Source organism: Equus asinus, chromosome 9, assembly GCF_041296235.1.
Source record: "Equus asinus isolate D_3611 breed Donkey chromosome 9, EquAss-T2T_v2, whole genome shotgun sequence".
Classification (NCBI taxonomy): domain Eukaryota; kingdom Metazoa; phylum Chordata; class Mammalia; order Perissodactyla; family Equidae; genus Equus; species Equus asinus.
The window spans coordinates 53,684,430-53,811,753 of NC_091798.1; the positions used below are offsets into that span (position 1 = coordinate 53,684,430).

The window sequence follows — 127,324 nt, forward strand, 5'->3', positions numbered from 1 at the left end:
TATCCACTTACCCTTGGTCTCCAGTATATTATCTGCTATGAAATTTTGTCATATAGGGTCATGAAGCAACTCAAGCCTTCCTCTTTTTTTAAACGCAGCACAATAACCTTCCTGATAAACCAACAGGGTTTACTAGAACAAGTGCAAAGTAACACTTGCCAGTAACAAATTTACCACTTGTGCTGTTAAGGCATAAAAGAGACCTAAAGGACAGAGGCATCATTTAAAGTGGCTTTCTCTACAGGAAAACAAGTCACACTATTGCCAATAAGCTTGTAAAGCCAGCTCTATATTCACTGATTGATACCATGTTTGGCAAGAAAGCAGAACAAGCTATTGGGAAGCGCCCTTTTCAAATAGCACTGTGGGGGTCACGTAAGAACAATGACATAGAGTGTGGAGGAGCAATTGCCACCACGTGTACTGATTAAGAACACGTGCCCCTGAGCCAGAACGCCTAAGTCCACATCCCAATTCTACCACTTGCTAGCAATGTGACCTTGGGCAAGATACTTACCCTGCCTGTGCCTCAGTTTCCTCATATGTAAAATAGGGATACTGACAGTACCACCTCAGAGCTGCTAAGAGGATTAAGTAAATCAATCATTTAAAGCACTTAGCACAGTGCCTGGCACAGGGTACCTGCTATATAAATGTTTGTCAAAGAAGTACATAAAACATGTACTAACAGATATTTCCCCCTGTAGCTGGATAAAACCACTGGTGTGCAGTGTACAAATTCAGCATGTGCGTAATAGATAGATGAGGAAGAAATGTGAGATAACTTTTCTTCTAATTAACACTGAAAGCTAATACTACAGAAAAAGATACTTTTTTCACTAAGCTAATAATTATTTTGTGAGCTCTGATGCAAATAGAAGAGGTAAGTTCATTTGAGTATTGATGGGGTGCTAAGTATGGGTGCACCAAGAATAAAGGAGTAAAACAATTGTCAGTAATTAGACAAGTGTCAGTCCATACCCAGCTTTATCCACAAAGAACAGCGAGTGGCCAAAAATAAGCCTCCAAATCTTAACTAAATGTTGAAGGAAATAATGTGATTGTAAATATAATCAACTCACAGCTGCTGAATGTCTGTTGGATGTGCTTTATGAAAAAGCAGCGATGAAAGCCAGCACTCTCATTCTCTACTCTGAGCTATGTTGGTTATTATATTGATTATCTATTGCCATGGTTATTCTGGGTAACAGAGAATCCCAAAATCTTTGTGGCATGCCACAAGACACGTACTGCTGGTCTCGCTGAAATTGTGTAGGGGTTAGCTTGGCAGCACTGTTGAAGTTGGCTGGGCTCACACTCATGTCTAAGGGTTGGCTGGCTATCAACTGGGGCTACTGGGCAACATGGCTCAGTTCCAAGTGTCTTTCATCTTCTGCAGGCAACCCAGGCATGTTCTCTGGGTAATGAAAGAGGTACAAGAAAGCAAGCAGAAACAGACACAACCTCTTGAGGGCTAGGCTCAGAACTGGCACACAGGCTCTTCTGCCACACTTTGTTAACCAACAAGTTAAAAGCCAGCCCACAGTTGAGGTGTCAGGAAACAGACTCCACCTCTTTAGTGGCCAAAACTACAAGCTCAACACGGCAAAGGGGATGGATACGTAGAAGCAAAGGAAAAGATCATTTCAATGATTCAAAACGTTTTCCCCCCAAGATTTCTTCTCCAAGGGATGCATCTTTTAAATGTACCTAAAACTGGTGGGCCATATTTATATGAACTGCTCATAATGTGCTCTGCAGTTTGAGAACGTTCTGATCCTACAATCAGTGCTAAGATATCATGATTTTTAAGCTAAAACCATACTTTCTTAATAAGGCCAAACTACAATGCAAAAGTCTAACTGCCAAGAACTTTCCTGATATTAATAATTTTTATCATTTGTTGGGAAAAAAATCAATGATGTATTATGTAAAGCATCTCCAACATTTTAAAACCATAAACAAATACTACAACAGAATAGGAAGAAATACCTTCCACAGCCATGTGCAACCAGAGTGGATTAGGAAACCATTTGCCTTTAATTCACAAGTTGACATTCCAAATTTACAACCTAGAAACAGCATATGTTCTTCAGGTTAGATTCTGACCCAGCGCCAAAAGTAGTTTTCGGCAATAAAATTTTCCTTAATTCTTGGGTTTGTGTATAATCTGAATGTCGACGACTCTCTGACAGAGGCATCAAATACCTGCTGCCGTGGTTAATAACTTATAAATGGGAGTGAAATGTTTCTAAATTAAAGTAAAGAAAAGAAAGGAAACTGACGAGATGTGGAAACAGAACTATGGCTCAAGCTATCATCCATTCATGGAGCAAGATGACCAGAATACATTTTAGGAAGCTAATTTGGGGGAAAGATTACAGACACTATCATTTATATAGTTTACAGTATAAACTATAATTGATGATAATTATAAAAAACAAAAAATTTATATAAAAATATTAAAAAGTTATAATTAATTTTTAAATGTTTTCTTGTTTAAAAATTACTGTCAACCCTTTTAAAATAAACCTAAAATTGGTGAGCTACATGTTTGCTCTTTGCCCATATATGCTCTGCAGATGATAAAAGTTTGAAAAACAAGCAATGGTCAGCAAATGTAAGAAAAAGAGTTTGCCAACCCTGAGAGTCAGCAGAATACAGATTCTGTATAAATCTAGGCACTTGAAGTCAGATTCAAGAACAGTTATCGCCAGAGAATGTTGTCATTCTGCGTTGCAAGTTGACATGGCAAATCTTACTAACCAATGGGAGTAAGAGCAAGTGACGTTATCTTGGTGGAGAAAATTTCCCAAAAGTGAATTTGATTGCCCTCTCACTGCTTGCAAGATGCTGGCTCATGGACCACAATGCATCATGAGTTTCCTACAGCTGCCGTAACAAAGTACCACAAACTTAGTGGCTAAAAACAACAGAAATTTATTCTCTCACAGATCTGGAGGCTCCAAGCGTCTGACATCAAGGTGTCAGCAGGGCTATGCTCCCTCCAAAGGCTCTAGGGGAGAAGCTTTCCTTGACTCAGTTTCTGCTGCCTCCAGCATCCCTTGGCTTGTGGCAGCAGCACTCCAATCTCTGCCTCTGTCCTCAAACGGCCTTTTCCTCTGTGGGTCTTCTCTTCTTCCGTCTCTTATAAGGCCAAATCACTGGATTTAGGACCCACCTGGATAATCCAGGATGATCTCGAGATCTTTAATTATATCTGCAAAGATCCTTTTTCAAAATAAGATCACATTCACAGGTTCTGGGTAACATATCTTTTTCTGGGGTGGGAGGTATCATTCTACCCACTACAAATAGTAAGGAAATGGTAAAAAGTCAGAAAAGAATACAAATGGAATCTTGAAATTCTTTTATGAAGGATGTTAAAGATAAAATAGATTATTTCTTCTGAAACGTGTGTGTGTGCATGTGTGCGTGTGTGTGTGTGTGTGTGTGTGTGTGTGTATTGGCCACCTGAAGGCAGGAAAAATTGACAGAAAGGCCCTGTAAGATGACTCTCCACTTTATCATACGGTGAGTTGGGGATTAAAGTTCTGTTTTATCTGCTCTGATAGACTCCAAATAATTGATTTTGATTGTGATTGGGATTCCAAATAATTAGTATTCCCTTACAATTGTATATATGTCAGGCATAATTTCTGTATATACAGATTCGGTTTTAATTTGGGGAAGGGAAAAGGGAATAATCTGGGATAATAGGCGGGAAAATCTCTGCCTGGCTGTGTTACCTTTTTAAAGCATAACAAAATGACCTCTCCAACTTATTGATTTGGCCTGGCTTTCTTTCTGGATCTCTATGGGCCTTATACCAAGTCATAAACGGGGAGAGACGCTCCTGGTCTCAGAAGCAGGCATTCGAGCCCATGTGGCTTTTGCTAGAACAGTGAACGGATCGACCTTGCTTTGTTCTTCCTCATTACTTAGAATCTTCATGTAAAGAATGAAGAAATATGTGTGTTTTTATTATCTACTAGGAGTCTTCTGTTTCCATTTCCACTCAATCTTTTGAAGATATAATTGACGATTGAAAGGCACATTCCACGCAAGATCTTAGAGTCAGGGGTTCTTAACCTGAGATCCAGGCCCCCGTCCCTGAAATTCAATGTAAAGTTTGGTGTATTTATGACATTTTCTGTGGAGCAGTCACATACTCAAAGAAGTCATCATCCTAAAAAGTCAAGCATGTCTACATGTTGGCTCAGTGCTATGAACCATCCGTTTGTTGTTGACCGTTGGCAAGTTCTTTAGTTTCCATGCGCAATATTATTATCCACCCAGGGGATGAAAGCAATGATAAAAATTCAATAAAAGAAAATTGATTCAAATATGACACAAACACCCCCAGGGAAGGGTACATTGGGTAGCCTTTAATGAACGTGGCAAATCTTTCAAAACAACCCATATCGACAGTTCTTTGTGGTAGCTGCTTAGTAGGGAATGCAAACACTTGTCTGTTCATTTCAATTCATATCTCAGAAAGCAACTCCTTGGACTTGCCTGAACTCCTCCAGGGAGAACTGACTGCTCCCTCAAATCTCTCCCCACTGCTTCCTGTACAGGCTCCTACAACCTCCATATTTTATTTGATTGCATGTCTTTCTGTATCTCCTAGATTTTATTACCCACCATGTCCTATTCATTTTTGTATTAAGCAAAATGGAATCTTAGCACATAGATTTTTAAAAATATTTAAGTGGATGTATGAATGAATGAATGAATGACAAATATGAGTTGTCTAAGAACTAGAAGTCTCATTAAATCTGTTTAGAACTGTCCCATCCAGGAGGCTGAAAACCATCAACCAGCTCCCTGGCTAGCCCTGCCCTCCCCCGACCAAGAGGCACTGAACTGAGCCTCTAACCTGATCAGAGAAACAAGCCACACAGGAAAACAGTCTCGTCTATTCTCAGAGCAGCCTTTCCTTAAAGCATCTCCAGAATGAGACTCAGGTGTCCCGTGGCTGCAGCATACTGCTATTTCAAAAGCAGATCTTCACTTCTGATGTAATCTTTTTCTCAGGAAACATTTGCATGCCATTCCTGGGCAATGGAATGTCCATGTGGTGCAACAGAAGCAGCAGGATAAAATTCAACTCCTTGCTTCCAGGTTGGGGCTGGTGGCTGAGCCTGGCCACTCAGGAGAGTCAGCAACCTGGTCAGACAGCTGCCTATTGTGCATGACCGTTTTCATATTTATCATACTGGAATGATCCTGATGCTCATGGAAAGGACAAGCAACCTAAAAATGGAGTGTAAACTCCAAAACCAAAAATCTCCATCTTCCAGTTGCTTAGGCCAAACATCTTAGAGTCATCCTTGACTCCTTTCTTCATCTAACATCCCACATTCAATTCATTAGCAAATCCTGTTAACCTTCAAAATATGCCCAGAATTTAACCATGCCCTGCTGCCTTTACCACTACCCCCCTAGCAGAAGACACCATCGTCTCTCATCTGTATTGACATCCTCCTAAACATCTCCCATCTTCGGGCCATAATCCCCTATAGTTTATTCTCGGCAAAGCAGCCAGAATGATCCTTTTCTATCACGTCATGCCCTAGCTCTCTGGAAGCCAGTTTTCCCTCCCTCATTTAGAGGAAACAGCCAGGTTCTCACAATGGCCTTCAAGGTTCTACATGGTCCACGCTACTTTACCTCTCTGACCTTATCTCCTGCAATCTCCTCCTCTCTCCATCCACTTCAGCCTCAAAGTCCTTGCTATTCCTTGAAGCTCACATATTGCCTCCCAGAGTCAAGCGGAATTTTATTTTCTAACAGAACAAGAGGTAAATTAAACGACTGACTTTGGCTTTCTGACTAGAGCCCCATGGCCCTGGACATTCAGAAGGTCACAGATCCAGACTACTCTCACAGCAAGAGCTTTCTGCTCTTCTCCAAATCTTATGGAGGATGGAGATGAAATACCAAGCCCACCCTGCCATAGAATTGTGGCCAGGCCTCTGTGTCTGAATTTCCTTGAGAGTGAATCCAACTTGGTTTGGGAAATGAGCCTGAGAGCACAGGAGTGAGGAAAAGATCAATCTCAAATATACCTGAATAAACCACACATGGGGGAATTTTAACAACCTTTCTGCTAGCTAGTTCTATAAGCTTTCTCATTCCATTTTCTAGCTTAAGCTTTTCCAAGAAGAGTTTGTTGACTGCCTACTCCCTAAGTTGCACACTAGGATTGAACAGTTTGCGCTTGGAAAAAGAACCAACGTGGGACTCGAAAGACAGAACCCAAGGGCATATCAAATCATCACAGGAATGTTTTATTAATCAGATATATTTACATTTCTTAGCCAATTATCTCTAAACGTGTGCCTGTTTTTCATTCAAACACAATGTAATCCTGGTAGATTCTATCATAAGAATACAGCTGCATGCATGATCTCATTGGTTCTTTGTAGTTATTTTTTTAAGATGTGAATTTAATAAGTTAAAAAACAAGAGAAAATTGTTTACCATTCTAACTGCAGGATAATCATTCTTGTCATAGCAGCAGCCCTTACAGCAAATGCTCCTCACCACCCACATTGAGCTTCTCCTCATTCTTTTGACTGACTTGTTTAAACTTTACTAACCTCAAAAAGGAGAACTGAAATTTAGCCCTAGCCCTAACCATTTTATTTGGAGGAAAGTTGGAGAAAGATATAGTTCTCTTCCAATGGGGCACATTTACAGTAAATTTAAAATTAGCATATTAAGGAAATTTACAGAATGCCTTGATAGCATTTAATTATCATACTTCTAGTAGCATACTATGAAGCTGGATGCTTTCCCTTGATATATATAACAAAATAAATTAACTTGGGGACAGGAGGTATCCAAAATAATTTTGCTGGTCTAGGCTGGAGTTTTCCTTACTATCTGCATCAGCACATTGGCATTTGTGTTTGTATTAGGGAAGCCTCTTTCATGGAGTACTAAGAACTTCCCAGGGGAAGAACTGTGTCTCTGTCTTTGCTATTTCATTCTCTCCAAGTTGGGAGAAATTTGAGTATGTGTACTACACCGAGAGAAAGTGAGTTTACAGGAATCATTTTTAGCATTACACAATGCTCGAGTAGGGATCAACAGGGACCGTGAGTTGGAAGATATTTGGTCTGAAATGGCGCTCTGACATGTGGTGATCACCTGTGTGACAGGATTTTTTTTTTTTAAACATGAATGAGTTCTGCTACAGAAATATATTTCCAACTTGTCGAAGTTTATATCAAGATTGTTTTCAGTCAGGAGTGATGTGCCAAGCTTCGGGAGAGAAAGGCAACAACGGTAATGTTTTGCAAGATAGAAAACAGGAAATACCAACCAGAGCCTACCATGTTTGACGTGGAAAACATTGATCGTTTTGACAAACAAATGTGCCTGTTAGAATTGGAATTTGGAAAAAAGTAGCATACATCGTGGTTTCAACAGCATAGTAAAGAATTGCCTTGTAATAAATCAGTTCCTGAAGAAATTTTGTAAACTTACTTTTTGAACACATCTCACAAAATGTCTCATCTAGATTGTAAGAACTTGAACTGGTTCCTTGAGTACCTCATGCATGTAATTACATTATTTGTACCTTTAACAAACCCAACCGATAACAACTCCAGTCTTTCTACCTCACTGCTTGAAACCAACAGGCTAACCACCTCAGCTCATATTCTTAATGGACAGAACTGCATAATGACTCCATTGATGCCTGAAAAGTAACTCATTTAGCATTCAGTCAGAACAAAGAAAGAAAACTAGATTTCACTTAGCCCCATTCAGGAGGTGTTTTCACTTGTCACTAGTGTTCAAGCCTGGTTCCCTTTTGGCTACTGCCCAACATAACCTGCCTTCCTGTCTGTCGCCATTTGTCCCTTACGTGTATCACACACTTGAGAGGATTTGTTTTTCTTTTAACATGGAATTTTAGTTGCATGTTTAGAAAACCAAAAACAATGCCTGCCAGCAATGGGATATTGGAAATTCTGCTGTCTAGCAGCACAGATTCGGAGATTGCAAAATCAGCAACTACAATGATACGTATTGTAAGAGTAGTTTAGTATTATTTCCACAAACATGTTTTATAAATAAATTACACTTGTGCTTATTTATTTTAAAAAGCTCTTGCTCTCAAAAAGAAGCTTTGAATGAAGAAATACTTTTCCTTTTAAAAATTACTGTCACGTGGTTTTGGAGGGGGAGAAAGTAAAGAAGCTGCTAAGATTAAGTATATATGAGAGAGATAATGATGGTATCTTTGTCACAGAGTTATTGAGGATTAAATTAGATAGTCCTTGTCAAGCAGTTGGAACAGTGCGTGACAGTGATTGTACAATATAAGTTGTTATCATTATCATCATCCCTCAACATATGAGGGAATAAGCTCAGACTTTATTTTTCTGTCAAAATTTACTCAACAAATTTCTTTTCTAATTCTAAGTACAATGGTAGCATCTCAATATGTAGGGAAGACAATTCAATAGTTTTACGTCTTCTCCCTGTTTTCTCACCAATTTTGTTTTTCATCATTTTTCATATTGACCTGATGAAACATCTGACATCTGTTACTTCAAAGAAACACTAACTAAATATCTTAAATGTTAAACACAACCACGGATTACAAGTTAAACATCAGTAGCAAGGCTTCCACAGATAAAGCAATATTCTGTTCAGTCCGGCTCTCTCTGGTCAGTTGTACCTGACAGCTGATCCTGGGTTTGCAGAATTTAATCTTGAGAAGGCTTGAAATATGTGGCTCTTCCTGGGACTCTCTGTTGTTATTTTGTGGTTGTTCAGATAAGTGTTAGTGACGGGAAAACCTCAAACTCTTGGGAGGATAAGTACCCAAACATCTAGTCACTTCGTAAAATGTCTCCAAACCTCTTCACCTTGAAAGGATCTTGACAAATGAATGACATTTCTGGAACCTACTGTTATCACTGAAAGAAGCATATCTCTTAATATCTTTCAGGATTTGGTGTCAGCAATTGGTAAAGGCTATGGGAAATAAGATTAAATTCACATCAAGGAAGGAAAATAGATACTAACTTTTTTGAAAACGTGTTTTATTGAGTTTATTTGTTATTGCTGGCCTGGTTTCTACAGGCATATGTAGTCTTAATATGAGAATGACAGATTTGCCCCTAAACACAAGGCTGCTGGGCCTACTCAGGGTGACCCACTGACCCCATGCTGTTCTGGAAATGCCTTACTTGTGAGATGTGCCATGTTTCCCATTTTAAACAACTCAACAGATACCTGCATTTGATTTTTTAATTTAGTGCAAAACAAATACAGTAATGATGCTACTTCTGCTATGAAAAGCAATTAAATATTGGTTTCTTACATGAATAACTCTTATAACCAATTACTAGCAATTAGCTTTGCAATGATGTACCAGAGATCTGGGGCCTTGGAGGTGGTGCCACTGAAGAAGAAGATCCTCCTGTTTTAGTGCATAAAGAGCTTGATAGCGAGGTTCAAAAACAAACTTAACCAAACAACTGCTATTTTTAAACCAGTGGTGGATATCTACTCTGACAGCGTTCTCTGAAGCTTCTGAGTGCCATTTAGGAGACCCTCAACTCTGAGAGCACCACAGCCACACAATGGGGACAGGGGCTGCATTGTCAAGGCTTGTCACTAATGAGGCCCTTCAGACCCATGCAGGGTCTGCAGAGTTCCTTCCCTGAGCAACTCCAGCCCTCTCTCCATTTGTTGCCTTATCACTGGAATAGGGTCATAAAAACTCCAAGACTCTGGCCCTAATCCTAGTATCTCTATATTGTTGCTAAGAACCAACAGCCCAGTGAGTCAACCAAAGATAATCAAGTTGTGTATCTTAATTTGTTTTGAAATTTGTTACCTTCTGGTCCCCAGCTGAGTTTACATCTTTCTGATTCCCCCAGTTGCAGTAATCTCTGTAAGTTCACTGAGACAACAGTCCAAAGGACTAAAATACCCATGCTATCAGTCAGCCACGTACAGGAATATTATTTTCTTACCAATAGTCACTTAAATAAAGCTGCTTATGGCAAACATCTAAAATGGGCTCTTTATACAAAACAAAAGTTCAATAAATATTTGTTGAATAAATGGATGAAACAATGAACCAATCAACTGATGAAAAAATTTGATGATTTGGTAAATATTGGTAAATCTTCATACATCTGAACTAGAATGAAGTTTTTCCAAGGTACAATAAATTGTAAGCCCGCTGAGGACAGAGTGTATCATAATCTTTTTCTGTTATACACAGTTTCCTCCATAAGACTACACTTGAATGGACATTCAATAAATATTTACTAATTGAATCAAATTATATCAATTATACAAGATTTAGTTTTACAGCTTTAATTATCATACAATAACTGTATAAAAGCATATCCCCCCTAAAAAAGTCATTTTTAAAGATAAAGAGAACCAAAATGAAAAGCTTAAAAATTCATGCACATTGCTTAGGGAAAATGTTCTGCTTTGCCTAAGGTTACTGAGATTTTTCTAGAAATGTGATGTCTGCAGCCCCACCTTGCACTATCCTTTGGCTTAGACTCTTAGCGAGACAAACAAGCATGTGCTAGGATGCTAAATCTAATCTGGAAAATAAAAAATCTGTCCCCATTGAAGGAAAAGGGCAAAGAGGGATGGCTTCAGGAGCGAAACACTACTCAGCTCTGATAGCCTCCCCTTTCCTCAACAAGTCAGAGCTATTCTCTTTGCACCGTGATTAATTAGGAAGCTGCTAATAAGGGAGACTGGCAAATCTTTGTGACTGCAGTTTCTACCACCCATTTGCAGTGTCCCAAGTGACTATCTGTCAATTTTAAATAGAAAAGGCGAAAGCAGTTGTTGAGAGGTTTTAAGGAGAAACCTCTCCCCAGCACATACTCCAATTAAAAACATTTGGGACCCAAGTAATCTCAGTATGTGCTTCAGTCTCCAAGCCAATCTGCAAGTGTAGGCCCATCTCATGAACAGACGGCCTGGGCTGGTCTGCTGGAAGCTGGCAATGGCTCAGTAATGCAAAAACTGTGAATGTTCCCAATTTTCTATTTGTTAGGTAGAAAATATTTTCTGGCCAAATTTAGTGGAAAATACATTCCAAAATCTCCCTTACTAATAAAAGTGGAAAACAGACTTAAATGGAGCAGAAGGCTTGAAGAATCTTTTGGTATAGAAGTTACTGCCACATTAAGTAGGACTTTGGGATCAGCTGGCAAAACCATTAGAGAGGAAGAGATTATTATTATGGAAACTCTTCCCATACCAGATATCAAGGCAGAGTGAAGGCTTCTCATTCTAGCATGTGGAGCTCACGAGAACTGAATGGGGTGCACTGTGTTCAATTGTGAAAGGAAACAAACGGCAGAACAGATTTTTCTCACTGAAAAAAGTATTAGAAACATACAGGTGAGTCCCTTATTATAATTTTCAAAAAGTACAACCAAATGTTTCAACCTTAATAAATGAAACAGCTTGCTCGTCTGTGTAGCCAATCTGTCATTTTCTTGCAGGTTTCGGGTTAGTATGGCTACATGCTCCTTCCACCCTTCCAATGGCACACATTTTTGGTGAATGTCTTCATCACTGAGGGCAAGGAATATATAAAATCAGAATACATTCCTATCTACCAGAGAAAATATTTTCAATCAGCAACAGTTACATAGCAGCACAGATTGCTTACTACTTCTGTGACAAGGAGCCAACAAGAACCCTGGGGAAATTCAAGGTGAGTGACTTGAGATTGGGCAATGGAGGTCAGAATTATCCAGGTTCCTCTTTGGGGCCCATAATCTTAGAGATTATTTTGACATATACAGATATAAATAAATTACAAACACAATTAGTGAGGCCCTGGGAAGTTGGGTGCTAAGGGATAGGGAAGAAAATTAAAAGAGAAGGAAGATTTTCTGAGAACCGAATACGTGATGACAGATTAAACTGAATCATGTAGTATCTTTGCCTTTCATAGCCAGTTCATTTACATGTCTCATATTTTTGTTAAGGAAAGACAATGGGGGGGGGGTTGCTAAAAGACAAGGAGTTCCTTAAAGGACTGTGTCCTGCTATCAGGAAATCCAAGAAATTCAAACAGAGATTGCTGCTGTGGAGCACTCTAGATAAAACTGTGGAGTTTAACTACGCTGGGCGTCAGGTAGGCTTGTCTCTGAGCTGCTGCTGGGAGCTAACAGACGAGAGTCCAGGAGCCGATAGCTCTTCCTGATGTTGGCTCATTTCATGAAACGTGACCCAATTTTATTGAGCACCACTGTTGAGTTACCAAAAGGCTCCTCAAGTTACGCTCACTTTCCTTGCACTTGGTCAAAGAACAGTGAAATTGTGTATAGAATTCTTTCTCTTTCGATGATTAATGTTGAGAGAAGAACACTATCAAGGGCCAGAGGAGATGAAAAGGTAATTCCTACCGATAAAATGAGCTGTTTCTGGGCAGCCTGTTCTAACGGCAGTCCTCTCTGTGGCTCCTCCTCTCAATGTTTCCTTGTCTGGGCTATTTTCACCTATTTTTGCAGAAAGGCTCCCCCCACATTCAGGAGTGAGTAAAGGGGCCTCCCAGGCTTCCGCTGCATGAGGAAGGAAGATGAAACTGCCTAAAAGGACCTTGAATGGGGCTGGCACTATTTTTGCTCACATATTCAACACTTTCACAGACACACCAAAAAATTACTTGAAGCCTAATACCTTATGGTCAGCCTCATACCGAAGAACTTTATTTTTGTTTTTCTTTTTTTAAGCTAAAATGTTATTGAAAACAAAATTTTCTCAACTAGCCACTTGGGAACAATATACTGTATTATGAAGCTCCGTTACGTTTTACATGTTTTTGAAATCCTGACAGGACAAAGTATTTTCCCCTTGAATTTTGAAATTTAAACTATCTTCTTCCTCTTCCAGGCTGTTCTGCCTCAAGATCGGGCTGCCGGAAAGAAGGAGCCACGTGAAAAGTGCATGAGAAGTGAGCGTGGAAAACACAGAAATGGAATGCCCGTGAGGCTGAAGATGGCACTGACTTAGCGAAGGTTCTCGCTTCTGCTTCCGTGGTCCCCGCTGGGGCAGCCAGCATCAGGCCAGGCCAGGCCACACCGAAATGGCAGGAAGAAGGACTGTACAGTGGGTCCCCTTGAATCATGCTACTAAAAAAAGGTGCAACGAGAAACAGGTCCCTGTGCATTCTTAGTCACAACTGTGGGCAGAAGAACCCATACGATTCCTCCCTTTGGTATTAAATAACAGTTTAAAAAAGCTTTTTAGAAACAAAGCAAATACATGGTGGGACTGGAAACGTTAGCCATCCCAGGTTAGTTGTCCACTGAAATAAGTCTCATCCCTAGTCATAAATAAATAATCTCTTTCCTGGTCTGACTTCCATGCCAGGATCAATATCTCTTAACATCTTACTTATTTTATTACTGCTTTTGGTTTTCTGGGACTGATTGAAAGTTGCTCAGAGGAAATCTTTGGTTTTGCTTAAGTGTCCGTGACATTTAATCATGACTTTCCTTGCAGTTTAATTCCAACCAGTCAATCAGTTAATCCACTTCGATTGATTCTGGGCTCTCGGTTATTGGCTTGCACTCATTGGGCATCCGCTGGTGTCGGCTCAGCTGGGTGGCCTGCGTGAAGCTCCTCTCACACCTCTCGCACCTGGTGGAGGCAAGAGAGAAAATTGAGACCAGGGAGCGGGGCCTGCAGGGTGATGGGCTTCCTCTCATCCTGCCTAATCAGAACAGACACTCCAAAGTGGCTTCAGATTTTACCGGCTCAAGAGGTTTAATTGGTGGCTCCTTCCAAGGCCTGGAGGCCTGTGATGGGACAAAGCCCGTCTGAGGCAGAACAGAGGGATCTGTCAATAGGCAGGGGGAAGGTGATTTCTCCAGAGGACCCTGTCCTGCTGCAGCTCTGATCACTGTCAGTTCAAATAGATAAAGAACAAAAAGAGACTTTCAGGAGTGAGCCATCAAAGCAGCCGCTTGTCTGCAGTTTTCGGCTCCGTAACCCCAAAGAGAAATTGATGACAAATAGAATTTCACCTGCTGCTAATTTAAAATCGAGAATTCTACTCCCCTCAGCACAGCAGCCAAAGCGCTATCAACTCTGAATTTGGAAACTAGAGGAAGCAATACGTTAGTTTGCAGTGACTATAGGGGTGGGGGTGGGTGGTTGTTTTGGTGCAAAAGCTAGTTAGGGTATCCCAGCCCAGTCAAACTTACGGCTAAAACAGCATTTGTGGTGGGGTAGGGGGCTCAGAAAAACCCCAAATCAACCAATGTTTGTGTGGTCCAAGAAGTTTACTTCTCCAGAAACACAGTAGAAAGAATGTACTTGTGGGACCATAATTAAGGGCCAGTGTGTCTGACGAGGAGAAAACGGGTGTCACACTTCAAGAATATCTCCTCTCCTTAACTTAAAAAACAAATTTATAATCTAGAGTCCCTGGGCCTGACCCATCTCCCACACAATGTACACTTCCTAGCTCGATGGGTTCTCAGTCTATAAAAACCACACACACCTTTAGATGTTCGGCAGTGGTTGTTCCTGGCTGGTTGTCTGATGTGTACACACACACACACACACAGATGAGCTGTGGCAGCAAGCTGGGCATAGACAGTGAGTACCCTGCTCTTCTGGGCTGCCTATACCACTGGCCGAGCACCCTTTAGGGCACAGCGGCCACCTCAGCCATCCCCTTAATGTCCTCTCCTCAAACCTTTGAAGGAAAAGATATTCAGGAGAGCTGCAGACAACTGTCCCTCTTTTAAATAGTGCAACCCTTGGTTCTGGGGCCCCTGCACTGTTGGGGCTGTGGCAAAGCCAGCATGAGAAAGTCCGAAGTGTCCATCAGATGTTACGTGCCCCGTTATCTGGTGGCCAGTCCTCTCGTTCTCCTGTTTTGCAAATTATACAAAGTGCCTAGATACAGAAATAATTACCATAAAAATAGAACACGTCCACCTCCTTTGGGGATTCTGGCATATTTCTGAGCGCTGGGAGACTAGAGCTTGACTGTCACACTGGGGTTTTCCAGGGCTCCTGCGCCAGCTAGTGTGTCAGGGTGAAGAAGTTGTGTTTCTTTGGTTGTCTTTCAGGGAATATTTTTAGCAGCCTGTTCCACTGTTAAAAACTGCACTGTGATCTTGACAAATGTATAATGTCAGCTTTAATGTATCAGACCTATCAGCTCAATGAAAATAACTCAGAAGTATTGATCAGCTAATGATTTTTGGTGTATTCATTAACGTCCACGGGCAGCTCATCCCCTCTCCAGAGCTCCTGAAGTGCCGATGACATGTTAGCGAATTGCTGATTGTTTATTAGAAAACTGATTAGTTACTGGATCAGCGTGTCAAAATATACTACCTTTCACTGCTTGACGAACTTTCAAGTTATTATATTCCTTTTTTTAAATTTTGAAGCTCCAGAATCAATTTCAAAGAGAGAATAGTTTGAACAATTAGGAGGACTGACTATTTACCTGGCTCAAGCTTTTGCACTTCTAATCTTGTTTATTAGAATATAAGGAGCTCATAAGTGGGATGTTTGGTGCTTCATATAACACAAAAGTGCATGTAATGTGTAATATTTAAATATCCAGATTAGACAGAGACATTAAGAGGGGAGTTACATTTTTCTCAAGTATTTGCCTTAATGCCTCATAGATATTTACACTCGTGAAACAATTTGTTGTAATAGTCAGGAAATTTACTAAGTCTGATCTATAGGGTACCTGAGGTCATCTCTGAAAAATCATCTCTAGTGCCATCTGCTCACCAAGTGTGAGGAAAAACACATGCAGATATATAGAAAATTACCTTAATTTAGATCCTTTTCCTAGGAATTCCCCCTTCTTGAGGAAAGTGGGCTACTAGAAATAATATCTGTGTGGGTTGGGAATGATAAGAACACAATTCGTATAACTGAGGAAGTAAACAGAGCTAAATATAAAGATATTTTTTGAAAGTAAGGGAAGGGCCTCAGTTTTATGTTTATCATCTGTAATATTAGAAAAATCCCCTTCAAAAGTTATCTTCATAGCTTAATGAAACTCACCAGAAGGACAGACTCAAGGCAAATACCTAGGTTCTGGCAGGTCAGAGCAAGACTTCAGTAGGGTTGGCTTTTAATTAACCCTGAACTATAATCCCAGTTGAGTGACTGGGCAAGGGTACCTATAAGCCTGGGCTTCATGTGGTGTAACAGAACAAGAAGGAAAGAAAGATGAGGGTAATGAGCTGGGAGCAAAGAAATGCTCCCGCACACAGGGTCCTCCTCATCGTGCAGACGTCACAGCTGTGAAGAGAACATCACAGGAACACTGAAGTGGACAATCATCCAAATATTTCAGCAAAGATAAAGTCCCCAACTTTCTCCTATTCCTGGTGTCTTAATTAGAATTAATTTCCTTTTAGATTCAAGATCATTCATTACTTAATGTCATGGTTGACTGGATTATAGGTACAGGGAGCTTAACAATTACCACCTGAAACTGATAGAGGTGCAAACAATGTCAAGTTCTGTTACACAGAAAACCTGCAGGAAGCTTTCTGTCTGTGCGTCTATGGCCTGTCACAAAATACTTCTCGACCTGAACCAGACAGCACAGGGTTTCATACATATGATATGCTCAATGCATATTTACTGATGTGTTCTTTTGATTTGCTTTGATTTTGCCGAGATCTTGTTAAAAACATTAGATGCTCTTTGAAATATCCATTAATTTTTTTTTAAGACTGAGCCAAACTGTCTTTACTTAAGGCAAAAACGTAGTGACGAGTATTTTCCCTCACTTCTAACAAAGATGAAGAGAACCTCTCCTACGGAAAGTTGCACAGCTCACAGGCAACAAGCGGCTCCCACGGATCCTCCCAGGCAAAGTGGCCTCCCTGAAATCGTGAGAGATTATGTCTGGTAATAGAGTAGCAGAAAGGAGTCCTCACTGCAAAGCGTAAGTTTTAGACTGCCAGCTTCCTTCCTTCCTTCCTTCTTTCCTTCCTGCTTTCCTCTTTTTAATAAAGTGCTTGGCAATTGCTGTTAAATGAAATGATGTCTTGCTTTTCTTCCTTGTTCTCCGCGACTTCCAGCCTTACAGTATAAACTGAAAGCCGAGACCTTCAAAATGATCCTTTGATACGTGTTTTTCCTATGGGTCCCTTTACCTTAGAAATTCTAAGTCCACTCCTAGGTTAGCTGCTGACAGGCCCATGAACTACTTAGACTTTGGGGGCTGGAGTCTTTCTGTGGGATTTCAGCCAATCAGATTGTGAGGCAAAGCCCGGAATGAAACTCTGATCTCTTAATGCCAAATCTTCTCCAGCCTTCTTTGGATGGCAATAATCTTGATCTGCCTTCAAAAACCACGTTTCAGCAGAAGATTTTAGCAGTTGGAAAGGGCTTTCCCCTGACATGGCAGACAGTCTTAGCTGGCCCCTGAGAATTCTGTGAAGGTCTTCTGGCCCCTGGACAGGTGGGACAATTTGGGGACTGAGCCATTTGGGGCATTTACTCAAACCTGCCCAAGGCGTACAATTTAGGGTTGTGCATCTTTACAAGATTCTTTTCCTTCTTTGCAACATTGTTTAAGCCAATAGCCATTAGTTGAAGTAGTAAAATTAACTGTTGTGGCGAAACCCATTTTATTGACTAATCTGCAACAAAAGTTTTTCTGAATGTTTGCTTTACAAGCTTGTAAAAGGATATCTTCATAATATTTACAAATGTCCGTGGGATGGATATCCATGAGCTATGGTTGGAAGCTTCCCAAAACTCCCTTGGGATAGTTCAATCCTGAACGATCTGGTTGTATACACTGAAAGATTTAGCTTTCCATTTCCTAGAAGACGTTTAAATCTTGCACTTTTAAAATAAGAGTACACTCAGTTCTCTCCTGGGAATATATACTTGATGTATTAAAAAAAAACCCACAGTATGTGGCTATCCTAATAAAAGCAGAAGTAGAAGGAACTAAAACATGTACATAGAATCTAATCCAACCAACTCTGGTTGCTTCTTTATATTCTTTTTCCAGATGAAATTAGGTTATGGTCACAAAAAATACTTTCAGAGAGGAAAAAGATACAACTACTAAAGCCCTTCAAATATAAATCTGATGAATTAAAATTAAGTTAAAATGGCAGCTCTATTGGAAACATGACAAAAACAGGATGCTAAAGAAAAAAAATTGAGTGGAGTCAACAAGGTTACACATAAGTAACACCTTAACATTAATAGAAATCTATTTCCCATTTTGACCCTGAAACCTCTTCAATTAATTTCTAAAATCTATTTACACAGCAACAAGATAAAAATCAATCTGATTCCTGGCACTGTGTCTGTCTGGCTGCCCTCTGTAGTCCAGGAGCCAGGAGAATCATCAGTCCTCCTGCAACTCCGCTTTTGAAAAGCTCTCTTGCTCAAAGGCATAGAAAATGTGCCACTGTCATCTTCCACATCCAGAGCAGTGGTAAAGCCAAATTTTGTGAACCCCTTGAGGGCTAGACCTGAGGGCAATGACAAAGTCCACTGGTGCAGGACACAAACACCTGCAATAGGGAACTCTAGGACTATGCCAACCCCTTCGGCCCTTGCGGTGGATTAGAAAAAATGGGCCCCTTTGGACTACTGCAGCCCCGGAGGGCACAGCTAGGCTGGGATAGTGCAGTCTTGATTTTAGACCCCATCCTTCCCCTTAGCCGGATGCTTTCATGCAATGAGGAATCTGCTCCCACGTACAAAGACAAAAATTAAAACTATTTTTGTTATTAATATCTAAACCGCTATGAAAACAGTTAGGAATAATGAATAAAGGTAACTAACTAAATCGCAGGGAGGCGAGTGATGACCTCCTCCCTCTACTGGCAGATACTGAGGTGGAGGTGGGCAGGACGAGTCCAGCAGGATGAGACCAGAAGGACTTTGCGACCCCAAGCCAAGCCTGGCCTCAGGCTGAGCATCATGGCAAGAGTGTGCCACACCAGCAGCTCTGGAGGGAAAATTAGGGGTAATGAGACTCTGGGAAGAAGACTCCTTGGTTGAGACTGACTAAGGGGACTCGTCTCCAACTGCCTGAATTATTTCCTGTCTTGTTTGATCTTGCCCTGCAGAAGGTAAATATGCTGTACATCTATGCCTTTTTAATACTCCTCCTTAATCAGGGAAAGGCAGTGTGGCAAAGAGGGAGAAAGATGTGAGAGGGCGGAACAGAAAAGAGCCCAACACACACAGAGTAAACACGGCTCTGATATGGCCAATCCATCACACCTACTGGGTCACACGCCCCAACCTTTCCACATGCTGTTTGGGCTGCCAGAAAAGCCTCTTTTCCTTTGTACGTCTGGAAAACTCCCACTGATCCTTCAAGACACATCTTAAACATCATCTCCCCTAGATAGCACTAATTACTCCTCTTCTATGCTACCCTGAAACACTGTACATATGTCTTATGATTTTTCACTTTTACATTCTTCACCCTATGTTGTAATATTTGTTTATGAATTGGGCTGCCCCATAAACTATGAGATCTTCAAAGACCAGGGGCTGAGTTTCATTCACCTTTGTATCTCCTGTGCCTAGCAGGGTGACTAGTACAAAAGTAGGTGCTCAATAGATATTTGCTTAATGAATGAATATGTATATACATGGATGAATGGCTGAGTGAATGAACAGGCCACTTCGCATGATTCAGATGTCCAGTGTTTTCATGACGGTGCTCTATCTAGAAACACACTCTCACTCAGATGCCCTTACTTTTGCCAAAGCCCTTGGAATTCAGTTCCACCTCTTTCCGCATTCCCTGAATCCCCAAGAACTTGGATGTGCCCTGTATTTAGTTTTGTTTTTCTTTTTTCACCAAATGGTAATTCTGAGATCCGAAGGGCACACTGACAAGCCGCAATTTGGCTGCTATAATAGATTCAAACCTCTTTAACACATAGGAAAGAGGAGGAAATCGTTCACCAGAATCCTAAAAGGTTCAAGTTCCACAAGAGATGATTATCCAGATGTCCTAAATTGTGACTACCTTGCTGATGGCCATGAGGCTTGCTGATGAACATGAGATGCCACTCTGTGTGACTCTGGCTCAAGTTCTAGAAGCACAGATCCTCAGGAACTAGAAAGAGTCTTAAAATTACTTACTCCTACTTCCTTATTTTACTGATGAGAAAACAGACCCAGAAAGATTGTCTCATGTCCAAGGTTACACAGCTCAAGCCAGGATCAGCGTACAGGTTTCCTGATTTCATTTTCCCAATGACAGCAAATAAACAAGTAGGAAGTAGGTCCCTTTGCAGCCCAGACACTGACCTTCTGAATAGCCTTCTCCACCAGCTGGCTGAGCCGGGCAGCGCTGCGCTCGGTTCTCGGGAAAGGCGAAGAGAAAGCGGGGATGAAGGGCTTGGCGCTACTTACTTGAAGGGCTTTTCTCCAGTGTGGGTTCGAATGTGGTTGTTGAGGGTGGTGGCCCCGGCAAAGGCACGACCACAGTAGCCGCACTTGAAAGGCCGGTCACTGGAGTGAGTGACCACGTGGTTCCTCAGTTCTGAAGGTTGGGAAAAAGACTGGGAGCAGTGACCGCATTGGTAAGGTCTGAAACAAATAAAGAGACTGCCTGGTCATTGTTCTCTATGCGAGTCAGTGGAAGTCAGCACCATGAGGCAGGGTCAAAACTTTTTGGGGACATTATCTCAGTTTTTAAAACAGAGCTTGGGCTGCTGGGTTCCCATTACTTTACTTGTTGCCATAGGAACAAAATTCACAGAGATGCTGAGACGCATTCATTCCCAAACAAATATTCCTTTCCAGTACCAACCACACCATTTCAAGAACCTCTACTCTCTTGTTTTTCTCCCCATCCCTAGACAAATACTAGTGTACTTTTGGGAGGATCGAGTACAGATTTGATTAAGCAGAATGTCACAAGGGAAAATATGGAATTGTCTCTCATAATTCCATAGCACTTCTAACTTTTCAAAGTGCTTTAAAATCAATTATCTAGTTTAATCTTTACAATAATTCTCTGGGGCAAGGAAAGTAGTTGTTATTATCTCTGTCAGTGCAGAAAACTGAAGATAAATCGTCCTCATAGGAAATAAGCTCTTGATGCCAAGGTCACTCTAGGGTGTTTGGACCTTTATTCTAAGTGCCAGGTAAACATGCAGGCAAGCCAGCAAGTTGCATGCGTGTTTTAATAAATACTAAACTGTCTCAGGGTCTGTCTATGGCACAACCCCAACTTGGGGTCATCTGATAATATTGCCTAGACGAACACAGATGTGCACCCAGATTTGTTCCTTTGTAAAAGAAATCCTGACTTCTACTTACTCCCTCCCCCTACTAATATTCATCCATTGGGCCTTTTTCCTGAACTTCAGCTCCTCAGTTTAATCTGGTAGTGAGCAATGATTTATAGCAGCACAGAAATGACAGGATGTCACTATGCTTGCAGAAGGATGACTGTGATGCAAAAGCAAATGGAAGGAAGTTGTGACAAATACCTGATAATTAGCAAGATTATCAGAGAACATTCTTTCCAGCTCATGAGAAGTAAATCAATTTTTGGTTTTCATAAAGTAGATTAAAATTCTGTCTTCTCTACAGAAGTTCTTCTGCTTACTTAAGCAGAATCTGGTGAGTGATATAAAACCTGGGGAGTTTTCCCTATTCGAAGCTATTTCATATCATTCCTTGACAGGGCTCTAATTTGTTTATCAAAATTTTTGTTAAGAAAATTAATAATCTGTCATGAAGGATATTAACAGTGCTCATGAAGCCCTGGTCTGTGGCCCAGACATTTCTGGCTGTGTTTAGAAAGCCAATGGTGAAAGCAGACTTAATTGCTCCACCTTTAACAAATGCATAAGATCCAACGACCAGAAACCAAAATACAGGGCTAGGAGACAATGGTGACCGAGCATGTACAACAATTCAATTAAGTGCAAAATAAAGTGTACCCTCTCATTTGTCAAGTGAAGTGCTTAATTGTGGCTATTTGCCTCACTGAACACAAATACTATTATTTTACCAGGCTTCAGCACACTGAGCACTGATTGTAGAATTTTTTAGCTTGATTAATAGTCTAGGATTGGTCAATAACTCAATACTATACCATTTTAATTACTTACATTTAGAAATCTATCTAACTGCTCTCAAACAAGTTTCAAAGAAATATATAAGAGTCCTTGGTAAGGAGTTTATCAATCTTGACAAATTACACATGCATTTTATTACAATTATAAAATAATGCTTTGAAAGTCATTAAAATTACATGTAGATGAAAATATCCTGCTGAATCTGTTCTTGGTAGTAACCATTAACCTTAAAGGGCTCCTCAAGAAAGCATTCTCTCAGGGGTGAATTTCTTAAACGTTATTGAAGATTATAAACAAAATAATATATTTATATATGCTATATCCACTGACAATTGATTTTTCTAATAGTGAAGGAACCATTAACATTTATTAGCCTCTGGTTATCTATTTTTAATAGCTATCACAATAAACAATAAGCCACTAAATAAAACCAATTAATCTTTTCTTTTTTTTCTAACTCCACTGTCAAAAGTTGGGATGATTTATTTCCTATAGTCAGAAGTTAATCCATCCTTTTTATGTTAATAGTCACAGAGGTGAAGATTTACACACAGAAGAGTAGAAATGACCACAGAGAGGCTTATGTTGAATTCTTATACCAAAATAATACCAGTGAAAGGCAAATAGGATTCTAACACATCACCTTGGCCCAGCACCGGCCTGAGAGGTGTTCGCTAGGTATCCAGTGACCTATGGCACAGTTTTCAAAACTTTGCAGATTCAGCTTGACTGAATGGAAAGGCCTAGAACAGGGGAGATAGGAGAGGTGAGTCTTGCTTCAGCCTCTGACCCTAATTAGCTGTGGAACTTGGACAAGTCACTCAAATTCCCTCTCTATTTTCTCATGTCTCTGGTAAGCAGGACGGACTGCTTACTAGATGCTCTCTCACATCCCGTCATGCTCTGTTCCTGTTTTCAGATAATCAACAAACGTGTGCTGCCTGAGGATCTGTACAAGGCACAGGCTCACAAGAGACAGTATCAATAACATGATCTCCATCTTCCATTGTGTGTACTAGCCAGTTCCCTATACACAGAGTTTCTATGGTTTTGTGTATATGTCCACACTAATTAGAATATGGACCACTAAAACTTATTTGGTAAACAGTTGAGAATTCATAGCGACAAGAAAATCTAGTACCAAAATGTAAGACCAAGCCTCATCTTAGCTGATCTCAAAAAATAAAGTGATATCCTTTCATTCTTAGGTAACTTGAAGAATTATTTTAGACCACGTGGTCACATTCACGTTGGCAGAAGATGATTTTATGTAGAATTTAGAACAAATATCTGTACTCTACTTGCCACTATAACAACAGATTGTCTCTCTCAGCCTAGAAATTTACAGAAAGTCAGCCCTCCGAAAGTAAAGACAATCAAAAAGTAATTTAAATATTGACTGTGTCCTAGGCTTTCATCTAATGACACAGGAGTAAGTTCAAGACAGAATGAAACCTTCAAGCCCAAGAGCAGGGCTTAAGAAACATGATTGCCACTAAGGAATCTCAGACATCACAACTTCTTTTGGGAGAACTGGCTGCAGGTGTTAAAACTGTGTACACATGTTTCTACCAGCACACTCCGACTCCTCACCCCTCAACTGACAGCTGACAGGCTTTAGGGGCACAGAATTAGTTGCCATTACTCAGCTTTTTACCCTGATGACTAACATTCCCATTAATTTTTCATGGTCTGGCCAAAAGATAAGACTCAATTTATTAAGCTTTTGGACACAATCAGTTTCAGCTCCAAAGTTCTGTCTCCCTTTGATGTGTCATACTGGAAGCAGTATGGGAGGACTGCGTCAAGTGCTGTGTTCAGTTTTACTCTTTCCAGGATCTCATGTCATTGAACAACTAAAAGGGAATCTTCTTTCTAAAGCACTTTGATTCTCCCCAAGTCATCATATACAGCATTTTATTATTCTCGAAACAAACTCAATAGCATTCCTCACAACGGGATAATCAACATCTCACAAACATAAGAAGCTTATGGCATTTTATAAAAATTTTTTTTACTACTTGAGATATCTAGCAGTGTTGTCCAATGATAGAAATGTTCTGTACCTATGCTATCCAATGTGGGAACCACTAGTCACATGGCGCTGTTGAGCACTTGTAATGTGTCTAGGGAAACTGAGAAACTAAAGTATTATTTTACTTAGTTTTGATTATTTTAAATTTAAACAGCCTCATGTGGCTAGGTCCAACACAGAAATATCACACTTCACGAAAAACTAGAATGTGCTCTGTACTCAATAAAGAAATAACTAAAAAACAGACAAAGCCTAGGTTGATTTAGTTAGCATATATGCCGATCAATTTTTAAGCAGAAATATAGCAGTGAGACAATTTCAGACACCCCCTGGCATTCTCTGTAACTGGCAGCTCCTCTGCCAAAGATTACTCCAGCAAAATGTGCAATTCATTTACTTTGAGTCTGTGATTGGTTTGGTGTACACATAGGAAAAGAACGAAACACTTAGAATTAAGTGCGGTTTGGTTTAAAATATTATTAATCCTGCTTTGATTTTTCTTTCATGGCATGAAACCTCCAGGACAAAAGTTGTTCAATTGGGGCCACATTCTGTCCTTGCCCCACATCATCAGCTCAATGCAAATCTCCTGAGACTTCAAAGGGAGCGCTACTTAGGTCACTGCTGGCTTCATGGAATGAGAAAAGAACAGAGCTGTATGTAAGGAGAAAAAGATTTCAGGAAAGCAGGAAAAGTGCAGAGCCAAAGCAGCTGCAGAAAACGGAAAGAAACAAAGAAGATAACCTTCACGCTCGTGGGGAGGGGAAACAGTAGAACACAAGAACACGGATGCATTCCAAAACAACTATTATGGTAATGGATTATCTCCAGGCTCCTCCCACCAAACAGAACCTTCTAGAGCCATCTTCCCCTCAGGTACCACCACATCCAATTACAAACAATAATACTCAAAACACAAATGTGAGCAGCTGACAGTGCACCCAGGAGGCTAAAGGCGGACTTTCCCCAGGTGGCACAAACAATTGAAAAGGAGAAAAGAAAAGGAAAAGGATGCAAAATAAAGATAAGCACTATAAAGACACTTTCTGCAGAAAATAAAAGAGAACATATTCATCAGAAAATAATCCACTGTGATTGAAGGCTTCGCTTACCCCTTTCTGGAGCCCCCCCATTGGGACTGTTGAGAGTTTCTGCAGCAGAAAAACAGAAGAGAAAAGGGATTTCTAACTCCTGGTTCAAGCAAGAGTTGAGTCAAGCTGCCCTGGCCTAGGTAATAAGCCTAAGCAAAACCCCAAATGTTTATGAAGTCCCTAAATAAAATCTAGGTTGATCTAGATTCCAACAGCTTCTTCCCTTTGGATTCTCTCAGGAAAAGAAAAAGTCAGGAAAATGGAAGAGGAGATTTTTGGTTTTGTATGTTTGATATTAACAGAACAAAGTGAAGAAAATTCCATGGCTCTTGGACCCTCATGAATGTGTTTTTATCTTTGGTGCTAATTCCTACCTCGTCAGGTCAAACAGAATTTTTTTTTGCGTTCAATGCAAATAACAGGGTAGTGAAAAATGGTGATGCTGGCAACCTTGGGTATCCTCAGATCTCTTTCCTTTATATCAAGGCATAAACTTTTTGATGGCCTCACATGAAAAAGCTCACAAATATAGACACACAAAGTCTCTTTGATGGAGGTTCACGTCTTGGGTTTCATGGCCAAATATTCAGTCTGTTGAGCGAAAAATCTTTTGGACTTAAGATTCAGGGGCCTACTTGAAACTCTAACCTGTTTACCTTCTGACTTGTCTTCTGTGTCTCCCTTTCTTGCCTCTGGTTCTAGCAAGATTTTCCTATCAAAATAAAAGCACTTGAGTTTTTCAAATAGAAGGGAAATGGTTTCTGACTGATAGGTTCTAAGCTTTTCACTGTATATGGCTGAATGGGCACAAATTGCCAAAGACTAAATGCCAGCTGATTTATGGAGTCAATCACTAAAGAAAATATGTATATTCAACAGTCGTAAATCTTCACATGGATAATAAGAGAAAAGGCCCCAAATTTAGTAACCATCATGTACAAATCTGATGTTCCATTTCAGTTCGGTATATTTCTCCTGTTTAGCAATTCACCCATGTGACTAAGAATTATGGAGAGTATCTTTTACTTCCAAACTTGCTGGTGCAAAGAGAGCATTCTAGGTTCTGGAACAGAAAAGAAATAGCCCAGTCCTATATGCCAGAAGCAAATTATGTATCTAGAATGGAACTGATGGGTCAAAGTGACTGGACATCTCCCTCTATTTCCCTCTTATCTCCAATAATCAACTCAGATGTGATGGAGTAATTCAAGCATCTCCCCATGATGAGTAAGAAACATGTATTTTATTACTTTGCCTACACAGGGATCAATCTTTTTGAAGTCATAATGCTGAATTTTAACTTATTCGTGAATGATGGTGATCACCTCAAAAGTCTTCACCAACAAAACACAAGGAAGGGAGTAGGGGGGACCCACTGCTTGAGTCATCTGATCCCACTCTTGCTATCCACCTGGATAAAAAGCACTCCTTACTTCACCTCACGTGGGAAGGCCTGGCCACACCACACCTGGCATCTGAGTCAAATCAGCCCGTCAGGGTCTAGCACAGTTTGGGAGGCTCATACCACTTGGATTTTTGCCAATAACTAAATTAGCTTTAAGTTGCATTGACCTAACAATCTCTCATGGAACCGTATTGTGTACATGTACGTTTTCTAATTTGTCAGGTAGTTTTCTGACAGTTTACATAAATGTGTTACACATTATGACACTGCTATTTGACAGGACAGACTTCATGGAGACTTAAACGATAATACACATACGGTTTTCTAAGTATAACTGAGGTCAGACAAACCAGTCTGTTTCACTATCTTTCTATTTACCACGGCATATTTTTCTTGCTTCATGTGACATTCAGCATGAAATCATCTCACACTCAAAGCTAAGCTCGGAGTTCCAGTATCCAGAAACTTTCAACTGTCATTTCATTTTACCTGGCATGTTCTGATATTATAACAACAATCAACCTGTGCAAATAATAAGTCCATACACCTAACTCACTCAATTTAAAAAGCAAGTTCATAATAACACAATTTTAATACATGTTTTATATTTAAAACACTACTAAAATGTTTTGCAAACTTTGACTAGATGTATCTTGAAGCTATATGTGTATTTGTAAGCAAGGCAAACTTTCAAAAAAATCCTTCCTGAGTGAGGAGAACAGTTTCAAAACTTTTGTATCCCCTCTAAAGCCAATGGTACTAAGATGTGCAGAAGTCTGGTGATATTTTCACCAGGGGGCTCTCCTATTTAAAGTAAAAGATTGTAAAGACACAGCTGCCTTAACAGCCCTAATGCAAACATTTCAACATTAATTAGTTACAGCAATGCTTGACGCTAAGCAAGTGGTTTCTAGAATGGGACAAATAAAAACATACACACGTGTAAATGTGCATATGTACCCTAAAATGGATTATTATTACTTTAGAAAAGATCCACCCCCTCTACGCCACCCACCTTCCCTGCTAGTGTTTTCCAGCACTAGCTAGGTCATATCCTGCAGAGCCGGGAGGGGAGAGCTGGCTGTATATTACAAGGCAAGGAGAATGGAGAGGCTTAAGATTAATCGATGGCCAAATTAAGAAAATAATTCAGAAGTCTTGCTTCTGAGTCTCCTACCCTATTTCCAAAAATCATTTTCTACTTTTATATTCAAAGTGCATTTTCAATGCTATTCTTAGATATTTGGGTTTAATCAAATTTTCGTAGGACATGAAGGAGAGAGAAAACACAATCCTTTCTTATTGAATTAATTTGATTTTTGTCTTTTGCGCTCCCAGCTATCAAGACTGTCGAATAAACCAGTTTTGATTCATAAATAATAGTTCCATTATATCTACTGTGCTACTCGTCAGAGTACCTGAAATTTTAATTCACTTGTTCAGCTAAATTTCATCCTCAGTTCATGGCCATAAAATTCTTTATTGACAAACTTTCAAACCAACTTTGACTCTGAGGTATCTAGTCAACATTTTTCTTCTGTGTGGATATTAGTTTATTGAATAAGTGGCATCTGTTTTCCTCCACATCACTAGCAGAGTAGGTATTTCCTTTTGACAGCTTTGCAGGATTTATGGGTTTGCATGCTCTGAAGAAAAATAGTACTAAGCAAAAAATTCCAATTCATTACCTCTTAGTACTTAATTAAGTTCATACCCATGGCACACTGGAGGTGAACCCTGAAACGGCTGTGACAGCAGCAGAGCAGCCAGCTATATTATCTTTGGAAGACAGAGAGGATTCTAATTATCATGACCTCATTTTTCCATCTATGATATTCATAAGTGTTCCTTCTACTCTGCTCCCCCTAAGACTTGGACAGTTTGGAAAGCAAGAGCTGATTCTTCTCTGCAGCCACTGTTCATGGAGCCTGTCTAAACAATACAGTCAAGCAGTGGCCTCACATTTATTACTCTCTGACCTTCCAGAACGCAGACAGCTCTTATCACAGGGTTGTCCCTGAGGTGCAGCTGGAGGAGGTGCCTGGAACCTTGCGGGAAGGCAAGCAGTGGGTGTCACTAAGCGAACACACCGTGAGCAGTGAGGGTGGGGGTTACCTGTCGGGGTTCTGCGTGCACACGTGCATCTGTAAGAGGATCCGCTGCGTGAAAGTCTTAAAGCACTGCCCACATTTCCAAAGATGCCAGTCACTGAACTCCGAGTGGAGCTGGCTTGTGGAAGTCGGGCTCGCAAGGACTCGCTGGTTTTTCACGTTGATTTGGTTAAATCCTGACTCAAGGGGCCCAGACTTGTCCAGGAGGGAGAAGCTCCTGCTGCACGGAGTCTGTGGGAAAACGACGGAGCGCTGCTGGGTGGCCGGGGACAGTTTGCTGCTCTTGTTGAAGGGCTGCAGGGCGTCTTGTCTGCACATGGCTTCCATTACCGTCGAGGGGACATTTACTGGGAGAACAGCAATAGTTATAAAAGATCAGTTTTATCAACCCTTAAAATAAGCACAATGACACATGTTTCAAAAAAATTCCTATAAATCAACATCTAAAAAATTTGTTTTTCTAGACTTAGAATTAACATAATAGCAGACAATTTGATTTGAGGAGAAAAGCGCTATTATCACAAATTAATAACTCATTCAATGCCTATTTATTAAGCCAGTACCATATGCTCAGGATTGTTTGTACACGGTCTTTGCCCTCAAAGAGTTCCCTTATGACTTGAGACAGAAAGACTCCATAATGAGGGTCCACTCTGCACCCCAGCTTTGGAAGGAGTTCAGATGGGAGAGACCCAGCAAGAAAGGGGGGAAGAACGGGGTGGGGGGCTGTCCAGAGAGGTGGCCTTGAGCGGTACAGAGAAGGTAGATTCAGGCCTTTCACCAGATCTTGCCAGCACAGGACACGTATTCAAGAAAAACTGGCTGAGGAGATGAAGGGAACAATATGAAAGATGTCTGGAGACAGAAGTCTGGCATGCTGGTGGGACAGTGAGGGAGACAGGCTGACCGAGAAGGCCATGGCTTCTCAGTACTGTGGGAATAAGGGGTAAGGGGTGTAGACCTCAGAGGGCCTTTAAAGTCCAAATAAATAAATAAAGACTTCAGGCCTAGGAAATAGACACAGACTGTTTCTGAGCAGAGAAATAGCAAGAACAAAAGAAGCAGTGTTCAGGGAGGGCTTGAGTGAGGTATGATGCACAGACAGGGTGCAGTGGGTAAGGGAAGAGCGGGAGGCAGCGGAGTATGCTGCTGGCAACTCAGGCTTTGGAATCAGAAAGACCTAGATTCAAATCCCGACTATGCCTTTTATTAGCTTGGTGATTTCAGGCAAGTTATTCAATCTCTCTGTGCCTCAGTTACCCATCTGTAAAATGAGGACAGTGACAGTAATAATCCAAAAAGTAGTAGCAGCATGGCTTAGTGGTTGAGATAGCCTAGATTTTAATTCCACTATTTACTAGCTTTGTGACTGTGGGCAAGTATGGAACACTGAAATCCACAATTTAGTTTTTGGTAAAATGGTCACCTGAAGGATTGAGTGAGATAACGTACAGACAGCATTTAGTAAATGTATTGTTGCCACTCAATAGATCTTGAGCTCTATGAGCACTGGTTTGCTCATCTTTAAACCCCCTTTTATGAGGTTTGAATGAGGTGATGAAAGTACTCATCACAGGACCTACCATCAACAATGGCCACTATTCTTATTATTATAGAAGGAGAAGAAACTGGAATGAAGGGAGATGGACCTAAATTGAGGTGGTGGCAGTACGAGTGTGGAAAGAACTAGAACTAAGAAACGTTTTCGAGGAGGGAAACCTAATATACTTGAAATTCATTATTCTTTTTTTTTAGGTTGTTATTGTGTTAAGAACATGTATCATGTATTCACTGGTCAACCCATAGGTTCATAGGTGATTAGAACCTAATGTGCTTAAAAACTATTATCCTTTTTTTAATTAACTACTGTGTCAATAAAATGTATTTATTGGTTACTTCAGGGGTTAAAGGGATTAAAAGTTACAGGGTGGTCAAGAGAAGGGACTTAGAGATCAAAATATTTGAAAAGGTTGATTGGCAAAAAGATTGGTGATGAGAAGTAAACTATGGCATTCTGGTTCAAGGCCACAAGGAACAAAACACATGGACTGGAAGCTCCCATCCTTTTCCGCCACAGACCGTTGCTACGGAGCACGAAACTCAAGTGTCCTCAACTACAGAGAGAGAATGGTAGGGGACTGTGACTGCGGAAGTCTCCACACTTGAGTGGACAGGTAGATACCACATGTGGGGACATAGAGGGATCGGGATGCTGCCACTAAGGACTCTTCAACTCAGCATTCTGTATAATCATGTGTATTGGATGAATCCAACAAAAGGAATCGCTGAGTCTACAGGGCTCTGTCGGCATGATGCAACTGTCCTAGGAAGGAAAAGCAAAGCAAGAGACTCACAGGCCTAGAGAGAGCCTAGGGTTTGTCCAGTTGGCAGTTCTTTACCCTGACTGCACATTAGATTCACAGGGGAGATTTTTTAAAAAAATTAAATCAGAATCTCTTGGTAGGGCCTAGGCACCTGCATTTCCTAAAGTTCCCCAAGTGCTTCTAATATATAATCAGCATAGAGAATCACTGATCTAATCCTACCCTCTGTTATTACAAATAAAAAAAGTGGAAGCCCAAGAAGGCCCAATAACTTGCCCCGGGTCAGACACTCAGTTAAGGACACAGCTAAGTTGGAAGCTTTAGCTTTCTGACTTCCAGGGTGTTTCTTTCTGACCACACGCCTATGCTGTCTCTGTTTACTAGCTGTGTTTCAAAAATAAAAAGACATTTTACAGCTAGCATAGTGTGTTTTTGTGTGTATGTATAAATACATATCATATATACCAAAATATATTATATATGCACACATACACACATACATATACATATTTATGTATGTACGTATATTTTATATATAAACATTTATGTACTAATTTCAACTTCTGGAGCAAAAGTGCATAATCAATATAAAATTTGTGCACACATTTTGACTTTCAAAAATTCTTGATTGCACACAGACTGTTACTTTTTAAATAGGTATTGAAAGATAAGGAGGAATGTTTTATCATGTTTTGGCACTTTTTAAATAAAAATTAAAACTGCAGCACTGTCAGAGATCAGGGGAGAACTCGTCTTGTTTAACCCATTTATAGCTAATCCAGAAGAGACCCACAAGTTTTCAGGCAACACTAAGCTCTTGCAGGTTGGGAAACGCCAGATGAGCAGGGGGCAGGCAGGGCAGGAAGACTGTGGAATGAAGATGTCATCGACATGCATGGGAGCAGGAAAACCAGCCGAAGCTTCCCTATTGGAAAGAGGAATATAACGCCTCTGGAGGAAAATAATACAAATAATACTCAAGTATAGATTATAGATTCTGACTTCTCACTTATGCATCTGGAAAGTAACCTAATAAAATCAACTTTCAAAAATTGTTAAGGTCACATAACCTTTATGTTAAACAAAAGTATTTGTGGGCCAACGAATGTTTTTCTAAGTTTAACAATCAAGGTCAAAATGGTAATAAAGAAAAATTTATACCAGTTTGTATAATAATCTGGGATGTATGAGATCTGAGTTAATGATAATAATAGCATTTAAGCCATAAGAGTGGGGATGGTTGCAATAAAATTCTTCTCTCTTTTATTATTTTCTTCTCTGGGATACCCCAAAGCAAATGTAATACGTTTCAAGATATAGGTAGCAAGACTTCACTCTATATTCTACTTTTGGCATGATCCTTTATTGTACTTGTGAATAAATTCAATCCAACTGAATGAAATGAGCATATAATTCAGAAAGAAGAAAAAGTAAGGATAGGAATGAATAATTTTCACACAAGCAACCATATTTGATCTCTAAACTGTTCTGCAGAGCTCCTGCACACTTCCATGGGACCCTAGAGATCTACAAAGCATAGTTTTTTAAAGCAAGACTTTTAAAGCAAGACTAAAGGACAGAGAGGATTATTCTTCCTAAATACCAGCCTCATGGCTACAATAATCCAAGGTATTAACAAAACAGGAAATTATCAGGAAGAGGACAGGAAACGAATCAGAAAACACTATCTCGTCCCAACTTAAGATAGTATAGACAATTGCAAACAGCACAGAGATGACTAAAGAAAATGACCAAAAAGATGAAGTGGTTTCTTCATGAAGACATGCTAAGCTAGTAAAATCTCTTCAGTCTATAAGACAAAGATTAAGGGGAAGAGAGCAAATTCTCAAAGCCTTAAAGGATATAGGCAAGGAAGAACACGAACTCATGAAATCCTGGAAAATTAAAAGATTGAGAGAGGCCAATTCAGGATCCATAAAACAAGGTCCTCCTTTACCCCCTTGTCCATTCAGTCAGTCTACAAGTACTTACTAAGCATCCATTACATGCCTGACCCTGTGCTGGTGCTGTGGTTACAGGGGAAGAAAGAAAGCCCCAGCCCCTGCCCTCACGCCACTTAAACTCTAGTGAGAGAGACTGACATTAAACACAGGTTTTTACAGATAAATATTCACTCAGTTACATCACCTCTAAAATTCCATTAATTTCAAGTTGCACCATTAATTGCAAGTCACCATTAATTCTAAGACATCTGCCAGATTCAGAAAGACTAAAATGTGAAAAATATATGCATGTTAGAATTGACAACATACAGTTGGTCCAAGTGTGATAAGTGCTATGAGAGAGAATAAAGAGGTACCAGGAAAGCATATATCAGGGATGGTTAACCTCGGGGTGTGAGGGATGGCATCCCGGAGGGAGTGACCTTGAATGTGAGTCCTGAAGGGTACACAGACATCAGACAGGTGCAAAAGGAGGAAAAGGCAACTCAAGGAGATGAAACACTGGCAGCTTTGCCAGAGGGTCTGTGTGGCCTGTTGCGGCAGGAAGGAGCTCAGGGCACTGAAGGAATTGAGAGGCAGCTAATGTGGCCAGAGCAAGAAGGGTTGAGGCGCTGCAGCTGAGGCTGGAGAGGAAGGCAGCACAGCCGTCAAGGCCTATGGGAGCTGGGCAGGTAATGGAAGTAAGTGATGGGAGGTGGGTTAATACAACAGAGGATGGTGGAGTCTGCAGCAAATGAAATAGGGCATGGCCAGTCTAAAGATATTTGAATTCTAACTTTGTAAAACACTATGTGAGCCAAGCAAAATATTTATGGACACTGTATGCCGCCCATAGGCTACGACATTAAAGAACTATGGATTTATAACAAGAGTAATGGCAAAGGTGGGAAAAACCAAAAAAGGTTTTTTTGGTTTTAGGGTCTGAGGTGATCAGATTTATGCTTTAAACACATCATCACTCTATATTGTTAAATGAAAAAGTGAGATGTAAAACAATGTATGCAGTATGCTGCTATTTGTATAAAAGGGGGAGGGTTGGAGTGAGAGCAAGAGAAAGAGAGGGAGAATACATCTGAATGGGCAAAATATATGTCTGGAAGGATACCTAAGAACCTGTCAACGGATTGCCTCTGGGAAGGAGAACTATATGTCTATAGTACTTTCTGGATTATGATCTATGGAACCGAACTACCTATTAACAAAACAAGTGACTAAGCTGAAACAATAAAATAAGCAAATCAATGAAACTTCACTTTGGCCGCAGTGATGCTAAAAGGGAAAATGTGACATGCAGAAGGCTAGTGCAGTGGTCCAGGCCAAAGCTGATGGTGACGCCAACCAGGTGGTAGCAGCAGAAATGAAAAGAAATGCATTTAAGAGTATACAATCAACAGGACTTCATAACTGACTGGAAAGAAGGATGAGCAAGAGTGAGGTGTCAAGGTTTCTAGAAAGAGCAATTGGAGGAGTGGGAGTGAGAGTTACCGAACTGGAGGAGAGGCAGTTTGTGGGGGTGAGTAGAATGGTTTCAGCTTTACTGGTTTAGTCTGAGATGCCTATGAGACACACAAGGGCAGACGTGGAGTGGACAGTTGGATAGCAGTCTGGGGCTCAGCAGAGAGATCTGGATTGCAAATAGAAATCTGGAGGACCTGTTTTAAGTCAGGTCCCCTGGGGAAAAAAACTCTGAAAGGGAGATGTGCAGTTTTGTGTGCAGGAGCTTTACTAAGAAGTGCTCCTGGGATTGACACTTGTTGGGGAGTGAGGCAAGGGGATCCTGTTGAGGGAGGAGATTAACAGCTCTGGAGCTGGGAAGGTCCTTCAGCATTGTCCTTCTTTGGAACAAGAGAACCACTCCTTCTCCACAATGACTAGTCACTGGACATGAGCTATGTGGGGTGGGAGAATGACCAAGAGTAAAATAGCTCTTAGGCTGGAGGCAATTCCTGGAGACAAACTCATCCAAGAGCTCTCCGCTCTACACTCCCACAAACGAGGGGAATGAGCACCTCAATCCTGTAGCAAGGTTGGGATCTAGGAAGCACACCACAGCACCTACGAGGTGAAATCTCTCACGACAGCAAGTTTCCCTGTGTCTTTTGTCATTTCTCTCTGTGGACATATTTTCAGTGGGTGCTGCCTTCTGTTGGAGTCCTGCACAGATGCAGAGGCATCCCTGTGGGGTGACTTCTCCTTTGCCTTTGCTTCTTCTAGGACCCTACAGGATTCTCTAGTTCTAGACCAATTTTTATATTCCTTTCTTGGCCCAGGGTTTCCATACTTGGAAGTTTGTGCACAATCAAACCCCACACTATCCTATAGTTGTGGCTGGTTTTTAGAGTGTGACACTCTGTTTTCACTAATGGCCCAAGACAGATGGTTCCCTGGCCTACTGGTTGAGGGTAGCATTTTTCTAGTCTCCTTTCTGGGACAAAATAGTAACTCCCAGTTCCTGGATTTATGTAAGGAGTCCAATCTCAGCTTCCCACTGTGCACAGCGGGCCTGGAACCTGACTCCTCCCAACTGCATTAATACTCAGTCTAACACCCCTGGAGCTCAGGCTCACTGGCCGTCATATGTGGCACTTGCATTGTGTTTTGTACTGTAGTTGTATGCTTATGTGCCTTCTTCTAGCCTGAGTTCCTTGAGGACAGGGCCTGAGTTTTGTAGCTCATCACGATGTTTCACACAGGGCCTTGCACACTGTTGTTCTTGTTGGGTTGAACTATATTCTAGTCTCCTCAGTGCTCATAGATAGAAGGCTTGAGTAGGGCCTTCCTTACCCTGGGCCTACTTTCTCATTGTGGTGAGGTGGTGGGGGTAAGGGGCACTATGCAGAAGTGTCCCTTTTTATTTTCTGCTCTGTAAAATCAGTAGGAAAAGGCTGGCCTCATGGAGGCAGAGTTTACTTCAGTGCAGCAACCCCTGGGTTGCCATCAAGTTTCACATTCTGCTACCTCAGCTTCATATGCCAAGACAGAAAAAGCAGCAGGAAGACTTGTTGAACATTTATTCCCAGGTTTTTTTTTAATTTCCTCTGAAACAAATATGAATACACTACGGTCTTTACACTCTGCAGGAGCTAATCCCCCACTGGAAGCTTTGGGGAACCTCATTCCTTCTTGCGGATGCAATCTGTCGACACAGGCGTTCCTTCAGGCTCTTCTGAAAGGCCCACAGTGGATGGAGTGGCTCTCTCTTTGGAGCTCTATTACATTCATAACTATGGGTTTTTAAAAGAAAATAACATAGGAATTGCTTCCAGAACTCAAATGCCTGTGTGAAACGCTGTCTTCTCTTCTGGGCAAGGCAGCTTTCAATGGCTTGTCCAGGCACTGTGTATGCCCCACTGCTTCACGGCAGCTGCCAGAAGGGCAGTGACTGGAGCCTGAGCCCACCACACATGCTCAGTAGGAAATGTGTACTTTCGATGTTGAAAGAACCATGGGAAGAAAATGATATTTTTATAAATGAAAGTGCTTAATAAGTATTATTCACTAAGTAAAATCATATTTTTCTTGAATGTCTTGGTCCATGTATCAATTTCATTAATGAAGAAAAATCTGGCTGAAGTATTTAATCCCTCCTAATAATGGCAATAAAATTCTCAATATTTATCCCGTGAGCATTTATTAATTGTTTACCGGGTGCATAGCACTACAAGGAGGCTCTGTGGGGGCATTTTGTCAAATAAGTCTTTGATCTCAAGAAGCTTCTTTTTAAGGTACCTAATTTATTTTGTGGCTAGCTCAGTAGGATAAAAATTGTCTTAGAATTGCTAATCCTGTTGAGATGATTTAAATTACTCAGGGCTGTGGAAGGCTAGCTGTTAAATTATCTGTTCATGCCCTTTCACACATTTGTGCTTTTAAATCACACAGAGTATTTTCTCAGTACAGAATAAGGAACCCTCATTATAAAGCATTCCCAGGTCTCTCAGTGAATCATATGGAATGAGAATCTATCTTAGAGTTAAGAGTCAAAGTCATATATTTCCCCCACACTCTCTGATGAAGCTTTCTGCTGGTTTCTTGGGTGGCCAATCACTGACAGATATATGACTTTGAGACAAGAACTGAAATAAAATTCCTATAGTGCCCTTAGGGGAAAGGGAGATTGTCACTGTTGAGCATTTTAGTCAATGACTTAATTCCCTTTAAACTTCCCTCCACCCTTACTTAGAGCTCTGAACTCAACCCAAAAGAGCTGCCTAGTTTACCTACTGAATCCACAATACTTCAAGCTGCTGTGGCTTTGCAAATTTCCTTCCAAGGATTTCAGGTGCTAAATGACATAACATATGCCCTGGTAGAGTTTATTCAATACTCTAATCAACAATCTCAAGAATGCTTCCCATAGGTGGGACTATAGGAGAAAGAAGGATTGAGAAGCAAAACATATGTTATTTCCGGAAAGTACATTTTTTGACGGCACTGCGGCGCTGAATCTGAAGACCAGAAGGTACACTCTTAGACGTCCATTGTCAGGTGTCTTTGAATGGCACATAAGACCCCATAATCCTCCAGCTCAGCCCTAAATCCCTCTCATCCATGCACCACATCATGAGGTGGAAGCAATCTTGTGGATGTGTGACTTCCACTCCAGAGATCCCCGTCAAGGGGAAGAAATGCGTTCCCTAAGTAGTCATTCCACAGTTTCCATTTCTGACTCCTAACTCAGTAAATGGCCATTCCATCCTTCCAGTTCCTCACACCAAAGCCTCAGAGTTATCCTCGACTCCTTTCTCTCTCATTCAGCATCCAGAGTATCAGCAAAGGCTGCTGGCTTTACTTTCAAAATATATCCAGAATCCAACAACTGCTCACCACCTCCACCACTTCTACTGTGGTCCAAACCACCATCATCTCTCCCCTGGATTCCAGCAAGAGCATCTAATTGAATTCCCTTTTCTATTCTCACCTCTTACTGTGTAGCCTCCACTCAGTAGCCAGAGTAATCCCGTTAGAACTTCACCAGGCCCACACAGAGTAACAGCCAGATCCTGACGGTGGCCTCCTAGGCCCTACAAGATCCCTAGCTCTCCCCATATCTGAGTTGACTTCTCCCCACCTCACTCACTCTAACACACTTATTTCAACCTCATGGTTCTCTTCCAACAGGCCAGGAATATCCCCATTTTGCGGCCTTTAGACTATTAGTCTGGATGCCTGGAATACTCTTCTCCAAACTAACACATGGCTTGTTCCTTCACTTCCTTAAGTCTTTGCCCAAAGGCCACCTTCCCAGTAGGGCCTACCGTGATCACTCCCTAAAACTGCAGTTCTCAACTCCTGGTACTCCTTACCTGTTCTCTGCTTTATCTCTACACTTATCACCACCTGACAAACTTTCTACTTGCTCATTTACTTGCTGATAATCTGTCTCCCTCCACTAGAATGTAAGCTCCATGAGGGCAAGAATTCTTGTCTGTTGTGTTCACTGCTGTATTTTCAGGACCTAGCAAAGACACTGGCCCACAGTAAGTGTTCAATAAATATCTGATCAATGAATGAATGAATGAACCAACGAATGAAAATTTGTGTTATGTATTTCAGAACTCTAGGCTTTGATATGTTTACTCTCGACATTCCTCAACACAAACACACCAGAATAATGTCTTCAGAGTCCATAGCAGGTTGTATTAGAGGAGGAAGCAGAGGACGTTATAGGATTTCTGGAATTCTGTTGGATCAAATTCCATACTTCAGAAGCTTAGTTTATGTCAAGGTTCTAACGTACAGACAGGCCCACGTCAGCAGATCATGGGGGCTCATACTGGTGCCTTTCTTTGTGAGGACCTAGAAGTAGCTTTAGGGAAGTTGGGGCAAGGAGTCATCCTGAGAGGAAAGCATACTAGCCTGCATACCTATATCTGCCTCTAACACCAACTGCACACTCAGGTCCAACACTGAGATTTTCTCTTATGAAAACAGACACTCCTTCACATAGCAGTATCACTTTAGAAAAAAAACTTTCCAATGGAAACTTGGGAAGTAAGAGGAATGTACTATATGTCCAAAGATGCATGTTTTGATTTGAGATTGGTTTGGGGTTAGGGTAAAGTATAAAAGGACAGTTGATAGTAATATTCTTTTTGAGGATTCTGCTTTTTACAAAGAAAATAAAGACAATATGGAAAAGAAATATCTGACCATCAGCATTTGGATCAGTAGTAGTATGAGCATTTTTTTTTATTGGAGTGTGTATGTAAGATAGAGAGAGAAAGAAGTGAAGAAGGAAAAAGTTAATAACACTTTTTTTTTCTGAATGAACTTCCTTAGATAGATCTGTTCTCTCTGTTTCTTTTTCTGTTGCATAATACCAAATCATCAATTCACAGATTAGTCAATTTGGTGACAAGAAAAAATAACATCATTGAAACCAGTGTTTTTCACTGAACCATATCAGAATTACCCAATTCTTTTCCAAATACTAGAAATCACCTTATAATATTTTCCAAAGATCTGATAAAACAAAAATATAAAGTTTAAGTGAAAATTGCTGCATTTGCATTTGCCTAGATGTTAGATTATTTTTAAAGATTATGATTGTCATAGTAATAAGGATAGAAGAAAATTACATGGTTCATTTTAGAGTAAGAAATTTAGAGAGACACAAATTCCTCAGCCAAGATTTTTACCTCCATTCCTCACTCCAGTGAGTACGTAGGAGAAGGCACACCCAATTGACTAGAGGGGTGTACTCCATTAAACAGCATTGTTTTCTCTTATTTCATTTTTGCATACAGTGTGACTCCAGAAAGACTATGCAAACTTTCAGAGCAGAAGATTTATCTTATGCTGCTCTTATAACCCCAAAAGGTGGCAAGCACAGAACCAGACACACAGTAGGCACTCAGTAAATACCAGCCACCTTAACATTGCTGCCAGTAATTATTTAAAACTAAGGGAAAGGTTTTGAAATTGTGAACAGGCAAAGAAGGATTGGCCTATACAAGTGAAAATGCCCTGTAAAAAAGCAAAGAACGTACAAGGAAAAGAAATTGATGGACCGACTTGGGCACATTGGCATTATGTATCAGAGTGACCTGCATTTCAGGAGTTTCAAACAACACTCTTAAAAAGTCAGCTTAGAAATAGGTATTTGAGATGTGAATTCAGAGCCAAAAGAAATTCTTACAGTTTTCATCCTGGGCAATGCATTGTAAGGGGATCCCAAAGAAAGACGTATAGCTGTCATTGTACCACACCAGAAGCTCGGTACCCCTGGGAATATCTATACAGGCTCGGTAGAATATATTCGACCTATTCAAAACAAAAGAAAACCCAGCTTAGTAATAGGTAGGATTAATGTGCCCCCAACCACATTTTTATTGCCCCGAAAAAGTCCTCCCAGCTCCACCTAACCAGTTTCTGTTTGTAATAAAATCTGCACCCACCTAATCATTCCCAGCAACCAATTAGAGCCTGTAACTCAGTATGATAAACAGCTCACAGTTTATTTCCACAGTGTCCCTCCACAGAATGTCTTGGCTGAAGAGACAGATATTTGGCCCAGGAGACAGCAGAAAGAAAGAGTTCATTTAAAAAAAAAAAAAATTCCATCTGACACTGATGAGAATATTCTCTCTCGGCAAATTGCAGACACCGGTGCCTCAACCTCAAATATAAATTAATACTATTGACTTCTTATTTGAAGGAAAAGCATTCTGTGTATTCTTGCAACTTGGCATTGGGAGTTCCCAATTTTGTAACAAAATTAAGCAGCTTTGTGATATAAGGACTGAGAGAAATAAAAATCTTCCCCATTGCCTTTCTTCTAAAGTTTGATACAAGAGAGGAGAAAAACTCTCTTATGTGAAATGGATGGAAATTCAATAAATACAAGAAAGAGCACTTTACTCTGGCTGAAAGATTACACTCTGAAATGATAGAGTGAAGGGACCAAGAAATAAACATTTTATTATAACAGCTTTGGTACTGTAAAGAAAAATCTACAGATTAAAAAAACTGCAACTGGTTTTCTCAGTGAAGAATTGCTACAAATATTACCCTCAAGTTCAAGATAAAAGTGTTTAGGGTTGGTGGGCCTTAAATTTAGCCTTTCTGTAAGGAATTGGCTGTAGTTGGGCAATTTGTCCCTTGTATAACACTGCAGACATAAGGCGAATCCTTCATCACATTTTTCATGGCAGTGAGATATGCACTTGTCAACATATTTTGTCACCACAAAGTGGCTCTTGGCAATAGGATCATAAAGATCAATAAAAAAGTGCAGATTCTCAATATTTTACTTGCAGCTGCAAAAATTTCATTTATCTTGTTATTTTCCTCACTTGCTGCCATTCTGTCTCAGGAGGGCACTGCTAGCTAAGCAGAATGTTTTTCCCAACATTCTATGAATATCTGACAAAAACTCCAGCCAGTTGTCCGGACCTCACTACTCTTCCTCCCTCCGCATCTCCAAGAGCTGTGCGTTTTATTAATTCTTTCCACTGCTACGTAAAAAAATCAAAATTGGAGCCGAGCTATAAATCACTGGCATCTCCTAACTTGAGAAAAACGGAGTCTACTCTGTACTTCACCCTTGTAACATTTCATCTCTCGGTTTGGCTTCCCTTCATATAAACACAGCGCCCGGCAAATGAATGTGCTAAAACCAAATGACACACTTTGCCGCTGAAAGAGCAGAACTGTTTTCGAGCAATGGGTGGTCTTCTGAGGCATGGAGTCGGCCGAGAGGGAAAAAAAATGTGTAAGCATACACCGTTCCTCACAAGCGGGCAGGGCTTCCAAAACTCGCAGAGATCTCTGCATGTTCAAGCACATCAAAGGGATTTTTCCCTTTCCAGATAATATTTCCTTTGCTGACATGTATTTAGTATTGTGGTTGGATGACTCATAAAGATAGCTTCATGGCGTCCCAACGCAGTTGAAGCAGAACACACGCCAACAAACATTATTGTCAGCCTCAAAATAAAAACAAAACGTTCAGCTAAGGGTCAATCAATCAAGGGCGCTTTGAAGAAAATTCCATTTAGATATTACAAATCATAACAGAATGAATCTAAACCAGCTGACTTTTTGTGAAGAGGACATTCATGTACAATAAAAATTAGGCTGGCTCTTCAGGGTCCAACTTTTCTATTTTCTTACTCTTGGACGTGGTCACTGGTGACGGATGCCAGTTTTTTAAATTGTGTTTTTGTAGTTCATTTTATAAAGATCTGAAGTAATCGAAAACAGATCAGCAGAGAGAACTCGAAGTTTAAGCGCCATCATGAAAGGGGAGCTATAAAAATCCACTTAATATTGACAGATAGGTAATGACTTACTCATGCCCACCTTCCTCTTAGGGGTTTCTTGTCTTCCCAGATTCAGAATTTGCCTCAAGAGCTCCCCGGGTGCTCATTACAGAACCAGCCAAACTATCTTTTGCTGAATGGACAAGCACAATCTTTACTAATTTTCTAGCTCCAGTTTCATAAAAACTTCATGGCAGAAATGCAGCTGCAATAAAGGTGAGTAAAGCCCGTACACAGCAGTGTAACCAAATACCATAGTGTACTATTTCATTTAAACCATTATTTAATGAAATATAACTGCCCAGGAAACCAAGGCAGGGAGTCACAGCCTGCTCAAATACATTCCTTTTGAATTGGAGACCACGCCAGATTTGAGCAGCCTTTAACCTATAAGGGGAATAAAGGGGTTTTTTTTTTTTTTTTAAGGCTTCATTTTTAAAAACCAAAAAAAAAAAAGGAAAGGAAAATAAATAGCCATAGGCAGGACTCCAAGTTGCCGAGCACAGGGCCTTCTGCTTTGATGTGTCTGTGGTGCCTAATAAAGCTAAACAGTTGCTTCTGATTCTAAAGGGAACACGGCTGTTTATAACTGAGGTCATATATTTACATCGCACATGTTTTCGAGGGATTTTGAGAAAGGAAGGCTTAGGGGTAGGGCTTTTCTCCTATGTGATCTGTTTTTGCCTTCTCCTCTCCACTGCAACCTTCTTTAGCACTAAGTGGAAATGCCTGACCAACAGGTGCACTGAGCAGATGTGGCTTAGCATCTGGGAATCCACCTAGCTTCTCAGCCCCCCAGGGGCCTCCCTAGGAGACTGTGGGAAATGGAGGTGGCTCCACTTTGTCTTTGTGACCCTTTTGGCTTTGCCCAAACATCTTGGGAAAATGGGGGTTTCTCTATGCTCTGGAACCACCTCATCACCTGAAACATATTCTGAATCGTTGAAGGGCCAAAGTGAAATGTTTTGGCACCTTTCGAGGGATCAGGAGAGGTTATTCTGGCTCAGCCACTGCTGCGGAGCATAACGGTTTTGGAAAAGCAGCCTCGGGAAGGTTGAGAGTTCTTGGTTTCCCATGCAGTTGTGCACATGAAACTGTTCTCCCTGGGGGATAGCCTGAAGGTGACTGAAAGCAAAGGATCAGGGCTGAATCTCCCAGCTCCTAGTCATGTGTGTGTACACATCCGCTGGGGGGACCCCCCAAGCCAATGGGTTTACTGGGCTTGTTCAGGCCACTGCGGAAGAGCAGACGATGATGTGGAAGTAACTTTACCACGTGCGCTGAGTGAAAGAGGCCTTCTACTAGCATCTTTCTTCCTGAATTCTCGTGAAATAACTTTTGCAAGAACTAAGATTTCAGAAACCTCACAAAAAAATTTCTGCCAGTCCTTACAGAGTGCTGCAGGACTCTGGGATTTTTTTTCAAAACTAGCAGCAAGCCTGAATTTGTCGATGCAAGCCAAAGGGCTTCAGCTCCGTAAGTGGAAATCAAGGTATACTTTACCTGTACTGAACTACTGTTAGATTCTGTTCTCCGCAGTGCCTTGCACATCGGATATACCTCATCCAGCTCGACTTACTAGGTTCCCCACCATCAATAAAGTGCTGTAGTGTCCCATCTTGATCATATATCTAGAGAAGAGGTCAGAAGGTCAAGTAGTTAGAATGAATCATCAGCAATCATTTTCCCTGCTTCCCTTGGTGTCTCTATGTGTCGGCTGCAGAAATTTATTGCCCTTCAGTTTGCTGGTGCTTATTGATGCTTGTGGAAACTCAACCAGAATAACAGGAAAATATTTTTTGGTGATGCAAGTCAGTTACGTTTTTCTTATCAAGCCAATCTTCCCTGTATTAAACATATTTGTGGTATCTCAAGGATGTGAGTGACCATGTTTCCCAAAGAATATTTAACCTATTTTGACAGGCTACTCTTAAGTAATGAGCTGCTGGATAAACAAAGCAGGCTGAAGGGAGAGGCCACACTGACATGGCTGGAACATCCACATAAGAGGCCCCCAGTCTCACACACATAACTGTTTGAAGGCATTCGAGAGGCAGTAACCGTCCGTTCAACAAGCTGAGTGGCACCTAGCAGAAGGCAGTTGGAGAGCTATGGAGCTGTACGGAACGAGTCAAACAGACTCTGATTTGGATGAAACAAATGGACTCTCACCTCGTAGAAGATGTAGGACTTCAGCTGTTGGGACTTGAAACTATTAGGAGAGGAGTCATCAAAAAAGAGAGACCCTCGAAAAGGAGGGGAAAAAAATAACTGTTTCCTAGGGATTTTAAATGTCTTCACTGAGGTTGGTCTACTAATATGGCCTTAGGTCATCTCAAGCAGATTTTCTTTCAAGATCAGATTTAAGGAAATGAAGTCTGCTTCAAACCAGGCAATAAGTGTGGGACAAAAGTCTTATGGAAAACAACGAGCCAGCCCAGCACACGCAGAGCCAGTGCTGACAGCAGAGGTGATCGGCTTTCATTCCAAGAATCCAGGTCAGCCTTGGGCACCCTGGAGGATGTGGTATCTAGAGGAGTGGAGATCAAGGGGTTACATATACACAGGAATTTTAGGTCATCCCCAGTCCTAGGGGCATCCAGGAAACAAAAGGTACAGTTCTCAGAGGGACCACAGTACAGCTGGACCTTTTCAAATAAAATCAGCAGTGGGATCCTGGGAGCCGCTGAGGTGCTCCCCAGAGCATGCTGAGAAATGGCTCTTACTCTTGCTGATCAGCCTTTCCACTTTTCCTTTCCCAATAGACTATGAAGAATAAGTCTTAGAGTGAGCCTCACTGGTTACATGTAGGCCCTAAAACCTGTATGGTCATTCATATTAATTTAGCTCAGTATTTCTATTCGGGGGGCCAAAGGGCTTAGGGATGAGTTTCTTTTTATTATCACTAGTCATTTTAAAATAGCTGATGTTTTTTTCACTTTTCTTGAACTCATTTGTCTCCACCTCCAACCCTTCCACTAACCCCACAAATAAAAGACAGACATCAATTTAATAAAGACAATTGTTTGAGAAGTTATGACTGGGTAGCACACCAGAGTGACTACAGCTGATAATCAGTGTAGCCTGAGAAGAATCAAGAGATTCCTGGATTATAGTATATTTAAGATCCATGACTTCTTTAAATTCTGAGTTTTGAGACAATAGTAGAGAATGGAAACACTTCACGTGACAAATACATCTGCTACGTAAGCAATCTAATGACAGACTTCGTATTTAGGTCAGATGACACTGCAGTTATTTTGTTGTGCTTGTTGTTTTTATTTTTGTTTCAGGAAGCTGGTTCAAAGATTCAAAGTCTTAACCCTGAGTCTGCTGTTGACAGCCCATGCGACATTGAACAAAGCCATCAGTTCCTTAAACGCCACTGTTTATCTATAATGGAGCCAAGAATGTTGATAACCCAGCCCTCTGCCCTGTCCTTCCCCCACGAACAAACCTTCTGTGAGGGCTGCAGTGAAATAATGATGAAGCATTTTGAGAAGTAGAATTCTCCTTTGTGTTTCTAGCCAACGTCCTCAACAGCAAGTAAAATTCTTTAACATTTATATGTAGTGGGTGCTACCTTGAGTGTTAGCTCATTTGAACACCAGACACTAGCCAGTCTTTTTTTTTTTTTTAATGCATTTTTGGCAAGGAAGATTGGCCCTGAGCTAACATCTGATGCCAATCTTCCTCTTTTTCTGTTTTTCTCCCCCAAGCCCCAGTACAAAGTTGCATATCCTAGTTGTAGATCATTCTAGCTCTTCTATGTGGCATGCCACCACAGCATGGCTTGGTGAGCAGTGTGTAGGTCCACGCCCAGGATCAGCACTGGTGAACCCCGGGCGGCCAAAGCAGAGCGCAGGAACTCAGCCACTCGGCCATGGGGCCGGCCCGCAGCCAGTCAGTCTTGAAAATGAGTAAACAAAGTGTTTCCTCCTATACTGTTGTTTCAGCAATAATCTCCTTAAACTAAGTATATAGTGACTATAGCAATCCTACGATTTTTGCCTGCCTGATGAAACTGCTACTTGCCTTGAGGAAAAGTAGATGGCTATTTGTCAGGTTTTTTTCCAAATATCACACAACGTAGCACATGGCATGAGGCTGAGCCTCCTTGGCTTCCACTAACACTGATATTCCACTATTTCACATGAAACTGTGACAAAAATCTCATGCGCCAATTAGATGCCATAACTGCACCCAATCAGAGTTGAGGCAGCTCATTTAACCTTGATACGCTTCTCTCCCTCAGCCTCCAGAGCCCAGCCATCACCTAATCTCGTTGGTGGGTCCTAAATCCACCAAAATCCTAAATACTTTTCAAGTGCACCTATCTCTCCCTCTCCACTGTTACCATCCTAGCCCAAAGCAGCTTCCTTTCTCACCGGAAGTATTGCAACAGTCTCTTAACGGATCTCCCTGCAGATTCTCCAGGCCCCTCCAGCCTAGTCTCTAAACTGTAGCCAGAGGGCTCTTTCAAAACACAAATCTGATTATATCCATTTCACCCAACTTCCCCCCAAAATAAAAGCTTCATAAATGTCATAAAATGTCAAGTCACAACAACATATATTCACAGCACGTGGGATTTCCTCCAGGGAGCTCATCAGGCTAATAGGGCAGCACTCCCACCAAAGTTATTTAAGGAGGCCAACCACGTGTGCCAAACTTTGCATTTGGCTCAAGAAAACCCTGGGCCCTTTCTGGTCTGTGCTGTGAAGGTTTAACATTTAAACTCAGCGTTTTGTGAAAGAGAAATAATGGGCCAGAAGGTACTGATGCCCATTTCTGGGAGGGAGAGTAAAATTGGGAGAACCAGGATACCCAAATGTGAGCGCTGAGTAGGAAGTAGGACGCAGTCTCAGAAGAGCTCCAGGTACTCACTCGGGCCCTGTCATTACTCCCCACCATTGGCTCACCTTTGCTGCCATTTAAGAGCTCAGATTAAAAAAAAAGAGGAGGGGCTAAAACTCCACATGTAACTGAAGTACACAAGGAGCCTGAGCCTGAATCTTGTCAGGGGCTTCCTCCCAGAAGAGAAGGATCTGCAAGTGGGGAAATGTTTCAACAGGCTTCAGTCTAGAGCAGCAGCAACAAGTTCAAGTTCAGGAAATTGTTCTTGGAGGTTGCATTGACATCTACATTTGTGTGACACTAAAACGAAATTTTAAGTTAGAGACCGAATAGGTTTAAAAAATTTAAGGAATTTAAGGAGGTGAATTAATGCCAAGACCCAGAGTGATTTTGTTTTCATTACCTTTCAAAAGATTTAAAATAAGCAGAAAAATAATGGAAAATCATGTGTAAAGTGTTTAGACAATCCCCTCAGGACCTATGAAAATGTTGAAAAGGTCAGAAGTTTTTATTCATTCAAAACGTGAGTATGAAGTCACATAAAGTTAAATTTAGATTAAGGGAGATTTCAATGTGAAAGAACATTTGAATAAAGCACAGTTTTGCAGAAAGCTATGGACTTTATTCTGGATGAACATCAACAACCTAAGTTTTACTATTTGCTCTGTTCTTTCTAAGGAAGCAGAACAAATGACTCTCTCGAGGTAGAAGAAATATATGTAAAGAAACACACAGGACATTTGGTGGGAAACGGTTAAATTCTGCAATGGAAAATCCTCAAAACTGCAGGAAGTATATTTGGCATATTTGTTTTAGAAAGCTAGTTTCAACATTGCTGAAAAGGAGTATAAAATGGCACACTCACACTGGAGAACATTTTGGCAATATTGAAAAAAGTTGACAATGCATATATCCTATGACTCAGCAATTTCACTTCTAGAAAATTACTCCAATGAAACTCTGATACATGTGCCTAACGAGACAAGTTGAAGGGCATTCGTTGTAGCATTGTTTGTAATAGTAATTAGAAGTAACAGAAATATCCACCATCAGAAGAATAAATAAATTGTGGTTTATTTATTTGACAAAATAGTATAAAACACTTAAAATGAATTAACCGGATCTGTTTGTATTAAGATTCAGTTGATATAGATAAATATCAAAAACATAATGTTGATTGAGAAAATTGGGTTGCAGATTGATACATATGATACCATTGCCTAACATTCAAAATATACAAAATAACACTCAATAGATTATTTTATAATGGTGTATATTGTAAAGTACATATAGCAATCTATCCATATATATCTATACATATAGTAAAATTCTGAAAAGACACAGTGGAAGGACTCCTGATAACTGTAGCAGAATGCTGGCCTTGGGAAAGAAGGAAATGGAAAGAAAACAAAGGGAACTAATATTTTATCCGAAATGCCTCATTTTTCTTAAAAAAAAATTCTGAAGCAAATATGGCAAAGTATTAATACTCATTTCTTTGATGGCCTGCATATCGGAAATTATATACTATACTTTGTGCTTTTCTGATTTTTTTTCAAAAAAATCAAAGAAAGAAAAATAAACAAAAAGAAACCCTAGGCATTTATTTCTTTGTAGTTCAGTTTTTGCATGCGTTGTTAAAATAGAGAAGCTGACTATCTTACCTAAGGTTAAAGACCATATCTGTGTTACCCTCCTAGGAAAATATTTGTCCTATGTATCACTACATTATCAGCCACTGATTTCTTTTGTGATTGTTGTTGTTGCTATTTTAAAACCACTGTTTTTGGTCTGTACTTTTTCTTTTATCTTATATCAATGGAAGTAGAAATATAAGTAAGGGGCAGAGCTAACTGTTACCTTTTTAAGGGGATTATTACAGTTTTCAATCCAATAATATTTACTGGGATGCCACACATGAAATAATGATCACACAAATTCTCGCTCATTGCAAACCGTGCATGGTATTAGCTGAAAACAACCAGGTGAACGGTGTTTTATTGCAATCCTGGATATCAGGAAACGCCACTCTCTCCCACAATCTTATTATTCTAGAACAAGAATCCACTTTAAATGAGCACAGCATGAGTAAAAAATGCCCCAGTGTTGTGTGTTATAAACACTGGTCATGAGTGGCTCGTCCACAGCTTTGTCACTTATGAATGTTGCCAACTTACGTTAACAATAATAATAATCATGGAAACAATGTAAGTCAGCAACTGACCTGGGCCCGTTTTAACATAATAGTAAGAAAACCACCTTCTGAATGATCAGAATTTGTGTATATTGGTGGCTCCAAGCAATCTATTTCTCTAAAGCAAGATTCGCGAACTAGTGGCTTTCAGGCTGAATGCAAGCAATTGACCAACTTTGGTTTCCTTCCACTGTGTTTAAAAATTTGGAAATTTTACCTAATTTCAAATTTTTCTTGAAAAAAAATCAAAAGATGGGTCCCCCAATCTCTGGCAATAATCCACAAACTGAGAAAAAGAAGGTGGCCATGTGCTTTTCTAGTTCTCCACAGTCCCTACCACTCCCTATCGCTCCCTATTTCACTAATTTACTTACCTGGTTGGCTTCATTAAGCATTTACCTTTGTAATCCCAGCTGTAAAGGAATTATTGCTACCACTGAAAATGAGTCTATTACAGCTGGGGACACTTGCAAGCAAAACCGGTTGAACTGATAGCCTGGAAACATTGCAAATATTCATCACTCCTGTGCTGCCCAGAAGCCATCATCATCTCACCGAGATCCAAGGTTTCTGTGCTGAAGTTTTCCAAGGAATGGGGTTGCAGAGAAGACAGATCATTTCTTTCATTTTTACCAGCAGAGGCTATCAATGATCTTTGTAAGCAAGAAATCTTGTTTAGTTCAAAGAAGTCTTAAATATAATTCCACTATAAAAACTGACAAAAACAAAGTCTACCAGGCACCCCACCAGCTCAACTAACTTCAGCCTTGCTCTCTGAGGCGGGTCGTGGGACATCATCAAGGGCCTGCAGTGAACTGGGGGACCCTGTTTGAAAAACCACAGGCAGAGCACTTCCTCCAGTAGACAGGCCTCCATGAAGATTTTGGTCACCAGTTCTCTTGCTAGAACGCAGAGTACCTTGGCTAAAATTAGAGCCCAGGAAAATCAGATTTGGAAGGGACCTCAGAGACCATCTGTTCCAACCTGATTAGTTTATACATAAGGAAGTGAGGTTTCCAAAAGTTAGTGACTTAGACAAAGGGAGACTACTAGTCAGTGGCAGAAGGAGGCCTCATCTCCAGGCGTCCTCACAACCTTCCATCCTTCTGCCTTCCCATTGGGAGAGTGCTGAGGCCCCCTTCACCTCACTGAACCCTGCAAATACACTGAAGAAAGCCAATGACCATAAACAAAAGGAACTTGAGCTACAACTTAAACATTAATCCTCTCCTCCCAGAACCTCGGTCCCTGAATTTTGGCATGGGAAAAAAAAGATCCAAAGGTTTTATACAAAAAAGATGAGCTGACTTTCAGGGAGTAGGGAGCTGTGTCAGCTCCCTCTCCTGTATTTCCCACCTGCCATGCCCCTATGCTGAGGCCCCAGACTCCAGCATTTGGTTGCGTGCTGGAATGCCAGCCTCCTTCAGTTTTCACTGAGCAGCTGACGTGAGGGAGTGTATTTTATGCCCAAACTTCTAACACAGGGCCCAGCACACAGAAGGAACTCAAAACATGCTGAAGTGAACTGAATTCTCCCAATAATTCTATAGCTTCTTAAAGATCATAGATTTTATTCAAAGCTGGAGAAGAAATCACTACTAAATGCAATTAAAATTCTATTCTAAGCACGAACAACTAAGGCTTTTTAAAGAAAATATCACATCCTCCTTGAACATAACTTCTTTCAAGTCTATGAAATGCAAAGGTGAATTTCATATGATGATTAAAATGTAATCAACAATTACCAGAGAAAAGGGCTGACAGGAGGTCTTTGGGAGTTTTCCAGCTTAGACCTGAGAACTCAGCCCTGTCTTAAGTCCTTTCACAGTGCCTGCAGGATCCAGGGAAGAATAGATATAAAGATGGTCTCTCGGAACCCTCTGCCTATTCTCCACACAGATCCTTTACATGGCCCCATCTTCCTGTAAAATTCTGGAAATTAGGGTTCCAATAATTAGTAATTTCAAATTAGTAATTTGAGAAACTCAATTGAAAAATATACTGTTTGCCACGATGGATAAAAATGTTTTACTGTGAGATTCCTCTGTGTCAGGAGGGAGAGGTGAAATATTGTGTGGCTCATGGATAGCCACTCAACTAATAATATTATTATTGACTAAAGAATAGTTCTTGACTGGTTTGACTGTGAAAATTTAAAAACCAGAATACCTCTGTTGCTAAATAAAAGATTTTACTTTTAATAGCATAGTCAAAAGAGGAGACTTTCTTAAGCATTACCAGTGAAAACATAATTGAAGTCACTCCAGTCAGGAGTGAGCAGAGAGGGCAGAGGACAGAGGTCAAGAGCATGCATGTGGGTGTCTGCTCCATTGCGTGTGAGTTACAATCATGGCTCCACCTTGGATAGCCATGTGACTTTGGGCAGTTATTTAACCTCTTGCGAAAGCTGAGAACTTCTTTGAAAAACTGGTGCTAATGATAGTGCCTATGTCAAAGGGCTGGCATGAAAATCAAAAGAGCTATTATATAGAAAGGACTTAAATGAGTGCAGGGCACACAGTAAGAGCCCAAAGAGCATTAGCTACCCTTAGGCCATCACTATGTTTAGATGGGAATTGTCAGCTCAGGCATAATTTGCTAATCTGCTCCTGGACACCACAGATAATATGTGCAGCATACACAAACTCATTATCGCTAAGGTTACCAGACTGTAAGCTCATTGAGGGCAGGAATGTATTTTAAATATTTAAAAAATTTCCCCATAGGTACCTTACACAAGGCTTTGTACATACCAGGAAGTCAGCTCTTGTTGAAAAAGAAAGAGAGGGAGAGAAAGAGAAAGAAGAAAAAACTGGGGAGAACATAAGGAAGGGATAAGGAATAAATCAGTCATTCTACTTTATGTTTTTATCTCCCAGATGAGTCTATCAAAAAATAAAACAAAATAGTAAAAATGCTGAATGAATGTAAATACTATCTAGAAAACAATAAGGAAGCATTTCTTCAGTCCTACATTTTCCATTTCCTAAATTTAATGTCTTCAGTTTAATGCAGTGTTATAAAAATGTCATCCAAAAGACACAGGCACCCACCACACGAAGTATTCCTGGAGCATATCTATAACTAACAGGTAGTTATTACAACTACCAGGTGTTTTAATTAATTGTGGCTTCAGGACCCCAACAGCTTCTCACTGAAATCACCCACCACGTAGGATTGCTTGACCTCTGAAGTCACTGACACTTCTGGCCCAGGGAGGCCTCACCTCACAGTGCCTCACTTCTACACAAACGTTGAACACGTTCAAGGTAGGTGAACTGTCTGTGCAATCAAATGTACCTGGATGAGGAGCAGGGGACATTTGTGGATGGCAGCCTAGAACATCAGATCAACAGGGAGCACTGTCATCCAGGGCCTCCGGGTACTGCTTCCCAATCTAGAGGGGAAGACAGCAAGAACCACAGCACTGTGGTCTCCTAACCTCTTTACTTTTGAACTTTCAAATCAAGCTAAATCAAAGCTTGAGAAGAGAGACCACAAATCCATACTTTAAAAATGAATGAAAGCCTCTGCCTCTACCTTAACAAAAAGAGCAACAGCTACACATTTGTGTGGGGCTTTAGTTTATAAAATACTTTCAAAAACTTATGTGATCTTTATAACTGACCCAGAAGGTAGGCTGGAACATTATTCTGTTTTCCAGACAAGAAACCTTGGGCTAAGGAAGATTAAATGACGTGCATTTGGTAAGTGAGTGTGACAAGGATGAAATCCTCCTGAATCTTAGGCCACCCTGTTATTGCTTTTCTCATCACATCCATTTGCCCTCTCAGGGAGAAATAGCAGAGCTTTTTCTTTAAAAGCATCGAAATTCTCCAAATGAAGGCTATAAAAATGTTCGTAATGATTAATAATGTCATTTATCAAACATAGTCCTATTTTCAGAGCAATGTCAATTTAGCGAGAATTACTTAATCTGTTAGTAAAATTTACACAAAGCAACCATGCAATGGATAAAGACACAACTCCCCACCTCTATGTAAAACCACTTTCCTGCCATGGCAACGTACCATAGAGACCAGCAACAGCAAAAAACGGGCAAGGCATAAGCCTGTGGATGAAGATGCATATTTTACAACAAAAGTTTCTTCATTAAAGCAAATGCCAGCTAGTGCCCATAATAATATATAAATATTTATACATATAAATGTATAAATCAATATAGTGCCCATATTTATTTGTGTTCAGTTTTTCAACTTTTCTCAAATATATAATACTATAGGCTTATTTCAATAATTTCTCCCTCCTCCCTCCATTAGAATTAACTTATTTTGTTGTTATGTCTAATAAGAAAACTCTATCCTCTCAGTTGGGTTTGGAATATTCAGAATGTTTGGAATGCCAAGATTCTAAGATGAAGCTTCAAAGGTCAAGTAATAAATGCCCCATAAAATAAATGAGTAATGGTTATATACACCGTTGCTGTATTTTCAGTAATGCTGATATAAAGCTATATACTGTACTCTGTCAATTCACATTCATCAAGTTCCAGAAATATTAGAAAATCATTAGAGGTTTATGTTGAGTTTGCAGATAATACTAACATATAAGTCAAGACTGAAATATGGTAATCAGAAAAACAGTTGAAAAGTGTCAATAAACTGTAAAACACCCGTGGTGGTGTTTGTGAAGCCTGCATCAGAGAGCCGGCCATGTGAAGAAATGGAGATGGGTATTTTGGTCACACTGTGGGTCAGCTGCTGCTAAGTGTCAGGCTAACAGAGGAGAGCGGGTGACTCTGAGGATTCCAGAGGCCCGGGAGCTCCCGAGAGCTAGAGAGCATTTGGTGAATCCCACTTATCTCCTAGGACGGAGGCAGCCGTCGATAGGAAGCCTGCCATCCATCAATCTGGAGTCTTCCTCAGACATCCTCTGTCTGTTGATCAGAGGAAGACTTTGGGGAATCAGCCTTTCATTATCAGGATTTTGTCTGTGATCTGAACAAGCCACTGAACCTTTAACTTTTCACTTGGCAGAAGCATATATGCTGGAAAAGTCCTGACAGTTCATTCATTTTGCTCCATCCTGGAGCCAACTGATGTCTGACTGGTGAGACCCGCCCTCTTTGATGTTGTACTCTTTTGAGAGTGCCCTGCTGTGAAAAAAATTTTATCCGTCCAAATTAAAGAGAAATATTTCTGCATCCAGCTGTTAGCTGTGACATGTTTGCCATTTTTCAGGGCACTGGCTTGGTGCCATCGACTGCTCTGCTGCAACCCTATCCTTTTCACTCTCCTCTGTCACCACAATAATATCCACAGTGCACAACTATCTCCAGTGTCCGTGCAACATCAACACCAAGGAGGAAAATACCGCTAATTCCTACATTGCTCAGAACAGCCTTGGAAATATTTTCACGCAGCAATTTCTTTTTCATTTCTTTTCTTCCTTTTTTTCAAGTATCAACACGAATGTCTTTCACAAACTGTAAAATTCTTTGACACAAGCCACCCATTTAAAAATTGCTTCAATTCAGTTTTTCAAAACTCCAGTTTTAATTAAAGCAATCAACAAGAAGTCCTGACCTCTACTAAATATATTCACAAATGAAATGGATTTGGATCCTGTGGAAACTGGTTTCACATGTACTGAGTCCACGTTTAAAAATGGACAATTGTTCAGTGAAGAGAACTGTGTATAAATGAAGAAAAACTCTCATGAAAGCTTGAATAAACATTTAGATCTAAGTAATCAAGAAAGCCTGTATCTTCTCATATTTATTAAGTGCCATTTTGAGGCTTATAAAAATCGCTGCCATGAATTGTGTGTCTTATAAACAAAGGGCAGCTCACATTATTACCACGTTTTTCTCCATACGCTGAGATGAATGAGTAAAACACCAGAGTTTCCAGCTTCCCTCCCATCCTGGCCTTTCTCACTCTTCTCTGGCCTTTTCGCTTTTGCTGGTGTGGAAACGAATCAGTGGAACGGGATCTCAGCACTTAGCATCAGAGAATCCTGCCTTGCAACTGATCCTGGTCTCTGACTCGCAAACATACACAGCTACTCATCATCCTCTCTCACATACCTGAAAGGTGGATTTTGAAAAAAAAATAAACAACAATACTATGGTTTATGTGAGAAAGTATCAATTTTGGAAAATAAACCAGAGAGAAATTTGAATTAACATGCTCCTCCACTTGGAAAAACAAAGCCTTAGTTTTCCACCAAACAGGAAAGGGAACAATTATGCTGTTAAAATAATCCTAGAAATAATACCAGTGTGAATTGATGGGATTTGCACATTATCTATGACAGTATACTAAATAGTTCTACACTTGAGAACTATGAAATAACACATTGAAGTTATTGCACACACCATGGCACATACGTGGATTCTCCATATGGGGCATGCACTACATCTTATGGAGTACTATTTAACCCTTACTGTAGTGGAAATTTCTGGTTTGCAAATTCTAGTGGGTATGATACTATACAGACCTTGGTGAAAACTATTACTGATTTTACACCTCAGCACAGCAGCTACTGAAGAATATGACTTCCAAGAAGCAGCTTGGACCAAAGCCTAGGTGTGAGCTGCTATGTTAGACAGTAATCATATTAAACACTTAGAAGGTACTAAGTAGGGGATGTTTGCAAAGGGAATGTCCCTAAAAAATCAGAGAGAGGCTACTTCCATGGATGTGTGGACACATACACAATGTGCCCTAGAGCTCACCCGCTTTTTTTAGCAAGAACTTTCTAAAGACACAGAATGTTTGTCCCAATGAAGTAATGGTTTCCTATGGTTTTACTTCTTTTCAGAGCAGTCTACAGCTTTATTTCTTCGCCGAAATGTGTCACTCTGTAAATTATTATGTTTTCCTAAGTCTACGACATTCTTTTCCTAACCACACCAATAAAGTGTGATTGTCAGACACACTTTATTAAGGGGAAAGCAGCCATCTGTCGAGGGTAGAAAACATATTTTCAGATCTTAAATAATTTAGGAGACATTCCTTACGTCAAGTCTGGACAGTGTGAGCATGCACTCAATTCCCAATTTACACCATCCTGCCCTGGATCACGGGACAATGGCAGAAATGAAGTCAACCCTCAACTTCAGGGTGCTCGAGAAAGTAAGAGCATGAGGGTCACCAGTGGCCTAGGCTAGCCATGGTTCCAAGAGAGAGCCCCCTGAGGTTGCTGTGCTCCCAAGATAACTTCTTATAGGAAAAACTTAATGAAATTCCAAGTTTGTCCTGGAGCAAGAAACATGGCAGAGGGATGGATTTTGGCTTTTCAGAACCATTTTTCTTGAAGGAATGGTTGCACAGTTGTCCAGAGGACTGAAGAAACATATTTGCTTGCCACAGGTCTCTTCCTCATCAAGATCCAGGAGAGGAGGCACCAAGGATAGAAGGTAATGGCAATAATGATAAGCCTCGAATGTAGACCTCTGACCTCTCAGACAACATTCTTTCAACAAACATTCAATAAGCAGCTACTATGTACTAGTCACTGTGCTCAGCACAGAGCTTTAAAAACTTGACACCCAGTCCTCGCCCTCAAGTAACTTACAATTCAACAGGAGAAAGACACACATAAACAAATCAGAAGACATTTATTCTGGCACCACAATCTGTAGATTTTCCCATCAGTCAGTCTTTGGTCATTTGATGTCTACAATGGGGTTCCTAAGTGTAGGAAGGGTAATCCATCACAATTTTACAAGAAGGACATCAGAATTTAAAGGGAGAGTTAAAGCTGAGTATTTAAACATATTCTGGATGGTGAAGGCAGCGTTACACAAATGTTTGATTAAAATCCTCCAGATAATAACCTCAGTGAGGGCAAAGATAAAATCTGTCTTGTTTGCCATCACATCCCTAGTGATTAACACAGAGCTTAGCACACTGTAGTGCCTGGTGTTCAACAAATGCCTGTTGGTTAGTTGGATGAATGGATAGATGGATGCAAGTGTGGATGGGTAGGTAGATGAATGGATGGACAGTCAGAAGGATAGAGAAGAAAGGATAGGATACCTTCTAGGTACCCAAGTACTAAGGGCTGGCCATTAGTGTTCTCTGGGCAGATCAACGCAGCTAAGACAGAGTTGAACATCCAACCGGGAGAATTTTAAAAGATGTAACATTCCCCGAAAAACTGTGCTTTGCTTCACTGGCTGAAATTAACACTTCCTTTATTATTTTTCCCCTTAATTCTTTGTTTCTTTTATTTCAACTTTACTGAGGTATAATTGACAAATAAAATTGTAAGATATTTAAAGCGTACTTTGTGGTGATGTGCTATATTTATACATTGTGAAAGAATTCCCACTCTCTCCCAATCTAGTTAATTAACACTTCCATCACTTTACTTATTTATTTTGGGTGAAAACATTTAACTTCCTTTAAAAATGGAACTCTGCAGAGTTGAGGCCACCGCAGAGCAGCTGGATGGAGACTTCAGCCAACGGCGAGGCCAGAGGCTACCCAGAGCCTGGCACATACCTGCCTCTCTGCAAATATTGGTCCCTCCTTCCATTCCCACCCCTAAACTGTCCCCTGCTGAGGGTTACTGTTACTATCCCTGGTCTTCCCTTTAGGTGACTCTTTTTCCACCCTCCATTGTGCTTCAATCCCTCTCTTTCGGTCCAGGGCGCACTCTCATCAGGATCCCAGTAGCTGCAACTTATACCTACTTGCAAATCTGGGTAAGGTGCTACTCCTGAAAGAATATTCGCATTTTGAGCTTTATCTTCAAGTGAGGCTTGAAAAGGGGTATACTCTTTTAAAGGAACGTGAAGTGCCATAGTAAGGGCTGAAGTTATCCTGAAGAGGATAAAGGACCACTCCTGGACCCTCCGATTGCATAGATGGTTCGTTTGGTCCTCGCAGAGATCCAGGGTGAGGCCACTGACCGTGCAGCTGCAGTTGCAGGACAAGAGCAGAGAAGAAGCTCAGAGGAGAAGGTAAGGGATTCTGGCGACAGGGGCAACCCCAGCTCCTCCTGCAGAAGAATTTTCTGCAGATCCTTTCCAGGGGGTCCCAGCAGAGCCATTAGGCCTCACTTTCATAAAGAGCCTCAAATTTAGACCTTTGAAGTCATTTCCAAATGAGGTTATACATACTATCACAGAGATAGACTGACAGGGCTAAAAGAAGAAGGCCTTCTTTGCACACTAAACTTCGGTCCTTTGATCGGACCACACTGCCTGTAGTGAGCCATAAATTAACATTTTTATAAATCCTGTAATTAACTTATGAATAGCACAATTATATGTTTCTGGTATTAAAAGCATCAAGTTGTTAAAGGTAAACATTTAAAGTATACCACTGTTTTTGTAACCCTGTTTTGGCATCTTTTCATTTTTCGATATATCAAGGGCCTCAAAAAATGGAAGTGTCCCAGGCCTCTAAACAGCCCTGGTTTGGGACTGTTAATAAAACTCTTTTCACACAGTTGGGCCAGAGGGCTGGCAAGTGTGCAGCCGGTGAGGGGACACGGCGCCTTCCCACAGAGAGACAGCCCTGTGTTCCTGGATAGGCAGTCAAGTCCACAAGGCACGATTCCCCGGAAATCCAACCCAGAGATCCAGTAAACCTGAACATCTGGGGCCTGAGGTTTGCAAATCCTCTGTTTAGCAGAGGTATAACTAATGTCAACACCCAAAGAAAAGCAACCACCTCATTTCCACATTGTTATAACCTGTATGCTTCCTAATTTTTAGAAGACTTAGGATTCCCTTCTTTCTACAGGAAGTATCTGTGGGCTGAAAGGAATGAATAGAAAGAAATCTCTTTTACTGGGGTCCATTGAGAGATTTCAGGCTAGGCTACAAACACCTTGAAATCTCAAGAAAATGGTGTATGTGAATATAAGCAATCTTCTGGGAAGAAAGCTCATAGCTTCTAGCAGATGGACAGACACACACACACACACACACACACACACACAAAACTACTGCCAAATTCCACACATTCAGATAGAAGGAGAGTATTGCATGGAGAAATGGAGATAACATCTGGATGAGCTAGAATTCTTGGGGTGCTCTGTATACTTTTAAGGAGGCCCTCTTCAGAGTTGGATAGGTTTCTCTGGTCTCTGAAGCACTGGATCTCATTCTCATTCCCTCTTCTCCACAGCTAGAGACCCTGGGCTTCCTATGTCCCTTCTACTGTAATTTCATTTTGTATTTGATTGCAATTGCATTTTGATGTATTGGTTTTGCGTAAATCTCTGACCAAACTTTCAGGACCACTAGAACAGTAAACTGGAATAGAGTCTTTTGGTTGGTTTGTTTCATAAAACAGATATTTTTAGGTTGGAGATCATGTGAGTGGGCGGCTCAGTCTTTCAGCTTTGGGAACAGTAAGCACTGCCTATTGCTGGATTTAGTGAGTCAATGGTTATTAATACTCCAAAGCATCCCCCTTCGGCTTTCATCAAACCCTTTGATCCCACCATTTTTTCCTACTAAAAAGAAAGTATACAATCACATTAAATCAGCCCACCAATAGAATCACTTGCTTTGTAAGCTGTAAAGTTTTTATAAATTAAGGAATAATTTATAAGTTATCTGCCTCTGGCTTTTGTCTTTATATTTCCTACTTAATTCATTGGTAGATGAGCTACAAATTAGAAATCCTGGGTTCTAATTCTGACTTCAGCAGTACTAACTTTGTGACTGAGGTAAGTCACTTAACCTGACTCTCTCTATCAGTTGATGTTAATCTAGATGATCTTTGGGATCCTCCAGCCCAACTTCTATGACTCCATAAATTTATGACTATGTAAATGTGTCTTAAACATATGAACTTGGTTGCTGGAACCCAGAAGGATAAAAGCCATAACACAACCATTTTGAATAGATATAAAAATATTTCAATGCCTAATAAGGGGGGTAGAATAACATAACCATAAGTCACATACTTTTTTATTAGACCCCTGCAAATTTAACTATAATTTATACCTTCTAAGCTGTAGAGTATAACTAAGTCATGAATAAACTATTAAACAGTCTCATCTTTTAAAATCCCATGTAATTGAGAGTGAATTCAATCATACAAACGTGTGACAGATACACTTAGACTTCAGTGAAGAGGAGACACGGTGATGGAGAGGAATCCGACAGCCTGGGCCTGAATCTTGGATTCAGAGATTATGAGCTGTGTCCTCCTGCACAAAACACTTATCTCATTTGTAAGATGAGGAAGATGTTGATGCAACTTCCCAGGGTTTCTGTAAGGACGGAATGAGATCATCCACATAAGTGCCTGACACACAGTAAGTGCTCAATAAATAGCACTGTTATCATTGCTTTTTACTGGTTGGTTTGTGTTTTCCTTTCCAAAACGAATTTCCTTCTACTTCAATATTTCTGAAGAACTAAGTACAGAAGAAAATGACAGAACATTTTTGACCCTTGGGTGTTGTGTGTTAAGTGGAATTGGCCAGAGTAGGAATCAAATCTCAGCTGTGTGATTTCAGGAAAATTACTTAATTTCTCTAAGTTCATTTTCTCATGTGTAAAAAGAGAATAATAACCCCCATACGGTGTGTAAGGATTAAGGGAAACAAGGCATATAAAGGGCTGAAAATAGTGCCTGAATGCAACTACAAAAGAGAATTCCTAAAAAAATTAAAATTTTTCTGTAGTTCAGTGACCCCATGATCTTAAAAGCGGCAAGCCATAATATTCTGAAAAACCTATACACAACTGTTTTAAATTAAAAATATAAATGCCAAGGTATTCAATAATGTTTAAAATATTCATTGAAGTACATTCAAACTTGAAAATAAATATCCAAATCATCTCAATTGTATCTCACTGAATCATACTCTAAGTTAAAATAATAGTTTGAAGGGGGAAAATAATACTACTCCTATCCTCAAAACAATCAGAATTTGAAATATTTGTTTTACTGAACAATTCTGAGCTTGGGATATAATTACTCAAAACTAAGTTTATAAAATCAAGGAAGTATAATGATGAGAAGCTTCACATGATTTCTACTTTTCTCTATCTCAGTAGAAATATTTAGTTTCCATAATCACCCTGGTGACAACTACCAGAACTAACTCTAAAAAAGTATTAACTTTATTTTTAAAAAATTTTTTTTAAACTTGGAATCTGAGGTTCAATTTAAAAGTGGTACATCTCTGATGAAAGAATAGGCCCATAAATAACTTTAGAGACAAGAGTACCAATAATTATAACTTGTTTAAGAATTAACAACTTGCCATCTCTTGATCAGTAAACCACTTACAAACCAAAGTCCTAGCAAGAATAAATACATATTACAATTCCATGTACCAGAGGGAAGACTGAATACAAAGATTTTGTATCATTTATGACACCCATTTCTCAGACCTCCGCTTTCATTACAAGGGAAAACTATATAGCCTGACCAAGATATGTGCCATTTTTATTAGGCAAGAGTATTTTTTCTATAAACCACCTTTGCATTTCTTTTGCAATAAATTAAATACACGTCAAATTCTAAATGGCATAATTAAAACCCAACAAATATCTCTTTTTCCTTTCTTTCTGCTTGAAGAAGATTTGTGCTGAGCTAACATCTGTGCCAATCTTCCTCCATTTCATATGTGGGTTGCTGCCACAGCATGGCTGCCGAGAACTGGTGTAGGTCCATACCTGGGAACCAAACCCAGGTCCCCCAAGCGGAGCAGGCTGAACTTAACCACTAGGCCATGGGGCTGGCCCCTAAATTCAATAATTTTGTCCTGCTAAGAAGCTGCATAAATCTGGGCTAGTTTATACGTTTTTGCTTTCAAGGATATAATGTAACATCAGAGCTGTTACATCATGTAAGTAAATTTCAAAGATGGTATTAATATAAAAACTGTATCACATAACCCTAAAAATTTAATATAGCTGCCATGGCAAGAACCAGATCATTTTCCCAAACAAATATATATTCCATCATGTCATTTTGAACTTTTTCCGACCTTTTTTTTTTTTAAAGAAAGAAAACTACAATTGAGACCAAATGTTTTGTGAAAGAAAATACAAGCAAACCAATTTGGCCAAGCCAAAAATCAGATAATTTCAGATTAAAGATGTTATTATATCTTAGAACTTAACCCTTTTTTTTTCATAAGCCACAGTAATTATGATATAACTATAATCTGAAATTAGTATGTCACTTAGGGAGTCTATGAGCTTGCAATAGTGCTTAGAATATTTTTTAATGGTTTGATATAAACTATGACTACCAATTACACAGTTCTTTTCTTTAAAAAAATTAAATGCAGGGCTTACTATGGTTTGAAATAAGGGCTATAATTATGTCAGCATTTTTTTCACAAATAAATTATAAAAGCATTTATATCAAATAAAGGCCATTCCTGCAGCATCCTTTTTGTCAGCCACCCTTCCCCCTTCCAGGTCATCCTCCCCCATCCCACCTCACCCAGCCTAACTCTCCTGCTATTCTCTCCTATTTAGTTCAACTTATGATGGTTCCAGAATCTCTGCCTTCTTTCATTTCAACTCTGCTCCTATAATAAACCCAAAGTCCCCAAATCCCCTCATTTTAAGCATCAGTTGGATCAGTCAATGGAATCAAAATAGTAGGCGCAGTGACTTTATAGAAATAAGTCACCAGGATCCAGCACAGCCTGCACACACTGAGGGAAGCCCGTGTCCCCAAGGGTGGATTCAGCATATGCCAATAAGGAAATGATTCTCCAAAAACCCTTTCAAGAATGGTAAAGACTCTATGGCCCACACTGTCCACCTCCTCCTTTCTCTCAAGCTCACCATGCCAAACTACACAAACACACAAATTACCCAAAAAATGGATGCTAATTTAATAACACAATGGCAAGACCTAACTTTCACTAAGTATTATCTGTAAACTATTAGCTGTGCTCCTTCTAAATTGTCTGCATGAGGAGATCAGTTCACAGACCACCTGAAAAAGGAATGGCTTTCAGAATCCACTGAGACATTCCACATTATACTTTAAAGTTCATTTCAGCCAGGGTAGATCGCTAGTTTGAGGGGTAATAAACTTCTTCTCCCCCTTCTTATTTGTCAAAGAACTGCAAGTTTAATATCAGAATATTCATTCATTTAAAAAATTACCTAGTGCAGTTTAAAAGTGGGGGGTGGGAGGGAGCATGGTGCTTAACAAGGGTCAGGAAGAGCCATGTCACTCCTCTCCTCGAGACCAGCTGACATTCCCAGTGGTTTCCCTCCATGCCTTCAAAACCAAACAACTGAAACAAAACCAAATACGTGTTATCCAATATGCCCAAATCTTGAACATTCTGATTATGTCTGTCTTACTCTAAGAAAATGTGATTTATAAATCTCCAAATTTACAAGAGACAAAGAGATGATTTTGCTTGACAAAAGCTTTACCAGTTTTCTTCAAAACATCCAACTTTCCCAGAGCCCTACAGTATGACTCAAATAAAACAAAGTATTTATAACATTTCAAAAATATAGCTACTGTGTGAAATCGGGTTTACCTGTGTGTACACACAGATAAAGAGAAGAGATGATACAGGCGCTTGGCAATCATTGCTGAAAGTGAATGGGGTAAATGTTCCTATGCTCGTGATAAGATAACTCGCTATCAGAACCAGGCCTGACATTTCGTTTTCATATCTGCCTTTTCTTTCTAAAGTGCATCTCACACTTCCCTCAGCTTGGTACAACTGCCCCAACAACTGCTCCTTCCCTTTGCCCTTAGGATTCCAGAACATATGTCATATGGTTAACCAATATTCATTCATGCTCTTATTTTTAAAAAAATAGTTATTATAATAAGAAAAATTCCTCAGGCCTAAGAAGTTTCTTATCTCTGGGCACATCATGAATGAAAAAAAATCTTAAATCATAGGAAACCATGTGGGCTGGCAAATTGTTCTGGCCTCTGTCAGTATCTGAAAGCACAGGAGTGAACCTGGAATGGGTGAGATGTCCCATACCTCAGCATCGACATTAATGACTTTTGCTTTATCTTTACACTACTTGTACCATTACATACTTAATATTCTTCTTAAAATGACTTTAAATCAATTTATTCATGTTATTTAGCCTCAGCATAAGCAATATTTATCAACTTGTGGGTTTGATGTCCTAGATATATTAAAAACATTTTTCTATATATATGTATACCATCTAAAATTATTTTGAATACAACAACATGCCACACTTGAGATAAGAATGCTGTATTGGCTTCCAAGGACTGCTCTGCCCTAGCCCTGTGTGACAGGAGATGAGAAACGTCAAGTTCTGTGGATCTCTGGTTTGCTCATCCATAAGTAAAATGTCAGAGGGGCCAGCCCAGTGGTGTAGTGGTTAAGTTCGCCTGGTCCACTTCAGAGGCCCAGGGTTCACAGGTTTGGATCCCAGGTGCAGACCTAGCACCACTCCTCAAGCCACACTGTGGAGGCATCCCACATAAAATAGAGGAAGATTCCCACAGTTGGCAGCTCAGTGACAATTTTCCTCAAGCAAAAAGAGGAAAATTGGCAACAGATGTTAGCTTAAGGCCAAGCTTCTTCACACACACACACAAATGTCAGGATAACCTCAAAAGTCTCCAAATTCTAAAATTTGATGATCCCAGAACTCTTAGAGTGATTTGTACAGTCACCTTGCACAGTAAATCAGAGTAGAACCAGATCCAGGCCTTGAGGTTCTCAATTCCCAATTTAATGCTCCTTCATCCTCATCCTACCACGCACAGAAATGTGCAAGTGATTGGGGAAATGAGCATATTGGGAAATGGCAGCAAACACATATCTAGCACATACTTTGTGCCAGGGATGGTTCCAAGGATGCATTAGCTCACTTATCCTCACCATCATCCATTAACCTATTTCCACAGATGGGAAATTGAGCCATAAAGAGAAGTAACCTGCACAAGATTACAGGGTTAGTTAGGAAGCGATGTAGCTGGGGATTGGAGGCCCAGGAGCCTTGCTGCAGAGTGTGGGCTTTGGCCACCACAGCACACTACAAATTTGGAGCACTCCTCAGCCGCTGAGGTTCCCATGCACTCTTTGTTGGCAAAACTCTGAGGATGTGAGGACAGCAGTAAGCAGAGACAGAGAGAGAACACCAAAAAGTACTATGGAAAGTGAATGACGGCTGGAAAATGATAAGGAAACTGAAAAGAAATATGGTGCAACATGTATTCTTTTGCATAAATTTAGCATAAACAGTGTCAGAAACATTAAAGCTTTTAACAGTACTACAAGCAACTGGAAAAAAGGAAGAAAGAAAAAGAACCCCAATAACAATAAATCCCCAGCTTCTTCCTCTAAAAAAAGAGGATTAAAATTGAAAAGAAAAATTGTAGCCAAAATGTTCCAGAATAGAGTCAAATGTACCAAAATACATTTGTAACCTCTTAGATTTACTGGCTACTGAAATTCTTTCTAATTTAGCTATTTGTTTCTTTGTACATGTTCATTCTTTCTACAAAAGAACATAACAATTAGAAACACTTTGGCATCTTGAGTATCTACGTTGTAAAATAGTCTACCGTATTGGGGGAATACTGTCATACGTCTCACTGCCATTCTCAGCCAATGTGAACTCTATAAACGCATTAAAACGATTAGGGTGGAAATAAAATAGAAGTGGTGTGGTTCACTTTAGGCCTACGTAGTTCACGTTACATCATGCAACATGTCAAGGAATACATTCGAAGTTGTAGTCATATGATCACAGTCTTAAAATTCATAAGTGGAACAATTTCCAAAAAGAGATAAAGGTCTGACTTCAGAGTGGGATGGAGCTGAAAATATGACCTTATAATTGAAATATACCCTGAAACTTTCACAAGAAACCTAGTTACTCTCACTTCACAGAGACCTCTGCAACACCTGTGCACATCCCGCAGAACAGTGAGACTTGGCTTACCAAGAAAATTTCATTTTTATTGTAACAGCTTAGACATCTGCAAATATAATTTTAATACTTTAATTTCCTTTACTTAGTGAGAGTGAAAAATAAAAAAATAAAATTTAAATATCCCAAGGCAGGGTGACAGTTAACAAAACAAACTAAGGAAACTAAAATAATTATGTTGAACTCTGCTGTCCAAATGGATTGGTCTGGTTATTTTAGTATTTGTGTAACATGGATAAATACGTGTGTGTGTTGGAGGGAGTGTGTGAATGTGCTGTGAACATGCATGAATAGATTCTTAGGAATTTAGAAATTCATCCAAAATTCAGCAGTTTGAGATGACTTAATAAGTTTGATAATGGGATACAGAAACTTTAATTCTTAAATCATTTGTTTTATTTCAAAGCAGTCAGAGGTGATTAATCAGCTTTAGTAATAGTTTAGTGGCTTAGATACAGTTCCTGAGGCTCCGGGCTAGGGAGTTGAGGTTGGTTTGGGTTAAGGCAAATCCCATCAAGAGCAACCATTAATGGACACACCCTAAAGTTTTATTAAATCCACAGGTCTTTAGCACGAAGCTGAACTGCAGCCCTGGGACATGTGTGCAGAATGGAGCCACCTCGGGGGAGAAACTCCTGCATTCACGCCTGCACCCAGTGGTGATGCCTTTCTGTTTTGTTTCATTTCTGGTTGTGGGAACAGCCTTAGGTTTTTCTGCAGGGTGAGTTTCACAGTCCTGTATTGCCTTAAAGCTTTTCCATTAACACTTTCATCTGAGTTGCTGATTTTTAAACCTTCATCTGACAGGATGAGTAAAAGGTTTTAAACATACATAGGCAAAGGTAGCTTCGTTCTTGTTCATACGACATTTTGCACTTGTGTAGAACTTTATTGTTTTCATAATACTTTCATATACTTTACCTCACTATGGTTTCCAGCCTGTGTAAACCATCTGATAATTACCAATTCTGAGATGGCCATGATCTTTTGAATCAAGACAACTACAGAGATTTGTTTTCAGCAAAAGTTTTTAATTACTTAAGGAGAACAGGGATCAATGAGTTTTTCCTTAAAAATATTTTTGCATTTACACATTTATTTTGATAAGATCTGGTTATCCTTATTACCTGTGGAGGCTGAATGTGTCAACCACTGCAGGTTAAACGTCCCTGCTTTGCAATGTGATTAGCTTCTTCAAACTCTGATGTCTTACATAATGTTCTATCACACATTTCTGCATGCTGAGCAGTAACTGGAGATGAACCAATTTATTGAAATGCACTCAAAGAATTGATTCCTGGGAGCGAAACCACATACTGTTTATCAGAAATCTTATACTGAAAATGATTGGCGGAGATATGAGGTTAATAATTTTTACGTCTGTTTACAGGTGTTCTGGCTTACTTTCATTTAATTAATCCATTATGGGACAAACACATGAAAAAGTTCAGATCCTTTCAAAAATAAATTCAAACATGCCTAAGTTAGCTTTCTGTGTGTGTTACTATAATTTTAAAAAAACATAAAAATTAAAATGCTTTCTAAACAGCTGAGGGGATACGACATCTAAGTCTATCTACTTATACCAATTCATATTTTGTTAACAGACTGTACCAACACTCTTCATTAAAGTAAGCTTAATCTCTTACCTTGAAATTAACACATATAATTTTTACTGCATTTCTTCTAGATGCTAATTTGAAGTACTAAAATAAATGTCTCTACTGAAAAACTTCACTGACTTTGAATGCATCCACATTCTTTTTGGTGTTACATTTTAAAGTCTCCCATAATCAAGGCTATTACAATTGTTAAGAAAAAGAGAACAAGGAACCCAAAGGCAGTGGTAAAATCGTGCTAGGAAAAATATTATGTAAACCTCACATTTAATTTTCAGATACACTTTTGAGTTTTTACAAGAGGGAAAGAACTACAACTTGGCTAACAATTAGAGAAACATATTTGGTAAAAGGACAAAATGACTTTGAGTTATTCTAACTATTTATACAGAAGTAACCCAAAAGTTTGTAAAGTGATCCTTAACTGGTTTGATTAAAAGAGGGTAATTAATAAACGACAAGACAGAATGAAAAGTTTGTTGTGCCATTTGATAAACCACCCAAGAAGTTAAATCAATGCTTTTCTGTTTAATTTCACTATTTGTTTTTCCATTTGAGCTGCCAATTTTTTAACATGCTACAGAAGGAAGAGAAACTTTCTTTTTTTTTGATTGATAAACATCACAGAAAATTGAATTTTTTCAAGGTGATCTTTGCATTTGCCGTCACACTTGCGGTGAAGCCATTATTCCATCAAAACTCTTTAAATAGCCCCCCCTTTTTTAGCTACTTTGACAAGAACACCATAACAGTTCACATCACCTTTGACCTTCAGGGTGTATATCATCTTGTCAACATATAAACAAACACACTATTGGTTGTATTTTAATAGATTTTGTAAATATCAAGATCCAATTTATCAAAAGGTTCACCCTAAGTGACAGCTTGGAAGTTCTGGATTGTATTTGCAATGCTAATTCTGCCTTTTAATGAAAAAGGATATTTTGGTTGTGTTTTGTTCTTTTGCCCCCCCGCCCCCCACCCAGCCCCAAGAAAATGTAATAAGCTACCAGAAATATTTTTTTTTGCCCTTTTCTATGACGGAAGTTTTGATTCTTATTCCATTTTAAAAGGAGACTGCTAGGACTATCAAAGGTGGTTATTTCTCTCAGTTATAGGAAAAACACACATGTTTGTACAGGAAGAATTTATGAGATTCCTGCTACTCTCTCATTAGTTTGGCAAAATGCATAACCTATGATAATAAGAATACTTTGTCTTCAATAGAAAGGGACATTATGACAAAGGTGATTAACGCTATTTCTGCAATCAAGTCATGAGTTTCTTTTTATTTCCTATTCATAGCCTTTTCATGCTAGGTGTCACTGACTTTATATCTTCTTTCCAAAACATAAAATGTGTTATCAATATTAACTTGTCCTCTCTCCTTGCAAAGCCCTTGACTAGGGAGATAATTATATGAATACTGTACACTTCGTGGGCTGGGAGAACTGGATGGACAGAATGTCCTGTTCGTGAGAAAATAGGTTTCTAGACAATATCTGTTAAAGATAACACGTAAGAGTTTATCAAACTTCATCAATTGTAAAGATATAATATCTATATACTGGCAAAATAGAAAAAGTTAACAAAAAGCTAATATATCTGGGAGAGAAAAATTTTAATAAATAATTAAAACCTCTAAAATAAGGATGTTAAGAAAAAGGCAGGAGTCTGTAAGAGATATCAACTTGCATATCCACATATATGTGTACAACCACAATTCCACCATGTTAGACATTATACTGGGAAACCATCTTGTGTTGGCACATTTCTCTGAGTCTGGGATGACAACTCAGCCCCAAATACTGATGCATTTAGAAACATTCAACGCTTCCTGAAATGTCAACACACTTTGAGAGTGCTCCACCAGAGATATGGGGATGATATACCTGCTCTTGTGAAAAACTAAACAAGGAAACCCATTAGAAGGTACTTACAGAACATCCAGAATTTGAAAACTTCTCTTTGATAAGTTAGGAAGAGAAACAAACAAAAAAACTCACATAACTCGTTGTTACTTGGACAGAGGAATTTATTTATCCTGGTTATGTGAAGACTGAGCAAGCAACCATTCTAATTTTGCAAGGCCTGAGGTGTTTCTCCACATTTATCCACGCTGTGTGTTAATGGATGATATTCTTAACACTGAAAAGACCACAATGTAGGAATTGAGCTCAAGTAATAGACAAAGGAAGTCTGGATCTCTCTCCATGAATATTTTTAAGTATGACATCAAGAAAGCTAATGTACAGGCATGATGACTATACTTAACCCTGTACTGAACACTGGAAATGTGCTAAGAGAGTAGATTTCAGGTAGACTCATCACACACACAAAAATGATAACGATGTGAGATGATATGCTAATTAGCTTGACGACAGTAATTATTTCACTGCGTGTATACACTTTGTGTATAACAAATCATCAGGTGGTACACCTTAAATATATACAATTTTTATCTAAAGATATGTAAATAAATTTTTTTTAAAAAAGACAGGCGTTATGAAAAGAGCACACACTTTGCAATGAGACATGCCCAGGTTGGAAATAATAAAGTTAATATTTATAGGCTGTTTGCTCTGTGCCAGCGCCATCCTAAGTGCTTTATATGTGTTAACTCATTTAATCCTCTTCTTATGGAAAAGAGCCTATTATTATGCCCATTTTGCCTTGAGGCACCTGAGGTACAGAAAGGCTAAGCAACCAACCCAAGGACACACTTCTATTAGGGGACAAAGCTGAGATGCACACCCAGGTCATTCTAGATGCAAAACATCTGACAATGTACCAAGCACTCTTGTCTTCATTGTTCATTCAGCAAATATTTACCAAAACTTGAGGATAAACAGTTCAGTCAGACATGACCTTTGACCTCAAGTTGCTTTTATTCAGCCTACTGAGAAAGACAGATATTAAAATTCATGACTACAATGCATCATAGTGTTATGATAGATATAGCCTCTCAAGGCCTCATTTTTTGATGTATAAAATGGGAAGAATTAACACCGTCAAAGGGATGATTCAAGGATTAAGATGGATAATGTATGCAAAGTACACAGAACAATGCCTGGCACACAGAAAATGCTGTTAATATTAATAATGATAATTTTTTAAAGTAATGAACAGGGTATGGTAACAGAGAATACTGTGTACTATTAAAAATAAAGAAATAGGGGCTGGCTCCGTGGCCAAGTGGTTAAGTTCGCACGCTCCACTGCGGCGGCCCAGGGTTTGGATCCTGGGCGCGGACATGGCACCACTCGTCAGGCCACATTGAGGCTGCGTCCCACATCCCACAACTAGAATGACGTGCAACTAAGATATACAACTGTCGGGGTTGGGGGGGGCGGTTGGGGAGATAAAGCAGGGGGAAAAAAAAAAGGTTGGCATCAGTTGTTAGCCCAGGTGCCAATCTTAAAAAAAAAAAAAATACAAGTGGAATTGCAGTTGTATCAACTTCTTGGATGATCTCTTAGACAATTAGTAACTGCTCATTGACTATCATTTGGCTCAAATGCACTTTTTAATCTCTTAATACTATAAACACTTTAATGGAACACATGGATTTTATTGTTTAAAAAGTATCCCTAAATAGATGAGAGAATTTAAATAAAGCCATTACAAAAAGAGATTCTCTGTGTCTAATTCTAATTCAAAAACATACATGCACTGCTGCATCTATTAAGAAATTAGTTATTTCCCACGTTTGAGGATTTTCTGATTCTTCAAGATGTGTTTCAGGACTGACTGCTGTTAGAGATAGAGCAGAAGGGAGAAGAGAAGGAAGGGAATGAAGGAGGGAGAGAGTGATGGAGGGAAGGAGGGAGGAAGGGAAGAAGGAAGGAAGGCAGGCAGGCAGGCTGCCAGCCAGTTCAGATGCTATTTTCATAAACAGGAATCGCTTAGGTTTGAGACACTGGATTTTCCTATTCTCTCTGGCTTAGATTCTAGGTGGAGCAGAATTTCATACTGTGGATTTTTTTTTTTTTAAAGATTTTATTTTTTCCTTTTTCTCCCCAAATCCCCCAGGTACATAGTTGTGTATTCTTCGTTGTGGGTCCTTCTAGTTGTGGCATGTGGGACGCTGCCTCAGCGTGGTCTGATGAGCAGTGCCATGTCCGTGCCCAGGATTCGAACCAACGAAACACTGGGCCGCCTGCAGCGGAGCGCGCGAACTTAACCACTCGGCCACGGGGCCAGCCCCCCATACTGTGGATTTTTTTTAATACAAGAAAGGGAAGGAAACATTTACAGAGAACCTACTATGTGACAAGCAACATGCTATGAAATTTATGTAACTTAGTTTTATTTAATTCTTATCAAAGTTAGGTAAGATTGGTATTCCTCATTTTATAAACGAGGAAATTAAAGCTAAGTGAAAAGTGACTTGCCCAAAGTCAAACAAAGTGGAGTCAGGATTTGAACCAACCTGCACGATTGCTAAGGCCTTAGTCATTACCTTATCCCACACAGCTCCTATCACATAAAGGCTCACTCTTTGTGTAGCACTGGAAGGGAAAAAGAGCCTTGATAGGGTCACACAATAAACTTTATTTAATGTCCTGAAACATTGCTGTGCTTGTTTACAACACAAAGTGTTTTCCCGACACCTTGATTCAGCGGGTTTAGGGTAGATCTGCAGCTTTAATGAATACCCCCAGGAGATTCGTACTGCACTTAGAATTTGAAGACGTTGTTTGTTAATGATAACCTACATACCAAGTCCTGAATTCAGTATGATCCTAAACGGCTTCATAGTAACATATTGTCTGAGAAATCTCTTATACTATGATTTCTCTGAAAGTTCTGTTTTAGGATCAAAATCCTTTGCTTTATTTTCAGCCCTAGATCTTCCCAGGCATAGATTTAAAGGTTAACCTTAGATTTAAAAGACTTAACCGTGAAAGGAGTTAAGTCTCTTAACTAACAATGTTTTCATTTTTTAAACCCCAAATAAGTAGTCACTTCTTCATTTACTTTTCTCAGTGATGCTACATACAGACACCAGATCTTTTACCCTCAAATTGACAGTTCCAAGAAGCAGAAACGAGAACTTTTTCCCAACTTCTTGATTTTTAGTTCCTTCCACTTTGACTGTCAGATTTTCCCAGTGCTTCCCATGAATAGGAGTAAAAGAAAGTAAGTGTTGGGAGTAGGGTGGGTCTTTGTCTAAATTTTGAGAGTCTGAGTTTTCAGTTAAATTTACTGGTAAGTCGTTTGTACCAAAACAACAAAAACAATAAACATTTATCAACTTTCCTTACGCCAACAGAGGAAACCACTTGGTGTCACAATATAAAACACAAGAAGCTTATTAATGACTATGACTATGATAGTCGCTCTTGAGAGGCTACAATCAGGTGAGTAGCCAGAAGATTTCTGTCTGGAAACAAACATAGGGACAGGTGTAAAACCTTTGGAAATTCTTGTTATTGGCTAGGAATATTCTCCTTAAAATTAATCTTATTTCCTACATGCTAAGAAAATGCAGGAATATGTATCATCCATTGTCCAGGGGATATTCTTGCTTAAACAGACAAAACTTGGTTAAAATGAAATCCAAGAAACTGGTAATGTCTTAAAAAGAACTGGGCTGGTTCTGAGAATGTGTCAGAACCCAAGTATAATGGTGGCTGGCATGGGATCATTTCCATAACTAATTAGCTGAACCCAGAGAAAATACTCATCCCAGACAGTACTGGTCCACTGCTCACTGCCAGGGGTCTCAGTCCTCTGTTACTACAGAAATGCTACACTCGAAACTTTTACCAGAAAAGTCATGATCACTTAGGGCCAACAACTCCCTGCTTTCAGACTTTTAGGCAGTCACACCTCCTTTGACATTTCACATCAAGCAGGAGATAGAGTGATTGCCACAAATGTGACATAACTCATGGCATCCTGGTTCCTCTTTCTGCCTTTATTGACACTACCCTATACCCTCTCAGATTAATGAGGAATATTGAGCCTAGTTATGCAAGAACAAGAGTAAGAAGCTGAAAAGAATTTGTGAGAATTCCTTGTAGGCTGGTTCCTCATTCCCAAAATATGTCTGCTGTGCCAATTTAGTCCCTACTTCCTAACTACTAAAATATAAGTAGTTAAGATCTGAAAGTAACATCCGTCCAGCTGTAAATGAACTACTACATCTCCTGTCCCCCCCCCCACACACACATATAAGCACAGCAGAATAAACATAAGGGACGGACACAAGGACTATCTAGAGTCCTGACAAGGTTCTGACTCCAAGCACATGTATGCTGTTCTCCAAGATCTCTGAGAAAGGACATTCACAGTTTTTCTCCAGAACCTGCACGGTGGGGCTCAATGTCCTTCAGAGCATGAAATCCTCCCTCTCTTCAATGAGACCACTTGGGGAAAATGCTTCTTTATCAGATGTCTGAAACCAAAAATATTTTTTTTTCTAACTTTCAAGTCTCTCCTACTGGAAGTCACAAAAAAAAAAGGCCAAAGAAAATGGAGGAGGAAGTGTTCTACTCTGAATATCAGGTAACTTCTTTCCTAAGTCGAATTACAATTTTCCGCGACAAAGAGCATTCATCTAGCTTACACTTTGCTTTAAATCTATCAAGAACATAGGAGAAATAAGATTGGAGGAGGGACCATGTCAAGTAGGCCTTGAATTTCTGGCAAATGCCTCACCGTATATTTCATTTCAAAGGCTTAATTATGTCTGCATAAATAAACTGTGCTACGCAGCTTGATGCATGGCCATTTGTCATATTAAAACAATGGCATCCAAAGTAAATCCCCATTAACATTGTTTAACTTTAATGCTTTGGGGTGTTTGCTACTCAAATGATTAAAAAATGGAGTGATTTATGATACCACAATTTAAACGAGGCAACAAAACAAACAGACTCTAAGTCACCAAGACTTAAAAAGCACAAGTCCAGCCGGGCTAGCAGTGCAAAAGGCACCCACAGCCGGAGTGTCCCTGAGTGTGTGTGTGTCGTCATATGGATTGAGCAGGGGACTGGGAGAGTTTTCAGGAAAATGCGACACAAGGTTTCAAAAAAAATGCTTTATAAGTTGCCCGCACTCAGTTTCAAGGGAAATATTTGTAGTGATGAGATTCTGGCATCAAACCTTTGGGGTACACAGAATGCAAATAGAGAAAAAGGAAAATTGTTTCACAGGTCTAGATGCAAAAGCATGGATCTTTTTTTCCTTTTATTTTACTTTCCTTTTTTATAAAACCATAAGCAGAATATCTTTATTTAGTATGAAGAAAAAAACACAGAGCTTGAAGACATATCTTTTCAGAGGTCATAGATCAGTCTTCTAAAGTAAAACATGTTGCGTAGGCCGATAAATTAATAAATGACAGAGTTGTCTAACTTTGCAGACTTCCCTGGTCTTAACCATAAATTTTCCGGATGCAGCAATGTCTTGGTTTTCACTGCTGTCAAACTTGTCTACTTTCCCCCTGGGTCGAGTCGTTTTAATCCCTGATCCCTGTCCCACTTAAATCAAGGCAGTGGGATTGCCAAAAACAGCAAGGGTTCTGAATTAGACACTGTATCTGTGAAAGACCAGAATCATTCCATTTAATACCAGCTCTAAGTCGGGCTATTGTCTTAAAAAGCAGATTTGGATAAGTACATTTACCAATGGAGTAATAGTATTTCTGCCTTAGCCCTTGAGAAGCAAACTTCCTGTAAACACTTCCATAAAAATACTTTGAGGTCTTTTAAAATAAAGCACCATATGAAGTGTGTCTAAACAGCACAAAAGTAAACTGAAATTTGGCAGCATTCTTTCTACCAATGTGAGTGGCTAAAGTGGACAATTTAAGATAAAATCATTTCCATTTCCATTGGAGTCTGAATTATCCTGCTGGCCATCTACACGGAAATAATTATTTAGAAAACCACCAGATTGGCTCTCCCTGTCGTGCTGCATCAACGGTCACAAACAAAAAGAATTTTGGTGTGGTTGCTCAGGACAATTACAGCACAAAACTGAGATGCACAACGTGACTTGCCTTCAACACAGAAGGAGCAGCCGCTCAGCCTGGCAGGTCAGTCTCCAAGGTTGGCCCGCCCTGGACCAGGTCGAAATTTGCCAGGGATCCTGTCTTCCCTGACCTTGCTCATTCCACTCTGGTGAGCTTTGTTTAAAGGCTGTATTCTACTCCAAACCATGCATTTCTCCAGGTTTTCAAAATATTCAAATATTTTAGCTCTCCCTTATCCCACCCAAACCTCAGCTGCCTCTCCCTTTCTTCTTCATGTTATTCTTCTTTCTGTCATCCTGTAATGAGAGCCCATAGTGCTCCCATCTGAGACAAGAGACTGGACTGAAGGAAGCCAGAAAAGCTAGATAAGAAATCAGGGGACACATCTAACGGTCTGTATCAAATGGGGGTAAAGTTTCAAACTTTATCAGAGTTTGTATGGGAAGAGAGATCATACGCCTATTTACAGCATCAGTATAAATGTGGAAAGAGAACAAAGGGCAATAAAAATGAAAATAATACAAGCATTGTGAAATATTTTTTCTGCAAACTTGGACCTCAAGCATCCTAAAGATAATTGGCAAAGTTTATTTATTTTGGATTCATTTTGCTTACCGATGAAATGCAGCCACCTCTAGAACTAGGTCATTTCATTATCTCTGCCACAATGCAATATCTAAAATGATCAAACCAGATGAAAAAATTCAATAGCCAGCTACACAGTTCTGATCATCCTTTATTCCTGTAAAGAGAGCGAAGAGCTTTGAACTGACCACAAGTGGCTTCCCAGACCTTCTAAGCATGTTTTCCTAACACTCAAAGAGTCAAAAGGGCCAAATACTGAATCATCAGGTATGAGGTCCTTCAGAAAGTATAGCTGAGCATACCTGAGGACCTATATTAAAAACCACTAATACGAAAGAGGAAAGGACACAAAAATGGTTTTGTAATAGAAAAAGAGCACAGTGTAGGCAAAGGATCAGGGAAACAAATACTGTCATCCACTCTGAGGGCTGTAAACAGACACAACACTTCTGAAAGCAAATTAGGCAAAATGAAAACCTTTAAAATGTATAAACATTTTAGCTCAAAAATAGAAAAATTTAAACCAGGAAAACAGTCACATATATGCAAAAAAAATCTGTAACAACTCTAATAGAGTATTATCCACACCAGGAAAAAAAATTAGCAAGACAAATATCCAATATTAGACTCTACCCATATGCTAGACTACTAGGCAGCCATTAAACTTAGAGTAAAGAATGTTCAGTCATTGAAAAAATATTTACAACATATTATGTTAAAAGTTAACAAAATGTTCATGGTAGGATTTTAAACTTTTTTTAAAAAAAGTTTACTGCTATAGGAAAAGACTAGAATGAAATACAGTGAAAATACTAAGTGATTACCTCTAAACAGAGAGATTATAGGTAATTTTTATTTTCTTCTTACTTCCCTATATACTCTCACTTTCAAAGTTTTTGCAAAGAAGAGATAGATAAGTACAGATATGATGCAAACAGACTGAGAAATTTTGGTATAGAGTTCTTAACAGAAAGCAGTAAAAACACCCATAACAAGAAATAACCACCAGGATAAAAAAAAGTGTTTGTAGAAATAAGCCATAAATGATCTCAATCATCATCCATATAAGAAATGAGTCCCATTTTGGGAAAATCCAATAAATAAAGCATTCACACTTATAAAATAAACAAACTAGGGAACTAGGGGGTGATTATTTATATTTTAAAAAGTTTACTCTTTTACTAAAAATTCATTCCAAAGGTGTCTTAAGTATGCTCCTTTGTATAGGCGTTCTCACAGCTGTTTGTCCGTCAAATCACCGCTAGAGCTTTTATAAAATGCAGACCAGCAGACTACATCCCTGACAATTCTCGTTCAGTAGGTTAGAGGGGAGACTCAAGAATTCTCCTGTATAAAAAAGGCTCCACAACTATTGAACAGTTACAGATTAAAAGAGACCAAGGAGACATTTCAACAAAATGTAATGTGAAGATCTTGTTTTGTTGTTCAAACAAAACAACTGTAAAAAAGATATTTGCAGGGAAATGAGGGAATATGGAAATTAGATAATACTAAGAAATTATTGTTAATATTGCTGGATGTGATGACAGTATTATGGGTATGTGGGTTTTTAAATCTGTTACTTTTTAGAGATAGATACTAAAGTACTTGTAGGTAACATGCTATGGTGTCTGGGATTTACTTTAAAATATTCCAACAAAAAAATACAAAATAAAGTTAAAACAAAGCAAAAAAAAGTAGGATAGAATGGAGGAAACAAAAAAGAAAAGAAAAATTATTCAAAATGGATTCTGGGTACAAGAGGATTTATTATATTATTTCTCTCTTCTTTTGAGTATATTTTAAATTTCTATAAAGTTAGGAAGAAAAAAGCACTCCAGTGGTTTGGGAACCACTACTCTGGTGGGTTAAAAATATTCAGTTTGCAAAACTGAAGCTAAAGCAACTTTTTAGAACCCTCCCTCTTGTATAAAATAGGGAATTTTACATTTTTGTAATAAACATTTTCAAAACATCAGTGAGTTAACATTTATAAACATCAACTCACAGATCTTAAGACAGCCACATTCAGCCCAAAGGTAAAGAAAAAAAGGTGCCCATATTTAATAAGCAGCTACTATTTATCATGTATTACCTTATTCATTATTACTGATAACCCTATAAGAGAGAAATAATACCCAGTTAGACACGAGTCAAAACTACAGCTCCAAAAGATTAAGTAACATGTCTAAATAAACTCATGAAAATAATGAAAAACTGCAAATAACATAGATACTAAATGTCTAACAATAAGGAAACAGTTAAGCAAATTCTGACTCACTCATGTGTGGGGTAATATATTAAATACAATGATTACAAAAAATAATAATTACACTAGGATACGTTTAGGTAATAACTTTAAGCAAAAAATTTTTTTCAGCATAATACACACACATATATACCTACATAATTTTCTAGAAAAAAATACATTTAAAATTTAGGGTTTGTCTCCAGGTGGTGGGCTTTGAGAATTTAAAATCTTTTTCTATATTTTCTGACTTTTTGGTAATAAACACCAATTACCTGCTTCATAGGAAGAAACACAATTTAATAAAGAAACCCAGCATTGCACAGCTACAGTCAGCCATACCCCACAGACCGAGACTTCGACATGTCTGACTCTGCACATCTTGCTCTGTCCACTGTATGTCACTGCCTCCAGATGATGGAGCAAAACATCCCATCGTGGTAATATCACGTCCATTCTACAAACAAACAACAGGACACCTGGAGGAGGAGTACAGTCAGGTAACCATGTCTAGACAACGCTATTTCCATAGAACACATTCCAGCATCAAAACAGTATCTAGAAGATTTTTAAATTATGCACATTTGTTTCATTTAGAATTTTCCATTTTTATTTTCTTAAAATATTTACCCATCTCTAAACTTAGATTTTCTAAGAGGCACTTTAAATCTTTTTTGGAACAAGGTAAATTGAGAATAAATAAACATGTTTAATAGAATGAAAGATATTAAAAACTAACCAATAACTCTTTACAAGACATCAAATGTGTATCAGGCATTGCAGAAGACATGGTGAGGGAAAAAAATCTTTAAAAATAATTTTTAACTCAACTTAAAATTTTTAAATTAAAAAACATGTTGAAATATAAATTAAAATATAATTTTTTAACCTTGTTTAAAGTGCTGGAAAAAAACTGACCTGACTGAACTTGGTATATAACTATAGATATATTTTAATTTAAAGTGTCTTTACTTAGATTGCCCCTTTGAATTCCTTTCTGTTGCTTAATTTCCAAACAAGAGATATTACTGCTAGTCTTAAATGGATGAATCATCTGAGAAGGGTCTCTCTGACACCGCTGACAATGTAGTTCTAAAAACAGAAAATTATAGATTATCAGAGAAGGAAGTTTAGAAGTATCAGCTTAAGGTCTGAAGCATGTCTTGTGAGGCCACCCAAAAAGACAGCTTTCCTTGTAGTCCCCCAGCCTGAAACTCTAATCTCCAGCCCACAAACAGATGCATTCTTCTAATTCCAAGAGGGGGCAGGGCCAGGCATCACCCGCAGAAGCTTCTGGTCACTGTAGGAGGAGTGGAGATGCAGCTGAGGAAGAAGCATGGCGGCCCTGAAGATGGTAGGACTGTAACCCCCGCCTGTACCACGCACCTGAGCCCCAGCTGCCCTCAGCGCCTCCCTGCCCCCGCAGTTCTTTCTTCATCTTCTCATAGACTACCGTCCTTTTGCCAGTTCTTCCTCTTCTCAACTCCCAGCCTTTATCACCCATTTTATTCTCATTCCTTCATTTTTTTAAAATCTCTCATCTTGTTTTTCCCTACCCTAACCTCAATTCACTTAAACTTTGTATTCCTTAGTGTTCTTGTTAGTTTCTCTCTCTTTTTTGTTTCTTGGTGTGTAGGAAATAATAACAGTTAATGCTACCAGCTACACTGGGTATATTATCCAAATCTTTCTGGAAATGTCAAATGAATACCCACCCCCATCTTTCAACTCTGTGCTCCTAGACAATTGGGTTTCCTAGTTTTTTCTTTGTTTTTTTCCTCTATATTTGCACAGCTAAGTGCTGTTTGTTGAAGGACTACACAGGGCAGAGACAATTAGATCCTGAATCTAATGAGATACATTCATTTGTCACAAAGCATATGCTATCCTCTTTGTAAAAGCAGATCATACACCTGTGGGTGACCCTATCACAATCACCATCAGAAAAGAAAAAAAAAACCCTCTAACATGGAGAATTGCTATCTACCTTAGAGAGGCTCCTACTGGCCTTTCAAGCACCATTCTACTCACACTTGTTCCCCCTCTACTCCTTTGTCCATCTAATTAGACGTCACTTGGAGTTACAGACCAAATCTAAGACATCACAACACTCAAGTGCCCTAAAAGTGCTGTGCAGCCTGACTGACAGTCCATGTGTGACAGAAACTGTGCTTTTGTCACTGAAATTCTCTGGGGTTCAGGGATGTCCCTAGCTTTATCATAATCTCTACCCATCTGAATGAGGGGAGATCCCAGATGTCGGTGAGACTTCCATCACATACAGTTCTACTAGTTGAAATATTATCTGTTGAGTCAAACCCACATCCTCTTCATCAGCAACTGGCCCTCCTCAACTCACCCTCCTAAGATTATGCTGTAGTTTCCTATTCACACGTCACAGCTCAACTCTAACCAGTTTTCAAGAAGTTCAGAGATGTGCCTTCCCGGTTCTTCGGTTTCATTTCTTACTATCACCTCACTGAGAGAGACCCACGGACCAAGCCAACCTTTCATACAAAAACAACTTGCTTTCTCCTCCTCTGGGCTTTTGCACTGGCTATTCTTCCATCTTAAATTCCGTCTCTCCTCTTGTTACTCTTCCATGTACACTCATCCCAGAAAAGGAGATGCAAAACCACCTCCAGAGGCTCTAAATGACTGTCCTTCCCATCTGGTCCTGCATTCGCTTCTTCAGTTATCCCTCTGGATTTTCACAATCAGGTGCTCTGTTATACTCACTTTGGCTTGTTTATTTCACTTAAACATCTTTCTTGGATATTTGATGTCTTCCTCATAGATTGTAAGTTCCTCCCAGGGGCAGACCATGTCTTTCTAACACAACGCTATCCTCCAGTGACCCTGTATAGTGCCTGGCACATAGCAGAAGCTTATCAGATATATATTGAATGACTGAATGATGGCTCTCCTCAGTCGCACTGAAAACTCCTCCAGAATCAGGACTACCTCTGTTAACACTTTACACATCTCCACAATTTCTGGTCCAGTTCTCAGTATGATAGTCACCATGCACGCAAAGCAAATGCTGCTTGGACTTCACCTTCATCCCTATGTGATACTCTCCACAGTTGCTTTGAATGAAACTCCTTGCTCTGGCAACTTTCGCAAGATTTAAATAGAACGTCCATCATTAAAGATCTTACGTCATCAAGATGAATCTAAGAAAAACCCATCAGTGACTCTAGCCAAACAGGAACAGTGATGGGTCATCAAAATGAAACTCACCTTATTTCTACTGGTGATCTGGTCCTTTCTAATGTGTTCCTAAAACACCGATTTTAAAATGTCCAGACACAAACTTGCTGCGATGCAAAGTTGAGAGCATGAAAATTTCCATCATACCAGGTCACTGAACAGAGTTTTCAGAAGTAGAAGTCACTGCCACTCCTCTCCCTTGGCCAAGAAAAGAATGCCAAAAACCAAAGGTACCTCAAATGACCCACTGCCTTCTAGGGCAGTCCAACCTTGGCTGTGACCACTTTAGCCATAAGCCCACGAGCAGAGATCGCCTGGGTATGCTTCTTGCCCTCTTTTAGTCCCCACCCCCTCTTTACTAAGAGACCTAAGATTGTTAAAAGTTGCATAACTCTAGAGTTACTCTGGACGTGGGTCCCAAATTAAATGAAATGTTAGGCATCCTTTGGGGCCCCGTGGGGAAAGTCCACAGCCCTTTCTGGGCTCCAGAGCTCCTTGGCTGGGTGGCGAGATCCAGTTTGTGCATAAAAGCAGGAGGCAAGACAAGAATCTCACAACAGAACTTGGTAGCTGGAAAGCCAGTTTACTTGAGGGACGGAACACAGGGATTTGCCAGCTACAGAGAAGTGAAGTAAATTAGGGAGAACAAGGAAATTACTGGCTGGGAGACAGAGTTATTATGAAAAGCTGATTTCACTGTCCAAAAATGTTAGGCTGCACTTATTCTCAAAATTATCCAAGTATTTCAGCAATTATCTATTTATATGGTTGTTTTCTGGACATCTCCTTACTGTGTCTCTCCAGTCTTTCAGACAGTGTGAAAGTGATTTGCTTTGAAACTATTTCCTTGTTTTCATCACAACCTGCAAGGCCTAATCTATCTGCCCCTCGAGATCCCAAAAGGTCTGGACTTGGAGAAGGGTTTCAGCTGGCCTGAAGCAAAATGTCCTGTAACAGAAAAAACTGTTTTCACTTTTCTACATAATTAAGTTTGATTTGCATATTTTTCCCTGCAATGGCCACTGTGGACAGTGGTCCAAATGTGCTTTTAAAAGGTATTTCCGTTTTCTTGTATAACTGCAGACCTAGAATGCAAATACCTGTGCAAAGATATGAAACAACTTTCTCGGCTGGAAGTCAGCTCAACACTACCTTGGCTATGCGCAGTTTGCAAACTAACTTCTCTCTGTTTTATACATTTTAGAAAACAAAGCTCACAATAAGGAGGGCATGAGTCATTCACATGGAGGTGACTTACAATTCAAATTGAATTAACTGTAAATGCAAGCAATTTGAAAAAAATTAAGGCCTTATGTTCGGTGTTGTCACTACATTTGTTAGGGATTTCATCACTGTGTGGAGGCGTTTAGTTCCAGGCTAAGATTTGGACAGATGGAAAGCTCCCCTGGAGCATACGGGTCAAAAGAGCCAGCTCGGCCCGGCCTTCTGAGGAGCGAGGAGGCAGCCTCCGGATCCAGCTTCCCCATCTCACTCGCACCAGGCGGGACGGAGCGCTCTCCCTGCATGGGAGAGGGCGCAGCAACAAAGTCAGTAAGCCAGTTGTGAAATCTCTTATGAATTAGAAAGTAATGGACAAATGTTTGCTGTTGTTCTCAGTATTACTGTTGTTAATATAGAGGGAGCTTCTCCGTGTGTTTTTTCCTGAAAGTATTTTGACAAGCATGATCCAACACACTCATCAAATGATCAGTAATATTTTCAAAATAAGGAGGGAAGAATGGAGGGAGGCAGGGAGGAAGGAAGAACCAACAGAAATGCTCAACAATTAGCTTCAACCACATTAAGATTATATAGCCAATAAAAATCATTGGCTATAGACTCAAAGAATTTTCAATATAGGCAAAACACTTATGATTTTATGATACGAAGCAAATGGCATGTTTTCATCTATATGTTAAAAGAAAATACTAACTGCAATAAGAAGGATTCACACCGAATTAATTATAGCTCATTTTTCTTTTCTTTTTAAAATGTTTTTCTGCATTTTCCAAATTCCCTTTTGTAAATATGTTTAGCCTTTGTAATCGTAAAAAAATAAAGACTTCACAAGAAGCACTGTGAAAAACGCAAGAGAACAGTGTGTGTGCACATGTGCATGTTCATGCAATCTGTACACGTGGGCAGATGCCTCACTACGAGTAGAGGAGATAAATGAGATTTTCAGTAGAACATTTAGGTTAGTGAGATTAAGCATCCCTCTCTCTGAGGAAAGATCCTGTTGTTGACCTCAATAGGAACATACAATGGCCTCACGGTTCACAGATTCCTACACATTTAGGAGTGGTAGCATCATTCTGAAGTCATTATACTACTATCTCACTGCCATGTCAACCATAGAGGCAAAAGTAAGCACTGTTTCCCACTGCTGGCAGAGGAGGGAAACGAGATGAGGCATTCACAACTATTCATTTTTTTTAAAGATTGGCACTTGAGCTAACATCTATTGCCAATCTTCTTTTTTTTCCTTCTTCTCCCCAAAGCCCCCCAGTACATAGTTGTATATTCTAGTTGTAGGTCCTTCTGGTTGTGCTATGTGGGACGCCACCTCAGCATGGCTTGATGAGCGGTGTTAGGTCCGTGCCCAGGATCCAAACTGGTGAAACCCTAGGTCCCCGAAGCAGAGCTCATGAACTTAACCACTCAGCCATGGGGCCAGCCCCACACAACTATTCTTAACTATGTGGTCCTTAATCCACATTTGACTGACAGATACAGTTCACAGAGGTTTATAGAACTGGAGACATCATTGCCATCCTCTAGTCAAAGCTCTGCCTACCCACATTCCCCAGCTGAGCTCAAGCATACTACGGATTTAAATAACAGCTATACACTCACGACTCCTAATTTATTTCTCCAGCTACATCCTGTCCTCTGAGTTCCTCCTAACAGCATCCACCCTTGCCCCTGCACCGACTCATCACCCAGAGTGATCCTTTTAAAACATAAGTTGGCTCGCGCTACTCCTCACTCAAGATCTACTTCACTCATAATAAAAGGCAGTCCTTCCCATAGTCTAATTTATCTGACTGCAGCTACCTCTGACCCCCTCTCCCACCACACTCTTCTGAACTCACTGGGCTTCCAGTATACTGGCCTCTCTCACAGTTACAAGGTTCATTCCTTTTCCATCAGGTCTCTTTTCAATTTTCACCTTAAAAGAATTGCCAAGTTTAGCAAATAAAAATACAGAACACCCAAAGTTAATTAATAACGAATAATGTTTTAGTATAAGTATGTCCCAAATATATGCATACCAAACTAACTAGGGCTGCAAGCTGTATCAGGTGATAAAGCAAAACTTCAACAGCTGTCAGGGGATGGTTGAAGGAAAGAAAATGTGGACAGGGTGGTGGAGACCTGGGATTCACCCAAAGCGACTTCTTGGGAGATGGGACTCTAAAAAAGTAAAAGATACAGATTTACCAGAATAATAAGGGAAAGCCTTCTAGGTGTTTCTTCAAACAGTTTAGGCAAAATCTCAGCAGTGGAAATTAGCAAAACACTGGTAAAGAACAGGAAGCTGTTCGCTTAATTAGAGTGAAGGAGCAGACAGAAGCAGTAAAGCTGTGCTTGGAAGGACTATGGAGCTCCATTGATGAGAGGCTGATCTTCTCCTAGGAGCATCTTTCCTCACAATCCCTGACTCTCTAAGTATTAACCCTCTGTGTCCCCAGGTCAAATTCCTCCTCCACACCTGATCTTCCCAGCAGGAAGTTACCTCTCCTTCCTCTCGGCACCACAAAAATCACTTTTTGCACACTGTTTCCAACTGGAATTACTCAACGGTCCTACTGCTCTACGGTTCTTGAGAGCAGAGTTGGTCTTGTCCATCTCTGTGGCCTGCATAACATCTCATGCACGGTAGTTTCTCAATAAATGTGTTTCTCTGAATGCCAGGGAGTTTAAATTTTATGGGATAATAAATATGAAGCCCATGGTCCTGGAACACAGGGTGGAACTAATCATGTCAAGGGCTGAGCTATGGGTCTCTGTGAAGCTGTGCTTGGGCTGTGTCTGAGAAACCAAAGCAGTGTCCACCAAGGAGGGAGAGCTCACAGCCAGATCCAAGGGCCAGGGCCAGCTGCATGCAGAAGTCTGTGGCAGAGACTGCGGCCCTGTAATATAATGAGAGTCCAGGTGTGATAGTGGGAGGGGCCAGGCAGCACAGCTACAGGCTGGTTAAGAGCAAGGACTCTGCACCCCACAACACCTCTGTGGAAATCCTACACTTACTACATACAGCCTTGGGCAAGTTACTTAACTTCTCTGTGCCTTCATCTAAAAGTTTCTTCATCTGAAAAATGACTATAGTAGTCTTTACCTCATTGGGTTATTCTGAGGATGAATTAAGATAATCCCTATATAGCTCTAAGCAGAGTGCCTGGCACATAGCCTCAGCTTAATTGTGTTAGCTCTTATTAACGCTATCAGATCAACAGTGTTTAAGTGCCTTTTGTATGCTAGACACTCTGTTAGTCGCCATGAATACAAATATTTTAAAAAGCCTTTACAGTAACTCCAAAATGTTGGGCTCATAGGCCAAAAAGGACTATGAGAGCACCGTAAGTTAAGGATAAATAGACACCTATTTGAGGACATGTAGGGTGGGGACAGTTAGAGAACTCAATTTGAAATAATATCAGGATACCCAAAAGGAGATGTCCCACAGACAACTGAGGATATAGAATTTAAGAGAGATCAGTGCAGGAAATGAAGTCTGAGGGCCATTCCTCACAGGGAGCAATTGAAACAATAAGAACAGGTGAGATCTCTGAGTGAGAAGGTGAGATCAGAAAACAGGGTGCATGCTCACAGACTACTTCCATCAACAGGCAGAAATGGGGAGTCAAGGAGGAAAACAGATGATCAGCAAATTTGCAGATAAGGTTGGCATATGGAAAATTTACAGACTGCAAATCACAAACGTCATGCAAGGAGCATATGGCCTCTCTATATGATATAGGACTGCACAGAAGAGACTCACAGGAGAAATGGAGAGGACACTGCAACCGGATGTAGTGCTGGTAAGAGCTGAGGGAGACAAGGTGTCTGCTCCAGGTCACATAGCTCAGACCCAGTGAGAGCTGGAACTCAGGGCTTGTGAACACCACCAAAAGCCTTCCAATAGGCCACCTCCTCTGAAGCACACCTCGATGTCTCAGGGACTAATTACACACTGCAATTTATACACAGTGTGAAACTTTCTGCCTTTTTGGCTGCTTCCTTACACCCAGCCAGGTGGTCTCCCAAAACACAAAACAGACAAAAGTCATGGGAGTCCATTTTGCTGCCTGTTAGTAGTTCTTTAATATTTATATCTGTCTTTACTACCTACCTACCTATCTACCTATTATCAACCAATCAATCTATCTAATCTATCTATCTAAGGCGGCGGAGGCTGGGGGCGGGGGGACACGGTGCATGGTTAAGGGAGGAGATTGGAAACGTCCAGAGATTAGCCACAGTGTAGCAGAATGAAAGCAAGGTTGAGACTAGAATTAACTCAGAAATAGACGAGACCAGGTATGAAACTGAAGCAGAAAAGATGCCAGTCTTATTCAAGAGTAGCCAAGACAAGGGAGGGGCCGGAAGGCGAGCCAGCAACCACAGGAGTAAGGCAGAGAAAGGTGGAGCCTGGCATTTTGTTTCCTAAAGTGCAGTTCCAGGACCACATGGGACGTTTGTTAAGAAAATAGATTCCTGGGCCCCAGTGCGGAACTACTGAATCAGAATCTTTTAGGGGCAGGTCCCCAGATTGCATTTTACTTGGCTCCCTGTGCCTCAAGATTCTTATGTATGCTACAGTTTAAGAATTATTGAGCTAGAGGGGGAAAAAATCACTTAAAGTCTAGATTATTTTTTCAATTGTGGTAAAATACACATAACATAAAAGTTACCATTTTAACCATTTTTAAGTGTACAGATTAGTAGCGTCAAGAATATTCATATTGTTGTGCAACCAATCTCCAGGATTTTTTGCCTTGCAAAATTGAATGTCTATACTCATTATAGATTATTATTCTTATTGTTTAATTGTTTAATAGCTTTGCTAAAACACAGCTAGCTATCCTGGATTTGGAGTTGATATGTAGCTGGTACAGCATAGATACCACTGCAGGAGTCCACATTTAGAAGTACAGTCTAAGCTGAATTGTTTGTCTCATATTTTGAATATCACTTCTACTTAAACTACCAAGTGAAAACTCCACATATCATAATGGAAATGATTAATATGAAATATATATTAGAAAAAAATATTAATTTTAGTCTAAATTTTTTGTTCCTTATGACATGTTTTGGTATTTATGTTTACTTTTTCATCTAAAATTTTCTAACTATAGACTATCCTTTGGAAATCTTGCTTTTCAAAGGATCAACATAGACACATTCAGTATAGTGTACTGTTACCTCGGTATTCACTGGTACACACACAGCTGCACACACATTTTTATGGACAGTGGCAAATGTGCTACTATATTGACTTGTTGCCATTTAATGTTTATTGACAAGCCACAGTATGCTAGGCATGGGGATATTTTTCTATTCATAATTCAATATCCAGTGTCAGACCTACCTAAAGAATTGCTCCTGACTTGAGGTCCATGGTAAAAGACTTTCAGGTTTACGGCTTCCTTGTGATTTTTCTAGATGTTACTAAGTCATTCCCCCTACATTTTCATATTGCAAATCAGCTCTCTGTTGTGAGGAGTAAGAGTGATCATTTCGCTTGCCAAAATCATGTACATCTAGGAAATGTTCTTTATGTGCCAAATATTTGTAAGTTATTCTTGTTGCCCTCCACTAGAAATGCAGTTTTAAAAATTAAAGCCATCCAATGACTTTTGTCTACATCCATGTTGCATGGTATCCCTTTAATTCCTAATCTTTTCTTACTTGTAAGTAGTGCTAAATGAGTTTGCATTTAAATATTATTTAAGCCTGATTTTGTAGTAAGTAATTAAATCCAAACTCTTTATCATGGTCTATGGCCTACAATCTCTTGTTTTAACAGTCTAATGATGAGATTCTTTATAACTACGAGCAGAGTACACTAGAGACTTAAAAATTACTATTAAAATCCCAACTGGAAAAGGGAAAATCACTTTTGTTACTCAAAAGTCATAAATATTGTCTCTCTAATTTGTGTAATACTCCAATATGACTCTCTTTTACACATGGAGAAATAGAGGTACAAACAAATTAAGTAAATTAAGTAAAATCTCACAGCTGGATAAATTATGAGTCTTCCTACTTAGAAAAGCATTTCATAGAGATCTGCTCCTTTTTTGTTAACACTTTCATGTATAGAAAGGAAAACAGAAATTGTTTCCTTCCTCTCTGAGGACCATTAAAATTTCCCTATAAACCCCAGAAAGGCTCCGGTCTTCTTAAAGACACATGCTATAAAATATATGAAAATACCGGTAGAAATGTTCCTATAATATCAGTAGGGTCTGCAGACTGTTAATAAAATTTCCCACCAAGAAAGATGCAGAGAGGAGAGGATGGGACTAGACACAAAATCAAAATCTATTCCTGGGTGAGCTAAATTGAAACATTTGCAGCAGATCCTATGAAAACAGTGCCATTGGTTGCTGCTTTAAAAATGTGTTTTGCACTATCAAGGATATAGTGCAAATATCTTTTACCAAAACTGTGATTTAATGAAATAAATGTGTATGGTATTACATAATCATCTCTGAAAAGGCCATCATAAAAATCAACAATGGTTATCACTGTTTATACTTTTATATAGTTTAAATTTCTTATGATCATCATTAATCATTTTTAACAGAAAAGTTCATTTCCACAATTTGAAAGCCTAGTAATGGGATTCTCCACTTTGTGGATTATCCAGGTCAAGTTTTAAACTGCAATTAATTGCAATAAATTGAAGTTAAGTACTTTCCTCAGTAGCCCAATATTTTTCAGTCCCCCAGGAACTATTTGTGCATTTTTTATATCACAAATGAGTTTTAATATTAGCTTGGGACAAATACAACAGTTTCCAAAAGCACTGTATTCTAACCTAGGATTTACATATGGGTTATCTACCATTTTGGAGGTAGCATGGATATCTGAAATGCTGTTACTTTTGTGATAAACATTAATATTCCCACGCATGCTAACAACACTTAGGTTTGGTGCTTTACAAGGCACAGAAAACATGACTTGATTACATTTAATTTGATTCCAATTAAAAATCACTTAAGAAGCTTCTACTGAATTAGATTACACTGAATGTTTCTAAAGAAGACACTTCATTATCTGAGGCATCTTTAATTTAAAATGGTCACAGACAGTGAAAAACACTGTTCATTTTAATAAAATGGGCTTAATCTCATATCATTATTTCACAACTGCACACTGTAAATTTTGGTTTATTAAATAAATGTACAAGGGCACTGGCAAAAACATCTCTAATACTGAGTGCCTCATTCACAGTTCACCCAAGACAGAGCTAGTCACACGGCTTTTAAGTCTTAACAGAAACCAGAAATATCGTGAAAAAAAATTTTAAATAAAAATGAGGAGATAATATCAAGACACCGAAGTGAAAATATTGCCTTTTCCTTAATTTTTAAGCAGTTGAATTTTACAACTAATTAAAACTGAAAATGAACTTCTGCCTTATTAAGCACGAATAGCCAAATAAACACAAGGTGCCACCAAGCCATAGGACTTCCTGAAACATAACATCTCCCCTTTTAAACAACGAACTACCTTGAAATCAAATTATAATGTATTCAAATCAGGACAAACTAAAAGCTGTTTGTCTCCCCAATAGTGTTAGACAATTTTCTAAAGTGTTGTTATTTTACAAGGCCCAGTTTGTGATAGAGTTTCTGAACGGTAAAATTATGATTAAAACAAAATTATGATTAAAAACAAATGTCTAAAGGCAGTTATTTTGTACTAAGCATAAACCACATGGCTAGCTTTCATTGGCTAGAGCTCTGCAGACACGTTTGGCATGCCCATGTCTGATATTTCAGAAAGAAAGGCAACTTTGTGGTTTGTGGTTAGTGATTAAGCACCAAGCAAACTTGTTGTGTGTGTTCTTGTATAGGAAAACCAGCAGCGTTTTCAGCATTTCACACTTGTAACAATGTCTTCATTATGCCTTCCAAAATTAATTGACCTAAAATCCAGTGACTCTATGATATATCTATTGGATAATTAGAACTTTAAGGACCAACAAATAAAACACATTATTGACTTTTAGATCTTCAATCAAATAAATATTTACAGCTGCAATTTGCAAAAATTATTTCCTTTTAAGTTGGCATCATCTCAAAATCTGTGCTACTGATCTCAAGTATATCAGGATCATCAACACTCTCCTCCAAAATTAAGATTAAAATATAAAAACAATGCTGCAAACTTTAGAGCAGCCTGCAGCTACCCTTACAGCCTAGGTGGGCCCCCTCTGAAGACAAATGAAACTTCATAAATAAAGCTTCTTTGAAAGTCTGCCTGACCTTGAAACCAAGAACAGCAGGGGGTGGGTGAGGAATAGTGACCTGGTTTAGTGACCAGTAACTATAGATATCAGAGAATGTGCTTGTTGTCAATGACCGTTGCTGAAATCTGTCTATACCACACTGGAACAATCAATTTTGTAAATGATTGCAATAATCAAGGAAATTGCCTAATTTATAAATCCTTGCATACAGCATTTTAATGGATTCCTCCATTTTAATGCTGATGTCTTCAGAGCTAAATGAATTGTTGTCCAGGCTGTCATTACACAAAATGATAAAAACATTCCGTCTGGTGGGAAACCACATCTCATGGATATTCAGACCCTCAAACTATAATCACTCATTAGTGACTTCCATGAAAGTTTTGCACTGCTGAGCCTCAGGAAGAGCAAAAGAGAGGCTTTATAAAAAAGAGGGCCTTTGTGGAACTCCCTATTACAGTTTTGGAATTTGAACAAATTATCTTTCGCTGAACTGCAATGCATGGATGCATCCTTCAGTTCTAACAGCCCCATATTGTAATAGCTTTTCTCTCTTTCTTTTCTGTCTAATGCCATTTTTTACCACCAACCCTCAGAGTCAGCAGGCTCCACCACTCTGAACTCCTAGATTGTGAAGGACATCACCACAGATGATGCTGGCTGGATGCACTGAAGCAAATGGGTGACGTCCCAACCTTTCAGCTCCTGCTAACAGGTAAATCTACGGACTCCACCTGGAAACCCAGTCTGCACACTTAACTCTCCATAAGCTCGCCACACATAGATTGCTCTTCTCAGTTAAACCCTGGCCAATTGATTCCAGCCAATAGTGTGCTGTCAGTACTTTACTTACTGCTCAATCTCACTAACCTGACATTTATGGTGCACTGATTGGCCTCTGTCAGTGGTGCCGGTTGTAAATTCACTTTGAAAAGCTTTGTGTTAACAGCCTTCAACCAGGCTCCAAGAAGAGTACGAACAGGCAGCCTGACAATCGCTCGACCTCCTGCCCTTATTACAGTGAGTAAATCAGGGTTTGAGCCATTAGGCTGGAGCCTGGGGCCTACACAAAAAGGATTGACATGACGAAAGGTCAACCTCTGTCACACATGTGTAACAATTTGGATAATGGAATTCTGTAACTTATCTGAGCGAGGTGGCAAATGCTTACAAGGAGAAGTATATTCTGTTCTGGCTTCTCTGGCTTTTATGCTAAGTAGTTATACCGGAGTCTGTATTTCTTGTGTAAATACACAAGGAATGTCTGAACTCATGAAATCCTGGAGTGTACGATTCTAAAAAAGAAAGAAAGAAAAAGAGAGAGCGAGGTAGTTTCATAGTGGTTCTGTGCACGGCATTCTTTAGAACAGCAAAATATTTTTCCCACACTACAAACGTATCACCTCCATCCTCTGAGAAGAGAGGATTTCAATATTGTGGGCATGATTCCTCAGCTTAGTAATAGGCAGTTTTTGGCAGTAATAGGCAGAATAGTTTTCAATTAAAAGATTTTAAAACCCATAATATTATACTAAAACTATAAGCAATTTCCAGGTAACACAAGAGACTTACTCAAATAATTAAAACTGCCTTAATTGACACAGTGAAATAAAAAGGCTCCCCCGCAGGTTTCTCAGGCCCAGTGTTACCATAACCAGATTTTCATCAGATCACTTGCTGCCATACAGTGACTGGGAAGGGCAGACTTCATCTGTTCAGGACCCTCTGAGATTTGGATTTTAATTTCTATATCCTACTTTTAAGTCAGTGTGGAAAAAGAAAAAAATTACATGATGTAAGAAAATGTGCAGTTATGGACCAAGAAATACTTGTGAATTATTTTCTTCACATGGACAAAATGATATCAATAAAAGAAGTAATCTGTAAACAATAGATAAACTGAACTGCCTAATGAGAAAATAGTCCTGGAGATACAGAACACATCACTCTTGGTAAACAATTTGCTACTAAAGCACTGTACTGTCACATACATATTTAGATTAAATCTTACTAACAGGAGAATTTCCAAATGGCTGTTATAATTTTTTTTAAAGCAGAGTCATTTTTGGATTTAGAAAACCAAGAGTGGCACTGTGCAAGGTGATACATAAACCAAAAGGAACAGGACTTTAAATGGGCCTTTTCAAAGCCAACTTTAAGTACTTAAGTTTTGATTTTTAACACAATGCTGGAAACGATTCCAAGAGGTGGCAGATGGTTTTACAGTTTATGTAAAACTACAAAATGCTCACACTCTATCAAATGGGCACCACTATAAAAGACACCTTCAAATCAAATGAGGCAAAGTCAAAGAGATACACCAGCTGTTACTCTGCATAATTTAAAACATAACAGTAACATTACTATGGTTTATTTTTAAGGGGAAATTACTTGGATTTCATGAAATTGACATATTCAAAACCAAGTTGACAAGCAGTCTAGTACTTTAAATGATAAATTGCTAAGAAACACAATTTTTACTTCAGTATAGCTGTGACAGCCACATAATTCTATCCCCTGGTGTTTTGGTGAATCAGGCCAAAATGAGCCAAAGTCTATAAGGCAAAACACGGAGTATATACTTACAGTACTAACTAGAACAATTTTTTTTTTTAAGATTTTATTTTTCCCTTTTCTCCCCAAAGCCCCCCAGTATATAGTTGTATATTTTTAGTTGCAGGTCCTTCTAGTTGTGGCATGTGGGACGGACGCCACCTCAGTGTGGCCTGATGAGCGGTGCCATGTCCACGGCCAGGATCCGAACCTGTGAAACCCTGGGCCGCCGAAGCGGAGCACGCAAACTTAACCACTACGCAACAGGGCCAGCCCCTGGAACAATTTTTAAATGATGTTAATTTAATTTAAAAATTATTTTAATTTAAAGTGATTAATTTTAAATGATTTTTTCAACATCTAAATATATACAAATGGGTACAGTACTATGTATAGAATTGAGTCATTTTAGAAACATATATAATACATTTAAAATATGAAATCAATTCATTTCCTTTTAATACCAATTACCTGTGATGGTTTTGAAATATAAACATTTTGCAATGTGTAATATATTTTTAATATTGGTTTTCATTAATGCCTTTTGACCTAAGCTAAACGGTAATGATGAAAAATACATTTGCTTAAAAGCAAAACTCTTATTAAATCTAAACTACTATGGCACAAAATCAAACCACAAAAAGGACCACATTATGTTATCCCCCTTGATTTTTCTGAAGAAAGATCATGACGGTTTCCACATAGTGCAAATGAAAATGAGACACTCAAATTTACTCGGGCAAAGAGAAGACAGGTTCTGTAAAATTAAATCACTTTCTTGCACTTTGACTGTAATCCTAACAAGTCACTACATTATTTCAATTAGCAGAATCATTTTCCTAGGGTGAAAATAAGTGCAATTTATCTTGCCATTGTTGCTAAAATTTCTTGTCAAATCAGACTTTGAGTTGAAAGGCCTAAGTAATTCTAGCCTATCTTAAACTGTAACTTTACTTTAAACTTCCGTATTTTGTTCCAGTAGAATTTTAAGTATACACTGTGTACATTCCTCAGGTCCAGTCATATTAAATTCTGATGTTAAGCAGAAAGGCAAAACCATGTGCAACTAGATTAATTTATCTCAAGGGAAAAAGGGCACATTAATAATTGAGATAATGTTTTCATAAATGTTGGAATCAAATGTGCCTTTTCACTTCTTTATTATAAAACACATTAGGATAAAATTATCTCATTCTCATCAATAAGACCTAATTGCTGAGAAAGACTATGTTTTCTTTGCAAAACATTCAGAAAGATTTTTCCCATTATGTCCAAATAGCTAGAAATATATCATGCATTCAAGTCTTGTTGGAATAAATGTATGTAAGCAAGGCAAATGATCGTTTCACCCACTCTGTAATGTTTGTGTTTTAAACTATCTGAATTTATTATTTTTTATAAACCATATTAAAATTCTGATTCTAAAAGAAATTGGCCCCAAAAATGACTAATAATTTGGCTTTTAACTTGTTAATCTCCTCAAACTACAAAAAGAATTACCTTGGTTTATTGTTAAAAGAAAAAAGAAAAACTCTTTCAATTTCCCATAAACACCCAAAAAAGTCAAAACATACTGAAGATAATGGAATGATAATTAACTTTCTTTCAATTGCTATATTTTTAAGAACGAGGATTATACACAAAGATAACATTAACTAAAAAATGATAGCACACTTACAAACCAATCAAACAAGCTCTCCATGGCTGATGTATGTTAAATATTAAAAAGTCATTTTTCAACAAAGAAAATAGAGCTTTTAATGATTAAACAAAAGGAGTAACTAAGGTGAATCTGATTGTTTCTGTAATAAGCCTTCATGTGTATAATAAAGTACAACCATACTAAAAACAATGAACTGTAAACTGAAACAAAAATCCATCATCTACTTGGAAACAGTGACGGGAAAAGATTAGCAATCCATTTATTGTACTGAAATAAAGATAAGTAACTCTGGTAAGATCCATCAGGACCTGAGTATTGAACTCTAAATATAAAGACATTTCTTCATCAGCAAGTGACTTGAAAAAATGCGAAGAAGAGAAACGATTCCAGTTGACTTTTAAAACGAAAGAGTCATGATTCAAGTGCTTTTAATTTTTTAAAGATCTGTTTTATGTCGGCCTGATATTCTGGAAGATATCTAAAAGAATATGTTTTTAAAATGGATAATTATTACATGAGTCATTAAACAATTATTGCCAAAAGTTTCATATAGACCTAACAGTGTATTCCAATTACTGATTCTTTTTAATACAGAAAATACAATAATTAAAAATTTTCACAATAGAATTTAGGTTTGTTTGAAAGGAAAGACTAAAATTTAAGGAACAATCCAACGTTAAGAGGCTTCTGTTATAAATGTAACTTAATTCAAATAGTCACATTTCATAAAAATAATAAATCATAAGGTTTAAAAATTAAAAATAAACTCGTATTTCCTATCTTAAAAATAATTACACTAATAAAAATCTGAGCCCTATTAAAGTAAGTGTTTTATCTTACAAATGGACATTGGCACTAAGTTACCTGGCCCCAGTCAGTCACATTTTACATGATCTCCTAGGAGACGGATACATTTTGCATGGCTGCATTTTAATATCCCTTCAGTCCCCTAAATGTATGTTCTTCTAACTGTTCTTACAGATGATGAAAATAGATTACGTCCTGAATCAGGAGTAGGGACCTGTAGACCATTCAAGCAAACACCCAGCAAGCCTTTTCTATAACACAGAACAAACTCTATGCACACACCCAACACACTCAACTCACCCAAATAACAGGTAAAACTCACTTCATAACTACTGAAGTATCAACAACAACAGAAACAAAAAGCCAATTAAATTCCCTGGTCTCCTTATGACAACAGAATTTTAACTTCATCAAGTAAAAGTAAAGGTACAAAAGAAAGGCTCCATAGTTTTCAGTATTCATGTATATCATTATATTCCATATGTGTAGTGGTCTCCTGCCAACATCCCCATCATCCAAAGCTTTGAGGGAAAAAAAACAAATACAGAACTATTGGATTTTTTTCATGTTTATGGCTTTGTCCTCTGGCACTCTAAAAATAGATGGGCACTAAACCTGGAGCATCAGAGGGCAATATAATAGTGTTCAGTTTTAACATTTTCAGATAGAGCAAATCAGCACCACTGAATGTTTGCTTTATGATTTCCTTAGAAAAGTACTGGCAGACCTTTAACCGTACGGTATTACAGCTCCTAATAACACCAGTGAAACATGAAAAGTGCCTGGAAGTGTTTTACAAACTTTAAACCACATTGGAGGTTACAACTAATTAGTCAGAAACAAAACCAACTAGGAAATATTTCAAAACCAGATGCTTCGATTATTTCCCACTTGTCAGTTTTTCCTACCCCAAAGTTCTAACTTTTAACCTGCCTGAATGGACCAAGTCATGCTCTCCTCCCCTGTTTTCCTATAAAAGTTTCTGTTTAAAAAAAAAAAACAAAAAGAAAAAGCTCTATTTGGGAACATAAATATGCTCAACTTTTTTTGCCTCACTTAAGAATCCCATCCCAAAAGACTAAAAATGTATAACTGTTTTCCAACAATAGTTGAGAGAAATGGAACCTGCGGGCCTGGGCACAGGGCACCAGAGGATAACAAGGGCATGGTGCAGCCAATGGACATCATGTGGTCGTCTTGGGCTGCTGGGCTGTGAGCTCATACTCTTAGCTCCTCCCCTATCAAAGGAGGCTTTGCAGGCACAGGCCTCAGCACCCCATAGCCAACAGTCACGTAAGGGTTCTGGAGACAGGGTCTATTTTTCACAACACTGTATCTCCAGGGCCTAACCGTGCTGGTCAGGGTGCTTAGCAAAAATTTGAGTGGATTATTGAGTCCTACAAGTTTTAATGACTACAAGGCTGCTCACAGTGAAAATGATCATCTTGACAGGCTGCTGAGCCAAGTGTGTGGGGCAAGCTGCTGCAGAAATGACCCATTAATGGAGCCATAAGGGCCATGACAACTTGGCCCCTGGAATTTAAGAAACTTTCTTTTCTGGCTATTCCCACTCCATTATATTCCTTGGCCTCAGTTACTCAGATTTACATATTGCCCTTAAAAGCAAGACGTCTAGCATCTTGTATTTCATAAATAACTCTCTATGGGTGGGAAGTGGCTAAAATTGGTAGGGGGATTACCTAGGCTAAGGGTCTGTCTCTTGAGGAATGGACCTCAATAATTAATCATAAAGCTTTAGGAGAAAGCTCAGGTTAACGTTTTTCAAATAGGTTGTTTATTTTTAAATAACAGCATCAGGTAAGATTGGGCCATTGAGGTATTATCATCAATTGGGTTATACCAAAGTGTTCAGCTTTCCTATGTTTTGATTTTTTTTTTGTTGAAGGTTGCATAATTGTACTTTGTCAGAGTAGAATCAGAATTTGTGATTTCTGATTCACAATATAATTTGCTTACTTCAGGCACTTTGAAAGTTACGAAACATGTTGCAGTCTCATACTCGGTGTTTACAAAATTGTTTTTATCAGAGAAAATGAGCCTGACTCTCCTTCGTGCTGTCTATACTTATGTTCCTTCTCACCCACCCGCAAAGACATCTTGGAAGAGCTTAGAATGGGGCACAAAGTTCACCCAGCTTACTCCCCAGTGCCCAATCTTCTCTGTTTCATCTCCTCAACTGGTTTCTCTTTTTCCCAAGATCCAGGGAGACCAATGGTCAAACCCATCCCGGCTGGAATAGAGGCTTGTTTAGGTAAGTCCATCTCAGAAACCTATAAGCCCTGTCTTTCTGGCTGAGTTGCTGTTGTGCCACGCCCAGCTCTGCACCTCCGTAAGGTAAGCGCTGCAGACACCAGGCATTTGTATCACCAGAGAAGTCTATCCACTACTCTCTGGGGAACAAAGGAGGCTCTCCTCGAAGTTGTCACCCTCCAAGGTCCAGGCTCTTTGCTGGCCAAAGCTCCAGCTGGATGGCAATGTGCTAGGCGGCGGGCGACTTACCTCCCAGAGATGCTGCGTGTTCCTCACGGCGCCGGCCTGCACCTTCTCCGGGGGCAGGAGGACGCCCTGGAAGGGCCCAATCCAGGTGCCCTGCTGGATCCTCTGCGCCGCGCAAATGCCGTAGGCCAGGCCGGGCACGGTGCTGGTGCACAGGCACACCTCCCGCGGCAGGTCCCGCAGCCACTCGGGCAGCTCCGGCGGGGGCACGGCCGCCGCGGCGCTGCTGGTGCCCACGAGCCGGCGCAGCGAGTGCAGCGGCCCATGCATGGGGCACTCACCGTTGCGGTTGTCCGCGCACATGTCGCAACCTGCCGGAGACACGCGGGAGGGAGGGAAGGGAGAGGGTTAACCTGGCCGCTTGGCGGCCCATCCTCGGGTAAATCCCCGAGGCAACAGCATCCCTGCCTGGGTAAGCTACCTGCGAGGGACACGACACCGTGAGGGCGCAGGGGCCACGGGGAGTAGGAGAGAGGTGAACACGAGCCGCTCCCTAGGAATCCTCCTGGTACCGCGTCGAGACTCAGGGCGCCCCAAAACCTTCCGAGCTGGGCGCGGATGGCGTCGTTGTCTCCGCGGAACAGACGGCTCTCGGCTTCTGCTCAGGCTCTCTCTCTCTCTCTCTGTCCCCACCACCCCCTTCCCTTCCCTTCTGTCCCTCCAAGTTCCCTCTGACCCTCTCCGCTGTTCCCTCGGGTTCTCTCTCTTTCTGGTGTTTCGCAGTGGGTCTATCATTGTCCCATGAAAAGCCCATCTCTTGCCCAATCTGGTACCTCGGAGAGATTCTACATTGGTCGCCTGGGTGTATTTGGTTTTCCTCTTTTTACAATTACAGAAGAGACTGAAAACTACCAGGGCAGGTGGGCAACCAGTCTGGCTCGGTCGCCACTCCCACTCCTCTGGACCCCCTCCCCCTGCGGCCGCGCGCGAGGACGGAGCCGGCCTTGGGCCCCGGAGCCCAAGTCCCAGAAGCCAGCCTCCGAGGGCGCACTGGCGCTGACGTCCCTCGAGCACCGGGCAGCGCTCGCTCTGGGCACTCCAGCCAGGTGGGGACGGGTGGAGGAACAGGGGCTCTTCTGGTGGGTTTAGGGGTGACTGTACTTGCGTGGAAGCTCTTCCCGGAAGCCAAAAAGAAAGGAATAGCAAATTTAACGATGAGGGTCATGGGTCTTTAATGATCAGGATAATGGTTCAATGGAGAGGACCCCAACTCCTGCCCTAACGGTTGATCCCCAGGCTAACTGCGATTATCCTGCGTTATAAACAGAGAGCTGCTGTGAAGCCGTCTCTCTCTGACGTTCCCCGGAGCAGCCAGCGCTCAAGGGGACCCCCACCCTCCGGGCCAGGCAGCCGTGGACGCCCACTGTCCCTCGACTCACACTTGGCGGGAAGAGGCCAGGCGGCCCCGGGAAGCAGGGCCTGCGGCGACCGCGCTGTCGGATCGCTGCGCCCTCGGGGTTATTAATGGGCCTGGCGGAGCCGCCGTGTCTGCGCCCCAGCCTGGCGGACCTGCCTCAAGGAGGCGGCCTCGGCGCCTGATACGCAACCCGGCCTCCCAGGTCCAGCCTCCCTGGGGATCCGCGGTGCCCCCGGGCCACGGAGCCCTGTGGCACTGGGTATGATCTCGGACGAGCCCCAGCAGGCGGAGGCGGCGAGCGCTGGGCACCAGCGGATGCGCCAGCGCTGGGCAAGGGTGGCCTCGTGGCCTCGGGGCACCTGGGCCAGGGCTTGGTCCCAGCCAGTCCTGGTGGATCACCCAGGGGTACCCTATCCGTGCTGAAACAGCCAAAAGGCCCAAATAACTTGTGACAAAGTGAGTCATTGAGGACCCTTCGGCGAAGGAACACCTAATCGCAACCTAACATGATGAGTGAAACCTCATATGGCCACTTGCTTCACAGGCAGCTGAAGGTTGCCTATGTGAGTATCCTATCTCAGTGCAGAAGGGCTCCAGCCAGCTGTGCCTTCCCCTCAGTCAGCTACTCGGCCCAAGAGAGCCCAGGGAATGAGGGGACCTTTTGACCCCAGCTTTTTGGAGGTGTCCCCAGGCCTCTCAAGTGAAAAGCAACAACCTGTTTCTGAAGGTAGTGAAGTATTCCTGCCTCAGGACCTCCATTACCCAAAGGCCTCCTCTTCTAGCAACACAAACTAATGTGAAAACTGAGTCAGGCTCTGTTTTGGACCCTATGGCCTATTTGCAAGGTATTCCCACCCGTATCCATATGTCAACCCCTCCAGAACACACACACTTCACAAACCCTCTCAAGCTTCTGATTGTGAAAATAGCTTCAAGACAAAGCAGGAATGAAAAGAAAGACAATAAAAACTCATCATTACCAAGCACCAACTACATGCCAGGACCTATCTTGAACCAAACACCACATCATCTGAATATCATGAATCTCATTTTGCAGATGAGGCAACCGAGGCTTCGAGAGCAATGTAACTTGACCAAGCACCAGAAACTAGAAAGTGGCGAGAAAGATTCACAGTCAGGTCTGCCTGACCCCAAAGCCTCTAAACCTGGAGATCCGGGAAGACTAATGAAGCCGGGGGAATTTTATATCCAAACTCATAATTTAATCAATAGAGTTGAAATATTTCACTAAAGTCACTATCTTGGGGCCACAAAAATTACGGTAGCATGATCGAATTACAGAGATTTCTCTTTCCCACACTCTTGGGTTTGGGGTTGAAATAAGAGAATGAATTGGAAAGCAAATAGATAATGTCCATAATTTTGAATTTTAGTGCCTAACTTCAGAGATGGCCTTTCAGCACCTTAGCAAAAATAGCTTAAAACAAATGACAATAAGCAAAGGCAAAATGCCCATAAAAATAAAAATAAATTACCCCAGGGAGTTGCTTAAGTTTCCTTTTCTGGTTGGCTTAATGAAACAAAGGGTGAGAAGCAAGAGTGTTTGGTATTCACTCCCCTCACAGTCCAGACCAGAGATTCTCTCAACTTCCAACAGCTCCACCACACAGAATATCACACCAACTACATCAGTAATAAAATAGGGACCAAAAGTAGCGACTTCACCCACCACCCCTGACAGCAAGCACGCTCCCAATATTTGCTATGCATGAAAAAACTATGGCTAGTCCTTTCTCTATGGAGTCCTCCGAAGCTCTCTTCAACTTCCTAAATTTCATTTGTCTCCATGAGGTATTGAAAAAAGTTAATAGTAACATTTTGCAGAGTGAAAAGCTGAGGCTCTCCCAATATTTAGAAGATCACCTAATGTTAGGTCCACAGCAGAGCAGGCAAGGCCAAGTCACTTTCATTAGTCTATGCAACAAGAGTCTTAATTTATAAACCACTTCATGCTGTATCAAAATATTCTGCCAGAAAAGTTGCCCAGTCACATCAAAGTATATCCTTTATCCTAACGTTATTGTTTTTTAATACCCAAAACCTCCTCTGCTGAAAACATTTGGCTTCTGACTTATGTCTTGGAGTCCCAAAGGAGCTTGAGGATGTTTAAAACAAGTAACTGATTACTTGGGGTTGACAAGTGTGGCGCAAGTAGATGAACATTCTAGCAGAGTATTTTCTAGACAGCGAGCCATAAACACCTACATGAAAAAGTTTGAGGGAGAAGCAGGCTAGATGCCCAAACTACACATAAATATACATATATGTACATATTATATATATAATACATACATTACACACAGCATTCCATGCCAAGCAATATGTAATACGAGTCTATTTGTATTCATAAAGAGGAGTCAAATACTGTTCCTACCTTCTCTTAAATTCAGGGTAAGTTTTTCTACAAATTATTTTGTACATATTATTATTATAATTATAATTATTATTCATAAGGGCTTTTCTGTATCTGTGAGAAATATTATGTTCTCCAAGCAGGACACTTTGAAATGCCAACTTAGCCTCAAGGAATGTAAGAGATCATGGTCTCTTTTCTATCTTTAATAGATCTGTTAATGCTCTCGTTTACGGGTCCCTAACAAGGGAAGGCGGTATCGTTAAGTTACAGCCTTGCTCACCCACTGACTTGAGAAGGCCAGGCCCAGTGGTGCGCAGAGCACACTTTCACTCTTCGTTCCACATCTTTCTGTATTGTTTGAATGTTTTTACAAGTGCATGTACTACTTCTGTAATTGAAAATGGATCTATTTTTAAGGTAAAAGAGGCAAAGCAGGCTATGGTTCTCTTGTCTGGTATTTTATTTCTCGTTCTGGGAAAGGTGAAATACAAAATGTTTCAGGGCTGGTTTGGTGTCTGGCGAGGCCGACGGGCGGTGTGGGCGCCGGCAGAGCCTGGGCCCGCAGGCAGCACCCTCCGCTGCCCACCGCCTCGCCGCCGCCCTGGCCTGCCCTGCCCCGCCCTCACCCGGCCTCTGCACAGGGAACAAGGAGCCGCGAAGAGCCTGCCTCCCCTCCTGGGCAGCAGGAACCGCCGGGCTATAAATCCTCCGCGGCGGCCGCCGCCGAGGTCGCGGCCCTCAGCCCCGCAGGCCGAGCCCGGCGGGCCGGCGCCCATCGATCCCCTCCCGGGGACGCGGCCCGGGGACGGCCGTCTGCTGGCAGCGCCGCGTGCGCTGTGCGCGCGGGCACCGGCGACAGGGGTCGCGGGGTGGCTGGGGCTGGCCCACGGGGCAGAGGGCAGGCAGGGCGCGCGGCGGGACCTTGCGGCCCCAGAGTTCACGGCCCGGCCCTCCCTGCGCCACGGGCCAAACGGCTGGCGGTGGGCGATGCGCGGGCGGGCGCTCAGGGCCCCGGCTGGAGGCCTCGGCGCGTAGGCTGCGTTTCGAAGGCCTCGCCCCCTTCCTGCCCGCGAAGGGCTTTCTTACGAGAGCAGACGTGGCCGCCGCCGCCCGCTCCCCGGAGCCCCGCCACCCACCCAGCCCTCTCCTTCCACTCGGCCGGAGTCTTCCAGGCTCCCCGAAGGGGTTAGCCCAGCCACCGGGAAGGGGAGCCGATTGTGGTCGTGCCCCCGCCTCCCGCGGAACCTTCTCGAGGATTCTCTCCGTAGGCGAGTTTAAGGCTCCTTACGAATCGCAGACGCGCTGGGCTTTCCCTGCTCGGCTTGGCCCTGGGTCCAAGAGGAAGAGACAAAAGGGGGAGGGAAAGAGGGAGAGGGAGGAAATGTGGATTTTATTTGTCTCCCGACGACTGTATTAATAAATTAAATGGGAGCACCAGTGTGCGAGGGCGAGAGGATATTGCGCGGAGATCCACCCGGCCGGCCATGCCCCTGCGAGGCCGCCATATACAAGGCGGAGATGATGAATAGGAGGCGCGAGAGGAGATCGAAGCGGGCTTGGGCTGGCTCCACTCTCTCCTACAAAACTATAGGGCAATTAATTGTGGCTTGTCCCCTCATCCTTCATCTCCTGGTGGCACATATCGATGGAGATTACTGCTGATGGACCATTTTATCACCTTAAATAAACAGTCGCCACCTCTTCTAACCTCAATCTAATATATGGCTCTATGTTCAGTTTCAGGGCGCTAGATAACGAATGATGTAAAATAACTAAATCATGTGTGTTATGGGATGGGGCTGGGCCTGCACACAAAAAGAGAGAAAAGAGAAAAAGAAAAATAGAACAATAAAATAGCCCACATTGACGCCGGAGCCTCCCTCCCACCAGGGACCAGGTCTGAAATCTAAGTCGCTTGCTGGCCACTGACAGCGGGGACATTGCGCAGGAGGAGCGCCGCGAGTGCGCCTCGGTGGCAGGAAAGCCTGCTGGTGGGTCACTGGGTTTGGGAGCTTCCCAAACAGGACCTGGGTTTTTCAACCGAGTGGGAAGAGATTAGGGAAAGTCAGAAAATACCCGCTCTCCTTTAACTCTTTCCCTGCGCCCTCGACCGGACAAATCAGTGGTGGGCCCAGATGTCCTTCTCTCCCCCAGTCCCTCTCCCCAAACCCTTGGACAGGGTGGCGCTACCAACTGGAGAGCCTCAGACCCTACTCTTACACCTGTGAACACGCAAGCGCTGTTCCCGGGCGCTGAGCCCTGCGCAGCAAGGCTCCCCTAAACCAGGAGGCGACAGAGACCTCCAGCTGGGGAGGTTGCAGAGCGGCCGGACTATCGGCAGAGAGACTCTCCGAGGCCTTAGCTCCCGCCTTCCTACCCAGTATGAGGGAGAAACATTTTCACAAAAAGGTATGAAAAAATAATTGGTTTGGCTGTCTCCTTACAAACACAGATGCCACGTGCGCCCCGTGGCGGTCTCTCGCTACCTTCCAAGAGTGGTGACAGGGTCTCAGAGCAACGCACCACCTCCTAGAGCCCGAGAAGAGGCCACTGAGACGGAGTCTGATGGAATCAATGGCTTCAGGCAACCGAACAGCAAACCAGGGCAGTAATATAAGAGGGGGAAGAAAGGGCCCCATCCCCCATTTACATTACACAACGACCACCGGACTCTGAAGAGATGAAAGAAGAGGCAGCTAAGCGTTCAGAGCTTCAGTGGAAAGTGTTCTTCAGTCATAGAATAAATTGATACCTGGAGTCAGATAACAGGAATATATTGGAAGAACTCACCCGGGCTAGCTTGTATAGTTTCTGCTGTTTTTAAATCTTGTGTGAAAGAGAGCTACAAGACCTCCACTATGCCTTCACTATGGCATTTGCCAGAGATGCCGGTAAAGTTTCAAGGTGAAACTACTGTTACTGATTCACAAGTGTTACTGGGTTGCTGATCCCAGGCAAAAAAAGTTACTCTTCTAAAGGAAACAGGGAAGTAAGAAGGCCCCTTTCTTTGCCTTGTAAGAAAAAGAGAAAGTTTTGACTCAAGACAAAGTAACAGAATGAAGCAAGGCTGAGTGGTGGCTTCACAAAATTCTTTTAGGGGAAGATGGCAAGACTGAAAGGAACCCGAGGGAAATCTACACATGAGAACTTAATAGATGCTCCCCTTCCTACCTCTCACCCCACCCGCCACCCGAGTACTACCTGCCGGTGGGGAGAAGCTGTGGTTTTCACCCCCTTTCTAGTAACAAACATACCAACTTCTCCTGCCAAGGGAAAAAAGTTTCCCACCCTTCGCATTTCTGATTTGTTTTGAGCTCCTAGCTAGATTAAACTCAATCACTTCTTACTTCATCTTTGTAAAAACACATCCCAAGGCTTAAAATAAGTGCCTAGCTTGCCCAGAGAAGTTCCTGAAAGAATGGGAGACCTCATCTCCCAGCACTACACAGAGCTCTCTCAGCTTTCTATTTTCTTTCTCAATTGCCCATTAATTAGGGAGCAACGTGAAGTGTAACTCTAAGAGGACAATCTGACTTCCTTTCCCTTCGGTCTTTTCCCCTGCACTTTGCACACTGAAGCAGTCTAATGGACTCAAAAGGAGATGCCAGAAGATTAACACAATAGGAATAATTTAAATAAATCATAATTCATTTCTTCCAGCCAGAGGAAAAAAATTTACCTAGGCAATAAACTGGTTCAATAGCTATATATTAATTAGGAATCTGTCTCAATTTTTTCTCTGATTAGTCTAGCTTTTTCTCTGGTGAAAATGTATTGAACCTCAAGACTGCACTGTAAACGGTACAGGGAGCTCAGCACACAGCCAGGACTTTGGGGCGCGCTGCTGGTGTCTTTTCCAGCACTGATTCCATTCAAAGGAGAAAGTGCAAGCTCAGTGAAGCACTCTCAGCCCAAAATGACCATATTCCACTTTGTGGTAAAAAAAGTCTTTTCATTTCTTATTTATTTCACGTGTTTAAAGGACTGCTTTGAAAACACATTCAAGAAATTCAGTAGGAGATAAGTACTTTTTGAAATCCACTGACAATATAATTTTATAAAATTTTCTGAAACTCTGAGATACAAGAGTCTTTTTAACTGCAGAGCAAATTCAAGTTGAAACCCTCATTTTAAACACGTATTTTACACTCAGACTTCAGAAAGGAAAAAAGTAAAGAGAACTGCCCTTATTGTTAGTAATAATCATCTCCATCAGAACAATTATTTCCAGCCTTTAAGAGAAGATTAATACACCTCAATCACTATGCTCATGCCCAGTGTTTTTCATCAAAGTAATGACTTTGAGAGTCCTTAAAATAACTAGAATCTGAAGTTATTTTGCTTTTGCAACGAATTGAGAAGTTCACAGAGTGGTAGACATTTTGCAAGAAGGGAGTTATTCAAGATAGAATAACAACACATGTTTATGATCATCTTTCCTCATACAGAAGCTAGAGGAAGGAATGAGATGAAGAAAATAGCTGAGTGAGTATTGATCTTTCAAATCCTGTATTGCTTTCAAGCTGACTCTCTTATCCTGCTTTAACGGTCTCTCCAGAGGTCTCTGGAAGTATTTACCCCAACACGTTAGGTGTAAACATATTGCAACTTTTGAAATTACCAAAAAGAAGTGGATATAAAGTAATACACATTCTTGGTCTTCATTTAAAGTTTTGCTTCAAACCTCAAAATGGAACTGTGCTTGTGATAAGCGTTTGAAAATATGAATTTAGGAACTGAAGCTAGAAGAGACCTGATGTTTAATTAGGTGTTTGCTGTTTACTTGGGGACAAGGAGAGTAAGCTTCTTATACTAAATTACCGTTACCCTAGTTTTTAAAAAATAAGTAAGTACGCCAACACGGGTGGCTACCGACTGCGAACGATTGCAGGGTCAAGGGTGCACGGAGAACGCGGGATCCGCAGGGAACGACCCTGCCCTGAAGACGCGATATTTTTTCTCACTAAACTTTTCTTTTCTTTTCCTGCTTTTCTAAATAAATAATAGACCTAAGAATAATGCCTGCCCACAGGGAAAAACTGACCCAGTTGTCATCCAAAACTCCGACCCCAGAGAAGCTCGGCCAGCCAGCAGCTCCCTACCGGTACCCCCGACAACCCCGAGGCCCGAAAATGAGCTGACGCAGTTCATCCAGAGAGAAGGTAGAGAGAAGGAGACACAAGCCCTGGGATCCACTCTCCCTAGAAAGGCTGAGACCCTCAATTGTCCCGCTAAGGCCCGCCTGTCCCCGGCACCCCCCATCGCGCGCGGCCAGTACACGACCGGCGCGGGGCTATCCTGCGGGAGGACCGAGATCTGTATATCCCGGTCCTCGAACAACTCGAGTCCTAAAGACTTGGGGCTGCGAAGCAGAGGATGAGGGGAGAGGGAAGAGGTAACCCTGAGGTGCCACCCGGTCATCCCATCCCTTTTCCTTCCTTCTCTAACGCCGGAAAACTTTTCCGACAGTGGTCTGGGAGGTGCGGGTCCGCGGCCTGGACCAGCCCACCACCCGGTGTCCCCCTCATCAGACCCGCCTCCCCGACGGGCGCCCGCGCTCCACGGCACCAGCGCCCGGGAGAGAACGCGCGGGCTGCGGCTACGTACGGTTGTTGGGGTCGCTGGTGTGCTGGTTGAGCGGGATGATCTCCATGCGCTGCTGCCCGTACAGGTAATAGTCCAGCTCCTCGGCGCTGCAGCGGAAGCGCGGGGCGCCCCGGCCATCTCCGCCGCCGCTGCCGCACTTGGAGGGCCCCGGGCCTGAAGCGACGCTGAGGCACAGGTCCTTGGGGGGCAGCGGCTCCGCGGCGACGGCGGCGGCGGCCAGGGGCGCAAACACCGGCAGCTGCGCGACGGGCAGGGCCGAGAGCCCCGCGAGCGCGGCAGCGGCGGCGGCGGCGCAGGAGGAGGCAGAGGAGGCCGAGGTGGAGGAGGAAGCCGGAGTGGAGGAGGCGGAGGAGAGCGAGGCGGGCCGCGGGCGCAGGCTGTCGGGAGGAGGCTCCGCGCGCTCGGGAGGCGGCGGCGGCGGCGGCGGCTGGAGAGGTTGCGGCGCGCCCAGGGTACCCGCGGCGCCGCCGCCCTTGAGCGGGCCGCCGCCTCCGCCGTGCGGGAAGAGTTGCTGCCAGTGCTGCAGATAGGCTGGGTCCACTTTGAGGAAGGCCGAGCCGCCGGGGTCTCCGGGCTTCAGCATGTCCGACGCCTCAAGCTGATGGCAGAGGGCAGAGAGGAGGGTGCGCGTGAGCCGGGCCAAAGGCCTAGTGCGAGAGGGGCGGGGAGGACGGCCGCCGAGACCCCGGAGCGAGAGCCCGAGCCCTTGGCTCCGCCGGCGACCGCCGGGTTTGGCAGCTCCCTCTTCCAAACTCCGCTGGGGCGCAAAGTTTACTCCGAAGCCGCGGCGCCGCGCGGAGGGAGCTGTGTGCGCGCTGCCTTGCTTTCCAGCCGGAGAGCCCAGCTCCCACCCTGCACTGGTGAAGCCCGGCGAGAGGGTGCTTCTCGCACAACTCAGCTGCAGGACGCCACTCCCGCCCTCGGCCGGCGCCCAGAGCCCACCCGAGCCGGAGTGGCGCAGCGCCCGAGCCGCGTTGGCCCCCGGCGCCAGGAGGCGGGACAGTCTCGCCCCCCGCCCCCAGCCCGGGACCTCCAGCCTCCTATCCCCGGGGCTCAAGACCCTCAGTTCTATATGATGCTCGCCTTACCAGAAAACTCTGAGTCTCCGGCGGGAACGTGCGTGTATCTCGATGAGCGTGCGGGAGAGTGTGCGTCCCGGGTGCTCTACATGCCCCTGGGCAGCTTAGGAGAGCCCTAGAGATCGGCCCCCCAGAGCCCTCCCCGGCCGCGAACGAGGGATGTGGAGGCCTGCGGAGGGCGCGAAAGCAGTCGTGCCGAGAGCGCGGGAGCGCGGGCTGACCCGGGCGCCGGACGGAGCCGCCGTGGGCTACTGCGCTCGGCCGCCGCCGCGTCCCGGCTCCTCGGCTCCAAGCTCTGGCAGCCTCCCGGCTGGACACGTGGGTTTTACGACAGCACAAAATACAAGTGTGTGTGTATGTGTGTGTGTGTGAGAGAGAGACAGAGAGAGAGAGAGAGATGGGGGGTTGCGGGGAGGCGGGAGGCAGGCCAGAAGAACTAAGAGGAGGGGAGAGGGAAGAAGGAAGTTCTAACTCGGCTATATCCACATACTGCCTGTGCGCCTCTCCTGCACAAATGCCTCCTCCGCCCTCCCACCCCCCACTTTTTTTTGGCGTGACGTCTCTCGCTCGCCTGTTGTCTCTTTCTGACCATGATATATCTTTTCTAGGTGCCGGTTCGCTGCCCTGATCCTGAAAGCAGTGGAAACGCGGAAACCGGAATGCATCTCCGCACGCACTCCTGTGTCCGCATCGGGGCAGGCGCGCTCAGCCCGGCGAGTGGACCAGTTCCTGGGGCGGGTTTGCGCTTTTGCCCGGCTCAGTTTTCCCAGGAGAACTGCTGGGTGCTAGATTAGACTAGCCCGCCACGCAACCTCTAACATAAATTTGGGGGGCGGAGGGTGAGGGAGTCTGGCGGGGAGGGGGAGAGTCAGGGGCGGGGCGGGTTGCGCTCGGGAATGTAATCCTCACTCCGCAGCGGAGGAGGCAGGCTCTGCCCAGCTGGGAGGCGTGAGACCGAGGGTCTCTAAAGGGCGGCTGGTCCTGGCGGGACTCAAGACTGGCGGTGGGGCTGGGAGGCGGCTGCAATGAAGTCTCACACCGCCCAGCGTGCAGCCCACCCACTCTCAAGTTGTCTTCCTGGGGGGCTCCCTCCTTCTCCTTGTTGGCATGGGAGGCAAGTATCGAGAGCCACGTCTCGTGGTACAACCGCCCCCGGAAACAAGTGAGGCTTGTTTGCCTTTGGCTACCTGGGGCTGTTCTGGGAGGAGTCACACCCTAAAACCTGGCGTCCGAGGTGGAGAGTGGAAGCGCAGTCTCACCCTCACCTTGCCTATTCCGGGCGCCTTGGGCCTCCACCACCCTTCCAGGCGCGATCTCACATCCCGGAATTAGGCGCCCGCGCCCAGCTCTTCCAAGCATTCACAGTGCTGTGGGGAGGGCACGGACAGGGTGGGTGAAATTGATGGGCTCAGGCGCTTTCCTATCGCCGGAGCTTTGTCCACACCTCAAAAAGAAGAAATGACACTTGTCTTTCTCCAAACAAACCAACTTATGTAACACCCGCTACCCTGAACAATTTATAGCCATTCGTTCCTGATTTCTGCTTGTTTCTTTTTGTCTTCCCACCACTAATTTCGTCTGAGTCTGGGAAACGCGCTGTTTAGACTCTCCGGGTCTCACGCAGGATGCCTGGATGCTGGTTGGAGCCACAGAGTTGGACCGAAAATGTTTTGACTGGCGTCGTTGTGACAAGGTCATCAGTCATCCCTGGATAGATTGATAGTACCCAAGTTGAAGGCAAACACCACGAGGGAAAACCCACGGTGCTGAGGACCCCGAGGCTAACCAGGCAGCCTCCGTAGGCTTTGAACAACTCCATCCGGAGGGGAGGATGAAGTTCCAGGCCCGTTTCAGTTAATCTGCTCGCAGAACTGCCAAAGAGTGCCCGTCGGGCTACGGGAGAAGGGGCAAACTCTCTTTCTCACACTCTCCTGGTTCATTGCTGAGAATCGAGGAGTCTGCTCTGTTCTTTGCGAGAGACAGGGAGCACCGAGAATGGAAGCCCCGACGCAGCAGCAGCGGCCCGGCGCCGGCCACTTACAAGCGCTGTGGGACTGGCTGTCCCAAAGAACTCCTCCCCTCACCGCCCCCAAACACACTTGAAAGCCTCGGGATTTTGAGACACTAGTTGCAGCAACCGCTGCGGGGGCCTCATGCCTCCCACACTCGGGGAAGCCAGGGGGTTCCCTTTGTAATAAGATTAGCTGAGCGGTTAGCGAGAGCTTTCGACAGGCCAGGCACGGCTAGGCGCTTCAATTACATTTAGTCCGCCCAGCAACCACTAGGAGAAAGCATTGTCCTTAACCCCCATATTACAGATGGGGGCACTGAGGCTCAGAAAGGTTAGGTAGGTTGCCTAAGGTCACGCCGTTAATGAGTGATGGAGACAGATTCAACCTGGGGTCAGCGAGGCGCCAAGTGCATTTTCCTGCCCACCTTGGTCAATCCCCCACCCTTTCTCTCCGGACTGACAGCAGGGGGGTGTGGGGGCACCTTGGGGGAGACCTGGCTTCCTCCTCGTGCTTCTGGGACCCAGGGGAGAAGCAGAGACTGTAGAGAGCCTCTCTCTCTCACTGTGACTGTGTGTGGTGTCTCGGACCTGCCAGATTCGAGGGGCCCCCTCCCCAGAGGCCTAGGGCCTGCGCGGGTGGAGAAGCGATAGGACTCTAGAGCCCAGAGGCCTTAGGGAACTCCCGTGAAGGAGGTGGGCGAAAGTTAGAGGGGGCGCTCAGGGGGCAGGGGAGTCCAGGAGCTCAGGAAAGGTCTCAAGGGGAGTGTAGCAGGAGTCCGAGCATCCCCAGCAGGCCCACCATGCCGGGCAGGGCCCCTGCTCCGACCGTGACCTCCAGGCGGGAATTGGCTGGGCCAGAGGTCAGCGCATCCCCTCCCCCGCCCCCTCCATCCCCCCTCACCCCCCGCCAGGGGCGCACCACCGCGAGCTGCCCAGGCCAGACGGCCGGCTGCCCCAGGCGCTGCCTTCGTTGCGGAGGCTGCTGCCCGCTCCCCGAGCTGTTCCTGGGCCCGCTGGGCCAGGGCCACCCTGGCAAGTCTGGGGGGGGGGGGGTTTAGAAGGCGAGCTTACTGACCATAAGACATGAACCCCCGAAATCCGCTCCCTTCCTCTTCATTATTTAGAGGAAGACCGCGGAAACAAATCACTTCTACCACTTAAAGAAGCGAGGAAACCTTTATAAGAATCCATCGCTCCCAAATCGATGGGTGAATATTTGCTGGGAATTTGTTCCAGAGGAATAAATAAGGAGCGTGAGTGTATTAAATGCAAACGGGGGGACACGGTGGTGTTTTTCTTCATTGATTAATGACCTCTAAAATAAAACAAGTGGGAAGAGGAGCCGGGATCGATAAATTAACTACCCAAATTCATCATTTTCTCGAGCAATTTTCCCCCCCGAAAATTATCCTTAGGAAGCCCATTGTACCCTTAGCTGGGAGGAAGGAAGGCAGTGGGAGGACAGAGCAGGGAGGGGGTGGCAGGAAGGGGCAGGAAAGGAAGAAGAGGACTGTGTCCTGGAGACCTTCTATCTGATTTCGTTTGACATACAATCTTAAAGTTTGCCTTTCATATTAATTATTTTTTTCCTGATGCAGGAAGGGAACAAATGGTCGGTTGCCTTTGACAGGACTCCAATAAAGGATTCAGCAGCTCTCCTCTCTGCCCTCGGCACTCCTGCTTCTAGGTTTAAGGTCATGGGTGGCTGAGTTAATAATTCATTAATATAGACATTTATTCAGAAGGGTTCTCCGAGATCCACTCTCCAGGCCTCCTCCCAGAGATTTATTTTCCTGGAAAATGGATGGGGGTGGGGGGAGTGTCGGGCTGCAGGTGAAAGGAGGAGAGAAGGAGAAAAAGGAAAATGAAGAGAGAGGCTGGACACAGCTAGGAGGAATCTTTGTTTAGCCAGGTTAGTGGACAGGTCACTCTAGCCTGCCGTCAAAAACTTGATTGAAAATCTGGCATCCAGACAGCACAGGGACACTGGCCTCCGGTAGTTCTTTCTCCTCCTTCTACATCTGTTCATTCACTTTTAAGCTCCATTTCTCTGTGCTTTAGGATCGGGAAAGAGCCAGCTAACTGAGGACCTTGGAATGCAGGCAAAAAGGGCAAATCTCTGGAAAGAGACTACCCCATCGCCGAGAAGTTCCCAAAGGAGGAGCTTTGCAACTTGCCAGACCTGGAATCTAAAAGAAGCTCCACGCCCAAGGGTATCGGCAGCTTCTGGTGGACACTCTACTGGCTCTGAAAGGGCCCACGGGGGCATTAAACAAACAAAACCCCGAAGTCCAGATCCTCATGAAATCCAAGTTGTAGGGGGTGGAGACAAAAAGTAAACAACAAACAAGTCCCTGTCAGATGGTAGTAAGTGCTCTGGAGAGCAAGAAAGAACAGATAAAAGGGAAAGGGTACAGCAGGTGGAGGGTGCTATGCAGTGGTCAGGGAAGGCTGCTCCTATCAGGTGGAATTTGAAGACTCTTAAAGCAAGAGGATGCTGGTTTCATGCCTAGAGTGGGGCATTCTCTGCTCTAACCTATAGCCCAGGGGCCTCCCCTGAAGAGCCGCCAAGGCCCAGGGAGAGATTCTGCTTTGCTCCTACCTGTGCCCACCTGGTTCCCACGAGGTGTTGTGAGCTTCTGGATGTCCTCTCAAATCCCTCTGTTCCCTGTTTACATCAGCTGAACTCACCTCTCTTGCTGGCAACTTAGAGCCTTACACAGTGACCTACCCCAAACTCTCTGGGCCTCAGTTTCTTCAATGGTCAAATGAAAAGATGAGACTAATGTGGCTTTCTATCCTAAGCTTTTTATGAAGCAGCTACCAAATTCTGACCTCCCTTTCTACCACCCATTTTATGTCCCACCTCTTGGATGCCTTGAGTCTGAGGTATGCGGTGCGTAACATGTATTGAGAAACCAAAACAAGAAAACCTGCACCATTTGTTTTAACCACTGCCATCTTCCCATTGATCCCTTTGCATCTTCACTCTTTGTCCTTACTCAGTGATAGAAAACAGTGCCAGCTCCCATCGGAAAGGAAGGGTGTGAGGAGAAAGACGCACGAAGTGGGAGGCCCTGAAAAGCTTAGGGCGCAGAAGTCAGCTCTTTCCTCAGATGATGCAGCCTGAGCCTCCCCTTTCTTCTGAGGCCGTGGCAGTTTATACTTGTCGTCTCCTCGGCTTTCCTCCTGTCACAGCAGTACTGAGAAGGGAAGCTCCTCACTACGCCAGGTCAAAGACGGCCTCTGGGGCCGAGAGACCATGCTCAGCCTATTTCTGACCACTCTCTTTCATCCTCTGCCAGGATCACCTCAGACAGCACCTGTTCACTACACTTGAAATGCAGCCGAACCCTCCAGCTCCTTTCAGCCTGGTCACCCAACAGCTGTCACTCAAACAATGCCTCTCAGCCACCCCAGGCCTGATTTGGATTTGACCTACTGACCTCGAGGTGAAAGGCTCTACAGTCCATTACCAATCCCTGGGGCCAGTTCATTCTCCCAGAAAAGCCTCTAAATATATCCTTTCCATTTGCAGGGAAATCAGCTATTAGTATTTCAAAGGCCTCATGAGTTTAAAACATATCAGGGAAGTTCAGTCACATAAAGATTAAATGAACAGCCATTGAGTAAAAAACAGCTGCTCTTTTTTTTTTTTTAAGTCTTGACAAGTAAGGAGAAAAAATAATTAGACAAGGAGAACTTTCCCTTCAAAAACTCAGGTATTCCTTTCACTATCTACTTCCTATTCACCCCTTCCCCAGAAATGTACTCTTCCATTTTTCCAGGAGTCTGTAAGAATACACAAGCCCAGTCGATGTTACCTACAAATTAACAGCTATACATAACATCTAATGAGCACCTACTATGTGCAAGAGACCATAAGGAGCTTTGGGACAGTCTCCTTTGAAGTTCTTCTAGCAAATGCTACCTGGTTCTAACACAGTCTGCCCTTGGTCACCAGATTGTGGCCCAAATTAGTTGAAGCCTGTAGGCCTCGAGTTATAGTCGGGATGAGGCAAGCATATTGCAGTGCCTGTGTTTGAAGCTGGGAACATATGCTATGGTTGATTCACGTTCTGAGGGTTGGTGGTTCCTGGTTCATGGTGGGTTCCCCCAAGTGCCCGGCAACAGTCTCTAGAGTCAGGAAGGCTTCCAGTTAACTCCATAAATGACGGGCCTCTGAGGCCTTCCTTCCAGGGCATCCTGAGGAAACAGGACCCCCGGTCTCACAGGGGCTCTTAAACACACTGTGGGAACCCTAGGAAGCCTGTCCACCCCTTCATCATACACTCTCCTGGCTTACCCAAGCCAAGCTTACCCTAGATTGGGTAATGCCATTGCCTACCTTTGGATGGTACAAGCTATGATTCTCTGACCTACTCTTTTTAAACTGTAAAGAACTATGTAAAAAGAAAATATATATATATCTATAAAATATATTAAAAATATATATATATATGAAATAAGCCTGAGAGGAGTTTAAAAGACTAGTAATTCAGATCCTTCTGAAGTAAAAACCATGTAGGAAAATGTTTTAGAATAGGCAGATACACTTCCCAAGGATTCTTACAGACTAATCATGGTTAATCCCCCTTCAAAAGAAAAAAAATGAAACTACAGAAAAATGACAAGACTCTTGAGACTCAAGGAAAAAAATCATTTTTTCATTGACAAGACTGTAAGATTCTTATACAGAACTAAAAAAAGACTATGCATGATCATACAATAATACACTCTTACTCCATTTTTACAATACAGTAATTGACAAGTGACACTGGAACATTGATTGGAAAATTAACATTTTTAAAATTCAGTAAGTAAAAATTTGACTTTTAGAATTATTAAGTTTGACCATGTTTTGGGCATTTCCTTTTTGTCTGTCTACGTTGGCAAGCATTTTTCAATCGAAACATATGTTTGGGTAGACAAGTATTTTATTTGGCAGCCACCTCATAGTTTAAGTATAGATTTCAAAATCAAATGTTTGCTCCATAAGCAAATGTTGTCAAACAGAAGCATTTCTCACAATTATTTCCTCAAAACAAATGTTTGTCTTGGAGCCAGCAGAGAAGGCCAACCATTGTAGTAAACTTCTTCAATAAATCCATCACTACTATTCCGAAACCTTTAGGACTTCCGTTAGTCACAATCTCTTACAGATTTTCTTGTGCTGCTTTACAAGGCTAGCACCAAAAGTGCTTTGCAAGATGAGTGCAAGCATTTCAAAATGATATTTTCTTGGCAAAAAGTGGATTGGAAGTACACACATGTTTAGCACTGTTTCCTTTCATTTGTGTAGATGCCATTTTACTTGTGATATGATTATGGGCACTATTTGTCTTCTCGTTTCCAGATACAGAGTTGTGAAGGTGGGTGCTTTGGGGTTCTCAGCTCCCTTCTCCCTGACAAAAAGGAGAGAGGATCAAGTTGATGTGAGTATTTGAGTGACTGTATGTGTATGTGAAGATAGAGGACCACTGTGATTTGTCCCCAAAGTCTGAGAAGGGTGTTAAGAAGAATCAGGGATGATGTAGTCTGGCTTTATTACTGAGGTCTCTTTCAACTGCAGGTGGCAGAAATTAAACAGGTAACAGCTTTTTTTTTTTTTTTTTTGTAAAGTCTTCGATAATATCCATATGAAAAACCAGGTTATGAAGTTTCCGGTATAAACGGATTCAGGGGTCCAAACAACATCATGAAGTCTGTCTTTCTCTTCATCTCTACTTTCTGCCTTTCTCTGTTCTGACTTTAATCTCAAGCAAAATCTGCAGTGTGGTTGCCCCCAGCAGCTCCAAGCATACCTTATTCTTTTAGATAAAAATCTCAGGGGAAATGATCACATGTTTCCCAATTGTTCCAGCAAAAGTTCTGGAGTTGAGTCTCAGTATGCTAATTTGAGTTACCCAGCTATCCCTGAACTAATAGTTGCAACCAAGGAAAGGGAGTATGTTGACTGGCCAGGCCCAGCCCTGAGCCCTAACCAAACCAGAGACTGAGCTTGGGACAGGCACAGTTTTCCAAAGGAAAACCAGGGTGCCTTTACCAGAAGAGTGAGAATGAATGCTGAACAAGTAAAGGCAGACATCCCCTCCCTACGAAGCTTTTGCCTATGGGTCCCTTTTTATAGGGAACATTGCCATTGACAAGCCCAGGCTGGTTATAGCAAATGTTTATTCATGTCTTGGATAATGGGCAGCAGTACTTGGCCTTCCCTCCTGAAACCACCATCAGTGTCTCCTAGGAGCAGAGCCTTAACTAACAATTTTGGCTTCTAGAGAAAGTTGTCCTGTGGCACACACCAATAGTTAGCTGGCCCAGCTCTCATTTGCATCCCTCTTTTCCCTACTCACTTTCTAGGGTTGATTTAGAAGCAGCCAATGAAATATAAGCAGAAGTCCTTGGGTGAAAAATTTTAAGAAGAGAGGGCTTCAGCTGCCATGCCTTTTCGACTTTTGAGTTTTATCCTTTGCCCTTTCCCATTTCTTCCATCCTGAGCACAAACACCATGAGTAGGGAAGTCATCTCGCAATGCTGAGGAAGGAAGCTACAGGCTGAAGAGGGAAGAGTCAGAATGTAGAAGGAGCCCAGGTCCCTGGGAATCACTGAGCTGCAATCCTAGCCTTGGATTTTCTATCCCCAAATTTCTTGTTAAGCAAGACAAATACACTCTTTGCTCACAGCTGTGCAATCTTAACTAATACACAAACCTCCAAATGATCTATGTATTCATGATGTGGTTTACAGAAGGGTTTTATTAATTAGACACACCACCTGGTGACTCTCTATTTTTATTAATTATTCTTTCTAACTAGGTGCTAATCTCATGGTTTTTATTCTTTAGGGAGACATACACTGTCAAAATAGGCAGTACAGTTAGACAGACAGTATAGTTAGTAGCTATAACTCTTAAGTCAGAGCATTTGGGTTTAAACCTAGCTCCAACACTTAAATTAGTAATTATGTGACTTTTGATACGTTGCTTAACATTTCTGTATGTTAATACAGAAGGACCCAAGGACGTCATCTATAAATCCCTAGTGTTATGAGTATTCAATGTGTTAGTCTTGGAAAAATATTTAGAACATAGAAAGCCTTCTAAATATGTTACATCTCATTACGTACATTGCCTTTTAAAAAAGTTAATTTTTTAAAAAAGTTATTTAAGATTTTATGTCTCTTACTGTTTGATATCCTAGAGGTAACTCCAGTTAACACATATGGCTCAGCAATGAACACACGGCATGTAGACCCAGATGGTTAATTGTTCCAGTCCCTTTTCTTCTTATTGTCCCCTCCCACTTCCAAAATTATACCACCACCAGTTTCCTTATTCAATTCTGGCTGAAAAACCAATGTTGATTATATTTTTCTCTTTAAATGCTTATGAATCACAATCCTATCCATATATAGACTGTGTCGTCAGGAAAGTCATTGTGCAATCTTCATGTTCCCCTTGACCATAAACCTCACCGTTTCTCTTGCAACTTGATTCCAGTCACTTTCAAGATATGTCTGGGCTGATCTCTTAAATGCACATTTACTTGCTTTGGCTAAATATATTTTCTCTTTGACTGTAAGAAAAAGCTGGATATGAAATCAATAATTATGATTAAGAACACATATATTTCACACAAAAAGAAATGCCTCAGGAGAAATATATGCCATTTAGAGTCCATAAGAAGTAGGCTAAGTAGCAGGTCACTGTCTTGATCATTAGGAAACTTATCTTGGAGTTAATTGGTTAACTAAACACCCGCTCACCCCCAATGCAAGCACATGCTGTTTGCCAGGAAAAGGACTGGGTTTCAGGATAAAGATAAATACTTTCAGCTAAAATTTATTGAGCATAGCCTGGGTGCCAAGTCATGGATTAAGTGCTTTTTATATATTATTTCATGTAATATTCACTGTGATATGAGTTATCTTTGAAGGGAAACATTTAAGTTTTTTCTCTTACAGCTCCAGAGAGAATCTCTAAATAATATAAAATTTCACCTGTTTTTGAATTTTATGAATATAATCATACTGAATGCTTTCTTTAGAATCTTGCTTCTTTTGCTCAAAATTGTATTTGTAAGGTTTATCCATATTGTATTGACTCAGCTCATTCATTTTTAATGTTATGGATTGTAAGAATATATCATAATGTATCCGTTTCACTGCTGAAGGACATTTGAATTGTTTTCATTATTTGGTTATAATGAAAAATGCTGTTATGAACATTCCTGAATCTGTATCCTGTTACATGTATGCATGAGGTTCTGTATGGTATAAACTTATGAATGGACTTGCTGGATAACAAGTTTGTATATCTTAAACTTTCCTAGAAGGTGTCAAACTGTTTCCAAAATAGTTGCATTAATTTGTACTCCCACAAGCAGAGGAAAGAGTTCTTGCTATACCATACTTTGTTAACACATGGAATTGTTAGTTTTTAAAATTTTTGCCTATCTGGTGGCAAATTTTGATATTTTGATGTTAATTTGAATTTCCCTGATTACTAATGAGTTGAGCACCACTTCATATGCTCATTGGCTATTTAGATTTTCTTGGGTGCCGGCCTGTGGCCGAGTGGTTAAGTTCGTGTGCTCCGCTGCGGTGGCCCAGGGTTTCACCGCTTCAGGTCCTAGGCGCAGACATGGCACCGCTCCTCAGGCCACGTTGAGGCGGTGTCCCACATGCACAACTAGAATGACCTGCAACTAAGATATACAACTATGTACTGGGGGGGATTTGGGGAGATAAAGCAGAAAAAAAAATTGGCAACAGTTGTTAGCACAGGTGCCAACCATTAAAAAAAAATAGATTTTCTCTTTTGTGTGATGCCTATTAGTGACTTTTGCATGATTTTATTTTGGGTTATCTGTTTTTTAGATCTTGACTTGCAGGGCTTTTTTTTCTTCTCACATAGTCTATTTACGAGTCTGTAATTATGCATATTGGAAATATCTTCTCCCCTTCTGTGACTTATATTTTCACTGTCTTTTGGGGGTCTTTTCTTTTCTTTTTTTTTGAGGAAGATTGGCCCTGAGCTAACATCTGTGCCCATCTTCCTCCATTTTATATGTGGAACGCCTGCCACAGCATGACTTGATAAGCAGTGCCATGTCCTCACCCAGGATCGGAACCGGTGAACCCCAGGCCACCAAAGCGGAACCTGTTGGGCCACCAGGCTAGCTCCTTATGGGGTCTTATTTTAATACAAAATTTTAATCATTTTTTTATGATCTATGCTTAATACTTCATTAAGAAATCTTTCCCTATCCTAAAGTCATGAATATATTATTCTATGTATTCCTTTCTAAAAACTTTATTGGACTTTCATTTCCAGCCAAGATGGAATAACAGGGACTAGATTTACCCTCCTAACTAAAACAACTAAGAAACCGAACAAAATATATAAAACAATAGTCGTCAAGACATTGACCATCAGGCAACGAAAGATAGTGGCCCCTGAGAGATGGAAAGTGAATGAGATGAGCTCTACAATTGCCTCAAATGAGGAAACTAGGTGACCAGCAGACTCCCTGATCTGAGGAGACGGAGCCAAGATTTGGGGGAGCCCATGGCAGCTACAGTTTGCAGAACAGAGGACTCAGGAGAGAGCTACATAGAGAAAGAACTCCAGGGATCTGCAGAGAGACATCTAGAGTGTTCAGCAGAGTGCTGATCAGTGTATGTGTGAGTCACCCATTTCCCCTCCCCTGAGGAAATCAATGATTCTGGTTTCTTAAATATCCTTCCAGAGACATTCTCTGAATATATATTTCCCTCAAACGTTAGATGATACACACTGCTCTACACCTTAGTTCGTTTAAATTAAAAATGTAGCTTAGAGATTGTTCCATATCTACTAAAAAAAAAAGAGGAGCTTTCTCAACCTTTTTTATAACTTTATGATCTAATCATTAATTTAAACAGTTCTCTATTGATGGCCATTTAGATTGCTTCAAATCTTTGTTATGATACATATGGTGCAATTTGGCACACATATCCTTTGTATATTCTGATGAACGTTTAGTGGTGTGCGGAGGCAGGCTCATATGGGCTTTCAAGAGCCATTTGTTAAAATTTCTGGAATTTTGAAAGCTGATTGATTTTAGAAGAATAGCTTGAAATTAACCATGGTGGAATTATTTACACCATTAAAATTGGCAAAGTCTACAAATAAAAGGCCCCCATTCCCCTAATTTTTTGGGAGAGCTGGTTGTTAGTATGTATAGCTTCCACTGAACACATTCCCAGTAGTGGAACTGCTGGTTCAAAGGGTGTGTCACACTTGTAATCTTCATATATATGGCCAAATTGCCCTTCACACATTTCTACGAGCAATGCATAAAAGTTATTCCTGAATTCTCACTAACAGTGTTATCAAAATTGTTGCTCTTTGCCAATATCATGGGTGAAATTGGTTTCTCAATGAAGTTATAATGCTTATATTAGTTATTATTGAAAATGAACATCTTTTTATATGTTGTTTTTAAATTTCTTTTTATAAAAAAATCTTTATTCATATCCTTTGCCTATTTTCCCCTTTAGAGTGCGTTTTTAAAAATTTATTATTTATTTGTAAAACCTCCTAATATGTGAAGGAGATTAGCCCTTGTTCTGGGATATGAGTCATCCATCTCTTTTCTCCAGAATATTGTTTGCTATTTAAATTTGTAATGGTGGTTTTTGCAATGCAGATTATTCAAAACCTTTTATATAACTAAATTAATCAATATTTTCTCTTGATGCTAGTGAGGTTAAGCATCTTTTCATGTGCTTATGGACTTCTGGTATATCTTCTTAAGAGAAATGTCTTTTTAAATCCTTTGTCTATTTTAAAATTAGGTTATTTGTGTTTTTATGGTGGTGTTCTAAATGCTTGATGTATTCTGAATGCAAGTCTCTATCAGATATATAATGTGCAAATATTTTCTCTCATTTTCAAAGTTGTCTCACTTTCTTGATCATGTTCTTTGAAGCACACATTTTTTTTATGCCTTTTTCTTTCTTTCTTTCTTTTTTGGTGAAGAAGATTGTCCCTGAGCTAAGATCTGTTGCCAATCTTCCTCTTTTTTCTCCCCAAAGCCCCAGTACATAGTTGTATATCCTAGTTGTAGGTCTTACTAGTTCTATGTGGGATGCCCCTGAGCATGGCTTGATGAGCATGTGTAGGTCTGTGCCAAGGATCCAAACCGGGAAACCCTAGGCCACGGAAGTGGAGCACGCAAACTTAACCATTATGCCACCAGGCCGGCCCCTGAAGCACAAAAGTTTTAATTTATCTATTTTTTCTTTTGTCATTGGGTTTTTGGTGTCACATTATGAGCAAGATCACAAAAACTTACTCTTGTGTCTTCTCCTAAAAGTTTTAAAGTTTAGTTCTTACATTTGGGTCTATAATCTCTTTCAAGTTAGTTTTTTAATATGATGTGAGGTAGGGGTCCAACTTTATTCTTTTGCATGTGGAAATCCAGTTGTCTGAGCACCCTTTGTTAAAAAGACTCTTATTTCACCATTGGATGGTCTTGGCATCCTTGTAGAAAATCAATTGACTATAAATGTAAGGGTTTATTTCTGGATTATCAATTTTATTTCATTGATTTATGTATCTATCCTTATGTGAACACCACACTGTGGATTACTACAGCTGTGTTGTAAGTTTTGAAATCAGGAAGTGTGAGTCTTCCAACTTTGCTCTTCTTTTTCAAGATTTTTTTTCTTTGCTCTTCTGGGTCCCTTGAATTCCTATGAGTTTTATATTTCTTGTCAAATTCTGAAAAAAAAAGCCAGCTAGAGGTTTGGTAGGAATTGTGTTGAATGTGTAGATTAATTTGGGGAGTGTTGTGATCTTAACAATATTAAGTCATCTGATGCATGAACATAAGGTGTCCTTCCATTTATTTGTCTTCTTTAATGTCTTTCAATAATATTCTGTGGGTTTCAGTTACAGGTCTCATATTTATTCTGTTAAATTTATTCCTAAGTATTTTATTCTTTTTGATGCTACTATAAATGGAGTTGTTTCCTTAATTTCATTTTTTCATTATTCACTGCTGCTTATAGAAATACAATTGATTTTGTATATTGATCTTATATCCTGAACCCTTGCTGAATTTAGTTAATTCTAGTAGTTTTTAAAAAATTTTATGAGTTCTGCTAGTAACTTTGTGGATTCCTTAGGATTTTCTACACAAGATCATGTCATCTGCTAATAGAGACAGCTTTACTTCTTGCTTTTCAGTCTGGATCCTTTTATTTCTTTTTCTTGCCTAACTGCCTTGACTAGAATCTCCACGGCAATACTGAATAGGAGTAATGAGAGTGGACAGCTTTGTCTTTTTCCTGATCTTAGGAGGAAAGCAAAGCAATCAGTCTTTCACCAGGTTAACTGTGAATTTGTCATAGCTGGCCTATATCAATTTGATCAAATTTCTTTCTTCTCCTGTCTTTTTAGTGTTGGGTTTTTTTTTAACCATAAAAGGGTGTTGGATTTTGTCAAATGCTTTTTCTGGTCTATTGAAATGATCATGTAGTTTTGTTCTTAGTTCTATTAAAACCATGTGTTACCTTGATGTGATTTTTAGATGTTAAGCCAATCTTGTATTCCTGGGATAAATCCCACTTCGTCAGAGTGAATAATCCTTTTTATATGTTGCTGAATTTGGTTTTGTATTATTTTGTTGAGGCTTTTTGTGTCTGTATTATTAAGAGAGATTAATTTATAGTTTTCTTTCCTTGTAATGTCTGTCAAATTTTGCTATCAGTGTAGTACTGGCCTTATAGGTTGAGCTGAGAAGTCTTCCCTCCTCTTCTGTCTTTGAAATAGTCTGTAATGGGTTAGTATTAATTCTTCTCGGAATGTTTGATAGAATTCATCAGTGAAGCTATCTGGGCCTGGGATATTTTTTGTGGGAAGTTTTAAATGTACTAATTCAATCTTTTTACTTGTTACAAGTCTGCTCAGATTTTCCATTGCTTCTTGAGCCAGTTTTGGTAGTTTGTGTCTTTCTAGGAATTTTTCAGTTTCATCTAGATAATCTAGTTTTGGGGGGAATATAGTTGTACATAGTATTGTCTTATAATCCTTTTTATTTCCGTAAGATTAGTAGTGATGCTCTCTTACAGCTTTGCATCGTGAAAGGCTTTCTTACTCTGAGATTATTAAAAATTCTCCCATTTTTTTCTTCTAGTACTGGTATGTTTTCATTTCCCACATTTAAATCTTTAGTACATCTAGAATTTATTTTGATACAAATTGTACGGTGGGGATATAATTTTATTTTTCTCTGGAAGGCTATGCAGTTGTCCTAACACCAATTATTAAATAATCAAATGTAGGCTTTATCATATCCTGAAACAATTTATTTGGATGTGTTTCTAGACTTCACATTCTGTTCCATAACATGTCTAACTAGTCATATGCCAGAAGCATGCTGTCAATTATTGTAGCTTTATAACACATTTTCATATCTGGTAAGGCTCATTACTCTTTCTTTAAAGAATGTTCCTAGCTATACTTGCTTGAATATTTTTCCTATATGAACTGTACATTTAGCTGTTGAAATTTTACTAGGTTCAAGTTAATCTTTAAACTAAGTTACTTGAATTAACATCTTTATGATATTGAGACAACCTATCCAAGAACATAGTATGCCTTTCTATTTCCTCTTGTCTTTTTTGTGTCTCTCAGTATTTTAAAGTTTTCTTCATGTATATCTTGCATAAATTTTGTTCTGTTTATCTTGAAGAGGTTTAGCTCTCATATTACTATTCCAAATGGGACTTTTCTTTCATTATATCTTCTATTTAGGTGGTTTTTATATATGAAGATTACTAAATTTTATATTTAATTTTACAATGATTTGAGAGACTGAATTCTCTTATTGATTATTTGCAGTAGTTTTTCTATTGATTCTCTTGTTGTTTTCCAGCTGTAAAATCATACTATCTACAAATAATTATTTTACCTCCTGTTTTTCAATGTTTCAGATTTCTTTTTCATATGTAGTTGCATTGTCTAGTGTGACCAAAATATTGTTAAATAGTCACACTAATAGTGATTCTCTATTAAGCATGATGCTGGTTTTAGAATACATTTTTTTAAAACTTCTTTTTAGATTGAGAGATAATAGAAGTGTGGTGGTTAAGAGCATGAACTCCGGAGTCTGAATGACTGGGTTTGAATCCAAGCTGTACAACTTATTGGACGTATAAAATTCCATGGATGTCAATTTTCTCACTTCTAAAATTGGGTTGATAATAGCAACCTATCTGACAAGGTTGTTGTGAGGATTATATTGATAATATATATAAAGTACTTATAACAGCGCCTGGCATATAGTAAGTGCTATGTAAGTGTTAGTTATTATTTCATTATTATGTCTATATGTAATAAGTTTGTTCTTCTTATTTGAAATTGTCTATGGAAATTGGGATATGTAAGTGGGTTCTAAATGTTTAATGAAGATACAATTTGTTAAATATATTAATTATTTGAACATTAATCAAAGAACAAGTAAAAGTGATTGTCTTCAATTTTATGTAAGATTACTTGAGTTGTAAACAAAATCCTCCCTCTTGCTGTGAGCCACAGCCTTAGTCCTTCCTTCAGTTTAGTTGCTTGAGCCAATATATTCTTCTTTCTAAAGAAGACACTGCACACAAAGCTTTCTCTCACTGGCAAACCCTGTGTGACTCAAGTTTACCCATGCAAATATTTCTCCTATATTTCATACATGATTAGAAAAATTAAACATCACCCCTCTTTGCTCCTTCTCCCATTCCCACTGCCTATGAAGGAGGTTGCCCTAATCAGGGTTCACCTTCCCCCTATACTCTGCCTGACTATTTGGGTAATGGTATTATCCTTAACTGTCTTAAGTTCTTTCCAACATCATCATTTCTATTCAAGAGTGTTAGTGATTCTCAAGACCCATATTGAATAAAGTCAATATGCTGTTTCTTTCATTCAAATTCCTTCATCAGCCTGGCCCTGATCTACTTTGATAGTCATCTCCCATAACTCCAGATAATGGCCCGTTCTCTCTTGCCAGAATAGTCTCTCCACTCTCCCTCATAAACACCGTTATTATTTATGTCCTTCTGCCTTTGCTTATTCTGTGTTTTCTGCTTTGAGGTCCCTTCTCCCTGTTCCATATCTGCCAAAATCCTCCATATTTTAGGGCCCTGCTCAAGTCCCTTCACTGCTTAGGCTCGTTTCCAGGAGCTCCTGTAGCTCTTAGTATCTGGGCCACTTTTTTGGCACTGACATTCTGAACTGCCATGTATTGTACTGAGCTCTAAAATATGTGCTAGATTTGTCTCAAATAAAACAATAAATTTCTGGAGAACAAGGATTGTGACTACCTTTATTTTTATATATCACTCAGTCAGTACCTGCCTGCCACAAGGCACATACAGGCTTTCATCAAATACTTGTTGAAACATTGTCAAATGAGTGAGTGAGTGCCTTCATAAATGAATGAAAGAATGAACAAGGGTATATACACAAATAAATGTACAGGTGAATGAATGAATTGTTCCCAAACCCCTACTATGTGGAGGTTTGTCAGAGACAAAAACAGAAGGGTCAAAGCCAGCAGGTGGCTCATGGTGCTCAGAGACCATGGCAGGGGTAGAAGACGGGGCTGGTGACCTAGGGAGAGAGACAGCTCGAGTCCAGCTCCTCTCTCTGCATCAGGAGAGTGTGTTCTTTTGCCCTAAGTATACAGAGCTCCTTCTCTTTCATAAGTCCAGGCATAAATAACCACAACCTAATTATTCCCCATTAGTATCTGTTTATACTCCCAAGTTTTTCCTTAAGAAGAGGGTTTTTGCCCCTGAGGCCCCAATATGACTCTCACATAGCTCTCCAGACTTGTTGAACTACACCTTCGTAAACAGTTCTTCCAATGAAAGAAGGAAAATTAAGGGATTCCTCCCTTCTAACGGAATGACCAATAAAATGATCACATTACCATTATCTCTTACAAATCTTCCCTATGGCCTAATA

The 127,324-nt window shown here is 41.0% G+C and overlaps 1 protein-coding gene and 1 long non-coding RNA gene across 5 annotated transcripts; one reads left to right on the forward strand and one right to left on the reverse strand.

Moving 5' to 3' along the window:
• Positions 1-4,968: 4,968 nt before the first annotated feature.
• On the reverse strand, positions 4,969-109,923 carry PRDM6 (PR/SET domain 6). 2 transcript variants are annotated; one of them, XM_044780687.2, is made up of 8 exons: positions 109,317-109,923; positions 108,229-108,826; positions 98,891-99,198; positions 43,803-43,930; positions 40,175-40,299; positions 28,750-29,092; positions 20,425-20,601; positions 4,970-13,665 (listed from the first exon to the last, which is right to left on the reverse strand). In XM_044780687.2, exons 2-8 carry the CDS (start codon positions 108,809-108,811, stop codon positions 13,551-13,553), a joined length of 1,779 nt encoding a protein of 592 aa, XP_044636622.1. In that variant the 5' UTR covers positions 108,812-108,826; positions 109,317-109,923; the 3' UTR covers positions 4,970-13,550. The 2 variants fall into 2 exon arrangements, with proteins under 2 accessions (XP_070373603.1, XP_044636622.1); XM_070517502.1 differs by lacking the exon at positions 109,317-109,923 and having other exon boundaries at positions 4,969-13,665; positions 108,229-109,295.
• Positions 103,957-119,413, forward strand: LOC139046193 (uncharacterized). Of its 3 annotated transcripts, XR_011505880.1 has the most exons (8): positions 103,957-107,783; positions 108,091-108,292; positions 109,916-112,571; positions 112,917-113,012; positions 113,380-113,531; positions 114,624-114,770; positions 116,675-116,753; positions 119,281-119,413. It is a non-coding gene; the product is annotated as an uncharacterized lncRNA (long non-coding RNA). The 3 variants fall into 3 exon arrangements; XR_011505879.1 differs by having other exon boundaries at positions 109,916-113,012; XR_011505878.1 differs by having other exon boundaries at positions 109,916-113,531.
• Positions 119,414-127,324: the final 7,911 nt, after the last annotated feature.

Excerpts from the sequence above, each read along its gene's own strand:
- PRDM6 (XM_070517502.1), bottom strand. The coding sequence starts at position 108,811 with ATGCTGAAGCCCGGAGACCCCGGCGGCTCGGCCTTCCTCAAAGTGGAC. Across the intron at positions 99,199-108,228 it reads CACCAGCGACCCCAACAACC|GTTGCGACATGTGCGCGGAC; the intron begins GTACGTAGCCGC and ends TGTCTCCGGCAG. Across the intron at positions 40,300-43,802 it reads CTAACAGTAGTTCAGTACAG|GTCGAATATATTCTACCGAG; the intron begins GTAAAGTATACC and ends TGTTTTGAATAG.